This window comes from Vipera ursinii (assembly GCF_947247035.1).
Source record: "Vipera ursinii genome assembly, chromosome: 1".
In the NCBI taxonomy this organism is placed as follows: Eukaryota; Metazoa; Chordata; class Lepidosauria; order Squamata; family Viperidae; genus Vipera; species Vipera ursinii.
Genome location: NC_139512.1, coordinates 13,852,125 through 13,996,303, shown reverse-complemented (window position 1 = coordinate 13,996,303; position 144,179 = coordinate 13,852,125).

The window sequence follows — 144,179 nt, the reverse complement described above, 5'->3', positions numbered from 1 at the left end:
TTGCATACAATTTGTGAAACAGATCTTGCCCCGATTCACAATGTTCAATGAATTGCACAGTGATGAGATACATTTGCTTTGGACCATTTTGAACAGTGATGCTCAGGTTGTGATTGTCTCAGGGGATTCTAATGCACTACACAGACTTATCGTGTCCCTCTCCTTTTATGAAGAAGAGAACCAGGCTACCTCTGAGAAGGTTTGGATCCTCACTACCCAATGGGAATTTTCAGCTATTGGCTATCAGTATGAGTGGGGGAAACTAAAGTGTCTCCATGGTGCTTTGTCTTTGACAGTCCATACAAATCCTGTGCCTGGATTCAAGAATTATCTCTGGGCTCTGAATCCACACAAACCTCATGGAGACATCTTTCTTCCTGAGTGGTGGGAAGATGTATTTGAATGTGAAGTTTTGAAGGCAGGTCTAGCCTCACCTAATGGCCGAAGGGTTTGCACAGGGCAGGAGAACCTGAACACCCTCCCGGCCTCCATCTTTGATGAAAAGATGACTGGTTTCAGTTACAGCATCTACAATGCAGCCTATTCTGTGGCACATGCCTTACATGCTGCGTATACTTTGGAATCACAACGGGCATTGAAGAGGGACAGAAAGAGCCCACACCTTCATCTCCTTGTGAAGCCCTGGCAGGTAACTCTTCAGATCTTCCCTTCTGGCCAAGGAATCCTTCCTACTCTTGCCTACATCTACTTTGCACTGTTTTAAGATTTATAAACTTTTGCCTGTGATCTCTACTGTTTTGCCTTTTCTCTAACTACTTTCATCCCCCTTTATTTAAATCTCATATCATGAAATTTACAAAAAACAGAAGTTTCATAAACAAGGAAATAAACAAGAATGAGAAACAAAATATATAGTGTGAAATTTATTTATTTGTTTGTTTGTTTAAATTTGCTTGCTGCAGGGCAAAAATGAAATAAAAGCCTCATTTGAATGTGGAAGGGGAAAAAATCATGTCACATAATTAATGGGTCCTGAAAACTACTGCTATATGTTGTCATTGTTAGATATAGAAAGTTACTCCATAACTATTATTAGTGTATAATAGTTTGTGGGATGGTAAGTCTTTAAGGCAAAACTAGAATTTGTTCTATTTTCTGATGGATCTCTTTCAAAAATTGTGGAGCTTCAAAGTATCCAGAAAATGGTGTGCTGAGCAGAGGGGTATTTTTTTCCTCCTGCCAACAAACGACTGACTTTGCTGCTAAAGCTGGCTGTTTGGCAGTATTCTTCCTGGCTTTCAAATGGGAGTAACATAGAATAATCAATGATGACCATTGGATGACTAGTTATTGTTGTTAGTTGCGAAGTTGTGTCCGACCCATCGCGACCCTATGGACAATGTTCCTCCAGGCCTTCCTGTCCTCTACCATCTTCTGGAGTCCATTTAAGCTCACGCCTACTGCTTCAGTGACTCCATCCAGCCACCTCATTCTCTGTCGTCCCCTTCTTCTATTGCCCTCAATCTTTCCCAGCATTCAACTCTTCTCCAGCGAGTCCTTCCTTCTCATTAGGTGGCCAAAGTATTTGAGTTTTAGCTTCAGGATCTGGCCTTCTAAAGAGTAGTCAGGGTTGATCTCCTCTAGGACTGACCGGTTTGATCGCCTTGCAGTCCAAGGGACTCGCAGGAGTCTTCTCCAGCACCATAGTTCAAAGGCTTCAATTCTTTGGCGCTCAGCCATTCTTATGGCCCAACTTTCACAGCCATACATTGCAACTGGGAAGACCATAGCCTTTACTATACGCACTTTTGTTGACAGGGTGATGTCTCTGCTTTTTAGTGTGCTGTCTAGATTTGCCATGGCTTTCCTCCCCAGGAGCAAGCGTCTTTTAATTTCTTGGCTACAGTCTCCATCTGCAGTGATCTTGGAGCCCAGGAAAATAAAATCTGTCACTACCTCCATTTCTTCCCCATCTATTTGCCAGGAATTGAGAGGGCCAGATGCCATGATCTTGGTTTTCTTAATGTTTAGTTTCAACCCAAGTTTTGCACTCTCCTTCTTCACCCGCAACAAGAGGCTCTTTAGTTCTTCTTCACTTTCTGCCATTAGGGTGGTGTCATCTGCATATCTTAGGTTGTTGATGTTTCTTCCGGCAATCTTAATTCCAAATTTTGATTCATCTAGCCCTGCCTTTCTCATGATGTGCTCTGCATATAAGTTAAATAGGCAAGGTGACAGTATACAGCCTTGCCGGACTCCTTTCCCAATTTTGAACCAATCAGTGGTTCCATGTCCAGTTCTCACTGTTGCTTCTTGGCCCACATATAGGTTTCTCAAGAGACAAATAAGATGGTCTGGTATGCCCATCTCTTTAAGGACTTGCCACAGTTTGTTATGATCCACACAATCAAAGGCTTTAGCATAGTCAATGAAGCAGAAGTAGATGTTTTTCTGGAACTCTCTGGATGACTAGTACTTGCCTGGAAAAAAAGCTCACATTGTGATTCCCAATAAACGCAGCTGGAAGGTCTGGTTTTCATCTTTTCCAGTCATTGTTAATTTTTAGGGCCACCAAAGTTTTAGCATCACAAAATAACAGAATAACAGGCTTGGAAGGGACCTTGGAGATCTTCTAGTCCAACTCCCACTTAATCAGGAGACCCTTTACCATTTTAGACAAATAGCTGTCTAGTCTCTTCATAAAAGCCTCCAATGATGGAATACCCACAACTTCTGAACACAAGTTGTTCCACTGGTTTATTGTTCTCATCATCAAAAAAATTCTCCTTAGTTTTAGGTTATTTCTTTCCCCGCTGTGATGTCCCGTTGCCTGGAGGCGGTTCGGGTCTGGATGGGGAGGAACAGACTTCAACTCAACCCTGACAAGACTGAGTGGCTGTACATTCCGGCATCCCGGGACATTCAAAATGTTCCATCGCTTTCTATGGGGGGTGAGCTCTTACCCCCTGTGGATAGGGCTCGCAACTTGGGAGTCCTCCTAGATTCACGACTTACTCTGGAAGATCATATAGTGGCCGTGACTAGGGGGGCTTTCGCCCAGGTTCGCCTGGTGCGCCAGTTGCGGCCCTATCTGGACCAGGATGCCCTGTGTACGGTCACTCATGCGCTCGTGACCTCTCGCCTAGACAATTGTAATGCTCTCTACATGGGGCTTCCCTTGAAGACTACTCGGAGGCTCCAACTGGTACAGAATGCAGCCGCGAGAGTTGTCTTGGGAGTTTCCCGGTACTCCCATGTTACACCTTTGCTCCGCGAGCTACAATGGTTACCAGTTGTCTTCCAGGTGAGGTTCAAGGTCTTGGTTATGATCTTTAAGTCCTTACATGGCATGGGTCCGGGATACCTCGAGGACCACCTGCTGCCGGCGTCAACTCCCCTCCGCCCTGTGCGTGCCCACAGAGAGGGCCTCCTCAGGGTGCCTCCGGTCAGGGAATGTCGACTGGTGGCCCCCAGGGGGAGGGCCTTCTCTGTGGGTGCTCCGGCATTATGGAACCAACTGCCGGTTGAGCTCCGGACGGCATCGGACCTTCGATCCTTCCATCGTGGGCTGAAGACCCATTTATTTGAATTAGCTGGTCTGGCCTGATAGGGGTATATGGGTTTTTTAATTGGTTTTTATTATTCTATCATTGTTGTATTTTAATTGGGCATTGGTTTAATTTTCTTTTAATTTTTGTACTGCTATTTATATATGCCCTGTGAACCGCCCTTGGGGAGAAGGGCGGTATAGAAATCAAATAAATAATAATAATAATAATAATTAGTTCCCATTCATTGCTTCTTGTCTTGCCTTCTGGTCCTTTGGGGGAAAGGTTGAAGCCCTCTTCTTTGTCGCAGCCCCTCAGATATTGGAAAACTGCTTTCATGTCTCCCATAGTACTTCTTTTCATTAAACTTGACATACCCAGTTCCTGCAACCATTCTTCATATATTTTAGCCTCCAGTCCCCTGATCATCTTTGTTGCTCTTCTCTGCACTCTTTCTAGAGTCTCAACATCTTTTTTATATCATGGTGACCAAAACTGGATGCAGTATTCAGTATAAGCGTGGTCTTAGCAAGGAATTACAAAATGGCATTAACACTTTATGTGATTTTGATTCTGTCCCTCTGTTAATACAGCCTAGGATTGCATTGGCTTTTTTGGCAGCTGTATCAATGCTGGCTCATATTTCAGTGAAATATTTTTTCTTGTTTTTTATATGTGCAGATGTAGTTCCAGTTAGTGTGGTTGGCCAGGCAGTTACAAATCTGTCTGGTGGTGTTGCTTATCTATCCCATATTTTTATAATTTAGCAAGTGTAGTCTGTCAAATGCCTTACTGAAATCCAAGTATATTATGTTCACAGCATTTTGCTGGTCCACTAATTTAGTCACATTGTCAAAGAGACAATGTTTGACATGATCTGTTTTTGACAAACTCATGTTGGCTTCTGGTTAGGACGCTGAGCTTGTCGATCAGAAGGTCAGCAGTTTGGCGGGTTGAATCCCGAGTGCCGCGTATCAGAGAGAGCGCCTGTTACTCGTCCCAGCTTCTGCCAACCTAGCAGTTCGAAAGCACGTAAAAATGCAAGTAGAAAAATAGGGACCACTACGGTGGGAAGGTAACAGCGTTCCGTGCGCCTTTGGCGTCCAGTCATGCCGGCCACATGACCACGGAGACGTCCTCGGACAAGCGCTGGCTCTTCGGCTTTGAAACGGAGATGAGCACCGGCCCCTAGAGTCGGAAACAACTAGCACGCATGTGCGGGGGAACCTTTACCTTTACTTTACCTTAGATGTTCACAGATCTATTGCTTGATCGTCTGTTGCAGGATCTTCCCAGGTATTGATGTCAGGCTGATTGGTCTGTAGTTTCCTGGATCAGCTTTTTACCCTTTTTTGAAGATGGGAACCACATCAGCCCTTTTCCAGTCTTCTGGCTGTTTTAGTGCTTGAAGATATTTGAAAGATATGGTTCAATGTTTCTGAGATCATATCTGCCAGTCCTTCAGAATTTTGGAATGTAATCCAACAGATCCTAGTGATTTGAACTCATGGTAAGAGAACACTCACACAGGTGTTCTCTTACCATTTTCTTGCATATTTTAATTTGAATTCCTGGCTTTATGGTTCTGTTTTGGTAGGTTGGGCTATTTTTTTCCTTTTTGTGAAGACAGATGCAAAGAAAATGTTAAGCAACTCGGCATGCTCCTTGCTTCCTGCCACTTCCTTACCATCTTAGAGGATCAATTGTTTCTTTAACTTTTTAAATACATATATTTCTTGCAAGTCTTAGTTCATTCTGAGCTTTAGCTTTCCTAAGTTTCTTTTTTTTTTTTGCAGATACAGGCTATATTCTGGTATTCTGCCTTAGTTATGTGTCTCTCTTTTCTTTTTTCAATCTTTGCTCAATTTACAGCTCATTTAGAAATCTGATATAATGAAAATTCATATTTTACAACCAAAAGAGCCTTGGTGGAGCAGTGGGATAATGCCTCCTTAAGTAACACCAGCTGCCTGCAATTAGTGCAGGTTCGCATCCCACCAGGCTCAAGGTTGACTCAGCCTTCCATCCTTCCGAGGTAGGTAAAATGAGGACCCATATTGTTGGGGGCAATTAAGCTGACTTTGTAATAATGCCGCTTGGGGGTTTGTGTGAAAGCCCTAATAAGCTGGCATATACATAGAATGAAGGCTATTGCTAAGCTTGTAAACCGCCCTGAGTCTTCGGAGAAGGGCGGGATATAAATGGAATTAAAATTAAAAAAAATTATACCTATCTCATTTCAGGACAACCCCTTGCTTAAGCAGGAGACCCAGTATTATACCATTTCAGACAAGTGACTGTCCAGTCTCTTCTTAAAAACCTCCAGTGATGAAGCACCCACAACTTCTGAAGGCAAGCTTTTCCACTGGTTAATTGTCCTCACTGTTACGAAGTTTCTCCTTAATTTGAGGTTGCTTCTCTCCTTTAGTTTCCATACATTGTTTCTTGTCTTGCCTTCTGGTGCTTTCGAAAATAAGTCGACTCCTTCTTCTTTGTGGCAGCCCCTCAAATACTGGAATACTGCTATTATGTCCTCCCTAGTCCTTCTTTTCTCTAGACCAACCATACCCAATTCCTGCAACCATTCTTCATATGTTTTTTTCTCTGGGCCCTTAATCATCTAAGTTGTTCTTCTTCACACTTTTTCCAAAATCTCAACCTCTTTTTTGCAATGTGATGATCAAATCTGTATTCCAGTATTCCAGGTGTGGTCTTACTAAAGATTTATGCATACATACATACATACATACATACATACATACATACATATCTCCTTATATATCCTTGTATTGACACTCTTCTTTTTGTTTCTTTGCTTGGGTTGCAATTTCAGATCCATACTTTCTTGAGAAATATCCAGTTTAACAACACTGCTGCAGATGAAGTCTCTTTTTCAGATAATGGAATGAAATATGCAGGATTTGATATTCTCAACTGGGTCATCTTTGCAAATAATACGATGCTTCAACAGAAAGTTGGATGGGTTGATCTGGAAGCTCCTTCAGCTGCAGATTTTAGCATCGACCCTGATGCCATTGTGTGGGCTAACCAGGTAAGGCTTCTTCCAGGATTAAGGAAAGCTGAGAGGATAGAATAGGCTGTTGTGGTGAAAATTCTAATCAGAATTTGGAGGAAGGAAGAAGAGGGGCCCATTTTATGCAGACTCTGACATCAAACTGAATGTTTCTATCTTCGCCATTTAAAGCTAAACTCACTCTCCTTTCAGACAAAGCCTTTCTCCCGTTGTGTGAAGCAGTGCCTTCCAGGACAAGCCAGGAAAGTTGCAGAAGGGAAGCCTACTTGTTGCTACGGATGTATTTCTTGCCCAGAAGGAACAATTTCCAATCTAACAGGCAAGTTGTTCAAGGACACCCTCAAGCAGGAATGCAGAGATATAGGAGAAAAATGAACATGAGTTAGCAAATCAGTTGAGAAACCAACACGAGTTAGCCCACCTTCCTAATGCAGCCTGCATTGATGACAATTTTGCAGCTCTAAAACAAAGTAAGATGAAATGGATTCTACCCTGGCAGACATCATGTTCTTTCTGAATGAAGAACTCAATGAATGAATGAACCAGCAGCCACATTTAACCCTACAGTATAGTCAAAGAATCTTACTTCTACCAGTCAGAAAGATTGCATTGCTTTTCTGCATGTTCTTCCTTTCCAGGTTTAGCTTCTAAGAAAAAAAAAACATGACCATTTTCCATAAGGGGAAGAGATGGGAAAGTTACAAACAGCTTATGATAGTTGCAGGGTTTTGCACAGTAGGGTTTGGAAAGTATTCATAATGACATTGTTCAAGTGTAATCAATCTACTGAAACATAGTTTGGAATGGTGAGGTTTACTTTGAAACCAGAATAGCCCTCTTGGCTCTGATCAAGGCCATCTTCTTCCAGTGTTATATTTAAAGGTACACATCCAGATGTCTCTACCTAAAGCACAGGCAGAAGAAACACATCCTTCATTCATCATTGCTCTCCTCTGCTGCCCACTGCTATGCAACGGCATGTGTGGAAAAATACACTTGGCAATTTCTCTCACACTGAAAGCCTCAGTAATCATGGAAGCAGCCAATGACTGGTCTTTCTTTCCAGGGCACTGACCAGGCCAACTGGAGCTGAACAGAACCTTGTCTCTATTATTATTTATTATTATTATAACTTATTCTCAGGGTCATCATCAATGAAGGATTTTCTTTCTTTGATGTCCATAACATGCTCAGTGGAACAGTCAGTACTCTTGAGGGAGAGATAATGCTTATGGCAGAAGCTCCTGAAATCCTTAGACAAAGTCTAAGAACTTTCATATTATCACTTTATCTTGGTTTCAGATGCAGCTCACTGTGACCCGTGCCCAGAAGACCAATATCCTAACAAAGACAAGGACCACTGCATTGCCAAGAAGATCCACTTTCTTTCCTATCAGGATACCCTGGGATATGCTTTAACTTCTCTCGCACTTACTCTTTCAATGATCACCTTGGGAGTTCTGGCAATTTTCCTTAAGCACCGTGACACACCAATTGTCAAGGCCAACAACCGAGATCTCACCTACATCTTCCTGGCCTCCCTTCTGCTCTGCTTCCTCTGCTCCTTCTTCTTCATTGGTCGACCCAGGAAGCTCACCTGTCTATTCCGACAAACTACCTTTGCTATTCTCTTTTCCCTTGCAGTTTCCTCTGTCTTGGCAAAAACTGTCATGGTGGTTCTGGCCTTCATGGCCACCAAACCAGGTAATAAGACAAGGAAATTCTTAGGAAAATCACTGACCAACTCCATTGTCTTAGCCTGTCCCCTGATCCAAACAGTTCTTTGTGCCATCTGGCTGGTAACCTCTCCCCCATTTCCCAACTTGGACTTCCATTCCTTGGTAGAAGAGATCATTTTGGAATGTAATGAAGGCTCAACTTCAATGTTTTACACTGTCCTCGCCTACTTGGGTTTTCTGGCCTTTGTCAGTTTCACAGTGGCCTTTCTGGCTAGGAAATTACCTGACAGCTTTAATGAAGCCAAATTCATTACTTTCAGCATGCTGGTCTTTTGCAGTGTTTGGATCACCTTCCTCCCCACCTATCTGAGCACCAAAGGGAAGCCCATGGTGGCTGTGGAGATCTTCTCCATCTTGACCTCTGGGGCTGGTCTTTTGGCTTGCATCTTTTTCCCCAAATGCTACATTATCCTACTGAGGCCCCATCTCAATTGTAGAAAAAATATGATGAGAAACAAAAATCTCTAACTAATGCCACATTATTCTACTTAGGGCCGATCTAAATTATAGACATAATACAATGAGACACAACAACTTCTGATTTATGCAGGGATTGGGAACTTATTTTGACTTTGGGGCATTTTTGTATTTCATTTGATTTCTTAAAATGATGAAATGAGAGAGGAGCTTCTCTATGAAATAATTGGAAATGAAATAATGTGACCGAACACAAAGTACTGTATCAGCAACAATCACCCTTGTATTTTTCACTTACTCCTATTGTCCTCAGTTAGGCCAGTGGGGGGGCATGCAGGAGACATTTTAAGGGGCTTGAAGTTGCTAAAAACCCACACCTAATGTTAGTGTGAGATCCTAGGAGAGTGGGTATGTTAGGGTAGATATTTGCAGCTTCTCACCCAGAGTGAGAGTTGAGTGAAGGTCTTTGGAATTGATCTGCCCTCCTCTCTGTGGTGGGATTCAGCCAATTCACACCACTTTGGCAGAACCGTTAGCTAACTTTTTGTTGCCCAGGCCCAGTATGGACTTCTGGAAGCAGCATCCACACAAGGAACTGGTTGTTCACATATCTGAATCTTACCACTGCCTCCCCTCCAAGCTGGACAATTTATTTATTTATTTTATTTTAATTCCATTTATATCCCGCCCTTCTCCGAATCTCACTCGGAAGACAACTGGCAGCCAATGCAGCTTGCGGAGCAGAGGTGTAACATGGGAGTATCGGGAGACTCCCAACACAACTCTCGCAGCTGCATTCTGTACCAGTTGGAGCCTCCGAGTGGTCCTCAAGGGAAGCCCCATGTAGAGAGCATTGCAGTAGTCCAAACTTCTTTTGAGATCTGTTATTTTTCTACTTTGTTGGTATTATGCTACACTTGGCTTTTATTATCTCATTTTTCAAAATTTCCCAAGCTTCTTCAGTTATTTTCCCCTTGAGGATTCTCATCCATGGAATCTTTCCCATACCCTCTCTAAGTTTATTGAAATTAGCTCTCTTAAAGTCCAAGACTCTAGTTTAGATGACTGTTTGCTTTATTTTATGTTCAAGGATTCCTTTCAGAAATACATTTTGTAGTAATCTTTGCAATGTCATGGTGTAGCTCAAAACTTTGTACTTTTTTGAATAAAAATTAAATATTATCTCTTTGATAGTGAATCAGAATAGAAGTTGGAGATCATCTATTGAAGTAAGCAGTGGGGTACCACAATTTTCCATCTTAGGCCCAGTACTCTTCAATATTTTCAAAAACTACTTAGATGAGGGAATTGAAGGGGAACTCATCAAATTTGCAGATGACACCAAACTGACAGGAGTAGCCAACACCCTAGAAGATAAACCTAGGATCCAAAAAGATCTAGACAAACTTGAACAATGGGCCCTATCCAACAAAATGAGTGTCAATGTGGAGAAAAGCAAAGTTTTACATTTAGGCAGGAAAAACCAAAGGTACAAGTACAGATTGGGCGAGATTTGGCTTAAAAACAGTAACTGTGAGAGGGAACTTGGAGTCCTAGTGGACAATCATTTGACTATGAGCCAGCAGTGTGAAACAGCAACCAAAAAGCTAACACAATCCTGGGTTGTATAAACAGAGGCATAGAATCAAGATCACGCGAAATACTAGTACCACTTTATAAAATCCTAGTATGACCACACCTGGAATACTGTAGCCAATTTTGATCACCATATCACAAAAAAAGATGTTGAGAGTTTGGAAAAAAATTCAGAGAAGAGCAACTAAGATGATCAAAGACCTGGAGACTAAAACATATGAAGAATGGCTGCAGGACTTGGGTATGTCCAGTCTAAGCAAAAGAAGAAATACGGAAGACATGATATTAGTGTTCCAGTATCTGAGGGACTGCCACAAGGAAGAGGGGTCACATTGTTCACCAGAGCACCAGAGGGAAGGACGAGAAACAATTGTTGGAAACTGACCAAAGAGAGAAGCAACCTGGAATTAAGGAGAAAGTTCCTAACGGTGAGGGCAATTAACCAATAGAAAAGCTTGCCTTCAGAAATCATGGGCACTCCATCACTGGAGTTTTTTAAGAAGAGACTAGACAATCACCTGTCTGAGTTGGTATAAGTTCTCCTGCTTGAGCAGGGGGCTGGACTAGAAGATCTCCAAAGTCCCTATCAGCTCTATTCTAGTCCAACCCCCTGATCAAGCAGGAAACCCTATACTATTTCAGACAAGTGAACTGTCCAGTCTCTTTTTAAAAACCTCCTGTGATAGAGCACCCACACCTCTGAAAGGCAAGCCATTCCACTGATTACAAGTTTCTCCCTGTCAAGAAATTTCTCCTTAATTCCAGGTTGCTTCTCTCCTTGATTAGTTTCCATCCGTTGTTTCTTGACTTGCCTTCTGGCGCTTTGGAAAATAAGTTGACCCCCTCCTCTTTGTGACAGTGAGATGGACTTAATGGATGGATGACATGTTAATTGAATCAATATTTTTTAAAGGCTATAATTCTCAATCTTTTTAGAAGCCATCATCAAAAAGAGGAGAAACAATATAAAAAGTGAGGATGATAAGACATTAGAAATTGTCCTGGCCTAGGAAAGAAGTTACAGTAAGTTACTGTATTAATTAGGACAGAAAATCATGGTGGAAAATTAAAATAAAAGTTCAGTCTTTTTCTAGTGTGGCATATTGAAAAAAATAAAAATAAAACTCAGTTTTGGAATCAGCAGTGCTCATTAATAATCTATGTAAATCTATGCTGTGAACCCAACTGGAGTTGTGTGCTCGGGAGAAGCTGAGACTAGACCAGACCAGAGGAAGCTGCTCAAAGAGAGAACCAAATTCATTTGGGTTGTAAAGGAGCAAGTCGGAAGGATTATAACCACTGCGTGAAAATGAAGAAGTGAGGGATGACATGGGGTATAAAATAGTTCATGATAAGGAAAGACAGGCTTTTGTCCAATCTCATAAAGCCATCAAAGTTTAATCAAGGTCTTTCCTTGAAAAATAAACAAGCCCAATGAAACACAGAACGCCAAAATAAGGCAATTCTAATTCCACTAGAACATAGATGTCGTGCTGTAATGTATCCCAATGATTTTCTCCCTATAGGCCTATACTCAAAAATTACCAGCAGTTCCTGACCTTGAAGTTTGCCATCACAGAGATCAACAAGGATCTGGTTCTCCTTCCCAACATCACTCTTGGCTTCCACGTCTATGACAATCAGCAGACTGAGAGGAATAGTTCCTTAATCAGCCTCTCTCTGCTCTCCACATGAGGTCAGGTGGTTCCAGGCTATAAATGTGGCAGGCAGGGCACTCTGCTCTCTGTCATTGGAAGTGGCAACCCAAAATCTTCAATGCAGATGGCCTCCATCTTCAGCATCTACAAGGTCCCACAGGTAAGGGGGCTTCCCTGCATACTATATGAGGTAGACAAAGAACAGAAACATACAGCAGCCAAAGATGAAGCCAGGTTATTTTTATTTATTTATTACATTTTTATACCGCCCTTCTCCCGAAGGACTCAGGGCGGTGTACAGGGCAATAAATACAAACAGAATATAAAAGTTAAAAACGAATTAAATAAGTGCCCCAAGTTAAAACAGTAAAACAGTAATTAAAACATATTAAAACCCCAACCCCAAACCCATCAGACCAGGTCAGACTGCTCAAATTGATATGTTTTTAGATCGCGCCGGAAGGAGCGAAGGTCGGGGGCCGTCCGGAGCTCAACCGGCAAGCGGTTCCATAGGTCTGGCGCGCCCACAGAGAACGCTCTCCCCCTGGGGGTGGGAGTGGGAACGTTGGGGGTGGGAACGTTTTATTGAGAGTTCATTATGGCAAGAGAGCAAAGCAAGGTCTGAGTTTGGTGCGTAAATGATTACATCAAAAAGGCAATTCACGACTCCTCCTCCCAGTGTCCCACTGTCCAGCTGAAATCCAGCCAATCCACAGGTGCCACAGTAATAATAATAATAATAATAATAATAATAATAATAATAATAATAATGATGATGATGATGATGATGATGATGATGATGATGATGATGAAGTTGTTAGGGACCTTGGAGGTCATCTAGTCCAACCCCTTGCTCAGGCAGGAAACCCTACACCATTTCGGACAAAAGGCTGTCCAGTCTCTTCTTAAAAACTTCCAGTGTTGGAGCATTCACCGCTTCTGGAGGCAGGTTGTTCCACTGATTAATTGTTCTAACTGTCAGGAAGTTTCTCCTTAGTTCTAGGTTGCTTCTCTCCTTGACTAGTTTCCATCCGTTGCTTCTTTTTCCTGCCTTCAGGCGCTTTGGAGAATAGCTTGACTCCCTCTTCTCTGGGGCAGCCCCTGAGATATTGGAACGCTGCTATCATGTCACCCCTCACCCTTCTCTTCATTGAACTACACATACCCAATTCCAGCAACCGTTCCCTGTATGTTTCAGTCTCCAGTGTTAAGAGAAGCCAGAGATTTAGCAGGTTCTCACGGTCTCTCCTGGTTTAGTTTCTCAACAGTTTCAGGCTCCATTGCCTGGAGATAAGGGAGATGTTTTCAAAAGATATTCCTATCTCCCAGATGGAGGGCATCTCACCCAAAGTAGAACAAAGTAGATAATATTCCTGCAGCAGGCACCCCCCCTCCAATAGTATGGCAAGCCTTGAAAATACATAGGGAAAAGAAAGAGGGCGGGGGGAAGGAAGGATTAAAGGCAAATACAATTGAGGGGCACTGACATTTGTCCTCCCCCCCCAATAGAAAGACAAATCCACCTGAAAAACAAAACAGGAAGTGAAAAAAGAACACAAAAACGCACATATTAATCAGGCTTATTTGGATAGTGCACATAAAAGCGTTTGCACAATCTAGGGGCTCTAACATGTTTCTTATAAACTCACTCATTCTGTGAAGCAGGCAGGAATTTCCAGGCCACTAAATACTGTGTGGACCCGTGATGTTTGTGCGAATCTAAAATATTCTTAATTTCAAAGTGCTGCTCGCCCTCAGGCATAATAAGTTGAGGAGCCAGAGCAGTCACAGGTCTTCAGGTTTCAATAAGCTGCAATGGAAAACTGGGTGGATTTATCTCAAACTCTTAGGGAGTTCCAGCCAGAGTGTAACAGGATTAATAATGATTTAGTAGGAAACGGACCAATAAGTTTTGGGTCCAGCTTCTTTGATGATGCAATAATTGTAAGAATCTTGTGGAGAGATAAACTCTCTCCGATATGGAAAGGTTTAGGTTCCATTTTTTTTCTTGTCAGCCTGTGCTTTATAAGCTTCCCTAGCCTCATCCTGGGCTTTTCTAGCCAGTGGCCAGATATTCTGCAATTAATGAACCTACTCTTTTAGGGAAGGAATGGTGGGTTCGTAGCAGGAAGGAAACTCTGGCCATTTGCCACTTGGAAAGGGATGAACCCAGTGCTAGATTGTACTGCATTGTGGTAAGCCACTTCAGCAAATGGCATCAGATCAGTCCAATTGTCCTGCTGATAATTAATAAAACAACGGAGGTATTGTTCCAGAACAGAGTTCGTTTGTTCTGTCCCCCCCCCATTTGTTTGAGGATGATGACTAGATGACAGGCCCTGAACTGAACCCAGAAGGTCCAAAAAAGCTTTCCAGAACTTAGAAATGAACTGGACACCTCTATCAGATGTTATACATTTTGGAGCACCATTAAGGCAATAGATATATTGCACAAACAGCTTAGCCAAGTCAGGATCTTCTGACATGGGATAAAATGGGCTTGTTTAGAAAACAAGTCAGGCACATAGACTGACATAGACTGACTCTTGCACAGAACAGAGATTTTTATGGCTGCTGAACCACTCGGCTTTCTCCAGCGCCTTCCTGAACTCCTCGACCACCACATTGTCTAAGTGTGGGGGGTTTCTTACCTGACCTCTTGTCTGTGGCAGCCAATTGCTGTGGGGAAAGTAGAGGTTTAACCACTACCACCTTCACACTATTATAAATACTATTATAAATTGCATAAATACGGCCAGCGCTTGTAAGATACAGCCCTGAAGTCCTCGGCGGTCATGGAGCTCCCCATGCCCCAAAAGCAGGGGGTAGAGCTCCAATGACACCAGATGATGAGTTCCCTTACTCTCTGTATCAGCTTAATACTTTCTTCCCTTATCTTCTGACCCATCACAACCAGGCAATATATGTTACTGGTGGCTCTTCCTAAGAAGGGAAGCAGCTTTAGCTTGCAACTCAGGGTGAGCTACTCTAATTGGTGGAGCAATAACAAAACAATTGTGATCCTTAAAGTCACCATAAAATTTTCTTTGTCTTTGGGGGGAAAAAAATCTCACTTTCTCCAGCTCAGTGTCGGCTATGAGTTTTCTCAAGGAGACAGAACCCTTTATCCTTCCTTCTTCCGGATTAATCCCAATGAATTTCCTCAGTATGTGGGTTTAATCCAGCTGTTCCTGCATTTCCAGTGGAACTGGATTGGGCTTATTCCCTCTGAAAGTGACAGTGGAAAACATTTCACCTCAACTCTGATGCCAATGCTCAAGGAGAAGGAGATCTGCTTGGCCTTCCCTGAAATATTCAATTTTGATATTCTTGTTATTAAAGTGATGGGACCACTTATTTTGAAGATGTTCCAGGAAGCTGAAGTGATTACTCTGTTTGGAGACTCCACTATTATTTCAATGGTTTTGCTCATCCTTCTTAGTTATGGACAATCCATATCATTTCAGAAAGTCTGGATCCTACCTTCCTTTTGCGATTTTAGTGTGGTGGGATCTAAACAAATCTTGCAATTTAGAAAGTACTTCCATGGGGCTTTGCATTTTAGGGACCACACGAAGGATTTCTCAGAATTCAGCCATTTCCTCCTGTCTTTAGACCCTTTGAACCCAGAAGGAGATGACTTACTCCCATTGTGGTGGGAAAAAATGTTTGATTGTGTAATCCACAAACCAGGAGTGATCCCTAAAAAGTGGAAACAACAATGTACAGGAAAGGAGAATTTGCAGAATCTGCCATCTTATATATTTGAAACAAGCATGACAGGTGAAAGTTACAATATCTACAATGCCATTTATGCTGTGGCACACGCCCTACATGCAGTATATGGATCAGGAGCAACCATGATGAGACTTGGAAAGAGGATCACAAATGTCCAGTCATGGCAGGTAATCTTATGTGACTTTTTTTTTATTCAGGCCACAAATGATTAGAGAGGAAGCTCCCAGGTGCATTTCATCAATGACTGATTAAATAGCTACAGTATATGCTACCCTATCTCAATGAATGTCCAAGCATATTAAAAGAGAAATTAATTAAAATTAAAAAAATAACTTTTTGTTGAAAAGGGATAGGGGATGGAAAGAGAAGTAAACCAACTAGATGTATGTAAGATCCGTAGAATCATCAAGTTTTCCCTCAGTAGGTACACCCTGAATCCAATCTGGAAGGAGACATTCAATTCTTTTTAATCTTGGTTTATGTTTCTATAATTTAGCATCCTATGTGATCCCACAATAATAACAATAATAATAATAATAATAATAATAATAATAATAATAATAATAATAATAATAATAATAATAATAATAATAATAATAATAATAGTTGGAAGGGACCTTGGAGGTCATCTAGTCCAACCCCCTGCTAAGGCAGGAAACCCTATACCATTTCAGAAAAATGGCTGTCCAGTCTCTTCTTAAAAACTTTGTTTGCCATTTGTTCAGTTTGCCATTTGTTGAGCAGTTCAGCTTGTTGTGTGAAGGCAGCCCCTGCAAACTTCAGAACACACAGCGGTATGCCAGCGGATCCCAATGGGTTTTTGGTCTTAAATTCATCAGAGTTTCAACATCAATAGTTAAATGTTGGAGTTTCCAGGGTAGTGTAGTGACAAACCAGAGCAGGTTCTTCTTTCCATATGGCCACATTTATTCAGACCCGGTTCCTGTATCCTACTCTTTTTGAACGTCAGCCACAAAAGTCAGTGGAACTGTACACTGTGGTGATAGAAATAATTTAATCATTCCTAAAATACATTTGTTAGATACAATACCTTGGGCCAAGAAAACATTTCAAAATGTACATAGCCAAGTTGCAAAGGAGCAAAACCAACTAATGAAATTTGGTATGTGGTGTTAAAATTTTTATATAGAGGTATCATTCTGATCTTCTGCCAACCTAGCAGTTCGAAAGCACGTCAAAATGCAAGTAGAAAAATAGGGACCACTCCGGTGGGAAGGTAACAGCGTTCCGTGCGCCTTTGGCGTCTAGTCATGCCGGCCACATGACCGCGGAGACGTCCTCGGACAAGCGCTGGCTCTTCGGCTTTGAAATGGAGATGAGCACCGTCCCCTAGAGTCGGAAACGACTAGCACGTATGTGCGGGGGAACCTTTACCTTTTACCTTTATCATTCTGATAAACCTGGAGTTGGAGTAGCCATGATACAAATGTCCTAAAAAAAAAGACAGATCATTTTGTCATGTTGGGAAAGGAGTCAGATAATTTTGTTCTCTCCTTATAGCTCAGATCTCCACCAAGAAAACTCATCTAGCTTTTCATCTATACACCTGTCTGTTAAGATGATGGTCATCACAGAATGATCAAAGCCATGATGTCTTATTTGTACCTTTAAGTCAAGTACTCCAATTTCTGAAGGTCTCTTTTCTTTCAGCTTCTTGAGGAAGGTCCAGTTCAACAACGGTGCTGGAGAGGAAGTCTCCTTCTCAGAAAATGGACTAGGATCTGCCCGTTATGATCTCCTCAACTGGGTTCTTTTCCCCAATCGATCTTTTGTCCCCATGAAAGTTGGGCAAATGCATCCTGGGGCTCCTGCAGGCCAGGATTTCACCATTAACTCCAGTGCAATCATCTGGGCTAAAGAGGTGAGATGGAAGGAAGTCTTGCAAATTCAGGAAAAGATTCATTCTCTCCTGGGATTGTCCAGCATCCTTTGTAACTGGAAAATAGATCTACTAGAAAATGTGGCAGACATTTTATGAAAACCTGCTTTGAATGTAACGCATTTGAGGTGTCATTTCAGGCAGGTCCATTTTTAAATGTTTTTATTATTTATTTATTAACTTACTTTTTTTAATATTTTACCCATCTTACCAATAATGCAACCGTAGGCAGTACAGAAACAACAAAATGAAAAACACAATAAAAGCAATCTGAATTAAAAGACATGAACCAATGGGATTGGAAAGGACTTTCTGCTTGAAACCCAGGATGCCATGAAGAGCAGGCAACAGTGTTTTCCATGGACCATTCCTGTTCAGTTGGACCCTCATGATTCTTTCTTTTAGAAAAGCTTTAGCTCAATGTCCAAAGCCTTCCTTTGTATGCCAAGGTCCCAGTTATAATCTGCAGCAACTATTGGTGGTTTCTGAAGGCCCCTCATCTGAATTCTCCAAGAGCTGTTCCAGGTTTCCTTAGCTCCTGGAGAACCCTTTCTTTTGAAGACTTTTTTGAGATAGAAATAGGAAGCTGGAAACAACAAATGAAGCATGTTCATTTTTTAGGACAACTCAAGCATTTCTCTTTTCTCTCTTAGAAGGTGCCCTTTGCCAGGTGTGGCATGAAGAGGTGCCATGCAGGAGAGAGGAGAAGAGTTCCAGAGGGCGAGCAGGTCTGCTGCTACCAATGTGACCCTTGTCCAGAAGGGACCATTTCTAATCAAACAGGTAGAGCAAATCTGGGGAACTTCCTTTCATTTTAGATCTTCCTGGGACAAAGAAACTCTGACTATCAGACCTGGGAGTCCCAGAAGACCTGCAATGGCTCCCTTACTGTGGGGAACATCAGGGTCCCTTTTTCATGTTTTTTACAGTTTTTATAATATTTAATAATAACAACCTTTATTAAATATTTTTGTATGTATTTTTTTAAGTGTTGCACATGCAGTAAGATATGGACAGTATAGATGGGGCTATAAAAATACTACAAATAAAAATAAAATAAAAAATAATAAAATAAAATAAAACAAGGAAATAAAACAAAATAAAACAATACAATACAAAATAAATAAAATAATATAAAATAATAAAATAAAATAAATAAAAAACAAAGTAATATAATAATGTAATATAATATAATATAATATAATATAATATAATATAATATAATATAATATAATATAATATAATATAATATAATATAATATAATATAATATAATATAATATAATATAATATAATATAATATAATATAATATAATATAATATAATATAATATAATATAATATAATATAATAATATAATATAATATAATATAATATAATATAATATAATATAATATAATATAATATAATAATATAATATAATATTATAATATAATATAATATAATATAATATAATATAATATAATATAATATAATATAATATAATATAATATAATATAATATAATATAATATAATATAATATAATATAATATAATATAATATAATATAATATAATATAATATAATACAACTCAACCCGGACAAGACTGAATGGCTGTACATACCGGCATGCCAGGATACTCAGAACGTTCTATCCCTTAACATCGGGGATGAGTTATTACCCCCTGTTAATAGGGCCCACAACCTGGGTGTCCTCCTAGACTCACAGCTATCCTTGGAAGACCACATAGGAGCTGTGGCCAAGGGGGCCTTCACTCGGGTTCGACTGGTGCGCCAACTACGACCTTATCTGGACCTGGATGCCTTACGTACAGTCACCCATGCACTTGTGACCTCCCGCCTTGACTACTGTAACACTCTCTACATGGGGCTGCCCTTGAGAGCCACTCGGAAGCTTCAACTGGTGCAGAGTGCAGCTGCACGAACACTTTTGGGGGCCTCCCGATACTCCCATATCACACCTCTCCTCCGTGAGCTGCACTGGCTGCCAGTTGCCTTCCGAGTGAAATTCAAGGTGCTAACAATGACATACAAAGCCCTACATAGCATGGGTCCGGATTACCTACAGGAGCACCTTCTGCCAACGTCAACACCCCTCCGTCCTGTGTGCTCCCACAGAGAGGGCCTCCTCAGGGTGCCACCGCTCAAAGAATGCCGGCTGGTGGCCCCCAGGGGGAGGGCATTCTCAGTGGGTGCCCCAACCCTCTGGAACTGCTTGCCTACTGAAATCCGGATGGCCCCCGACCTTCGCACCTTCCGGCGTGACTTAAAAACTTACCTGTTCCAGCAGTCCGGCCTGGCCTGATAGCTCTTGGGGTTTCATTTGTTTTTACTATCGTTTTTTACTATTGTTTAATTGTATACCTACCTTACTCTGTACACCGCCCCGAGTCCCTCGGGAGAAGGGCGGTATATAAAAACAAATAAATAAATAAATAAAATAAATAAATAAATAAATATATAATAATATAATATATAATAATATAAAAATAAATAAAAATCCCTCTTTAGGAATGTTAATTTGGAAGTCCTGTCCTCCCACCACTGAATACACAATAATTCCAGGGCAGTAATTGGTCAGTCCCTCCACTCTGTTCCACTCCCATTCATGCATGGAGAGATGTAAGCTGTGGGATACCCCAAAACCTGTGTGCTAGACCCAATACTCTTTAATATCGTCATCATTTATTTTGATGTGGGGATATAAGGGGAACTTATCAAATTTGAAGACAACCTGAAGCTGGCAAGAATACCCAACACCCTGGAAGATAGGCTCAAAATAGAGAGAGAGCTTTATAGACTTGCACACTGTGCCAATATCAATAACTGTGAGAGGGATCTTGGAGTCCTACTAGACAATCACATAATGAGTCAACTGTGTGCTGCAGCTGTTAAAAAAGCCAATACAGTCCTCGGCTGCATTAAGACAGGGATAGAATCAAGGTCACATGAAGTGTTAATACCACTTTATAATGCCTTGGTAAGACCACACTTGGAATACTGCATCCAGTTTTGGTTGACACAATATAAAAAAAGTTGTTGAGACTCTAGGAGAAGAGCAACAAAGATGGTTGGTGGACCAGAGGCTAAAACATATGAAGAACAGTTGCAGGAATAGGGTATCTCTAGTTTAATAAAAGGAAGGACTAAGGGTGACGTGATAATAGTCTTTGAATACCTAAGCGGCTGCTACAAAGAAGAGGATATCAACCTATTTTCCAAGGCAACTGATGGAAACTAATCAGGGAGAGAACCAACCTACATCTAAGGAGAAATTTCTTGACATTGAGAACAATTAACCAGTGGAACATCATCCCACCAGAAGTTGTGGGTGCTCCAACACTGGAGGTATTTAAAAGACTGGACAACCATTTGTCTGAAATGGTATAGGGTTTCCTACTTGACTAGGGGGTTGGACTAGGAAATCAACAAGGTCCCTACCAACTCTGTTATTCTGTTAATATTAGATACAAATGGGAAAACTCCTGATCACTATCCTCATTGACTGGCTTCCTGTAGTTGGGGGCTCAACTCTTAATTTGTTATTTATGATTTTTTATTTCTTTTTTTAGTATTGAGATCTCCAAGAGAAATCTATACATCTTTGGGAGAAGGAAGAAAATCAATCTCTCTTTGCCTGGTATAAATTTTCTGACAGTGCAAAAGTTAAATTTGAGTGATAGGTGAAAACAAAATATTTGAAATATTTAGCATAGAATTGAAGCCACAGAATTCTCATTTACTGTAGTATTTCTTTCCTTTTGCCCTCCTAAAACAAATTTCTCCTAAGAATAACTTTTGATCAGGCTAAGGATACCTTCTCTCACCCATTCTGCATTAATACCAGTGTTTGTCTCTCTTGTTGTGATCTTCTTAGCAAACACTAATAGATAATGTATTTCAGTGATTCTCAACTTGAGTGAACTTCAGATGTGTGGACTTCAACTCCCAGAATTTCCCAGCCAGTATTCTCCGAGTTGAAATCCAGACATCTGAAAACTACTGGCATTGAGAAAAACTAATGTAGACAAAAATCAAAGAGCAGGATTTGTGACTGACAGATCTATTAGTATTCCAATATAAAGTGAAAACCTCTAACCTGAATTGAAATGCCCAACTTATAAGAGCATTAAAACTCAAGTGATCCCTGTGTATAATCAACACATCCCCTGGTTCATCTTAAACCAAGGAGGATCTGACATTTCTGGTGGACTATGGTTTATTCTATTACTTTCTTTTTGAGTTGTCCACTATAGACATGAGTCACAACTTAGGCCCTCTGTGGGAGACAAAGACCTTCCTCATGGTAGGTGCAACTGAAGAAGCTAGACTTTTGATTTCAGATGGAGATCACTGTGACCCTTGCCCAGAAGACCTATATCCCAATAAGGATAAGGAACACTGCATTGCAAAGAAGCTCCACTTGCTTTCCTATCAAGACATCCTTGGATACACTTTAGCATCTCTTGCTCTTTTTCTCTCTGTGGTCACATCTGTGATCCTGGTGATTTTTCTTAAACATTGCAACACGCCAATAGTCAAAGCCAACAATAGAGATCTCACCTACATCCTTCTGGTCTCCCTCCTAATCTGCTTCCTATGTTCCTTCCTCTTCATTGGTCGACCTGAGAAGTTCACCTGTCTATTCCGACAAGTTGCCTTTGCCATCCTCTTTTCCCTTGCAGTTTCCTCTGTCTTGGCTAAAACTGTCGTGGTGGTTCTGGCCTTCATGGCCACCAAGCCAGGGAACAGGACAAGGAAACTTTTAGGAAAACCACTGACCAATTCCATTGTTATTGCCTGCCCCCTGGTCCAAGCAGTCCTTTGTGCCACCTGGCTAATAACCTCTCCCCCATTTCCCAGTTTGGACTTCCACTCCTTGGTAGGAGAGACAATCTTGGAATGTAATGAAGGCTCAGCTTTAATGTTTTACACTGTCCTTGCCTACCTGGCTTTCCTGGCCCTCGTCAGTTTCATTGTGGCCTTTTTGGCTAGAAAATTGCCTGACAGCTTTAACGAAGCCAAGTTCATTACTTTCAGCATGCTGATCTTTTGCAGTGTTTGGATCACCTTCCTCCCCACCTACCTGAGCACCAAAGGGAAGGCCATGGTGGCTGTGGAGATCTTCTCCATTTTGGCCTCTGGAACTGCTCTCTTGGCTTGTATCTTTTTTCCCAAATGCTACATTATCCTACTGAGGCCCAATTTGAATCATAGAGAAAATATAGTAAGAAACAAGAATATCTAACTAATGCAGAGATAGGCCACATTTACAATCTTTAGAATGTGATGTCATTTCTAAAAAATAATGATATGAAGCATGATCTTCCAATGTGAGTAGCATCAAATCTTTTGACTTTCAAGCATATAATAATCTTGCTGTAGAGTGCCAGGAGTTTCTAGTTGCCTGTCCATTGGTGTGGCTAAAATCTGTTTAAAAGACAAATTGAGACCTGAGGAATATACCCTTTCAGCTCCCAGGACCCATGGTAATTTTTATCATACCATTCTTATAGAACCACATGAATCTCAACATTCAAAAGTTTCTTTCAACCAAGACCATTGTTCTCTGTAGATAACAACAACAAAAATAAACAGATCTATTAGGTTATTACTTATAAGTATGCATGCATCATTTCTCCTTCCCTTATGTTGCCTCAGTTTTTTGAAATAAATTTTTATTAGACATTTTACAAATAGCATAATAACTTGCATTTCTCTTCCTTTCTAAAATCTATAACTTGATCCTGAGATGGAAAACAATGAAAAAAAGAATTTAAACAATTTAGCAATTTGAACCAATTTAATCTATAAACACACATACACAATCTCTATGTATGTACATATGTATGGATGTATATGTTTGTGTGTGTGCATGCATGGAGGGATATGTAGATATTAGATAGATGATAGATAGATAGATAGATAGATAGATAGATAGATAGATAGATAGATAGATAGATGATAGATAGATAGATAGATAGATAGATAGATAGATAGATAGATAGATAGATAGATATCCCTGTGATCCTCAAACCTAATCACCTGGTCAAATGACCTGGTCATATCCATGTAAGGCATTAATGCTGCATTTGTACCAGTGAAAGCTTCCAGATGCTCTTCTAGGCAGTGCATGTAGAGTGCATTCCAATAGTCCATTTGGAAGTTGTTCAGACCATGAATGACTCTTATTAGAGTGGCACATAACTGGCACATAACAGAAAGCTCTGCAAAGGCGATCCTAAACACAACTGTCATCCACTCTTTATGTAGGAGTACTAAAACCAGAAGGACCCCCAGATTATGTAGGTGAGTTCTTTGGGCTAGTGCAACATCACCCAGTACCAAATCTGATAAAATCCTGGATCCAAAATGGCCTAAAACCCAAAGCCACTTAGTCTTTCCAGGTTTAAATTGAAGCCTGTTTCTCCCCATCCAGACCTGCCCTCTGAAGGTTACCTGCACCAGGTTGACAGAGCTCAAGGCACCCCACATGGGGGCAAGCAATTGGGTGCAGGGCCTTCTGCTTCTCAGCTTTTGAGGAGGTGGCCACCACTGCTGCCTGTTGTATCCTGCCTGGATCCGCTGTGCACCAAGCTCCTCCTTGCAACACTTGAATTTCCCAGAGGACCTGAGTGCAGAGCAGGGCCAGGCAGGATGCAATGGGCAGTGAAGGGGCAGAAGCCGCAGGATGTACCCTAGTGCCCAGACATATGGTTATTTGTTCCATGTAGCCTTTGGCTGGGGACATGTGTCCCTCTGCAAATTGCCCAGGAGGATGAAATTGGGGACCAGTGGTGGGCCAGCCAATGATAAATACTTGCAATGGGTCAACTGTGGTGGGGGGTCTGCAGTGAAGTGCATGCAGCCATGTGCCTGTGGTTAATTGTCCTAGACCCATGTAGTTTTCTAGGGCCTGGGATGTATAATTGAGAATTATCAGCATACTGTGATAACAGTGATGGATGATCTTATCAGCTTTAACTGGATGTTAAAAAGAAGTGGAGATAATATCAAACACTGTGCCACCCCACATAATAGGGGCCAATGGAGAAACTGTCTCTCCCAATGAATATGGACGGGCATCTTCTCTATAGGAAGAAAGGAACCTGCTCAATACAGCACCTCCCAAACCCACTCCATGGAGTTTGTGTAGGAATGCCATGGTTGATGATATTGAAGGCCACCAAGAGGTAAAACAGAGCCAACATGGATGCACTACCTCCATCCCATTCCTGCCAAACCTAATCCAGCTGTGCAACCAATTCCCTTTCTGTCCCATATGCAGGCCTGAATCCTGCCTGAAAGGAACCTAGACAGTATGGTTCATCAAGAATTAGCTGAAGCTGTTTTATGACTACCTCATCCACAACCCTCAAAAGTTCTGTATTGTGGGGTCCAGCAATTGTTTCCTGAGGAGCAGGGCAAATCTTAAGAGTTGGAGAAACAGCCTCCTCTCCCAAGGATGAATTCCTACTGAGTGCATCTCCATGCCTAGGTCTAATCACAATAACTGCAAATTTTCTGTCTCCATTCTTCTCTCTGTCCTCTCTGTTGTTCTCGTGGGCTCTCTACAGCTCAATATCACCTGTTGAAGATACTGAACATTGGACAAAACCGTCTTGGCCATAACTATCCTTTGTTCCTTGAGCAGGAGTTAGATGCGCTGGAAGACCTCCAGATGGCACAATAGTCCCCGGCATGGCAGTACAATATCATGCAGTACCAACAATGAAAAGTTCGAGTCCTGGGAGGACTAGTCATCCACAGCTGCTTGGTTTTGCTAGGATTCAAACTGAGGCTGTTCCTCCCCATCCAACAGCCTTCAGGCACTAGGATAAAACATTGAAAGTCAATGGCTGTACAATTGAATATCATCAGCATATGGATGATACCTGACTTCTAACTGAGAAGACCTGATTGATACATCTTGGGGAAAAAAGGGGGGGTTTTCAACACTGTGTCAATGCTACTAACATTGCTTGTTCCCGCTCTGGTAACTGATGAAAATTCAGCCATTTTCTCTATTCCTTTAACATGCTTTCTTGCTTTTTAGAAATCAGGTGCAGCGGGGTGTGGGATGTAAGCTCAGCTAGCCATAATAATAATAACGCTGCTGTGGGAACCCAAGGACAAGCTGATAACGTTTTAGCGGGCTGAGGAGCTGAGGAGAGAGTCCTCGCTTTAAGCTAATTTGGGAATGTGATTTATGACAGCTTATTGGGGGTGGGAATTGTACTTTGTTACTTTGTATCTGGGAGAAGGGAATTTAGTTTTTGGGTTCAACTATGTAGGGCTGATACTTTGTATCCCGAATAAAGGTTTTTTAAGGAAGAATTTTGCCTCAAAGTTCTTTTGATGGGTTTCATCTATCGGAACCATGACACCCTGACTAGGACCAGCTACAGAGAAAGGAAACAACCACATAACACTGTGCACTTATTCTTATTACCCATTTCTAATTTTATCCTGTTATGTGTATATAAAGACACAGGTTATTCCATCCAAGCATTGGTATGATTGTTCACACTTACTAGGGTACAACTGATTATCATGTGTCACCATGGCCCATCATAGCTTCTGAAAAAATATGGTCCAAGTCAAACTCCATCTTCTGTATTGAGGTCATGGAGGTCAAATACTCAACTTCACCTTACTCTCAACTCCATCTGGTCTGTGGATTAACAACAAGAGATACAAACATGTTTTTCCCATTCTGGCATGCAAAAAAATTGCTTTTCATTGCAATTATCACAGTCATTATTAATGTATCCCCTATGGATTTCTAACCCAAATACATCTTCCAAGATAAAACCTGCTTTAAAAAAACATGCTCTGAATCTTCCAGATGGGAGTAGGCCATGTCACCTTGCCTTGCAAAAGAGCTCACTTCTGATTTTGGGGAGACTGAGCTGGCCATAGGTTTCTCTTAGGTCACAACCCAAACACAGGTAAGAGGAAGCATGGTTGATACCAATTTGCTCTGGGGTCAAGCAGATGGCATGGTCAGTCTCTATTGTGTTAAAAGCTCTGATGAGATTTCAAGTGCTCCCTGAAATTCAGCTTCTGCACAAAACTTGATTTCTGATCTAGGAGGGAAGGTGACAAGAATGAATGTGATGCCTCTCCTTCTGCTGCACTTCTGGCTCCTGCCTACAACTTCTGCTAAGAGGATGCAAACCGTAGGTGTGATGAAAAACCCTTTCCAGATTCCAAAAGACTATTACAGGCCTGGTGATCTCATTATTGGAGGGAACTTGTTCCTGAAAACAATTGTTTCCTCAAACCTCCCAGACTTTAAAAATGACCCATCCCTGCCTCCTATTTCACTCTTGTAAGTTCTGCCTGGACGGGTAGATGTAGATGATTGCTTTGTTTTGGATTCAGGGACCATTTTCAGAAATACCTGTTCTAAAGAAGTTTGCAATTGTGTAATTGTACTTTTTTCTTTCAATAAGGATCCAAGCTAATAAATTGGGTAGAACCCTAAATCTTTTTAGAACTCAGGAAGACAATAAACAATGTACAATTGAGATACTATCTTAGAAATTGATCTGGTAACTGAACAATTTATTTTATAATGTTGTTAGTTGCGAACTTGTGTCTGACCCATCATGACCCCATGGACAACGTTCCTCCAGGCCTTCCTGTCCTCTACCATCTTCTGGAGTCCATTTAAACTCACGCCTACTGCTTCAGTGACTCCATCTAGCCACCTCATTCTCTGTCGTCCCCTTCTTCTCTTGCCCTCAACCTTTCCCAGCATGAGGCTCTTCTCCAGTGAGTCCTTCCTTCTCATTAGGTGGCCAAAGGATTTGAGTTTTAGCTTCAGGATCTGGCCTTCTAAAGAGCAGTCAGGATTGATCCTCTAGGACTGACCGGTTTGATCGCCTTGCAGTCCAAGGGACTCGCAGGAGTCTTCTCCAGCACCAGAGTTCAAAGGCCTCAATTCTTTGGCACTCGGCCTTTCTTATGGTCCAACTTTCAGAGCCATACATTGCAATTGGAAAGACGAGTATTATTTTATAATACTAATTTGGAAAAAAAACATGGTGGAAAACTCCAATCAAAGCTCAATTCTTTTCCAGGGGTAGTTCCTGTAAAAGAAAAAAGAAATGAGTGCTCATCCATAAGGTCCTTCAGTAAATCTATGCTGTGACCTTACTGTTGTTAGCAATGTTAAACAGGCTTGCTCCAAGAGATTGATTAGGGTGCTCAAGGAGAATTTGGGAAAGATTACAGGCACTGGAGCAAAGTGAAGAAGGGAGGGACAATAGAGAACTATAAAACAGTCCTTGATTTGGACAGACAGGTTTTTCTCCTTTCTTGCAAAGTTCCATCAAGAAATTAAAAAATCAAAACCTAATGAAATCTGGAACTTACTGCTCCAAAGAACAATACAAAAGGCAAGGTAATCTCCCACAACAGACACCAGCTTTCCTCTATGATGGCACATGGGTTAGAATGCAGTATTGGAGGCTAACTCTGCCCAGTGCCAGGAGTTTGATCCTGCCTGGCTCAGCCTTCTATTCTTCTGAGATTCATAAAATGAGGATCAAGATTGTTGGAGGCTCATAGGATGGCTCTATAAACTGCTTAGAGTGCTGTAAAGCACGATGAAGTGGTATATAAGTCTAAATGACATTGCTATTGCTATTGCTATAGCCTCATACCAATGAAGTACCAGCAGTTCCAGGCCTTGGTGTTTGCAGTCAGAGAGATCAACAAGGATCTTCATCTCCTCCCCAACATCACACTTGGCTTCTGCATCTATGACAATCACCAGATTGAGATGAGGATTTATTTAATTGGTCTCTCCCTGCTCTCCACACGAGGCCAAATGGTTCCAGGTTATACATGTGACTGGCAAGACCCTCTGCTCTCTGTCATTGGAGGTCTCAACTCAAAATCCTCAAGACAGATGACCTCCTTCTTCAGCATCTTCAAGGTCCCGCAGGTAAGGAGGCTCAATTGGATGTAGTATGGAGTAGAGAAACAAAAGAAGCAGAGACAGAAGCCAAAGATGAAACCAACACTGTATTTTGGGGGGTTGGGGGAGAATGACAAATCAGCAGTATCACATAGAGAATCCATGTTGCAACTGAATTCATTTTCAGGAATTTATGTGTTAAGATACATGTTTAAATAACCCCAAAGAGATATAATAATGAGATATTTCCGAAACGCTGAACTTGTCAAGATAATTCCTTCCTCATGTATTCTTCATAAAAGTGCAGTTGATTCTTTATATCAGGTTGATGGTTTGTTCCCTTGACAAATCATGCAAACAATGGATCTTCCTTAGAAGGGCAGAACTTAATCTTGCCACTCAAAGTGATTCAGGCTTAGTGGTGGGGCAATGGTGATCCCTAAAGTCACCATAAAACTTTACTTTGTCTTTGAAAGAAGAATCTCACTTTCTCCAGCTCGGTGTTGGCTTTGAGTTCACTCAAGGGGACAGAAGACTTTATCCTTCCTTCTTCCGGATTAATCCCAAGGAATTTTCTCAGTATGTGGGTTTAGTCCAACTGCTCCTGCATTTCCAGTGGAACTGGGTTGGGCTTCTGGCCTCTCAAGATGACAGTGGAGAACATTTCATCTCATCTCTGATGCCAATGCTCAAGGAGAAGGAGATCTGCCTGGCCTTCACTAAAATGCTGAAATCGGATGAGCTTTCTTCTACAATGCTCAGATTCCTTTGGCTTTTAAAATCTTCCTTTAAAGTTGAAGTGATTATTCTCTTTGCAGACTACGGAACTATTGCAACTTTACAAGGAGCTCTGTGTGCTTATGAGCAATGGATAAAAGCATCATATGGCAAAGTTTGGATAATAACTTCCCATTGTGAGCTTAGTGGGATGGGATCTCTAGATACATTGGAATATATGAAGCCCTTCCACGGGGCTTTGCATTTTAGGGACCACTCCGGTGATGTCCCAGAATTCAGCCATTTCCTCCTGTCTTTAGACCCTTTGAACTCACAGGGGGACATCTTTCTCCTGCAATGGTGGAAAAGGGTCTTTGACTGCAAGTTCTACCAACCAGGCAAAATCTCTAAAGAGGAAGAAAAAACATGCACTGGAAAGGAGAACTTACAGAATCTGCCAGCTTTTATATTTGACACAAGCATGGCAGGTGAAAGTTACAATGTCTACAATGGCGTTTATGCTGTGGCTCATGCTTTACATGCAATGTATGGATCCAAAGCCCGACCAATCATGATGAGGCTTGGAAAGAGGAACTCAAATGTCCAGTCATGGCAGGTACTCTCTGGGACTTTTTATCCAATCCACAGATGTCTACAGAAGTTTATCTATATTCTCCAAGTATTTCTTAAACACCGACTAAATATCTCTGTGTCAATGGACTTCTGATCAGATTAAACAGCAATTACTGAAAAGAAAATGATAATACGAATTAAGTGTCATTTTTAAAGGGGTAGAATGGGGAAAAGAGAAATAAATCAAACCAGTTCACCGTAAGATCCTTAGAGGAAAGACCTTCATATAAGGTCCTGAAAGGTCTTCAGAGGTTGTCTGTCAACTGTGCCACTCGATCATCTAACAAAGACTTCTGATCATTTGTTTTGCTGAAGCTTTTGCTGAAGTAGAGTAAGCTGAATATGAGGTTTTTCCGTGCAAACAACAAAAAAGGAAAGTCCCCTTTTCCCTCATGGCCATCCCCCAGTTATTTGCAACTGTCCAATTAGGTCAGACATGTCAAACTCGCAGCGTCACGTATTGGAGCTTTTTCCCCATTGCCGGCAATGGGGTGGGTGCAGTTTCATCGCGACGCGTCCGGCCTGCAGGCCGGCAGTTTGACACCCCTGAATTAGGTGTTTATATATTGCTTAGGAAAGAAATGCTCAGTTCCCAGCTCTGCGTATCATTGGTTGGCCTTGGCTGGCTGTAGCTTCTCACAAGGCTCAGCTGGTCTTTCATTCCCCCCCCCTTCTTCCTTACATTCCAATCTTTCCCTCCCCCCTCCTCCGTAGTCTAAGGTCAGGCTGTCAGCTCATGGAGCTGGAATAGGTGAGATGCAGCCATGACCTTGTCTAAGTTTCATAGGTTAGCCATTCGGAGGAGGAGATGCAGCACAAAGCAAGATGAGAATATGGGGGACATTTGTTCGAGATTATTCAAGAGATCAGTTTATTTTTTTATTTTTTTATTTCATTTATATCCCGCCCTTCTCCGAAGACTCAGGGCGGCTTACAAGCTTAGCAGTAGCCTTCATTCTATGTATATGCCTGCTTATTAGGGCTTTCCCTGCACTAATTGCAGGCAGCTGGTGTTACTTAAGGAGGCATTAGCCCACTGCTCCACCAAGGCCAAGTTGAAGTCCTAGTGGGTATATTTGCAAAACCATCTCACTTTCCCTCTGTATATAGCCTAAATGCAACTTGTAGAAAAAGACTCAACTCTGTTTCTTTTAACCTTGGTTTATATTTCTATGACTTGGCATCCTGTATGACCCCACTCCATCAGTACAGTTTGCCATTTTTTGCACTTCTCAGCTTGTTGTGTGAAAGCAGACTCTGTTAACCTTCGCACACAGAATTGGAGTCAATGTGGTCCTAATGGGATCATGGTCTGAAATTCATCAGTCTCCCCACATCAAAGGCTGAATGTTGGACCTCTTTGGACAGTAAAGTGACCATTTATGGCAGCTACTTCTTTCCATATGGCCCCACCTCATATTTTGCTCTTTTTTACTATTAACTAGAGGAATAAATACAATCACACATTATTATGACAGAAGCTATTGAATCACTCCTTAAATGCAATTGTTATTTGCAAGACCTTGAACCAAAGTAAAACTTTTAAAAATGTATATAGCCAAGTAGGGTATAACAGGAGGAAAACCATAGAATGAATTATACAATGTGGCATGAAGACTTTCGTGTGAAGGTATCATTCATGTAAAACTGGATTTGAAATAGCCATGATACAAATGCCTAATGATTAAAAAAAAACATTTGTAGTGTGGTCCCAAAGGGGCTTTTTTTTTTTCAGGAAGCAACTGGACTTTCTTGTTTTTCTTTGAAGATATTTCATTTCTCGTCCAAGAAGCTTCTTCAGCTCTGACTAGATGGTGGGGAATGGAAGGATTTATATTGCTTGCAGACAGCTGGTCATTTGCATCCTTTTAGAGCAGGGGTGTCAAACTCAATTTCATTGAGGGCCGCATCAACATTGCGGTTGCCCTCAGGGGGCCGGGTGGGTGTGGCCTTCTGGGTGGGCGTGGCTAGAGTGCATACGGCCTATTGGGTGGGCGTGGCCAGCTCTACATCGTTGGCATCAAGGGTGCCTATGGGGGCCCGGGCAGGAGTGGGACAGATCTGGGGGTCTCTGGCAGAAGGAGGGTCTCTGGGCCAGGGCCAAGGCAGCGGGGGCCGTTCCCTCACTGTTTCCAGGATGGCTTCACGGGCCACATGAAACCACTTGGTGGGCCAGATCTGGCCCCTGGGCCTTGTGTTTGACATGTCTGTTTTAGAGAGTTGTTGAGGCCACCTGGAGGTTTATCTGTGTCCTCAGGGTCCCCTGAGTGGTGCAAATGGGTGTGGAGCCTTCTTGGATGCAGGATATATTTTCTGTCCTGTGCCCTTCACTGTTGAAGACAGGTGCAGGCTGTTGGGGATGAGTCTGTGTTGTCCGAATCTCAAACTGAAGCACAAATGGTTCCTGTAGTCTGCAGTGTTTTCTGGAAATCCATTCATACTCTCGCAGCATTCATCCCAAAGTGCATAGCTAAATGTCATGGTTGTCGCAAAGGTGCTTTTTCAGGAGGCAACTGGATTTGCTTGTTTTTCCTTGAAGATTTTTTGCTTCTCATCCAAGGACCTTCTTCAGCTTTGTAGTCTTGGGGAAGGAGTCAAATATTTGATGTCACTCCTGATTACTGAGATCTGCACCAAAGGATGTCCTCTAGGTTGTCAGACATAGATCCACACTACCTCCTCAGATGATGGCCATCACAAAATGATAGAAGCCACGATGTCTCGTTTGTAGCTTTCACCCTCCACTTTGCAAAGGGGAATGGAGAGAAATTCTTTCCTAAGGAGAATAAATCCGAACACACATCAGTCTTAGTCCATCTATACAAAACTGCTCCAGGAGAAAAGGACCATTGCTGATATCAGGGAAGCAGCTATAAGTGGACATAGGATAAGAGCATCAAGTTGGAGGGAAGCAAAAGGGTACAGCCACTTGAGAACTGACCTGAATGTTAGAAATGTTAACCTTTAGAAGTTGCACATTTTGGCAGGAGCAAATCAAGAGGTCAATAATATTTTGTTGACTGTCTCACCCCACTGGGATTGACCCATACCACTCATGCTGGCAGAGGAGGCATGTTGTGGGTCCTACCAGCCCTAGTATTCTGGCTGGCAGGGTCCAGGAGGAGGGGCTCTGGTGTGGCTCCTGCCCTCTGGAACATCCTGACACACACAGCCCCGTGTGAGGTTGGCCCCAACCCTCCTATCTTTTGTAAGAGCCTAAAGACATGGCTGTGCCAGTCTGATTGAAGGCCCAGTGGGGGATCAGCACAATGGAGGTGGTGTATTGTGTTACAACATATCCCACTTCCCCCGCCTCTTTCCCCTTTCCCCCCACCTTTTCTTCTGTGTGATCTGTATGCTTTCATCCTATTACTCCAATGACTGAAATTCTCTTTTTCTTTCAGCTTCTTCCCTATTTGAGGAATGTCCACTTCAACAACAGTGCTGGGGAGGAAGTCTGCTTCTCAGAGAACGGACTGGGATCTGCTCGTTATGATCTTATCAACTGGCGTTTCCTCCCCAATCTATCTTTTGTCCCCATGAAAGTTGGGCAAATAGATGATGGAACTCCTCCGGACCAGAACTTCACCATTAATTCAGATGCAATCATCTGGGCCACAAAGGTGAGCTGGGAAGCTATGTTGTAATTCAGGGATGCAGAACATCCCTCTAACTTGAAAGATGGTCAGTTGAGTCAGAAAATATGACAGGCATTGGGTGAAAATATAAGGCTCTGCATGTAACACATTTGAGGAGTGATTTGTGGCAGGTCCACAAAGGGTTTGGATTCAGTAAATGTAAAAGGTAAAGGGTCCCCCGCACATGCGTGCTAGTCGTTTCCAACTCTAGGGGCCGGTGCTCATCTCCGTTTCAAAGCCGAAGAGCCAGCACTTGTCCGAGGACGTCTCCGTGGTCATGTGGCCGGCATGACTGGATGCCAAAGGCGCACGGAACACTGTTACCTTCCCACGGTAGTGGTCCCTATTTTTCTACTTGCATTTTTACGTGCTTTCGAACTGCTAGGTTGGCAGAAGCTGGGACAAGTAACAGGCGCTCACTCTGTTACGCGGCACTTGGGATTTGACCCACCAAACTGCCAACCTTCTGATTGACAGGCTCAGCGTCCTAACCCACTGAGCCACCGCGTCCCTCTTTGGATTCAGTGGTGGAATTCAAATACCTGAACAACCAGTTCTCTGTGTGGATGCAAGCCTGGGGCTCCGAGGCCTAGAATGGACTTCCAGAAATAGCATCCATGTACTTCTGGGAGGCTGCTCTAGGCCTGGGAGGACTTCCAGAAACAGTGTGCATTCAGCCGGTTCTCTGAACTCAACAAAATTTAGCTACCGGTTCTGCCAAACCAGTGTGAACTGGCTGAATCCCTCCACTGTTTAGATTGGGGAAAATGTCTATTTGCCAAATGAGGATGCAATTAGAAGAGGCAACAGTGTTTTCCACAGACCATTCTCATTCAGTTAGATCCTCATGATTCTGTTTTGGAAAAGATGTAGCTCAATCACACAAACTTTCATTGGATTTCCAAAGTCCTAGTTCCAATCTCCAGCATCCACTTGCCTGAATCCTCTAGGTTTTCTTGCTTACGGTAGACCCTGGTCAAGAATTTATTTTGGAGGCTTTCTGAATAAGGGAATAGGAAGGTGGAAAGGTATAAATGAAGCATGCTCATTGCTTAGGCCATCTCACACAATTCTCTTTTATCTCTTAGAAGGTGCCCTTTGCCAGGTGTGGCATGGAAAGGTGCCATGCAGGACAGCGGAGACATGTTCCTGAGGGCAAGGAAGTCTGCTGCTACCAATGTGTCCTTTGTCCAGATGGGACCATTTCTAATCAAACAGGTAGAGCACACTTAAAATATAGATCTTTCAGCATCTAGGAAGCCATTCAGTAGATAAAAATGTTAATTTTTGACATTTTCATAGGATTGACGTGCTTAAAATATTCATAGTTTTCAACAGATCCTCTCAGTTCATGGATCTAAAGTGTTCTCCCCACAATGGCAAACTTTTCCTTTTCTCACCAATATAGAATAGAATAGAATAGAATAGAATAGAATAGAATAGAATAGAATAGAATAGAATAGAATAGAATAGAATAGAATAGAATAGAATAGAATAGAATAGAATAGAATAGAATAAGGATATAGAATAGAATAGAATAGAATAGAATAGAATAGAATAGAATAGAATAGAATAGAATAGAATAGAATAGAATAGAATAGAATAGAATAGAATAGAATAGAATAGAATAAGGATATGATATAGAATAGAATAGAATAGAATAGAACAGAACAGAACAGAACAGAACAGAACAGAACAGAACAGAACAGAACAGAATAGAATAGAATAGAATAGAATAGAATAGAATAGAATAGAATAGAATAGAATAGAATAGAATAGAATAGAATAGAGGCTGGAAGGGACCTTGGAGGTCATCTAGTGCAACCCCCTGCTCAGGCAGGAAACCCTATACCATTTCAGACAAATGGCTGTCCAGTCTCTTATTTAAAAACTTCCAGTGTTGGAGCATTCACCACTTCGGGAGGCAAGTTGTTCCACTGGTTAATACGTTCTTACTGTCAGGAAATTTCTCCTTCTCAAGGAGGTTGCTTCCCTCCTTGATTACTTTCCATCTGTTGTTTCTTGTCCTGCTTTCAGGTGCTTTGGAGAGTACAGTAGCTTGACTCCTACTTCTTTGTGGCAGCCCCTTAAATACTGGAAGACTGCTATCATGTCATCCCTAGTCCTTCTTTTCATTAAACTAGACATACCCAATTCCAGCAACCGTTCCTTATATGTTTTAACCTCCAGTCCCCTGATCATCTTTGTTGATCTTCTCTGCACTCTTCCTAGAGTCTCAACAACATGTCCCTTATTTAACTTTCAACTCTCACATCATTTCAAGGAAACCAGCTACAGATCTTTTCCTGAAAGAGTGGGATATGCAATTCAAGATTTATTATTTTTAAATTTATATTGTGCTTCTTCTGTAAACACTATCAAACTCCCAGGAAACTGATAGGCTTGTCCAGAAAACAAATGTGAGATCCATCTCTCTTTTCCTGCAAGAAAAATTCTGAATGAGCAGATCTGAAGTATAAACCACAGAGGCTGGATCAGAGACCCTTCAGTGTTATTATAGCTCTGAATCTTTCTTCCCCCCCCTCTTGTAATCAATTTCTTGTGGAAAAACTTTTGAACAAGAAAAGAGATCATTTCTTCTCACACCACTCTGCACATTTTTATGTCCTTCTCTCTCTTTCTTGTTGTTGATCTTCTCACCGCCCTCCAACAGATAATATACAAACACACCAAAGAGCAGGATTACTGGCTGATAGATCTATCAGTCTTTTTTTGGGGGGGGAGGGGTTTCCAGGATGACATGGGTGTGGGACAGTTGGCAATCTCTCTCACCCTAAAAGTCACAGTAGCCATGGACATGCTCTGTGATTGGAGAAGGTCCTTTTTCTCTGAGGAAACTGACCAGTTTGGCTGGAACTGAACAGATTATTGAATCTGGAGAACATCTCTCTATAGTCATCCTGAAAAAAATTACAATTTGTCCTCTTAGATCCACTATCAAATGCACAGTGGGTCATTCAATTATTTCCTTTGTGTGTTTGTCACAGCAGTAAGGGGACAGCCATATCACTCCTGAGGGAGGGATAATACCCATGGGAGATTCCCCTGAAATCCTTAGACAAAAATTCTTTTTAAAATATATTTATTATGCTTATTCAAGTATAACATGTCTAATATTTCTATTCAAAAGTTCCACCACTACTATAGACAACAGGGGAGATAAAGGACAATTAGAAGAATTAATCAGTGGAATGACTTGCCTCTAGAAATGGTGAATGCTCCAACACTGGAGACTTTTAAGAAGAGATTGGACAACAATTTGTCTGAAATGGTATAGCATCTCCTGCTTGAGCAGGGATTTAGACGATCAATCAATTTCTCCCCTTAGAAGGAAACATGCAGACCCACAACCTCCCCCTCAAAGAAGACATGCAGACACCTAGCAAAGAAACAACTTCAAATGATCCTTACAAAGTCACCTCAAATATCCATAAAAAGCCACATCAACAAACACACCTGAGACAAACAGAAAAGCACCCCATAATGCAGGCCCCTCAAAAAAGAAAGGAGTGTGTTGGTAATATGAGATTCTATCCTCAAAAGGAACAGAATCATCCATTAGCAGATCGAACATACAATCCAGGGAGTTATGCTTTCTCCCTGGAGCAAAAATCAAAGATGCGGCTGAGAACCTAACCAAAATAATTAGGCCCACAGATTACTACCCCCTTCTCCTCCTCCACATTGGAATGAACAACACTACAAACAACCTGAGTGCAATAGTGAAAGACTACAAACAACTAGGCAACAAAGTGAAGAAGCTAGGAGCACAAGTAGAGTCCTCATCAGTGCTCCCAACAAAAGGCCAAAACCCACTGAGGGAAAAAAGAATTTTAGAAATAAACCACTGGCTAAAGGGTTGGTGTTTCCAAGAAAATTTTGGTTTCCTGGATCATGGACTGCATTTCCTATGGGAAGGACTCTTGGCAGGGGATGGGCTTCACCTTACGAAAACAGACAAAAATGTACTTGGAAAAAGACTGACCCAACTCATCAGGAGGGCTTTAAACTAAAACTGAGGGGGGAGGGTGACCAATCTCTAGATTCTCTAGAACTCAAAACCAATCACAAATCCCAAGAAAACTAACCAAACAACGAGGTAGGCAGAGTTGAGGAAAAAGAAAAACCGAAACAACAATCAGGAGATATAGGAAACATACCCACAGACAGGTATAAAAGCCTTAAATGCTTATACACAAATGCTCAAAGCTTGGGGAACAAACAGTGTGAACTAGAAGCAATAGTACACGAGGGAGGGTATGACATAGTCAGCATAACAGAAACCTGGTGGGATGAAACCCATGACTCTTCGATATCTTCATAAACCATTTAGATGAGGGAATTGAAGGGAAACTCATCAAATTCGCAGATGACAACAGTCTGGAGTAGCCAAAACCCCAGAAGACAAACACAGGATCCAAAAAGATCTTGACAAACTTGAACAATGGGCCCTATCCAACAAATGAGTTTTGATGTGGAGAAAAGCAAAGTCTTACACCTAGGCAGGAAAAACCAAAGGAACAAATACAGATTGGGCAAGACCTGGCTTGGAGGCAGCAACTGTAACAGGGACCTTGGAGACCTGGTGGACAATCACTTAACTATGAGCCAGCAGTGTGCAGCAGCAACCAAAAAAGCTAATACAATTCTGGGTTGTATAAACAGAGGCATAGAATCAAGCTCATGTGAAGTACTAGTACCACTTTATAAAGCCCTAGTAAGACTACACCTCGAATACTGCAGCCAATTTTGGTCACCATATCACAAAAAAGATATTGAGAGGCTGGGGAAAAAATCACAGAAGAGCAACTAAGATGATCAAAGACCTGGAGACCAAAACATGTGAAGAATGGCTGTGGAACTTGGGTTTGGCCAGTCTAAAGAAAAGAAGAAATAAGGAAGACATGATAGCAGTATTCTAATATCTGAGGTGCTGCCACAAAGATGAGTGGCTCAGGTTGTTCACCAGAGCACCAGAGGGAAGGACGAGAAACAATGGTTGGAAGCTGATCAAAGAGAGAAGCAACCTGGAATTAAGGAGAAACTTCTTGACAGTGAGGACAATCAACCAATGGAAAAAGAGACTCGACAGTCACCTGTCTGAGATGGTACAGGTCCTCCTGCTTGAGCAGGGGGCTGGACTAGAAGACTTCCAAAGTCCCTTCCAGCTTTATTCTATTCTATTTATACAGACAAGAATTTCAAGGTCCCTTCCATCTCTGTTATTCTGTTATTCCTTGTCTAGTCTAGTGAAAAGAAGGACTAGGGGTAACATGTTAGCAGTGTTTCAATATTTGGGAGATGCCAAAAGAAGAGGGTGATTAACCTATTCTTCAAAGCACCAGAAGGTAAGGCAAGAAACAATGGATAAAAACTAAACAAGGAGAGAAGTAATGTAAACCAAGGAGAAATTTTATAATGGTGAGAACAATCAACCAGTGGAAAGGCTTGCCTTCAGAACTTGTGGGTGCTCCATCACTGGAGAATTTTAAGATTGGACAACCATTTGTCTGAAATGGTATAGGATATGCTGCTTGAGCAGGGGGTTGGACTAGAAGACCTCCAAGGTCCCTTCCATCTCTGTTATTCTTTATCTAGTACCCTTTTGAATTTGATATTGTTTGATTGAAACTCCATTAATAAAAACAGTGGCCCCCAACCTATTGGGCACCAGGGACCAATTCCATGGAGAGAGGTTTTTCCGCAGAGTGGAGGGGGCATGGTTTTGTATGCTACCTGTATCCCATGAATGTGGCTTCACTTGTTTACACATCCCATTTTCTGGCATGTTGCAGACCAGTGCTGGTCCATGGACCAGGGATGGGGAACCCTGAATAATATTTCCTTGTTTGAACTTAGACAAAGATTGTTGATTTCAGATTCAGCTCGCTGTGACTCTTGCCCAGAAGATCAATACCCCTACAAGAATAAGGACCATTGCATTCCCAAGAAGCTCCACTTCCTTGCCTATCAAGACACCTTGGGATATGCTTTAGCATCTTTAGCTCTTTCTCTCTCTGGGATCAGTTTGGCAGTTCTGATGATTTTCCATAAACATCATGACACACCGATTGTCAAGGCCAACAACAGAGATCTCACCTACATCCTTCTGATATCCCTCCTGCTCTGCTTCCTTTGTTCCTTCCTCTTCATTGGTCGACCTGGGAAGTTCACCTGTCTTTTACGACAATCTGCCTTTGCCATTGTCTTTGCCCTTGCAGTTTCTTCTGTGTTAGCAAAAACTATCACAGTGGTTCTGGCCTTCTTGGCCACCAAGCCAGGGAACAACACAAGAAAACTCTTAGGAAAACCACTGACCAACTCCATTGTCTTCGGATGTCCCCTGGTGCAAGCAGTTCTTTGTGCCACTTGGCTGATAATGTCTCCCCCATTTCCCAACTTGGACTTCCACTCATTGATTGGCGAGATCAACTTGGAATGTAATGAAGGCTCAGCGTTAATGTTTTATGCTGCCCTTGCCTATCTGGCTTTCCTGGCCTTTGTCAGTTTCATGGTAGCCTTTCTGGCTAGGAAATTACCTGACACCTTTAATGAAGCCAAGTTCATTACTTTTAGCATGTTGGTCTTTTGCAGCGTTTGGATCACCTTCCTCCCCACCTATCTGAGCACCAAAGGGAAGGCCATGGTGGCTGTGGAGATCTTCTCCATCTTGGCCTCTGGGGCTGGTCTCTTGACTTGCATCTTTTCCCCCAAATGCTATATTATCCTACTGAGGCCCAATCTGAATTGTCGAGAGAATATAATGAGGCAAAAGAACCTGTGATTAATGTAGAAATTGGAAACTTTGATTTAGGGACATTTTTGTTTTTGATCCAAAATGAAAGAAGGACCTATCCATCAAATAAGTGGAAATAATGTGATGTGACTAATCACAAAGCACTTATTAATCAAAACAATTGTCTATCCTTTTATCCTTCTTTAATGCCAGTTGTCCCAGAGAGGATCCTATGACCAACTTGGAAATAAATATTTTATTTTATTTTTAAATAAAATAAAGATGTGGATATTAGTTTCCAACCATAAGTTTCACACTTTATTTATTGTAATCAAAAGAATCCTTAAAAGTGTTTCAAGCTGAGTTCACTATCAGTATTTTTCAGCATTTTCCCTGAGGTTTTTCTGAATTTCATGCTTTTTCATTCAATTGATTTTTTAGAGTTTTCAAAATATGCTTTACAGCAAAGACATTTCTCAGCCTCTAACAAATTGTTAGGCAACACTCCTGCTGAGTTTAAATTAGCCTTATATCTTGAGTAACCCACCTCTCTATTTTTAAAGGATACAAGAGAAATTAGTTCTAATTTCATCCCTTAGCATGCAAGAATAAACCAGTTCTTCCACATAAAAACCTACATTACTAATCACACTTACAAGGCTACAATTGATCTTCATGCTAGCACTTTAGCCCACTCCGGTTGCTACGTTTGCTTAAACCTTCTTCCTCCACTTCCTCCTCAATGGAGCCCCTTTTGTCTGCAACCAGCCCCTGCCCTGGCCCCTGCCTTGCCCTGTGGCAATGGCACCCCCACCCTGCCCCCTCCCTCACCTTGCCTCACCCTGCAGGACAAGCCTCTTGCCCACTGCCCCACCTGCCAGAGACCTCCTGGATTTCCCCCAACCCTTCCCAACCCCCACAGACTCCTTCCCTAGGAGCAACATTGAGGTGGCCACACCTACCCTGGCCATGCTCACCCAGTCTGCCATGACCACCGTAGCCATGCCCACTCAGTGGTCCATGCCCACCCAGCACTCAGCGATACATAAGTGAGTTTTTGGTTGCAGTTTGGGCATCTGGTCTCTAAAAGGTTCGCCATCACTGACATAGTGTCTCCTGCTTGAGCAGGGGGTTGGACTAAAAGACCTCCAAGCTACCTTCCAGCTCAATTCTGAATTGAAAATTGAATTAATAGGTGCCCCACTTCAATTTCAACACATCCTCTTCCTGTCCAGACAGAACAATTAGACCTTTACCACTTTCCTAAAGCTCAAGAGACTAAATTAACAATCCCTTCTAAGAAATGGGGTCGAGAGTGGACACTGAAACTGTATACCTCTTACATGGCAAAAAACAGTTCTAAGTTGAGTGCAATCAATTAAATCAAATTGAGATACAGAGACATAATGACACAAGTTATTATCTTAGTACAACAGTCCCATAAATCTGCAATTGATTTTTTTTAACTTTTGGTGTCTGGCATTCTACTTCTTCCTTTTGATTTCTGGGAGATGTTTTCCTCCCTACCGTATTCTTTATTGCTTTATTCCTCATTTTGGGTTTCTGAAGGAAAACTAGTGCAAGCAGTAAGCTGAGTTCTACTACTTATAGTAACTCGGAATCCCTGACCATCCCTGAGACTATTGCTTATGCATTCGTCTCCTCTGCCTTTCTTAGATGTATAAATACAAGTGTATCCTTTAGTCTCTCTCAGTATTTCAAAGGAGTTCTGCCATTACCTGCTGGTTAAACAAAAGCTTTGATTATTTGCTTTGGGTCCTCTGTTTGACTCCACACCATGCATAAATTCTTGTTACCTTACCAAGACCAGAGGTTTATGATGAATGTTGGTATCTTTCCCACAACAGTCAACAATGAAGAAAGTCCACTGCATAAGAAAAACACAGCAGCCAAGTTTTCTGGCTCTAACTAGTTTTTGGACAATACTCCTGTAGAGTTTAAGGCGGCCTAACATCTTATTTATTTATTTATTTATTATTTATTTATTAATTTAATTTGTATACCGCCCTTCTCCCGAAGGACTCAGGGCGGTGAACAGGGCAATACATAAAAACAAGATACAAAAATTAAAAATTATTAAAAAGTAATTAAACAGTGCCCATAATAAATTAATACAGATTAACAGTTAAAATCCATTTATAAAATCCAACCCCGTCCCATCAGGCCAGGCCAGCTTGTTCAAAGAGATGGGTTTTAAGATCACGCCGGAAGGAGCGGAGATCGGGCGCCATCCGGAGCTCGACCGGAAGATGGTTCCAGACTTTCTTGAGAAAGTCTCCTGCACATTGCTAAGAACTATGGGAGAAGTTGGAAATTAACTTTTTATCCCCTTCCATGTGGGGATAAATAAACCAGCTATTCCATCCAAACATTGGTTTGATTACTCAAACTTGCTAGAATGCAACTGACTGTCATGTGCCATGATGTTAATGTTAATGTTAATTTTATTTGTATACCACCCTTCTCCCAAAGGACTCAGGGCGGTGAACAGGGCACATGTAAAATACAGGATACAAAAGTTAAAAAAGAATTAAATACAAGGCCCAAGCTAAAACAATAAATAATAATATAAGAACCACAATAAAATCCCAACCCATCCCCCATCAGGCCAGGCCGGCTTGTTCGAATAAATAGGTCTTCAGATCGCGTCATTAGTTCAGATGACTCATTAGCACTCATACTATCTGAACAAACAACGAAGCCAAACTCCCCCTTGTGTGCAGGTGCTCACTTTCATGTAGGTCAATTACCCAACTTCACCTTGACTCTCAAGACCAGCAGCTCTGTGGTGCACAAACACCTTTCTGGTGCACAAACAAAATGAGTGCTAAGTGGGTGGGACAATTGCTTTTCCTTACAATTATCAGAAGAACAGTAGTTTTAATGTATCCCCTGAGGATTTCAAGCCACAAAAATCTTCCAAGATAAAACCTGCTTTAAAAAATATGCTTGGAGTTCTCCAGGTAGGACATGTCACCTCACCTAGTCTTGCAAAGAGATAACTCCTGGGTTTGAAGAGACTCAGCTGCTCTTAATTTTCTCTTTGTCATAGCACAATACAGCTAAGAGGAAGCATATCTGATATATTTGCCCTGAAGCCATCCAGATGACATGCCCTGCGTTTATCCTGTTAAAGCGCTGGTGAAATTTAAAGTGATACCTGTGATTCAGCGTCTGCACAATCTTGATTGCTGACCTAGGAGGGAAGGTGACAAGAATGCCTGGGCTGCCTCTCCTTCTGCTGCTGCTCTTCTGGCTCCTGCCTCCAACTATGGCTAAGAAAATGCAAACCCTTTGTGTATTGCCACAACCTTACAAGATTCAGGAACACTATTATAGGCCTGGTGATCTTATTATTGGTGGGAATTTGCACTTGGGGAACTATTGGAACCCTTACTTAGACTTTAAACAGGACCCGTACCCATTTTCTCTCCCATATTTGTAAGTTTTACCTGGAGGATAAATATCCAGATAATTGTTAGATGTGTTTGCTCAGAAATATTTGTTCTTGTGGTGTATTTGTTTTGCTGGTGTAGTTCAAATCTTTGTGCTTTTCTCACTAAAGAGCCAAACTGATTAAATAGGCTAGATTTTCAATCTTTCCAGAACACTTCCTCAGGAAGATGTTAAGCCACAGAAAGAGTGAGAAGGAACAACACTTCAGAAATTTTACTAGCCTAGTGAAGAAGTTTAAAGTAAAGGTAAAAGTTCCCCCGCACATGCATGCTAGTCGTTTCCGACTCTAGGGGCCGGTGCTCATCTCCGTTTCAAAGCCGAAGAGCCAGCGCTTGTCCGAGGACGTCTCCGTGGTCATGTGGCCGGCATGACTAGACGCCAAAGGCGCACGGAACGCTGTTACCTTCCCACCGGAGTGGTCCCTATTTTTCCACTTGCATTTTTACGTGCTTCCAAACTGCTAGGTTGGCAGAAGCTGGGACGACTAACAGGCGCTCGCTCTGTTACGCGGCACTCGGGATTTGACCCGCCAAACTGCCGACCTTCTGATCGACAACCTCAGCATCCTAACCCACTGAGCCACCGCGTCCCTAGTGAAGAAGTTTACTTATGATAATTAATTTGGACAGAAAGGAAAAGCTCAACAGATTCCCAATGTGGCATACTGAGAAAACAAAACAAAATTCAGTTTTAGAATCAGCAGTTCTTATGAATAAGGGCCCTCAGGAAATATTTCCTTGAGTCTTGTGTTCAGCAATGGTTGTCAGACCTGAAGAAGCTGCTCCAAAGAGAACAAAATTGATTAGGTTACTGGAGGAGCAATTGGATAGGATTGCAACCACTGAAGTAAAGTGAAGAAATGGGGAATGATAGAGGGATATAAAAAGAACTTTCTCACAAAGGCATCCAAGTTTAAAAAAAACCTATTAATCTTTGGGACTTCCTGCTCTGAAGAAAACTGAACAAAGAGAGAAGACAAAGCAAACTTCACCAGGACACTCAAGGTTGCCAGAGGAGGAATTAGGTAAGATTATAGCCACTGAATAAAAGTGAAGAATTGGGGGATGATAGAGGGATACAGTTGGAATTAAGATTGCCGGAAGAAATATCAACAACCTAAGATATGCAGATGATACCACTCTAATGGCAGGTGAAGAAGGAAAGTGCAAAACTTGGGTTGAAGCTTAACATTAAGAAAACCAAGATCATGGCATCCAGCCCTCTCAATTCCTGGCAAATAGATGGGAAAGAAATGGAGGTAGTGACAGATTTTATTTTCCTGGGCTCCAAGATTACTGCAGATGGGGACTGTAGCCAAGAAATTAAAAGACGCTTGCTCCTTGGGAGGAAAGCCATGGCAAATCTAGACAGCACACTAAAAAGCAGAGACATCACCCTGTCAACAAAAGTGCGTATAAGTCAAGGCTATGGTCTTCCCAGATGCAATGTATGTCAGTGAAAGCTGGACCATAAAAAAGGCTGAGCACCAAAGAATTGAGGCCTTTGAACTATGGTGTTGGAGAAGACTCCTGCGAGTCCCTTGGACTGTGAGGTGATCAAACTGGTCAGTCCTAGAGGAGATCAACCCTGACTGCTCTTTAGAAGGCCAGATCCTGAAGCTAAAACTCAAATACTTTGGCCACCTAATGAGAAGGAAGGAGTCACTGGAGAAGAGCCTCATGCTGGGAAAGATTGAGGGCAATAGAAGAAGGGGATGACAGAGAATGAGGTGGATGGAGGTGGATGGAGTCACTGAAGCAGGAGGCGTGAGCCTAAATGGACTCCAGAAGATGGTAGAGGCCAGGAAGGTCTGGAGGAACGTTGTCCATAGGGTCGTGATGGGTCAGACACGACTTCGCAACTAACAACACTAAGAGGGATATGAAATGGTCCATGATATGGAGACACAGACCTTTCTCAAAAATCCACCAAGTTTGGTCAAGAAACCTCTTTTTTAAAAAAAACAACAAACATTAAAGAAGTAAGGCAAACTCCACCAAGACACACAAAATTTGTTGTAATGTTTCACAATTTTTCTCTCACTACAGACCCACACCCAACAACTACCAGCACTTCATGGCCCTGGTGTTTGCAGTGACAGAGATCAATAAGGATCTGGTTCTCCTCCCAAACAAAACCCTTGGCTTCAACATGTATGACAATGCAAATTGGAAGAGGAGGGTTTCTGTCATCAGCCTTTTTCTGCTCTCCACCCGTGACCAAATGGTTCCAAGTTATAAATGCGACCAACAGGACAATCTCTTGTCTGTCATTGGAGGTGACCAGTCCCAATTCTCAATGTTGATGGCCTCCATCTTCAGCATTTTCAAGGTCCCACAGGTAAGGGGGCTCCTTTAGATACAGTTATGGAGCAAACAAACAATAGAAGCCACACAGAAGTTCAAGATGGAACCAAAGACATCAATAGGATATGACATAGTGAATTGATGTTATAGTTGGGTTCATTCTTTATGTGTGAAGATATGTTTTACATAACCTCCAGGAGATACATAATGTAATATTTCTATACTTGCCAAGAGGAATTCCTTCCTAATATATTATTCACAGAAGTGTAGGTGCTTTTTTCATTCTCTCAAAATGACTCTGTCAAGTTTCCGATGTATGGGCTTTACACGTGACTCTGAGGCATTGTTTACCTTAAAAGTCCTACATGGCATGGGTCCGGATTACCTACGGCAACACCTGCGGCCGGCATCAACTTCCCTCCGTCCAGTGCGCTCCCACAGAGAGGGCCTTCTCAGGGTGCCTCCGATCAAAGAATGTCGACTGGTGGCCCCCAGGGGGAGGGCGTTCTCTGTGGGCGTGCCAGACCTGTGGAACCGCTTGCCGGTTGAGCTCCGGATGGCCCCCGACCTGCGCTCCTTCCGGCGCGATTTAAAAACTTATCTATTTGAGCAATCTGGCCTGGTTTGATGGGTTTGGGGTTGGGGTTTAAATATGGTTTTAATTATTGTATATATTGGGCATGATATTTAATTGTTTTTTAACTTTTATATTTTGTTTTTTAATATTTATTGCCCTGTACACCACCCTGAGTCCTTCGGGAGAAGGGCGGTATAAAAATTTAATAAATAAATAAATAAATTAGCCTAATACACCGGCAAATGCTTGCTTGAAGGAAGCTGGAATCTGAAATCTCCGCCCCTTGCTTGACAGACTCAGCTTGACTGACTGAGTCAATAAACTGCAGAATGGGGATCCTTGAAGTCATCACCAGTCTTTACTTTTGTCTTTTAAAGAAGATTCTCATTTTTTTTCCAGCTCAGCATTGGCTTTGAGTACATTCAGGGAGACCAAAGAGTTTATCCTGCCTCTTTCCGGATTAGTCACAAGGAATTTCCTCAATTGGTGGGTTTAGTCCGGCTGCTTCTGTATTTCCAGTGGAACTGGGTTGGTTTTATTGCCTCTGAAAGTGAGAGGGGAGAACAATTCCTCTCAACTCTGAGCCCAATGCTCCTGGAGAACGAGATCTGTCTGTCCTTCACTCAAATGGTGAAAGAGGATGTTTCTAAGGCGGAAGTGCACAAATTCACTTCACATTCAGAAATATGGGCTAATATTGAAGTCATTCTTTCCTTTGCAGAACCTGACATTGTTCAAACATTTCTTTGGACTCTGAACTTTAAGTCATTTGGTAAAAGTCCACGTCCAAAAGTTTGGATCTTAACTTCATATTGGAAACCACATACAACCCATCTTCAAAATAGAAGGCGAGCTTTAAAGCACCTGCATGGGTCTCTGCATTTTAGGGATCACAGTGCTATTATCTCAGAATTCAGCAATTTCCTCCTCTCTTTAGACCCTTTGAACGCACAAAGAGATATGATTCTCCCACTGTGGTGGGAAAAGGTCTTTGGCTGTGAATTCCACAAACCAGGTCACTATTTTTTAAAATGGAAGAAATACTGTACAGGAAAAGAGAATTTACAGAATCTGCCAACATACATGTTTCAAACGAGCATGACAGGTGAAAGTTATAATGTCTACAATGCCATTTATGCTCTGGCACATGCATTACATGCAATGTATGGATCTGGATCACGACCATCCATGATGAGGTTTCGAAAGAAGATCTCTAAAGTTCAGTTCTGGCAGGTAATTTCTGACCCTTTTTATTCAGTCCATAGATCTTAAAGAGGAAACTTCCAATATGTAATATTTGAAATATTCATTAAATATCTGTATGCCACTATATCAATATATTTTAGACCAATTAAAACAGCAGTATATGAAAAGAAATCTCAGTTTAGTATATTGTTCAGTTGAACCGAAGGGGGAAAAGATCTATACAGGAAATATCTTCATATAACATCCTGAAAGGATTTCAAATATTGCCTAAATTTCAGAAAGGAGATGTTACCCCAGAACCAGATGACAATCTGGATGTGTTGGTGCAAGATGCTTCAACAAGGCAGTTGAAGTCCTGGGGTTCATATTTCCAGAACGACCTCATTTTCTCTCAGTATATAGTCTGAATCCAACCTCTTCCTGGTCCAAAAATTCAACAGATGTTTTTGAATCAAATCTCCATTTTGGACCTTTTTGGGTGCTGGAGTGATAACCCAGGATAGGCACTTCATGTATTCTGCTCTCCTTGTCTATCAGATTTTCAGTGGAATTCTACACTGTTGTGAAAGAAATTATTTAATCATTCCTAAAGTGCATTTGTCATTTACATTTGAAAGAAACATTTTAAAATGTCTGAAGACAACTATCACAGGAGGAAAAGCATACTATGATTGTCTTCAACAGTGTAGCATTAAAATATTTTTATAGAGATATCATTCTAGTAAATGAGGAGTTGAATAAGCCATGATATAAATGCCCAATGATAAAGAAGAACTTTGTAATAGGGAAATAGCTCAGTATTTAGTGTTATTCCTGATAGCTCAAATCTCCACCAAGGGAACAACTCTATCTTCTCAGACGTACATCTATATTCTAAAATGATGACCATCACAGAAAAACAGAATTGGAAGGAACCTAGGAGGTGTTCTAATCCAACCCACTGCTCAAGCAGGAAAGCCTATACCATTCCAGAAAATTGTTGCCCAATCTCTTCTTAAAGCCTCCAGTCTTAGAGCACTGACAACTTCTGGAGGCATCTCATTCCCCTAATTAAATGTTCTAACCATCAGGACATTTCTCTTTAGTTCTAGATTGTTCCTCTTCTTGACTAGTTTCCCACTGTTGCTTCAGGTACTTTGGAAAATAGGTTGTCTCCCTCTTCTTTGTGGCAACCCCTGAGATATTGTAAGACTGCTATCATGTCACCCCTAATCCCTCTTTTCATTAAACTAGGCATACTTAATTCCTGCAAATGTTCTTCATATGTTTTAGCCTCTAGTTCCCTAGACATCACTGTTGCTCTTCTCTGCACTCTTTCTAAAGTCTCAGCATCTTTTTTTACTTTGTGGTGACTAAAACCAGATGCAGTATTCCAAGTGTGGTCTTACCAAGGCATTATAAAGTAGTACTAACATTTCACAAGATCTTGATTCTGTCCCTTTGTTAATTTAACCAAAGACTGCATTGTTGTTGTTTTGGCAGCTGAAGCACATTGCTGACTCATATTTAAGTGACTGACCACTAGGTTTCCAAGATCCCTCTCACAGTTACCACTATTGAGCCAGGTACCATCTATTCTATCTCTTTGCATTTTTTTTTCTTACTTAAATGTAGAACCTTACTTTTTTCACCATTGAATTACATTTTGTTAGATAGGGCCCAATATTCAAGTATGTCAAGATCTTTCTATGACTTGAACAGTGTTGGCTATTCCTGCCAGCTTGATGTTGTCTGCAAATCTGATGAGTTCCCCTTTTATCCCCTCTTTTAAATCACTGATGAAGATTTAAGGAGAAATTTCCTAAAAGAAAAAAACAGTAGTAGGTTGTGATCTTTTTTTATCAAATGCCTTACTGAAGTCCAAGTAAATTATATCAACAGCATTTCACTAATTTTGTCACATTGTAAAGAATGAAATAGAATTTGTGTGGCATTATCTGTTTTTCACAAATCCATGTTGGCTTCTGGTTATGACCAGGTATTTGCAAATTTGTTGCTCATCCATAGAATTCTTCCCTAGCTTATTTATTGAAATTTATTGAAATCAGCTGTCTTAAAGTCCAAAGTCCCTCCCAAGTCTATTATTCTATGTTCTACGTTTTATGACTTTGCTCTATTTTTTGTGCTTGCATAATGTTGAATTTTAATATTACATGGTTCCTCCTGCCAAGATCCCTGCAAGTTCAATGCCTTCTATCATTTCATCTCTTTTAGTGAGAATTAAGTCCAATATTGCTGACCAGCTAGTTGCTTCTCTACCTTTTGGGAGATAAAGTTGTCTGCTAGATTTCTCAGGAATCTCTTTGATCTTCCACTAGGTGCAGAGTTTGTCTCCCAGTTGATGTCAGGATAATTAAAGTCCCTGATTACTATTTTGGTGTGCTTCCTACATACCTCAGTTAACTGACTAGCAAAAAGTCCATCTATTTCCTCTGTTTGGTTGGGTGGCCTGTAGTATACACCTATGGCAATGTCATTCTTCATTGTCTTTTTATATTGACCCAAATGCTTTCAAGACTATTTTCATCATTATTTTGTGCAGGGATGCTGGGAAGCTGCTGTTGCTGGGATGCTGCTGCTGCTGCAGCCGGGTTGAGAAATTAGCTGCTGGTGAAGCTGGGCAGAGGCTGCTCCTGCCCAGGGTTGGCACCCATGAAAGAAGGACACAGAGATCTCTCGGGGGAAGGGCCCCGCTGCTCCTGGGATGCACACTGAACACTGGACCACTTGGGATGCACTCTGAACACTGAACTCCCAGGAGCAGTGGACCTTGTTTATTTATAGCAAAAGCAACCAATCACATTTTATTGTTATTCAAATAGACCAATCATGGTTACACATGTGTTCTTCTAAACTATCCTAAAAGGACATAGGTGTTAGAGGTAGATTCAAATACAGTAATGACCAATCATTTGCAGGAGACGTCAGAATTTGCCTTAAATGGAATAGCCAATGGTGTGAAGGAATACTGTGATTATGCCCTTATCTGGCTGTAGCCAAATGGCCTCTCTCCTAGGTTTCTTTGTTTTCTGGGTTTATGGCTTACTTCCTTACACATGGTTCACTGAAGACTTTCCATGGTAGAAAAGTACTAGCCAGAAAAGTACTAGCCAGCTACATGTATAGGAACAGAGATCATGGTTATTCCAACATCTCCTCCGTTTTTGTTTTAAATGCAGAATTTGCATGTTCCGCTTCAAAGTTGAGGAGGGATGGGTTCTTTAGAGACGTACCTTCGGGAGAGTCAAGAGGCGAACAAGCCTAAAAGGCATTTTTATTTTCCTCTTTTAGGAGACAAAGGAGTCTCTAGTTCAAATTGAGCATTAGGCTCTTCTGAATCCTCCTGGGGAAGGGATTGATACTTACTGTACCATAAAGAATTAATTGTTTAACAGCTCTCTGTTCAGTTATCAAAGAAATACTGTTAGTAATACTTTTGATAAAGATAGGATACTGTTAGTAATACTTTTGATAAAGATAGGATACTGTTAGTAATACTTTGATAAAGATAGGATACTGTTAGTAATACTTTTGATAAAGATAGGCAAGACACAAGGTAAAATAATACATCCTAATACAATCATACCAATAAAAGCTACAATAGCTTGTAAACCAGGTAATTTGGGAAACCAGGAGCCAAATAATTCCTGAAAGTTGAAACCATTTCAAGTTTGGACAGGAACATGAGCTACAGAGGTCACATTGTCCCTCAGTCTGAGTATTAGTGGTGACATGGATGATGATGGTAGACTCGTTGTTAACAACAGGTTGTTCCTTCTGGGTCCATGCGATGGGGCAAAAACAGTGTGAAAAGAGTCATTTTTGACTGTAAGCAATGTCAAAGGTGTGAGTCATTGTAAAGAACGGGATGGGATAGCTGGTGAAGTGGAGTTGACGTCTGGGGTAAGCTTTCAGATGGAATTGTGTTTTAGTGGCATCAGTCAGTGGTATAAGAACAAAGCTGAAAAAAGTCACAAACCATGCTGTCATCTTTAGTGGGTTCTGCAGTTGTGTTTGTGGAGGCATGATACGGACGAACGTGGCGACCTGGGATCCACAGCACTTTGTCTGGTAGCTGGACTGCAGCGTAGCCTCTTCCCCAAGTGAGAAGGTCTGCAGGGCCTTTCCAAGTTAGGTCTGGAAGTTGGCGATACCACACTTTGGGTTTAGGCTGATCTGCAACTGGAGATGAAAAATGCTGCTCTGCAGCTGTGGTTAAGGGATAGCCAGTCAAGTTTGAAAAGTTCAGAGTGTAGAGGCAAAGATTAAGAGTTTCTTGCACTGCTGGGAGGTTGGGGTTTCGTTTTCCCCCGTTCTGATTTTTATAACGATCTAATGCATGTTTCAAGGTTTGGTTAGCCCTTTCCACCAAGGCTTGGCCTTGGCTATTATATGGAATTCCAAATTTGTGTGTTATTTGCCAATGATGACAAAATTCTGCCATGGCTTGACTGCTGTAGGCAGGGCCATTATCTGTTTTGAGTTCTTTTGGACATCCCAGCACTGCAAAGGTCCGAATACAGTGATTAATGACATGTTTGGTGGCTTCTCCCCTTAGGGGGGTGGCCATGATGAATCCTGAAAAGGTATCAATTGAAATTAATTTCAACCTCCTCTGAGGCGACTATGCGAAAGGGGGGGGAGAATGAAAAAGAGAATCAGTGAAAAGTTCAGAGGGGTTAGAAGCATTAAGAGGAAAAGAAATGTCAGCCTTTGTTGTCGGGCTGGCTGACTGCCCCCCCTCTAGATTCCCTGCTGGGGGGCAGAAGAGGCGTGGCCAAACAGCACGCGATAATCAGCGATGGTCATATGAGTGCCAAGGTAATTCAAACCTGTGATCAGGCCGATAGTGTATTTAGAATGAAGGCCATATTGAGTCACAGCAGCTTTAATGTCCTTAATAGTTTTTGGAGTCAGAGGAGTATAAACAGGTTGTGCAGGTAAAGGTGGTGGGGGGGCAGCCCCCCCAGCAGCAGCGGGAGCTGCAGCAGCCGGAGGAAATACAAAAGTGACAGGATAGGCAGCACAAGCTTCTAAATCCTCTGGATCTAATATCCTGGAGGCACGAGCTGCAAGCATAGAGTGAACAAAAGGTGCCCCTTGAGTGGGGCAGGGAGGCGGAGGAGGGAGATTTGGAGAAGGAGGAGGGGGGAAGGGGGGAGGACGGGGTTTAGAAATAGTAATGGCAACAAGCTCAGAGGCTTTTTCCTCTTTGTCGGGAGCAGAGAGAGGGACAGGCACAGCAGGGCAAAGAGAAGAGGCAGAAGGAAGATTCTCCGGAGGCAAAGCAGAGGAAGGGACAGGCACAGCAATAGGAGGAAGTTTCTCTGATTTTTCATAGGGTGGGGGTGGCACGGAGAAGGCCAATGTTTCGCCCGTCCCTCCTACCTGGTTAAAACATGCATAGTGGAGAGTTAAACATTCCATTATGATCCTCCACAAGTTTAAAATTTTTAATTTGGTCCATGTAGCCAATTTGAGTGATCCCTCTTCAGGATATTTTGGGCATTGTTCCCACACGTTGCCTGTTTTAAAAGCAGCCAATTTCCTGCCATTATCAATTAATTCCCTCAACTCCTGCAGATACGCTGTCTGCTGTTGAGAGAATTTTCCACCCATACTCACGAAAATTCCTGCGTCTAGCAACGGACGAGGATGAGTCGCGGCCACCGTCGGGCGAATGAGTATGGATGGCTGAAGACGTATTCCACAGAATCACGTCGGGGTCACCATTTGCAGGGAAGCTGGGAAGCTGCTGTTGCTGGGATGCTGATGCTGCTGCAGCCGGATTGAGAAATTAGCTGCTGGTGAAGCTGGGCAGAGGCTGCTCCTGCCCAGGGTTGGCACCCATGAAAGAAGGACACAGAGATCTCTCGGGGGAAGGGTCCCGCTGCTCCTGGGATGCACACTGAACACTGGACCACTTGGGATGCACTCTGAACACTGAACTCCCAGGAGCAGTGGACCTTGTTTATTTATAGCAAAAGCAACCAATCACATTTTATTGTTATTCAAATAGACCAATCATGGTTACACATGTGTTCTTCTAAACTATCCTAAAAGGACATAGGTGTTAGAGGTAGATTCAAATACAGTAATGACCAATCATTTGCAGGAGGCGTCAGAATTTGCCTTAAATGGAATAGCCAATGGTGTGAAGGAATACTGTGATTATGCCCTTATCTGGCTGTAGCCAAATGGCCTCTCTCCTAGGTTTCTTTGTTTTCTGGGTTTATGGCTTACTTCCTTACACATGGTTCACTGAAGACTTTCCATGGTAGAAAAGTACTAGCCAGAAAAGTACTAGCCAGCTACATGTATAGGAACAGAGATCATAGTTATTCCAACAATTTTGCTGTATTTCTGTAGAGATGTGGATATTTCTTATATAGAGATCAACTACACTTTCTCTTTCATTAGCTCTGTTAAAATCCCATTCATGGGTTTCATCCCATCAAGTTTCCGTAATGGCATGTATCATATCTGGCTTCATGTTGTTGGATTTCTCATTCACACTGTTTATACCTCATATTTTGTGCATTGGTGTACAGGCATTTGAATCCTTTTTGACAGAACCTGTGTTTGTTTTATACATAACCTGTTTTGTGTCACAAATTGATAGAAGCCAGGATGCCTTATCTGTGGCTTTCAACAAACTACTCCAATTTCTGAAGGTCTCTTTTCTTTCAGCTTCTTCCTTATTTGATGAATGTCCACTTCAACAACAGTGCTGGAGAGGAAGTCTCCTTCTCAGAAAAAGGACTGGGATCTGATCGTTATGACCTTCTCAACTGGGCTTACCTCCCCAATCGATCAATTGTCATTCTCAAAGTTGGACAAATAAATCCTGAGGCTCCCCCAGGTCAGGGTGTCACCATTCGCTCTGATGCAATTGTCTGGCCTACAAAGGTGAGCTGGAAGATTCATTCTCTCCTGAGGATGCAGAACATCCTAAATGGAAATCAAAACTATTGAATCAGGAAAGATGACAGCATGACATTTGGTGAAAAAGCTGTAATATTTGAGGTCTGATTTGTCTCAGGATTGGGAAGAACTTCTTGTAACTGAGTTGGCCATTAGACCAGGCCACAGTGATTTCTAAGGACCTCCCCAATTGGAAAACTAAACATGGGATCCCAAACCCAATAATAGAGACTCAGTGCAGTATTTTTTTTTTTCAATTTAATATGATGCACGGGAGGAATTTTCTCCAAGAAGCAATAGGGGACACTCAAATTTAGACACTTCAAGAAAGAGGAAGAAAATACAGTCATATCTATGGACAGATAATAGAAGACCTAAGTATAGACTTTCATAATTGGCAAACCTCAAGTTACAACTGATATACATCAGTTACGTGACAACAGAAACATTGATCAATCATACCAAGTTCTTCAAGGTTGCCTTGATTGGCACACATTCATTCTGCGTTACTATTTTTCTAACACACACTGACTTCCCCAAGAACTTGTTTCCTTCACAATGTATAGTTGGTTTCTCATGCTTATTTTTTCATAAAAGCTCAATGTCACGAGTTTACCTTAAAGAATCTTTATTCAATTAGCATGGTATCAGTACGAACATGGTCAAAGCCAAAATCTTAATTCTCCTCCCCTTAGCACATAGTATAAAACACAATTCCCTCCTCTAATTAACAGTCATAAATCACATTCTCCAATTAGTTTGAATTGCAGGTTTTCCCTCCTGTTCTCCAACCCGCCATTTCTTCTCATCTCTTATTTCAAAAGCCCCCACTTTCACACACTATTACAATATTGTTATGCCTAACTAACTCCCATCACATTCGTCCTCCTCCCCCAGTATCATCTAATTCTAAAAGTAAAGCATAGGAAAGAAAAAAGGCTGCATCTCCATATGTTGTCAAAGCAAGAACATACGATGTTAGCAGCATTGACATCCACCCCCCCCTTACAAAAAGAACAGACCCTGTAGTGTAAACAAAGCATATGTTAGGGACTGTCTCTCGGTTTGTTAGGGTGTTTCTTGTAGAATCTTTTGATGAGTCTGTAGGCTTTCACATCGCTAGATTTCACCCAAGTGGCTTTAGACAGCGAGTATCTCTTCCATTGTACTAGGTACTGCAATTTCCCTTTGAAAATTCTAGAGTCAAGAATACATTTCACTTCATTGTGAGTCTGTCCCGCCACTACAAGGGGACAGGGTGCCTTCTTAGGGGGAGGTCTTAAAGTGGAGCCCCAAAAAGGTTTCATCAAGCTGCAATGGAAGACAGGGTGAAGTCTCCCTAAAAACCTAAGGAGTTTCAACTCTACTGTGACCAGGTTGATGATCCTTACAATGGGGAAAGGCCCCAAGAATTTCGGTCCTAATTTCTTATTGGGTAATTTGAGGCGTAAATATTTAATTTACAGATAAACCTTTTCTCCAACTTGGAATGTTCTTTGGGGAGCCCTCTTTTTATCAGCCTGCTTTTTTATAAGTCTCAGAAGTCTTTTTTAAAGCAGTTTTTGTGTTTTTCCAAACTTCTTCCCACCCCCTCCCCCAATGATCAAGTGTCTGGGAAGCAGAGGGCACCTGAAGGTATTCAGGTATTGGGCTGAACTCTTTTCCTGTGACTACTCTGAAAGGCATGTAGCCGGTGCTGCTGTGAACAGAATTATTGTAAACCATCTCTGCGAAAGGGAGGTCAGTCCAGTTTTTTTGTTGGTAGGAAACACAGCATCTGAGATATTGTTCCACCATTTTGCTAGCCAATTCTGTGGCCCCATTGGTAGCTGGATGAAAAGCAGATGATAAGCCTTCAGATGATCCAATTAATTTAAGAAAACTCCTCCAAAATTTTGCTGTGGACTGCACCCCTCTGTCTGCAAAATCTCCTTCTCCACCGGCTTGCTGGTTGTCGCTCCCCCTCCACCCCCCAGGGTATCAGTTGCTGCTGGGGTGCTGGCTTCAGGCAATTTGTCTCTCTCCATGATGAAACCTTCCCTGAATCTTTGTCAGCATATCCATCAAGTTTAGGGACAGCAACTGCAGCTTGGAACCCCTAGAAAGTTTGGAAAGTTTGTATATTTTGGCTTCATGTCATGGTTCCGACAGATGAAACTCTTCAAAGAACTTTGAAGCATTGTTTACCTTAAAGAATCTTTATTCAATTAGCATGGGCATCAGCACATACATGGTCAAAGCCAAAATCTGAATTCTCCTCCCTTTAGCACATAGTATGAAACACAATTCCCTCCTCTAATTAACTGTCATAAAACACATTCTCCAATTAGTTTGAATTGCAGATTTTCCCTCCTATTCTCCAATCCACCATTTCTTATCATCTCTTATTTCAAAATCCCCGCTTTCACACACTATTACAATATTGTTATATCTAACTAACTCCCATCACATTCCTTCTCCTCCCTCAGTATCACCTAATTCTAAAAGTAAAGCATAGGAAAGAAAAAGGCTGCATCTCCATATGTTGTCAAAGCAAGAACATCCAATATTATCAGCATTGACAGCTAAAATCTGAGTGCCAATCTCCAGCATCCACAAGTGGGTCTGTAGTGCCACTGAGCTGAATTCCCACAGGAGCTCTACCTGGTTTCTGATACAACCTGGAGAATCTTATCAGAAGATGGACACAGACTTTGGAAATGGATAAGTAAAGCAGGTCCATTGTTTCAGTCATCTCAAGCATTTCTCTTTTCTCTTTTAGAAGGTACCCTTTGCCAGGTGTAGTAGGAACAGGTGCCATGCAGGAGAGAGGAGAAGTGTCCCAGAGGGTGAGCAGGTTTGCTGCTACCAATGTGCCCCTTGTTCAGATGGGAGGATTTCTGATAAAAAAGGTAGAGTAGACTTCAAATGTAGACCTTCCAGGATCAGTGAACAATTCTGTAAATAAAAATATTGATTATTAAATATCATTGTTCATAGAATTGATATGATTCAACATTCCAGGTACAATTTTCCCTGTAAATCACTTCCTTCCCTTTTCAGAATACTGGTGTACAATTTTATATCCTTCTCCTTGCAACCAATTTCTCCATAAATCAGTTAGGATCAGGAAAAGAGACCATTCCCTCTCATGATATTTAGTGCACCTTTTTATGTCTTCCCCTGTTGCATTTTGGACATTCTCAGCACAGATTAAAAGGTAATGTACACACAACCAACAAAAAGCAAGATTTCTGGCTGATAGATAGATCAGTCTTTTTGTAGTTCCAGTATGAAGTGGGGGGAAACAATCCCTCTGAAACTGAAAACCACAGTAGTCATGGAAGTGTCCATTGAATTGACAGGGCCTTTCTTCCATAGCAAATTGACCAGGCCAGCTGCAGATGAATAGATCCATGTCTCTGACTAATCTATCCCAAGATCATTAACAAAGAAGGAGGATTGGCCTTTTTTGATCCACCCTGAAATGCACACTGGGTCATTCCATCACTTCCTTTGGGGGCTGACCAAAGTACAAAGGGGACAATCATTTCATCCCTGAGGGTGGGATAATGCTCATGGCAAATGACTCTTAAATCCTTACATAAACCACTTGATTTCAGATGCAGCTGTATGTGATCCTTGCCCGGAAGACCAATACCCAAACAAGGATAAGGTCCACTGCATTGACAAGAAGCTCCACTTCCTTGCCTATCAAGACCCTCTGGGATATACTTTAGCTTCTTTAGCTATTTTCTTTTCCCTGATCACAATTTCTGTCCTGGTGATTTTCCGTAAACATCATGACACACCAATTGTCAAGGCCAACAACCGAGATCTCACCTACAATCTCCTGGTCTCCCTCCTGCTCTGCTTCCTCTGCTCCTTCCTCTTCATTGGTCAACCAAGGAAAATCACCTGTCTCTTTCAACAATCTGCCTTTGTCATTATCTTTTCCATTGCAGTTTCCTCTGTGTTGGCAAAAACTGTCTTGGTGGTTCTGGCCTTCATGGCTACCAAGCCAGGGAACAAGACAAGGAAACTCTTAGGAAAACCACTGACCACCTCCATTATCTTAGGCTGTCCCCTGCTTCAAGCATTTCTTTGTGCCACCTGGCTGGCAACTTCTCCCCCATTTCTCAACATCGATTTCCACTCCTTGGTAGGACAGACCATCATAGAATGTAGGGAAGGTTCAATTTCAATGTTTTATGCTGTCCTTGCCTACCTGGGTTTCTTGTCCCTTATGAGTTTCACAGTGGCCTTTCTGGCCAGGAAATTGCCTGACAGCTTTAATGAAGCAAAGTTCATTACTTTCAGCATGCTGGTCTTCTGTAGTGTTTGGATCACCTTCATCCCCACCTACCTGAGCACCAAAGGGAAGTCCATGGTGGCTGTGGAGATCTTCTCCATCTTGGCCTCTGGGGCTGGTCTTTTGGCTTGTATCTTTTTCCCAAAATGCTACATTATCCTACTGAGGCCAAATCTGAATTGTAAAGAGAATATAATGAGGCAGAAGAATTGCTGATTTATGTGGGGATTAGGCTCTGTGATTTTGAGATATTTTTGTATTTAATCTGATTTTTAAAATAAATCCTGAAATGCAAAAAACTGTTGTCCACTAAACAATTGGAAATAATATTATGTGACTAATCACAAAATATTTGTTAATTACAATGAGCCATCCTTTTATTCTTAATTCTTCTTTGTTGTCCAAGTGAGGCCCAGTAATCAAGACAGAAGTAAACTTATGTATTTATGTGGATATTAGTTCCCAACAATTCCTCAATTTTTATTTTAATCCAAAGTGTCTTTAAAAAATCTTCTGGTTGGGTCCATTATCCATGCTGATAAGCATGTCCTCTAAGCATGTTCTGAATAAGACACTGGAATGAATAAATGAATAAATTTATGAACATGAGATACAAATATCAAGTTGGAGGGAAGGATGGGGGATGTTAGGGTTTTTAATGGGTTTTTATATTGTTACTGTTTTATCTGGGCGATTATTTAATTCTCTTTTAATTTTTGTATTTTCTATTTATATGTGCCCTGTTCACCGCCCTGAGTCCTTCGGGAGAAGGGCGGTATACAAATTTAATAAATGAAATTAAAATGAAATGAAAAGTGTAAAACTATTTGGGAACTTAACTGAATGTTAGTAAACAAAAAATTTAGAACTTGCCCATTTCAACAAGAGAAAATAAAAAATATTTTATTTTCTCATATACAGAGTGTACAAAAAATCATTCCCCTTATAAATTGTGTCACGTAATTTATATAACAAATTATCTACTGGGGCTAACTTTGGTACTGCACCATACAATCACACACTGTATATTAGGCATTCTATACTTATATTCTGTTTATATGCTCCCCTTTTTCTGAGCATTTATTTTTGTTACAAAGTTTTAAAACTCATCTGCAGCTTCCCAATGTAAATCAAATTATTATGTGCCCCACTTCAATTACGACACACTCTCTTCCTGTGTCAAAGAGAATGGGTAGACTTTTGCCACTTTCCAGGAACTCATGAGGGACTAACCTGACTGAAACTCTTGTAGCAGATGGGGCACAGATCGGCCACTGAAATTGTAAAAAGTTCACCCATTTCTTCTGCTTGGTTGGGGGGCCGGTAGTATACACCTATAGCAATGTTGATGTCAATGCTGCTAACATTGGATGTTCTTGCTTTGACAACCTATGGAGATGCAGCCCTTTTCTTTCCTATGCTTTACTCTTAGAATTAGAATTAGATGATACTGGTGGGGGAGGGAGGAGGAATGTAATGGGAGTTAGTTAGATATAACAATATTATAATAGTGTGTGAACAGAGTTTTTTAAATAAGAGATGATAAGAAATGGCAGGTTGGAGAACTGGAGGGAAAGCCTGCATTTCAAACTAATTGGAGGAAGTGACTTATGACTATTAATTAGAGGAGTGAATTGTGCTTGATACTATGTGCTAAGGGGAGGGGAGTTCAGATTTTGGCTTCGACCATGTACGTGCCGATGCCATGCTATTTGAATAAAGATTCTTTAAGGTAAACAATGCCTCGAAGTTCTTTGAAGAGTTTCATCTGTTGGAACCATGACAGTCACGCTTTTTTTCCTTTTACATTGACCGTTATGCATTCTAAGACGTTTTCATCCTTTGTTGTGTGCATCGCTGTATAGAGAATGTGATCTAGTACATATAATGCAATTCCACCTCCTCTTCTGTTATGTTTCTTTTCAATAGTTTGTATCCTTTCATCAGTACCTTCCAGTAATGTGTGTCATCCCACTAAGTTTCAGTAATGCCAACGATATCATACCTGCCCTCATGTACTATTACTTCATTTGTGCTTTTCTTCCTTTCCATTACTTTCTACCTCATTGTTTGATTGCTTGTCTTCGGGTTTGTGCTTGGAACTAAGTCCTAAAGTGTTCTGTACCAGCCTGCTACCGGCCCTGCAGAAAAGGCAGGGACAACCCCTTTACAAACGGTAAGAGGCTAGAATTAAGCCTGCCAAATTTATTAACATAAAACAGAGCAAAACAAGACACCAACCATGAAACAGGAGCCATGAAACAGGAACTAATCAAGCGGTTTCCTTCAGCAAACCAGCCCTCCCACGTATTCCCCTTTTATACAGTTCAGGGCATGGCTTCTCTCTGCCTCCTTCCGAGGTGCCCCATTGCCTTCCTCAGATTACTCCTCATTGACTGCCTCCTGCGTCGGGCGTCCTTGAACAGGGCCAGCTGTGGGTCATCTTCATCCATGCTGTCAGGCTCACACAGCTGGGTCTCTGTCGTGAGCAGGTGGGAGGGGCCTGGCTGAGGGCTCTCATCAGCAAGATCTTCAACCCCCTCAGCAAGCTCTTCAACACCCCCCTCCTCCTCTGAGTCGTCCGACCCAACTGCCAAACCCACAGGCTGACCATGAATCACAACATAAAGATCCTAAAGACTGATCACCCTTCCCCTTCATTTTTTTAGTTTTAAGCCCTCCTGATATGTTGAGCCACTTGTTTTCTGAACATATTCTGCCCAATTCTTGTAAGGTGCAGCCCATTCTTTGCCAAAAGCCCTTTATGTAGATAGTGCAGACCTTTACCACTTTCCTGAAGCTCAAGAGAGACTATCCTGACTGAATCTCCGTTTGAAAATAGAGGCCAAGAGCGACCACTGAAATTGTGTATTTCCTAAATAGCAAAAATCAGTTCTCCATTGAGTGCAATCATTTAAATCAAACTGAGATCAGAGACATAATGCCATCAACTATTATCTTAGTACACAGGTGTCAAACTCACCGCGTCACGTGACGTGTCATGACGTATCTGTCACAACTTTTTTCACACTGCCAGAGCTGGGGTGGGCGCAGCCTCTGCATGATGCAACTGGTCCACGGGCCAGTAGTTTGACACCCCTGTCTTAGTACAACAGTCCCATGGATATGCAATCAGATTTTTTTTAACTTTTGGTGTCTGGCATTCTGCTTCCTCCTTTTGATTTATGGGAGATGATTCTTCTCCCTGCCCTACTATTTTATTGCTTTATTCCTCACTTTGGGTTTCTGAAGGAAAAGCAGCACAGGAAGTAAGTTGAACTCCATTACTTATAGTAACTCTAAATGACTGACTTATGAATGCGTATGCTTACATTATATGTTGCTTATGTGTTAGTCTCCCCTGCCTTTCTTAGATGTATAAATACGAGTGTTTCCTTTCATTGGGTGGGTTCTCTCTCAGTATTTTGAGGGAGCCCTGCCAGCACATGCTGGTTATTCAAAAGCCTTGATTATTTGCTTTAGTTCCTCTGTGTTCTGTACCAGCCTGCTACCGGCCCTGCAGAAAAGGCAGGGACAACCCCTTTTACAAGAAGGCAAGAGGCTGGAACTAAGCCTGCCAAATTTATTAACATAAAAACATAAACAGAGCAAACGGAGCAAAGAGAGCAAACACGAACCATGAAACAGGAGCTATTCAAATGGTTGCCTTCAGCAAACCAGCCCTTCCACGCATTCCCCTTTTAAACAGTTCAGGGCGTGGCTTCTCTCTGCCTCCTTCTGAGGTGCCCCATTGCCTTCCTCTGTTTACTCCTGATTGACTGCCTCCTGCGTCGGGCGTCCTTGAACAGGGCCAGCTGTGGGTCATCTTCATCCACACTGTCAGGCTCACACAGCTGGGTCTGCGTCGTAACCAGATGGGAGGGGCCTGGCTGAGGGCTCTGTGGAGCCTCAATATTATTCTCTTAGACAACTCTCCTGTAGAGTGTAAGGCAGCCTAACAACTCCTGAGATCTTCCTGACTCTTGTTAAGCACTATGCAAGAAGGTGGAAAGTAACTTTTCATCCCCTTCCATGGGGGTATCAATAAACCAGGTATTCCAAACTAAATATTGGTTTGGAAGTGGGCCATCATGACCCATTAGCAATCATGGTATCTGAACAAACTATGAAACAGACCAAACTCCCCCTTGTGTGCTCGGTTTCATTTAGGTCAGATGCCCAATTCTCAAGTCCAGCTGCTCTGTGGATTAGCAACAAGAGACACACACATGCTTTTCCCTTTCTGTTGCACAAACAAAATGGAGTGTTAAGTGGGTGGGACCATTGCTTTTCCTTGTCATTAACAAAAGAACAGTATTTCTTAATATATCCCCGGTGGATTTTAAGACACATAAAATCTTCCAAGATAAATTACACTCCCCTTAATTTCCCCTTTGGTCACAACCCAAACACAGGTAAGAGGAAATGTATTTGATATATTGGCACTAAAGCCATCCAGGTGGCATCTCCTTTTTTCATCCTATTAAAGCTCTGGTGAAATTCAGCTTCTACATAAACCTTGATGTCTGATCTAGGTAACAAGAATGACTGGGCTGCCTCTCCTGCTGTTGCTGCTCTTCTGGCTCCTGCCTCCAGTTATGGCTAAGAAGAAGCAAACTCTTTGTGTGTTGCCACAACGCTACAATATTCATGAACACTATTACAGGCCTGGTGATCTCATTATTGGTGGGAATTTGCACTTGGGACTCTATTGGGAACTTTACTTACCCTTCAACAAAGACCCATATCTATTTTCTCTCTCATATTTGTAAGTTTTACCTGGAGGACAAATATCTGGGTGATTGTTTGCTCTGTTTGCTCAGAAATATTTGTTCTTGTGATATTTCATTTTTCTGGTGGAATTCAAATCTTTCTGCTTTTCTCAATAAAGAGCCAAACTGTTTAAATAGGTTAATTTTTACTTTCCAAAACTCTTCATCACAATGATGATAAACCATATGAAGAGGGATGAGGGACAACACTTTAGGAATTTTACCACCCAAGTGAAGAAGTTGACTTACAATGTTAATTTGGACAGGAAGTCATGATTGGAACACTCAAGGAAAAGAGCAACACTTTTCCAATGTGGGATACCACAAAACTCAGTTTTGGAATCAGCAGTTCTAATGAATAATGGCCCTCAGAAAATATTTGCTGTGTTTCCCACCTGAGCCTTTGTGGTTGCCAGACCTTAAGAAGCTGCTCCAAAGAAAATAAAATTGATTACATTACTAACGGGTAGGATTGCAATGACTGAAGCAAAGTGAAGAAGTGGGGAATGATAGAGGGATAGTCCATGATAGACAAGCTTCTCTCCTTTCTCAAAAAGTCATCCAAGTTTAATCAAGAAACATATATAAATAAAATTATTATTATTATTATTATTATTATTATTATTATTATTATTATTATTATTATTATTATTATTATTATTATTATTATTATTTTCAAAAAAACCATTAATAAAGAAAGAAGACAAGGCAAACTTCACCAGGACACATAAGCTTTGCATTAATGTTTCACAATGTTTCTCTCACTATAGACCCAAACCCAACAACTACCACCAGTTCATGGCTTTGGTGTTTGCAGTGACAGAGATCAACAAGGATCTGGGACTCCTCCCCAATGTTACTCTTGGCTTCAACATGTATGACAATGCCAATTGGAACAAGAGAGTTTCTTTGATCAGCCTCTTTCTGCTCTCCACACGTGACCAAATGGTTCCAGGTTATAAATGTGACCAGCAGGACATTCTCTTCTCTGTCATTGGGGGTGACAACCCCCAATTGTCAATGCAGATGGCCTCCATCTTCAGCATCTTCAAGGTCCCACAGGTAAGGAGGCTCCTTTAGATACAGTTATAGAGTAGACAAACTACAGATGTGAACACAAAAGTCCAAGATGACACCAAAAGGCTGGACATTAACAGCATATCATCATCAACGATTTGGATGAGGGGATAGATGGGGAACTCATCAAATTTGCAGATGACACCAAGCTGGCAGGAATAGCCAATACTCCAGAAGATAGGCTTAAAATACAGGAGGATCTGGACAGACTCAAACACTGGGCGCTATCTAACAAAATGAAATTCAATGGTGAAAAAAGTAAGGTTCTACATTTAGGCAGGAAAAATCAAATGCACAGGTATAGTATAGGTGGTACCTTGCTCGATAGTAGTAACTGTGAGAGGGATCTCGGAGTCCTAGTAGACAATCACTTCAATATGAGCCAGCAGTGTGCTGCAGCTGCCAAAAAAGCCAACACAGTGCTAGGCTGCATTAACAGAGGGATAGAATCAAGATCACGTGAAGTACTAATACCACTTTACAATGCTTTGGTAAGGCCACACCTGGAATACTACATCCAGTTTTGGTCACCACGATGTAAAAAAGATGTCGAGACTCTAGAAAGGGTACAGAGAAGAGCAACAAAGATGATTGGGGGACTGGAGGCTAAAACATATAGGGAACGGTTGCTGGAATTGGGTATGTGTAGTTTAATGAAGAGAAGAGTGAGGGGTGACATGATAGCAGCCTTCCAATATCTCAGGGGCTGCCCCAAAGAAGAGTGAGTCAAGCTATTCTCCAAAGTGCCCGAAGGCAGGACAAGAAGCAACGGATGGAAACTAGTCAAGGAGAGAAGCAACCTAGAACTAAGGAAAAACTTCCTGACAGTTAGAACAACTAACCAGTGGAACAACTGGCCTCCAGAAGTGGTGAATGCTCCAACACTGGAAGTTTTTAAGAAGAGACTGGCCAGCCATTTGCCTGAAATGGTATAGGGTTTCCTGCCTGAGCAGGGGGTTGGACTAGATGATCTCCAAGGACCCTTCCAACTTCTTCTTCTTCTTCTTCTTCTTCTTCTTCTTCTTCTTCTTCTTCTTCTTCTTCTTCTTCTTCTTCTTCTTCTTCTTCTTCTTCTTCTTCTTCTTCTTCTTCTTCTTCACCTTCTCCTTCTCCTTCTCCTTCTCCTTCTTCTTATTATTCTTATTCTTATTCTTATTATTCTTATTCTTATTATTCTTATTCTTATTCTTATTATTATTATTATTATTATTATTATTATTATTATTAGACTTAGAGAATTAATGCTACAGTTGGATTCATTTTTATATTTTGTGTCAAGATATGTTTTATAAAACTCCTAATGTAATATTTCAAGAGGAATTCTTTCCTAATGTATTATTCACAGGCATGGGGGTGCTCTTTCATTGCAGTTTATTCCTTGTACCAGATTTATGGTTTGTTTCCTTGGATTCTTACATGTCACAATCAGGGAAAATACATGAGCCCAATTAATTGGTGGTTCTTTCTAAGAAAGGAGGAAACTTACCTCTCAAAATAACTCAGCTTAACTGATGGAGTTAATAAACTACACATTGGAGACCCCTAAAGTCACCATCGGGTCTTTACTTTTGTCTTTTAAAGAAAATTCTCACTTTTTCCAGCTCAGTATTGACTTTGAGTTCATTCAGGGACACCGAAGAGTATATCCTTCCTCCTTCCGGATTAATCCCAAGGCATTTCCTCAATACGTGGCTTTAGTCCAGCTGCTCTTGTATTTCCAGTGGAACTGGGTTGGGTTTATTGTCTCTGAAAATGAGAATGGAGAACGATTCATCTCAACTCTGAGCCCAATGCTCATGGAGAAGGAGATCTGCCTAGCCTTCACTCAAATGGTGAAACATGATTTTTCTCATGATGAAGTCTTCAAATTCACTTTACGTTCGAAAATATGGGCAAATGTTGAAGTCATTCTTTCCTTTGCAGAACCTGACATTGTCGAAACATTTCTTTTGTCTCTGAACTTTTATTTATTCGGTCAAAATCCATGTCCCAAAGTTTGGATCCTAACGTCCTATTGGAAACCACATACAAACCATCTTCAAGACAGATGGCGAGCTTTAAAGAATTTGCATGGGTCTCTGCATTTTAGGGATCACAGTGGTATTATCTCAGAATTCAGCAATTTCCTCCACTCTTTAGACCCTTTGAATCCACAAGGAGATATGATTCTCCCACTATGGTGGGAAAAGGTCTTTGGCTGTGAGTTCCACAAACCAGGTCACTATTTTGTAAAATGGAAGAAATATTGTACAGGAAAAGAGAATTTACAGAATCTGCCAACCTACATATTTCAAACAAGCATGACTGGTGAAAGTTACAATATCTACAATGCCATTTATGCTCTGGCACATGCATTACATGCAATGTATGTATCTGGATCACGATCAGCCATGATGAAGTTTGGAAAGAGGATCTCTAGTATTCAGTCCTGGCAGGTAATCTCTGACACTTTTTATTCAGTCCATGGATCTTAGAAAGGAAACTTCCCATATGTAATATTTGAAATATTCATTAAATATCTGAATGCTACCATATCAATGTACTGCACAACAGATTAAAACAGCAATAAGTGAACAAAAAAAATAATTATACTGTTTAGTTGAAAATGGGCAGAGGGGGGAAAGAGAAGAGCTGCAAAGCAGTTGTCTCTAAGATCTGTAGAGAAAATATCTTTGTACAATGTGCTGAAAGGTCTTCAAAGATTGCCTGAGATTCAGGGAGGCAGTGTCACCCCAGAACCAGATGGCAATCTGGGTATATTTGTGCAAGAAGCTTCAATAAGACAGTTGATGTCCTCGTGGGCACATCTCTATGTAGCATGAATCCAACCTGTTCCTGGTCTAAAATTCATCAAACGCTTTTGAATCAACATCTAAATGTTGGATCTTTCTGGACAGTGATGTGACAACCCAAGGTAGGTACTTCCACGTGGCCCCACTTAGTCAGACCCAATTCCTGCATTTTGCTCTCTTTGCTCTCTTTGCTCTCCATTACATAGAGAAAGTCGTTGGAATTGTACACTGTTTTGAAAGAAATGATTCAATCATTCCATTACATTTACAATTAAAAAAAATTAAAAATGTACGTAGACAAGTATCACAGTAGGAGAACTATACAATGAAATTTCAAGTGTGGCATTAAAATTTTTATATGTAGCTATCATTCTGGTAAAGCTAGAGTTGAATAAGCCATGATAAAAATGCCCAATGATAAAGGGGAACTTTCTGATGTTGGGGAAATAGCTCAGTGTTTAGTGTTTCCCCTGATTGCTCGGATCGCCATCGCCATCGCCACCTTTGTCTTGTCAGACATACACCTATCTCCTAAGATGATGGCCACCACAGAATAACAGAGTTGAAAGGAACCTTGGAGGTTTTCTAGTCCAACCCCCTGTTCAAGCAGGAAACCCTGTACCAGGGGTAGGCAACCTTGGCTCTATTATGACTCATGGACTTCAACTCCCAGAATTCCTGAGCCGGCTGACTCAGGAATTCTGGGAGTTGAAGTCCATGAGTCATAAAAGAGCCAAGGTTGCCTACCCCTGCCCTATACCATTTTAGACAAATAGTTATCTGATCTCTTCTTAAAAATGTCCGGCGTTGGAGCACCCACAAATTGAGGAGGCAAGTTGTTCAACTGTTTTTACTGTTAGGAAATTTTTCCTTAGTTTTAGATTGATTCTCTCCTTATTTTCTATCCATTATTTCTTGTCCTGACTTCAGGACAGTAGGCTGATGCCTCCTTCTTTATGGCAGCCCCTCAAATATTATAACACCACTCTCCTGTTACCCCTCTAGACTAGCCATACCCAATTCCTGCAAAATGTCTTCATATGTTTTAGCCTCTGGTCCACTAATCATCTTTTTCGCTCTTGTCTGCCCTCTTTCTAGAGTCTCAACATATTTGTATATTGTGGTGACTGAAACTGAATCCAATATTTCAAGTGTGGTCTTACGAAGTCATTATAAAGTGGTAGTAACACTTCATGTGTTCTTGATACCATCCCTCTGTTAATGCAGCCTAGGACTGTGTTGGCTTTTTTGGCAGCTGCTGCACATGGCTGGCTCATAGTTAAGTAATTGTCCAGTAGGATTTCAAGATCCCTCTCACAGTTACTACTATTGAGGTGGTTAGCACCAATTCTATACCTTTGCATCTTAATATTCTTGCCTAATGTAGTACCTTACTTTTCTCACCATGGAATTTTATTTGTTAGATAGGGACCAGTGTTCAAGTCTGTCGAGATTCTTCTGTATCTTGAGCCTATCTTCTGGAGTGTTGGCTATTCTTGCCAGCTTGGTGTCGTCTGTAAATATGATGAGTTCCCTCTTCTAAATTATTGATGAAGGTATTGAAGAATACTGGCCCTAAGACAGAGCCTTGCGGTACTCCACTGTACATTTCCCAACATGTAAAGTTTACATGTTGAGTGTGGTTGGTCAGCTGATTGTGAAGATATGGTTCTAAGTTCGCATCTGCCAGTTCCTTAAGAACCTTGCAGTAATGTGGTATAATCCATCTGAACCTGGTGATTTGAACTTGACTAGAGTGGTTAGAGGGACGCGGTGGCTCAGTGGGTTAGGACGCTGAGCTTGTCGATCGGAAGGTCGGCAGTTTGGCGGGTCGAATCCCGAGTGCCGCGTAACAGAGTGAGCGCCTGTTACTCGTCCCAGCTTCTGCCAACCTAGCAGTTCGAAAGCACGTAAAAATGCAAGCAGAAAAATAGGGACCACTACAGTGGGAAGGTAACAGCGTTCCGTGCGCCTTTGGCGTCCAGTCATGCCGGCCACATGACCGCGGAGACGTCCTCGGACAAGCGCTGGCTCTTTGGCTTTGAAACGGAGATGAGCACTGGCCCCTAGAGTCGGAAACGACTAGCACGCACGTGCGGGGGAACCTTTACCTTTACCTTTAGCTGTATATTACATTCATGGGTTTCATCCCACCAAGTTTATGTAATGGCAACAATATTATACCCGCCTTCATGTACTTAGAATTCTAGCTCACCATGTTTATTTCTCATACATTGTGCACTGGTGTATAGGCACATAAGTCCTTTTTGACTGATCCTGTGTTTGCTTTCTACACAATCTGTTTTATGTCTGAGAAGCCAAAAAGAGATAGAAGCCATGATGCCTTCTGTGTGGCTTTCAGCCAATTACTCCAATTTCTGAAGATCTCTTTTCTTTCAGCTTCTTCCATATTTGATGAATGTCCAGTTCAATAACAGTGCTGGAGAGGAAATCTCCTTCTCAGAAAAAGGACTGGGATCTGCTCGTTATGACCTTCTCAACTGGGCTCGTCTCCCCAATCGATCAGTTGTCCTTCTGAAAGTTGGGCAAATAAATCCCGGGGCTCCCCCAGGCCAGGATGTCACCATTCGCTCTGATGCAATTATCTGGCCTACAAAGGTGAGCTTGAAGATTCACTCTCTCCTGGGGCTGCAGAACTTCCTAACTAAATTATTGAATCAGGAAACATGACAGCATGACATTTGGTGAAAAATCTGCTTTGCATGTAAGACATTTGAGGTCTGATTTGTGCTAGGATTGGAAAGAACTTCTTGTAACAAAGTTGGCCATTAGAGCAGACAACAGTGATTTCTAAGGACCATTCCCGTTATGGAATCACACACAAGAGACAAAATCCAATAACTGAGGCTCAGTGCAGTGGGGGTTTTTTAGTATGCACTGGAGGAATTTCCTTCAGGAAGCCATAGGGTGGACTCACATTTAAACATTTCAAGACAGAAAGAGTAAATGATGCAGTCATACCTATGGACAGGTAATAGAAGATGTAAGCATAGATATTCATAATTTTGCAAAGCAGAACTTATTTCCCACTATTCTACTGTTACTATTCAGTAAAAAATATTAGGTAAAGGTAAAGGTTCCCCCGCACATGCATGCTAGTCGTTTCCGACTCTAGGGGCCGGTGCTCATCTCTGTTTCAAAGCTGAAGAGCCAGCGCTTGTCCGAGGATGTCTCCGTGGTCATGTGGCCGGCAAGATTAGATGCCAAAGGGGCACGGAACGCTGTTACCTTCCCACCGTAGTGGTCCCTATTTTTCTACTTGCATTTTTACGTGCTTTCGAACTGCTAGGTTGGCAGAAGCCAGGACGAGTAACAGGCGCTCACTCTGTTATGCGGCACTCGGGATTTGACCCGCCAAATTGTCGACCATCTAATCGACAAGCTCAGCGTCCTAACCCACTGAGCCACCACGTCCCTAAAAATATTACCTTAATTTTAAAAACAAATCAATTACATGCAAGTGAAACCTTGAAAAAGCATACTGAGAACCAAGTTCTTCAAGGATGCCTCGATTAGCACACGTTCCTTTTATGTTTTTATTTTGCTAACACACTCCGACTCCTTCAACAACATGTTTTCTTCACACCATTCACTTTAAGACTCATGTTTCATTATTCCATAAAAGCCATAGCTCGATGTCACAAATCTTTCATTCTATGCCAAGGTCTGTACTCCAACCTCCAGCATCCACAGGAATTTCTGTAGTGCCACTGAACTGAATTCCCCAGGAGTACTTCCATCATTTTGGGAGACCTGGTGAACCATGTCTGAAGATGGCCACCAAATGTGGAAACGGATAAAAGAATCGCTTTCAATGCTGGAGCTGTCTACAGTATTTCTCTTTTCTCTCTTAGAAGGTACCCTTTGCCAGGTGTGGCATGAAGAGGTGCTGTGCAGGAGAGAGGAGAAGTGTCCCAGAGGGCAAACAGGTTTGCTGCTATCAATGTGCCCCTTGTCCAGAAGGGACCATTTCTAATCATACAGGTAGATCATACTTCAAATATAGATCTTCCAGGATCAGTGAACCATTCCCTGAATGAAAATATTGATTTTAGTTATCATTGTTCATAGAATTGATAGGATTCAAAGTACAAGGTACAATTTTCCCTGTAAATCATTCTTTCCCTTTTCAGAATACCTGCTGCACAATTGGGTATCTTTCTCCCTGTGACCAATAAATCCCTATAAATCAATTTGGATCAAGAAAAGAGACAATTCCCTCTCATGATATTCAATGCAGATTTTTATGTCTTCCTCTGTTGCATTTTTTGTTTGTTTGTAACAAGTTTTGTTAGTTTTCCAATTTAACACCCAAATATTTAGAAAGCATCATGCTGACTGAATAATCAATAGTTCAATAACAAAAATTTTAGTATGTATCCCAGGTTGCATTATCAAAAATTCCTTCTCTATTGCCCTTAACATTTAATATAACATACTTAAACTAGTAAATTTCTAACCGTAACAACTTCAGTTAAAGCATTTATCAATCTATTTTACTTAAACATATCCATATCCTGTTTTTAATTTTTACCAAATTCTTAGTTTTTAGTTACAGTGTTCCAATTTAACCTTTAACATCCGTAATAGCATCCATAACCCAAATTTCCTTTATTTCACTACACAAAGAATGTCGACTGGTGGCCCCCAGGGGGAGGGCGTTCTCTGTGGGCGCACCGGACTTATGGAACCGTCTTCCAGTCGAGCTCCGTATGGCGCCTGACCTCCGCTCCTTCCGGCGTGACCTTAAAACCTACCTTTTTGAACAAGCTGGCCTGGCCTGATGGGATGGGGTTGGGTTTTATTAATTTGTTTTAACCTATTTTAATATGTAATGTGTTTTAACTTATTTATGGGCACTTTGTTTAATCGTTTTTAATTTTTGTATTTTGTTTTTTAATATGTATTGCCCTGTTCACCGCCCTGAGTCCTTCGGGAGAAGGGCGGTATACAAATAAAATAAATAAATAAATAAATAAATAAATAAATAAATAAATAAATAAATAAATAAATAATAAATAAATAAATAAATAAATAAATATCTAAAATACAGATAGTATTTAGAAAAATATATTCTGATTTTGTTTCATAAACATTTTCTATTTCTCATCCTAGTACATCACACCTTACTAGTGGAGTAACCTTTAGGATCTCTCTAGTAAATCATTTTTTAAACCTAACTCTAGGTTTCTTTTTCTGCCGACCAGGTTTCCATACCAATGCTTCTGAGTTGTCTTCATTCTGGCACGTGTTACTTGATTCAAAGGAGACCATCTAGTCATCATTTTTTCAAAATCTGTTCCATTTATAATCATTAAGTTGTTGTCCTCATAGTTCAAATCTCAGTGTTTGCTCTAGTATCTTATCTTCTTCCACTTCTGTTACTTTTTGAGTTGTAGGTTCTTTAGTTGCAATCAAGATTTGGTTATTAAAGTTTTCAATGTATTGTTGTTGTTCCTTAAGGTCCTCTATCTTAGTGTTGATTTCTTCCCCTTTTGTTGTTTTCTGAGTTGTAAGTTCTTTAGTTGGAATCTGGGTTTCAGTTTGTAATTTCAAGCTAATGCCTTTATCTTTCAGTCTGGAATTCATTATCTCAGTAGCTTCAAGGATTTTTTTCAAGAATAAGCTTATAATCAATCGAGGTTTGTAGTTGGTCCCCCTCCATTTCTGGAATAATTATAGGTAGTCCTTTAGTGGAGGCTAATTTTTTAAACAAAGTCAGTGAATGCACATCCACAGTTCTTAAAAGCCAATTTCACCTCACAACTGTTCCAGCTATTTATCTTTAGATAGTACCAAGGAGAGATCTAAGTTGTAAACAAATCTCTTTGCCAGGGACATTCACTTGCTGTACCAAGCTTGACCACAAGATGTCCCCAACAGTATTTTAAATCCTTTTCAGAAAGGCTAGACTTTTATCCAATTATCCAATTCTTCTTTGTCTTTCTTTTCCTTTTTTGTCAAGTAAATAAAATAACAGGTTCCCATGGAAGTAGGAACTTTTTGGCTTGCCAAATGTAAGGATGTAAGTCCAATTACTTAACTGTATTTTTCAGGATTTTATTACCTCTATGTAATCAAACACCACCATTTTGGAGGGTGGAAAAGAAAACGTTCCCTTCCCTCTCTCCTCACAGGGGGATGCAGTTTCGAGAAGCTTTTTAAAGGATAAAAAGATGCTTGGGATAAAGAGAAGGCAGATCTCACCCAGTTTCTCCATGGTGCTTTCAAGTGCTTAGCTGTAAGTTTGGCCTCAGCTGGAAATGGCATTAATGATGGGCCATGGCAGTGGCCGATCTTTTCTCTGTCAGTCCAAAGAGCTGCTCTGGATCAAACAGAAGGGCTGCCACCCTTCCATGATCAATCGGAAGGTCCTCTTCCCCGCTCATTGCCCATCCAAGGTGACTTTCAACCCCTTTCAGGGGTCCCGCAGTGAGAGAAAACCAGATGGCGGGAGGAGCAATTGCCATGCAGGTCTGCCAGTGCCGTGATCCGGAACCTCTGTTGCATTTTTGACATTCTCATCACACATGAAAATATAATGTACACAAACATACACACACACAAAAGAGCACGACTTCTGGCTGTTAGAATATATCAGGTGGATCACTCCATCATTTCTTTGGGAGTTGGCTATAGCACAAAGGGGACAATCATGTCATCTCTGAAGGTGAGATAATGCTCATCACACATGATTACATAAATACTCTCAATTCCAGATGCAGCTGAATGTGATCCTTGCCCAGAAGACCAATACCCTAACCAGGATATGGTCAACTGCATTGCCAAGAAGATCCACTTCCTTGCCTATCAAGACCCCCTGGGATATGCTTTAGCTTCTTCATCTCTTTTCTTTTCCCTGATTACAACTGCTATTGTGGTGATTTTCCATAAACATCATGACACACCAATCGTCAAGGCCAACAACCGAGATCTCACCTACATCCTCCTGGCTTCCCTCCTGCTCTGCTTCCTCTGCTCCTTCCTCTTCATTGGTCAACCTGGGAAACCCACCTGCCTCTTCCAACAATCTGCCTTTGCTGTTATCTTTTCCCTTGCAGTATCTTCTGTCTTGGCAAAAACTGTCATGGTGGTTCTCGCCTTCATGGCTACCAAGCCAGGGAACAGGACAAGGAAACTTTTAGGAAAACCACTGACCACCTCCATTGTGTTAGGATGTCCCCTGGTCCAAACAGTTCTTTGTGCCATTTGGCTGGCAATTTCTCCCCCATTTCTCAATTTAGACATTCACTCCTTGTTTGGAGAAATCATCTTAGAATGTAAGGAAGGCTCAGCTTCATTCTTTTATGCTGTCCTCACTTACCTGGGTCTCCTAGCCGTTGTCAGTTTCACAGTGGCATTTCTAGCTAGGAAATTGCCTGATACCTTTAATGAAGCAAAGTTCATTACTTTTAGCATGCTGGTCTTCTGTAGTGTTTGGATCACCTTCATCCCCACCTACCTGAGCACCAAAGGGAAGTCCATGGTGGCTGTGGAGATCTTCTCCATCTTGGCATCTGGGGCTGGTCTCTTGGCTTGTATTTTTTTCCCTAAATGCTACATTATCCTACTGAGGCCCAATCTGAATTGTAAAGAGAATATAATGAGGCAGAAGAATTGCTGATATATGTGGAGATTGGACACTATGATGTTGAAATATTTTTGTATCTGATCTGATTTCCAAAATAAATCATGAAATGCAAGAAAAATTGGAAATAATGTTATGTGACTAAGCACAAAATCTTTGTTAATCAGCAACAATCACCCATCCTTTTATTCTTCATTCTTTCTGGTTCTCCCCAGTGAGTCCCCAGAGATCAAGATAGAAGTAAATGTTTGTATTAGGTATGTGGACATTAGTTCTCAACAGGAAAGTTTCTCACTTTATTTTTTTTTTTAATCCAAAGACTCTTCAAAAATTTTCTGGTTTGGGTTCATTATCAATAAAAAATATTTTATTTTATATTTTATTTTCCCAAATATAGAGAATACAAAAGTCACTCCCCTTATAAATTGTGTCATGTAATTTATATAACAAATTATATATGCAGCCTGACTTTGGTACTGCAAACACATACAAGCACACACAAACACACAAACACAGAGACAAACTGTATATTTGACATTCTGTTCATACACCCTCCTTCCTCTGAGAATGTATTTTCCTTACAAAGTTTTAAAACTCATCTGCAGCTTCTCCCTGTACCAAAAATGTCATTCTCTGAGATTTCTGTAATACGCTCACGACTATTATCAAAGCTACCTGCTATTCCTCCATTAGCTCATTAGTGGTGGGATTCAGCCAGTTTGCACCAGTTCAGCAGAACCGGTAGATAATTTTTTATTGTCCAGGCCCAGAATGGACTTCCGGAAGTGGCATCCGCACAGAGAACTGGTTGTTCACATATTTGAATCTCACCACTGGATCATTTGCTATAGCAGATTATCTTTATCAAAATAATAAAGGCAGGCTGTAAACAAAGTAATAAATAAATTTGAACAGCAGCTTTTTGTCAGTGTTCAGGTTCCTGAAGATGTCATTTTTGTGGTTAGGTCTTCCTCTGCTGATGACAAAGTAGCAAACTTTTGGTATCTCCATCCACATTTTGTTTCACATAAAAATTAGAACAAACCCTGGTTTAGATACTGTCCAGCTACGGCAAACCAGAAAAAGTGGAACAGAACTCTTAGGAATGGATGGTCTACTTCTGACTTCCAATTAAATAATTTGTCTTGTTTTGGACAGATTGCTACGATTGGGAATATTCAACATAGATGAGAATACATGGAAGGGGTGGTGGTGATGATAGCTCTCTTCCAAGACCTGAAAGGCTATCATAGAGATAGCAAAGACTGGTTCTCCATTGTTCTAGAGAGTACAACATGAGGTAACCAATTTATTATTATTATTATTATTATTATTATTATTATTATTATTATTATTATTATTATTATTATTATTATTATTATTATTTTATTATTTATTAAATTTATATGCTGCACTTCTCCCTAAGGACTCAGGGCAGCTCACAACAATAAAAAAATTAAAAAACATAAAATACAAAGATTAAAAAAGAATTAAACAATAAATGAAGAAATAAAGGACAATTTAAGCCAATAAAAACCAAATTTAAAAACCATGATCAGTCCAGGCCCACTTGTTGGAACAACCACGTCTTCAGGTCACGGTGGAAGGATCGAAGATCAGGGGCCGTCCGCAGCTCCAGAGGCAGTTCATTCCAGAGGGTCGGCGCACCTACAGAGAAGGCTCTCCCCCTGGGGGTCACCAGCCGGCATTGCCTGGCCGACGGCACCCTGAGGAGGCCAACTCTGTGGGAGCGAACTGGGCAGTGGGAGGTTGACATTGGCAGCAGGTGGTCTCGCAAGTACCCTGGGCCTAAGCCATGTAGGGCTTTAAAGGTAATTACCAGCACCTTGAATCGCACCTGGAGGGCAACCGGAAGCCAATGCAGCTTGCGCAGGAGTGGTGTAACATGGGAGTATTGAGATACTCCCATAAGCACCCGCACGGTCGCATTTTGCACCAGTTGAAGCCTCTGAGTGCACCTCAAGGGCAGTCCCATGTAAGTTCTAGCAGGCAGATCTGACTGCATATTGGTAAACCCTTATTAGGTGTCTCTGCAACCCAACAATGGAACAAATTCCCTAAAGAAGAGGTGGGCTAAAACATTTAGAGATGCTTCAGTTTGGATTCTGGACAGGGCTGGATTGGATGGCCTCTCTCAACTTTTATGAGTATGTATGATTTTTATTGAGGATTTTTTATGTGCCATTGTATTGCTTTCAACTCTTACTGAACACTTAGATAAATTTTCTTGATCTATGGTTTACTGCAGCTTAATGTCTACCTTACACGTTTCAAAGGACAAGTTCAAAAAAATGGAAAGAGGATCACATAACTAAGGCAGAATATTAGCAAAGAGCCCAAAGCTGCAAAGATGAAGGCAGGAAAACAAAGGCTCAGAATGAATAAAGACTTGCAACAAAACTCTAAGATAATTTTAAAATGTGCATTCCAACATACAAATAAGAAGAAAAAGGTCAAGAAAAACAGTCATTGGCTAAAAGAAGAGAAGATGTCAAGGAAGTAACAAGAAGCAGAGAGAAAGCAGAGCTGCTTGCTTTGCATCACTTCTTATGCAAAAAGAAACTATAGCCCAACCTATCAAAAACATAACCATAAAAGACAGACTAGAAATAAAAATTAAAATAAGCAAGAAAATGGTAAGAGAATACCTGTCCTATCATGATGAATATAAATCTTTGGGACCTGGTGGATTACATTCCAGGGTTCTAAAGGAGCTGGCAGATGTTATCTCAGAACAATATCTTTCAAAATCCTGGAACACCAGGGAACTGCCAGAGGATTGGAAAAGAGCTGATGTGGTTCCCATCTTCAAAAAAGAAAAAAATCCAGACCCAGGAAACTACAGACCAATCGACCTAACATCAAAACCTGGATAGATACTGGAAAACGTAATAAAAAAACAGTTCTGTGAACATCTAGAAACAAATAAATTTATAACTAGAACCCAGCATGTCTTTGCTAAAAACAGATCATGCCAAACCATTCTTTGACAAAGTGACTAAATTAGTAGACCAGCAAAATGCTGTGGAAATAGTATACTTAGTTTTCAGTAAGGCATTCAACAAAATAGAATAGAATAGAATAGAATAGAATAGAATAGAATAGAATAGAATAGAATAGAATAGAATAGAATAGAATAGAATAGAATAGAATAGAATAGAATAGAATAGAATAGAATAGAATTTGGAAGGGACCTTGGAGGTCATCAAGTCCAACCCCATGCTCAAGCAGGAAAACTATACCATTTCAGACAAGTGACTTTCCAGTCTCTTCTTAAAAACCTGCACCGATGGTGTGTCCACAATTTTTTAGCCAAGCTGTTCCACTGGTTAATTGTCCTCACTGTCAGGAAGTTTCTCCTTAATTCCAGCTTGCTTCTCTCTTTGATCAGTTTCCAACCATTGTTTCTTGTCCTGCCCTCTGGTGCTTTGGAGAATAGTTTGATACCCTCTCCTTTGTGGCAGCCCCTCAAATACTGGAATATTGCTGTCATATCACCCCTGTTTCTTCTTTTCTTTAGATTAGACAGACCCAAGCCCTGCAGCCATTCTTCATATGTTTTCTTGATAATCTAGAAAAATGTGGAATAGACAACATCACCACCAGGTGGATTTGTAGCTGGCTGACAAACTGTACTCAATGAGCCTTGGTGGAGCAGTGGGCTAATGCCTCCTTAAGTAACACCAGCTGCCTGCAATTAGTGCAGGTTCGCATCCCACCAGGCTCAAGGTTGACTCAGCCTTCCATCCTTCCGAGGTAGGTAAAATGAGGACCCAGATTGTTGGGGGCAATTAAGCTGACTTTGTAATAATGCCGCTTGGGGGGGGGAGCGAAAGCCCTAATAAGCAGGCATATACATAGAATGAAGGCTACTGCTAAGCTTGTAAGCCGCCCTGAGTCTTCGGAGAAGGGCGGGATATAAATGGAATTAAAATAAATAAAAATAAATAAAAATAAATGAATAGTCCTCATTGGTACTACATCCACATGGAGAGAAGTAAGCAGTGGGGTACCAGAAGGCTCCATCTTAGGTCCAGTACTCTTCAATAGTTTCATAAATCACTTAGGTGAGGGAATAGAAGGGGAAATCATCAAATTTGCAGATGACACTGAACTGGCATGAATAGCCAACACCCCAGAAGACAAGCTCATAATCCAAAAATATATTGACATACTTGAACAATAGGCCCTATCCAACAACATGAAATATAATGTGGAAAAAAGCAAGGTTTTGCATCTAGGCAGGAAAAACCAAAGGTACAACAAATACAGATTAGGTGAAACCTGTCTCAAAAACAGTGAGTGTGAGAGGGACCTTGGAGCCCTAATGAACAATCAGCTAAACATGAGTCAGCAGTCTGCAACAGCAGCCAGAAAAGCTAATTTATTTTTTTTTATTTTTTATTTTAATCCCATTTATATCCCGCCCTTCTCCGAAGACTCAGGGCGGCTTACAATTTAAAGCACAAATCAATGTGCTTAGCAGTAGCCTTCATTCTATGTATATGCCTGCTTAGTAGGGCTTTCGGGGGGCCCCAAGCGGCATTATTACAAAGTCAGCTTATTGCCCCCAACAATCTGGGTCCTCATTTTACCTACCTCAGAAGGATGGAAGGCTGAGTCGACCTTGAGCCTGGTGGGATGCAAACCTGCACTAATTGCAGGCAGCTGGTGTTACTTAAGGAGGCATTAGCCCACTGCTCCACCAAGGCTCTAATATAGTCCTTGGTTGTGTAAACAGAGGCATAGAATCAAAATCATGTGAAGTATTAGTACCACTTTCTAAAACCTCAGTAAGATTACATCTGGAATACTGCATCCAGTTTGGGGCGCCAGATTACAAAAGAGATGTTGAGACTTTGGGGAAAAATACAAAGAGTAACTAAGATGGTGAAGGGCCTGGAAACCAAAACATATGAAGAAAGGTTGCAGGAATTGCATATGGCCAGTCTAGAGAAAAGAAGGACTAAGGGTGGGGGAATAGCACTATTCCAGTATTTGAGGGGCTGCCCCAAAGAAGAGGGGGTCAAATTATTCTCCAAAGCACCAGAAGGCAAAGACAAGAAGCAACAGATGGAAACTAATGGTAAGGTAAGTTAAGGTGAGGTGAGGTGAGGTGAGGTGAGACAGGACAGAATGGGATAAGACGATATGAGACAAGGTAAGGTAAGGTAAAGCAAGGTAAGGCAAGGCAAGGCAAGGCAAGGCAAGACAAGACAAGACAAGACAAGACAAGGTAAGGCATGGCAAGACAAGACAAGACAAGACAAGGCAAGGCATGGCAAGGCAAGGCAAGGCAAGACAAGACAAGACAAGACAAGACAAGACAAGACAAGACAAGACAAGACAAGACAAGGCAAGGCAAGGCAAGGCATCGCAAGACAAGACAAGACAAGACAAGGTAAGGCATGGCAAGACAAGACAAGACAAGGCAAGGCATGGCAAGGCAAGGCAAGACAAGACAAGACAAGACAAGACAAGGCAAGGCAAGGCAAGGCAAGGCAAGGCAAGGCAAGGCAAGACAAGACAAGACAAGGTAAGGCATGGCAAGACAAGACAAGACAAGACAAGGCAAGGCATGGCAAGGCATGGCAAGACAAGACAAGACAAGACAAGACAAGACAAGACAAGACAAGACAAGACAAGGCAAGGCAAGGCATGGCAAGACAAGACAAGACAAGACAAGACAAGACAAGACAAGCCAAGCCAAGGCAAGGCAAGGCAAGGCAAGGCAAGACAAGACAAGACAAGGCAAGGCATGGCAAGACAAGATAAGACAAGACAAGACAAGGCAAGGCAAGGCAAGGCAAGACAAGACAAGACAAGACAAGGCAAGGCAAGGCAAGGCATGGCATGACAAGACAAAACAAGACAAGGCAAGGCAAGGGAAGGCATGGCAAGACAAGATAAGACAAGACAAGACAAGGCAAGGCAAGGCAAGACAAGACAAGACAAGACAAGGGAAGGCATGGCAAGACAAGATAAGACAAGACAAGGCAAGGCAAGGCAAGGCAAGGCAAGGCAAGACAAGACAAGACAAGACAAGGCAAGGCAAGGCAAGACAAGACAAGACAAGACAAGGGAAGGCATGGCAAGACAAGATAAGACAAGACAAGGCAAGGCAAGGCAAGGCAAGGCAAGGCAAGGCAAGACAAGACAAGACAAGACAAGACAAGGCAAGGCAAGGCTTGGCAAGACAAGACAAGACAAGACAAGGCAAGGCAAGGCATGGCAAGACAAGACAAGACAAGACAAGGCAAGGCAAGGCATGGCAAGACAAGACAAGACAAGGCAAGGCAAGGCAAGGCAAGACAAGACAAGGCAAGGCAAGGCATGGCAAGACAAGATAAGACAAGACAAGACAAGGCAAGGCAAGGCAAGGCAAGGCAAGGCAAGGCAAGGCAAGACAAGACAAGACAAGGCAAGCCATGGCAAGACAAGATAAGATAAGACAAGACAAGACAAGATAATCTTTATTGTCATGTTTTACTGTGGGCACAACGGTACACATCAAAAATGAAATTTAGTTGCCCACTCTCAAAGTGAACACATACGTGACATACACCTAAACATACTATGTACAACATATGTATAGGCCTACACCCCTATGTATACATAACAAATAAATATTAAACACTGTCCATCTTGAATATATAATGGAAGGAGGAAACATGAGAGTTCACAAGGTTAATGCTATATGGAATGAAACTGTGACTGAATCTGGATGTTCTGCTTCGAATACCACGAAGCCTCCTCCCAGAAGGTAACAAGGAAACCAGGTCATGAAGAGGATGTGTAGTGTCCCAAATAATCTTATGGACCCTGATCAAGGATCCCAGGTTGCTCAAGGAGAGAAGCAACCTGGGATTAAGGAGGAATGTTCTAACAGTGAGAACAATTAACCAACAGAACAGCTTGGCTTCAAAAGTTGTGAGTGCTTCATTACTGGAGGTTTTTAAGAAGAGACTTGATAGCCACTTGTCTGAAATTATTTTCCAAAGCACCAGAAAGCAAGAAAAGAAACCATGGATGACATATCCTTATGTCTCCACTGCCACTGAACCCCTTGTGTCTTTGAGTTTCTGCTGTTTTCAGATGTAATGCCCAAGGCCTCTTGCTTAACCAGAGCCACCAACAAACATCTCAGTTCATGCATGGCAAACTAGAAGAGTTTTGTCATGTAACCAGATAGGGCATCAGAAGGGGAACACAAGGGAAGTGCATCAGAGGCATTGCCAGCAACAAAGCAATAGCAACAGCGCTTAGACTTATATACCATTCCATAGTGCTTTACAGCACTCTCTGGGTGGTTTACATTGTGGGCATATTCCCCTCAATCTGAGTCCTCATTTGACCTATTTTACCATTTAACAATTAAGAAACAGTCTTGATTCTCTCTACGATAGTCTTTCAGGTCTTTGAAGAGAACCATCATCACTAACACCCTTCCATTTTTTTCTCATCTGTGTTAAAACCTCCCAATCCTAGAACTCTGTACAAAACAAGACAAATTATTACATTGGAAGACAGAAGTAGACCATCAGTTTTCAAGGGTTCACCCCCACTTTTTCTGGTTTGCCTTGAACGGCCAGAATCTAAACCAGGATTTGTTCTGATTTTTACATGAAACAAAATCTGTGTGTAGAAACCCAAAACTTGCTACTTTTTCATTAGCAGAGGGAGCCCTGACCCAAAAAAAACCAGCAACTTCAGCCACCTGAGCCCTGGCAAAATGCTGCTGTTCAAATTTATTTATTACTTTGTTTACATCCTACCTTTATTATTTTGATAAAGATAATCAGCTATAGCAGGTGAGCCAATGGAGGAATAACATATGATAATTGTCCTGAGCATACCACAAAAGCTTCCAAGAATGACATTTTTGGAATGTGGGGAAGCTGCAGATGAGTTTTAAAACTCTGTAAGGAAAATAAATACTCAGAGGAAGGGGAATATATAAATAGAATAGAAATATGGAAAGCCACATACACAGTGTGTTTTTATCTTTGTGTTTGCCTCTGTGTGTACAGTTCCAAAGACAGGCCCTGTAGATAATCTGTTATGTAAATTAAATGACACAATTTATAAGGGGAGTGATTTTTGGTATACTCTGTATATGAGGAAATAAAATACAAAATAAAATAATTTTGATTTTCTATTGCTGAAATGGGCAACATCTAAATGTTTTCTTTGCTAACATTCTGTTACATGTATACATAGTTCTACCTTTTTTCTTTCCTCCAACTTGAACTTTGTATCCATCCTTCCTTCCTTCCTTCCTTCCTTCCTTCCTTCCTTCCTTCCTTCCTTCCTTCCTTCCTTCCTTCCTTCCTTCCTTCCTGCATCTTATTCACAACATGCTTAGAGAATATGCTTATCAACATGGATAATGAACCCAGAAAAAAAATAAAGACTCTTTGGATTAAAATAAATAAAGTGAGAAAATGTCCTGTTGGGAACTAATATCCATATATTTAATATTATAGTTTACCTCTGTCTTGATCACTGGGGCCTCACTGGGGAGAACCATAAAGAATGAAGAATAAAAGGATGGGTGATTGTTGTGTAGTCAAATCATGTTACATTACCAGTTATTTAATGGACAACATTTTCTTGTGTTTTCATGATTTATTTTAAAAATCAGATCGGATACAAATATATCTCAAAATCACAACGCCCAATCTCAAAATAAATCAGCAATTCTTCTGCCTCATGATATTCTCTTTACAATTCAGATTGGGCCTCAATAGGATAATGTAGCATTTGGGGAAAAAGATACAAGCCAAGAGACCAGCCCCAGAGGTCAAGATGGAGAAGATCTCCACAGCCACCATGGACTTCCCTTTGGTGCTCAGGTAGGTGGGGATGAAGGTGATCCAAACACTGCAGAACACCAGCATGCTAAAAGTAATGAACTTGGCTTCATTAAAGCTGTCAGGCAATTTTCTGGCCATAAAAGCCACTGTGAAACTCACAAGGGCCAGGAAACCGAGGTAGGCAAGTACAGCATAAAACATTGCAGCTGATCCTTCCTTACATTCTATGATGGTCTCTCCTACCAAGGAGTGGAAATCTATGTTGAGAAATGGGGGAGAAGTTGCCAGCCAGGTGGCACAAAGAACTACTTGAACCAGGGGACAACCTAAGACAATGGAGGTGGTCAGTGGTTTTCCTAAGAGTTTCCTTGTCCTGTTCCCTGGCTTGGTAGCCATGAAGGCCAGAACCACCAAGACAGTTTTTGCCAACACAGAGGAAACTGCAATGGAAAAGAGAATGGCAAAGGCAGATTGTTGAAAGAGGCAGGTGACTTTCCCAAGTTGACCAATGAAGAGGAAGGAGGAAAGGAAGCAGAGCAAGAGGGAGACCAGGATGATGTACGTGAGATCTCGGTTGTTGGCCTTGACAATTGGTGTGTCATGATGTTTACGGAAAATCACCAGGACAGAAATTGTGATCAGGGAAAAGAAAATAGCTAAAGAAGCTAAAGTATATCCCAGAGGGTCTTGATAGGCAAGGAAGTGGAGCTTCTTGGCAATGCAGTAGACCTTATCCTTGTTTGGGTATTGGTCTTCCGGGCAAGGATCACATACAGCTGCATCTGAAATCAAGTGGTTTATGTAAGGATTTAAGAGTCATTTGCCATGAGCATTATCCCATCCTCAGGGGTGACGTGATTGTCCCCTTTGTAGTATGGCCAGCCCCCAAAGGAAGTGATGGAATGACCCAGTGTGTATTTCAGGGTGGATCAAAAAAGGCCAATCCTCCTTCTTTGTTAATAATCCTGGGATAGATTAGTCAGAGACATGGATCTATTCATCTCCAGCTGGCCTGGTCAATTTGCTATGGAAGAAAGGCCCTGTCAATTCAATGGACACTTCCATGACTACTGTGGTTTTCAGTTTCAGAGGGATTGTTTTCCCCCACTTCATACTGGAACTACAGAAAGACTGATCTATCTATCAGCCAGAAATCTTGCTTTTTGTTGGTTGTGTGTACATTATCTTTTAATCTGTGTTGGTAAGGTAAAGGTAAAGTTTCCCCCGCACATGTGTGCTAGTCGTTTCCAACTCTAGGGGCCGATGCTCATCTCCGTTCTAAGGCCGAAGAGCCAGCGCTTGTCTGAGGACGTCTCCGTGGTCATGTGGCCGGCATGACTAGACGCCAAAGGCGCACGGAACGCTGTTACCTTCCCACCGGAGTGGTCCCTATTTTTCTACTTGCATTTTTACGTGCTTTCAAACTGCTAGGTTGGCAGAAGCTGGGACAAGTAACAGGCGCTCACTCTGTTACGCGGCACTCGGGATTTGACCCACCAAACTGCTGACCTTCTGATCGACAAGCTCAGCATCCTAACCCACTGAGCCACCACGTCCCTTAATCTGTGCTGGGAATGTCCAAAATGCAACAGGGGAAGACATAAAAAGGTGCACTAAATATCATGAGAGGGAATGGTCTCTTTTCCTGATCCTAAGTGATTTATGGAGAAATTGGTTACAAGGAGAAGGATATAAAATTGTGCACCGGTATTATGAAAAGGGAAGGAAGTGCTTTACTGGGATAATTGTACCTGGAATGTTGAATCATATCAATTCTATGAACAATAATATTTAATAATCAATATTTTTATTTACAGAATTGTTCTCTGATCCTGGAAGTTCTACATTTGAAGTTTACTCTACTGTTTTTATCAGAAATCCTCCCATCTGAAAAAGGGGCACATTGATAGCAGCAAACCTGTTCACCCTCTGGGACACTTCTCCTCTCTCCTGCATGGCACCTGTTCCTACTACACCTGGCAAAGGGTACCTTCTAAAAGAGAAAAGCATTTGGGGAAAAAGATACAAGCCAAGAGACCAGCCCCAGAGGTCAAGATGGAGAAGATGTGTGCTGAGAATGTCCAAAATGCAACAGAGGAAGACATTAAAAGGTGCACTGAATATCATGAAAGGGAATGGTCTCTTTTCCTGATCCAAACTGATTTATGGAGATATTGGTTTCAAGGAGGAGGATATAAAATTGTGCACCCAATATTCTGAAAAGGGAAATAAGTAAATAACAGCAACAGCAACAGCAACAGCAACAGCAACAGCAACAACAACAACAACAACAACAACAACAACAACAACAACAATAATAATAATAATAATAATAATAATAATAATAATAATAATAATAATAATAATAATAATAATAATAAAGTTGGAAGGGAAGTTGGAGGTCATCCAGTCCAACCCCCCGCTAAGGCAGGAAACCCTATACCATTTCAGACAAATGGCTGTCCAGTCTCTTCTTAAAAACTTCCAGTGTTGGAGCATTCACTGCTTGTGGAGGCATGTTGTTCCACTGGTTAATTGTTGCTAACTGTCAGGAAGTTTCTCCTTAGTTCTTATTGCTTCTGTCCTTGTTTAGCTTACATCCATTGCTTTTTTCCTGCCTTTAGGCACTTTGGAGAATAGCTTGACTCCCTCTTCTTTGTGGCAGCCCCTGAGATATTGGAAGACTGCTATCATGTCCCCCCTCATCCTTCTTTTAATTAAACTAGACATACTCAATTCCAGCAACTGTTCCTTATATGTTTTAGCCTCCAGTCCCCTAATCATCTTTGTTGCTCTTCTCTGTACACTTTCTAGAGTTTCAACATCTTTTTTTACATTGCGGGGACCAAAACTGGATGCCGTATTCCAAGTGTGGCCTTACCAAGGCATTGTAAAGTGGTGTTAATACTTCACGCGATCTTGGTTGTATCCCTCTGTTAATGCAGCGTAGGACTGCGTTGGCTTTTTTGACAGCTGCAGCACATAGCTGGTCATATTTAAGTGATTGTCCACTAGGAATCCAAGATCCCTCTCACAATTACTATTATTAAACCATGTACCACCTATACTATACCTGTGCATTTGTTTTTTCTTGCCTAAATGTAGAACTTTTTTTTTTCACCACTGAATTTCATTTTGTTAGATAGCACCCAATGTTCAAGTCTGTCCAGTTCCTCCTGTATTTTCAGCCTATCTTCTGGAGTGTTGGCTATTCCTGCCAGCTTGGTGTCATCTGCACATTTGATGAGTTTCCCATCTATCCCCTCATCCAAATCATTGATGAAGATGTTGAAGAGCACTGGGCCCTGAACAGAGGCCTGGGGCACCCCATTACACACATCCCTCCATGTAGATGCAGTTTCATTGAGGACCACATCAGCCAGTTATGAATCCATCTGGTGATGATGCTGTAGTAGATTGTGATCTACTTTATCAAATGCCTTACTGAAGTCCAAGTAAATTATATCCACAGCATTCCTCTGGTCCACTAATTTTGTCACTTGGTCAAGGAATGCAATAAGATTTGTCTGGCATGATCTGTTTTTGACAAACCCATGTTGGCTTTTAGTAATGACTTTGTTTGCCTCTAGGTGTTTGCTGATTCGTTGTTTGATTATCTTTTCCAGAATCTTCCCAGGTATTGAGGTCAGGCTGATAGGTCTGTAGTTTCCTGGATCCATTTTTTTTGCCCTTTTTTGAAGATGGGAACTACATCAGCTCTCTTCCAGTCCTCTGATAGTTCCCCAGTGCTCCAGGATCTGTGAAAACTATAGTCGAGTGGTTCTGAGATCACATCTGCCAGTTCCTTGAGAGTAATTTATGGGGAAATATTTTACCCTGGAACGTTGAAGCATATCAATTCTATGAACAATGATTTTTAATAATCAATATTTTTATTTATAGAATTGTTCACTGATCCTGGAAGGTCTATATTTGAAGTCTACTCTACCTGTTTTATCAGAAATCCTCCCATCTGAACAAGGGGCACATTGGTAGCAGCAAACTTGCTTGCCTTCTGGAACACTTCTCCTCTCTCCTGCATGGCACCTGTTCCTACTACACCTGGCAAAGGGCACCTTCTAAAAGAGAAAAGAGAAATGCTTGAGATGACTGAAACAATGGACCTGCTTTACTTATCCATTTCCATAGTCTGTGTCCATCTTCTGATAAGATTCTCCAGGTTGTATCAGAAACCAGGTAGAGCTCCTGGGGGATTCAGTTCAGTGGCACTACAGATCCACGTGTGGATGTTGGAGATCGGCGCTCAGATTTTGGCATGCAAAGGAAGATTTGTGACATTGAGCTGCAGCTTTTATGAAACAATAAACCATGAGGATTCACATGAGCACTGAGAAGCAGCCAAGTTCCTGGAGGAGTGTGTTAGCAAAATAGAAACATAGAAAAAAAAATGTGGTAATTGAGGCAACCACAAAGATTTATCAATGTTTCTGTTTCCACGTGACTGATGTTTTTATTAATACTATTTTTTATTGAGGATAGTAACGGTAGAAAGGCTGGGAATTAATTTGATTTTTTACCAATTTTGAATATCTATGCTTACATCTTCTGTTACCTGTATGACTATAATTTTTCCCATCTCTCTTGAAATGTTTAAATAGGAGTGTATCCTCTTGCTTCCTGGGGGAAATTCCTCCAGTGCATACTATTAAATAAAAAAGTCACTGTAGTGAACATGACTTATTGGGTTTTATGTCCTGTGTTTGATTTTACAATTGGAATTGTCCTCAGAAATCACTTTGCCTGCTCTAATGGCCAACTGGGTTACAAGACATTATTCCCAATCCTAACACAAATCAGACCTCAAAACTCTTACATGCCAAGCATATTTTTCACCAAATGTCATACTGACATGCTTCCTAATTCAGTAGCTCTATGTTCTAGTCAGGAAATTCTACATCCCCAGGACAGAATGAATCTTCCAGCTCACCTTTGTAGGACAGATAATTGCATCAGAGCGAATGATGACATCTTGGCCTGGGGGAGCCCTAGGATTTATTTGCCCATCTTTCAGAAGGAAAGTATGCTTTATCAATGTTTCCCTTCCATATAACTGATATATTTTTTTAAAAAAAATTAAGGTAATATTTTTTACTGAGCATAGTAACAGTAGAATAGTGGGAAATAAGTTCTGTTTTGCAAAATTATGAATATCTATGCTTACATCTATTACCTGTCCATAGGTATGACTGCATCATTTACTCTTTCTGTCTTGAAATGTTTAAATGTGAGTCCACCCTATGGCTTCCTGCAGGAAATTCCACCAATGCATGCTAAAAAGAAAAACCATTGCACTGAGCCTCCATTATTGGATTTTGTCTTTTGTGTGTGATTCCATAATGGGAACGGTCCTTAGAAATTAGTGTTGCTTGCTCTAATGGCCAACTTCATTACAAGAAGTTCTTTCCAATCCTGACATAAGTCAGAGACCTCAAATTTAATTTAATTTAATTTATTAATATTTCTATACCGCCCTTCTCCCGAAGGACTCAGGGCGGTGAACAGGGCAAGAATAAAAAGACAAAATTACAAAAGTTAAAAAAATAATTAAATAAATGCCCACTGAAAAACAATTAATACATAATAAAAAAAACCCCAATAAAATACAGTAAAAACCCCACCAATCCCCCATCAGGCCAGGCCGGCTTGTTCGAACAAGTATGTTTTTAGATCGCGGCGAAAGGAGCGAAGATCGGGCGCCATCCGGAGCTCAACTGGTAACTGATTCCATAGTACCGGGGCGCCCACAGAGAAGGATCTCCCCCTGGGGGCCACCAATCGACATTCTCTGACCGGTGGCACCCTGAGGAGGCCCTCTCTGTGGGAACGCACAGGGCGGAGGGAAGTGACTTACATGCAAAGCAGATTTTTCACCAAATGTCAAGCTCTCATGTTTCCTGATTCAATAATTTAGTTAGGGAGTTCTGCAGCCCCAGGAGAGAGTGAATCTTCAAGCTCACCTTTGTAGGCCAGATAATTGCATCAGAGCGAATGGTGACATCCTGACCTGGGGGAGCCCCGGGATTTATTTGCCCAACTTTCAGAAGGACAACTGATCGATTGGGGAGACGAGCCCAGTTGAGAAGGTCATAACGAGCAGATCCCAGTCCATTTGCTGAGAAGGAGATTTCCTCTCCAGCACTGTTATTGAACTGGACATTCATCAAATAAGGAAGAAGCTGAAAGAAAAGAGATCTTCAGTAATTGGAGTAATTGGCTGAAAGGCATCGTGGCTTCTATTATTTTGTGGCTTCTCAGACACAATACAAGACCAAATACAGGGTCAATCGAAAAGGACTCAAATGCACAATGTATGAGGAATTTTCTTTCTACTTCAAGATGGTGCCGCCGACGGCAGCCTCAGTGCAATGATTGGTTTGAGACAACGAGAAATCGACATATAGATGGGAAATTGAACAACTAGCCTTATGAGGTGGCCGAAACAATCTTAACCTGGTTTGCAGTTCTTCTTTTTTCCCCTCTGCCCCCTTTCAACAAAACATTGTACTTAATTCAGATTATTTTTTCAATAATTGCTGTTTTAATCTGTTCTGAAGTACATTGATATAGTAGCATACTGATATTTAATGAATATTTCAAATATTACAGATGGGAAGTTTTCTCTTTAAGATCTATGGACTGAATAAAAAGTGTCAGAGATTACCTGCCAGGACTGAACATTAGAGATCCTCTTTCCAAACTTCATCATGGCTGGTTGTGATCCAGATCCATACATTGCATGTAATGCATGTGCCAGAGCATAAATGGCATTGTAGACATTGTAACTTTCACCAGTCATGCTCGTTTGAAACATGTAGGTTGGCAGATTCTGTAAATTCTCTTTTCCTGTACAATATTTCTTCCATTTTACAAAATAGTGACCTGGTTTGTGGAACTCACAGCCAAAGACCTTTTCCCACCACAGTGGGAGAATCATATCTCCTTGTGGATTCAAAGGGTCTAAAGAGAGGAGGAAATTGCTGAATTCTGAGATAATACCACTGTGATCCCTAAAATGCAGAGACCCATGCAAGTGCTTAAAAAGGGGCCATTTATGTCGAAAATCATTTGCATGTGGTTTCCAATAGGAAGTTAGGATCCAAACTTTCTCACTTGGTCTCCTTTCATTAAATATATAAAAGTTGATAGCCCAAAGAAATTTTTTAACAATTTCAGATTCTCCAAATGAAAGAATGATTTCAATATTAGCCCATATTTTTGAATGTAAATTGAATTTGTACACTTCCACATCAGAAGCATCATGTTTTACCATTTGAGTGAAGGCCAGGCAGATCTCGTTCTCCAGGAGCATTGGCCTCAGAGTTGAGAGGAATCGTTCTCCATTCTCACTTTCAGAGGCAATAAATCCAACCCAGTTCCATTGGAAGTACAGGAGTAGTTGGACTAAAGCCACGTATTGAGGAAATGCCTTGGGATTAATCCGGAAAGAGGAAGGATAAACTCTTTGGTCTCCCTGAATGAACTCAAAGCCAATACTGAGCTGGAAAAAGGGAGAATGTTCTTTAAAAGACAAAAGTAAAGATTGATGGTGACTTTGGGGGTCCCAGTTGTGTAGTTTATTGACCCCATCAGTCAAACTGATTCATTTTGATAGATAAAATAGATAAGAGCCACCAATTAACATATTTTCCCAGTTGTGACATGTCAGAATCCAAGGAAACAAATCACCAATTTGTGCAGGAATTAAATTGCAATGAAAGAATGGCTACCATTTTATGAATAATAAGTTAGGAAGGAGTTTCTCTTGGCAAGTACAGAAATATTACACTATATCTCTCTTAGAGGTTATATAAAAGATATCTTGACATATGAAAAATGAACCCGATTATAGTACCATTTGTCTAAGTCAGTAGTGGGCTGAATGGGCTGAATGCATCACGTGGAAGCCATGCCCACCCCAGCTCCGGCAATGGGAAGTCACGATATGTCGTGACATGTCACATGACACTGTGAGTTTGACACGCCTGGTCTAAGTCATATGCTATTGATGTCTGCCCCTCTCTTTTGGTGTCATCTTGGACTTCTGTGTTCAGGTACTCCATAACTGTATCTAAAGGAGCCTCCATACCTGTGGGACCTTGAAGATGCTGAAGATGGAGGCCATCTGCATTGACATTTGGGGGTTGTCACCCCCAATGACAGAGAAGAGAGTGTCCTGTTGGTCACATTTATAACCTGGAACCATTTGGTCATGTGTAGACAGCAGAAAGAGGCTGATTAAAGAAACCCTCTTCTTCCAATAGCCATTGTCATACATGTTGAAGCCAAGAGTAACATTGGGGAGGAGTACCAGATCCTTATTGATCTGTGTCACTGCAAATACCAACGCCATGAACAGCTGGTAGTTGTTGGGTGTGGGTCTATAGTGAGAGAAACATTGTGAAACATTACAGCAGGGGTATCAAATTCTTGGCCCATGGACCAGATGTATCATGCAGAAGCCACAACCACCCCATTGCTGGCAAAGGCAAAACTGTCCCAATACATTGCGCGACATCACGTGATGTTGCAAGTTTGACATGTCTGCATTACAGCAACACTTGTGTGCGCTGGTGGAATTTGCCTTGTCTTTTTAATGTTTTTTTTTTAAAAGATGTTTCTTGATTAAACTTGGATGGATTTTTGAGAAAGGAAAAAAGTCTACCTACTGTATATCATAGACCATTTCATATCCCTCTATCATCCCTCCTGTCTTCATGTTGCTTCTGTGGTTATAATCCTTCCCAATTTCTCTTCTATAACCTAATCAATTTTCTTCTCTTTGAAGCAGCTTCTTCAGGATAGGTAACCTTTGCTGAGCACAAGACTTGAGCGAGGTCACAGGAAATATTTACTGAGGGCCATTATTTATAAGCACTTGCATTCTAAAACTGAGTGTTGAGGTTTTTTTTGCAGTACCCCATGCTGGAAAAGCTTTGAACTGTTACTTGAGATTTCAATCATAACTTGCTGTCCAAATTAACAGTGTAAGTCATCTTCTTCATTAGGCTAGTAAACGTCATAAAATGTTGTCCCTCCTCTCTCTCTGTGTTGTTTAAAGGTAAAGGTAAAGGTTCCCCCGCACATGCGTGCTAGTCGTTTCCGACTCTAGGGGCCGGTGCTCATCTCCGTTTCAAAGCCGAAGAGCCGGCGCTTGTCCAAGGACGTCTCCGTGGTCATGTGGCCGGCATGACTAGACGCCAAAGGCGCACGGAACGCTGTTACCTTCCCACCGTAGTGGTCCCTATTTTTCTACTTGCATTTTGACGTGCTTTCGAACTGCTAGGTTGGCAGAAGCTGGGACGAGTAACAGGCGCTCACTCTGTTACACGGCACTCAGGATTCGACCCGCCAAACTGCCGACCTTCTGATCGACAAGCTCAGCGTCCTAACCCACTGAGCCACCGCGTCCCTTCTGTGTTGTTTATCGTCTTCCTAATGAAGACTTCTAGAAAGATAAACTACCCTATTTAAGTAGGCAGTTTGGCTCTTTATTGAGAAAAGCACAAAGATTTGAACTACAAGAGAAACTGAAATATAATGAGAACAAATATTTCTGAGCAAACACATCTAACAATTATCTGGATATTTATCCTCCAGGTAAAACTTACAAATATGGGAGAGAAAATGGGTATGGGTCTCTGTTGAAGTCTAAGAAAGTTTGCCAATAGTTCCCCAAGGGCAAATTCCCACCAATAATGGGATCACCAGGCCTGTAGTAGTGTTCCTGAATCTTGTAAGGTTGTGGCAACACACAAAGGGTTTGAATCCTCTTAGCAATAACTGGAGGAAGGATCCAGAAGAGCAGCAGCAGGAGAGGCAGTCTAATCATTCTTGTCACCTTCCCTCCTAGATCAGAAATCAAGGTTTATGGAGAAGCTGAATCAAAAGTATCACTTTAAATTTCACCAGAGCTTTAACAGGATAAACACAGGGCACGCCATGCCACCTGGATGGCTTCAGGGCAAATATATCAAATATGCTTCCTCTTACCTGTGTTTGGGCTGCGAACAAAGAGAAAATTAAGGGCAGCTCAGTCTCATCAAATCCAGGAGTAAGCTGTTTGCAAGACAAGGGGAACGTGACATGTCCTGCCCCCACCTGGAGAAATCCAAGCATTTGTTTTAGAGCAGGTTTTGTCTTGAAAGATTTTTGTGGTTTGAAATCCTCAGGGGATACATTAACAACTACTGTTCTTCTGATAACTGCAAGGAAAAGCAATTGTCCCACCCACTTAGCACTCCATTGTGTTTGTGCATCAGGAAAGGAAAAACATGTATGTGTCTCTTGTTGCTAATCCACAGAGCTGCTGGACTTGAGAGTCAAAGCGAATTTGGTTAATTGACCTACATGAAACTGAGCACCTGTGTACAAGGTGGCCTGATCCATAGTTTTTTTCAGATAGCATGAGTGCTAATGGGCCATGGTGGCATGTGTGAGTAATCTAGCAAGTGTGAGTAATCAAACCAATGTTTGGATGGAAGAGCTGGTTTATTTATTCCCACGTGGCAGAGATTGAAAACTTAGTTTCCAACTTCTCCAATGGTTTGTAACAAGAGGCAGGGAGATTTCTCAAGATTTATTTTTATTTATTTATTTTATTACATTTATATACTGCCCTTTCCCGAAGGACTCAGGGCGGTTTACAGGGTGATTAAAAAAACCAAAATACAAAAGTTAAAAACAAATTTTAAAAGAAATTATATGTGTCCCTGTCTAAATAAAAACCCCAGTTAAAATAAGGTTAATCCTCAGCCTGGGCCAGAGTGCTCGAAGAGCCAGGTCTTCAGGCCCCGGCGGAATGAACGGAGGTCGAGGGCAGTCCTCAGCTCCACTGGCAGCTGGTTCCAAAGGGCAGGCGCCCCCACTGAGAAGGCCCTATCCCTGGGTGTTACCCGCCGGCAATCTCTTACCGGTGGCACCCTGAGAAGACCCTCCCTGTGGGAGCGCACTGGACGAAGGGAACTTGATGCCGGCAGCAGGTGTTCCCTCAGATGTTAGGTGTAATGTATTGGGCCTTGTTTTGCTGAGCGTACCACGTGGGTTTGAATGCTGGAAGGTTGGTTAAGCAAGGAGCTGTCTAACAGCTCTCAGATCCTCAGACAACCCATCTCTGGAGCTGCCATTGGCTGCCTCTAGGGCAGCAATAGGTTGCTTCAAGCCTATTGGCCGCCACCTAGAGGCCATGGTATAAATAGCTGCATTTGCAGCCCTGTTTCTCAGTTCAGTTCCTGCAAGCAAATAAAGAATGCTCCTGCCTGAACTCACTCGCCTTGTCTCTTCACTCAAGCAACGAACTCAGTACACAACACTGGTGACGAGGATGGGATCCTGCTCCTCCTGAAGAGCTGAGAGTTATTAAGGGTGAGGCCAGCAAGCACCTGTCAGGGAAAGCAATTCCCCCCCCTCAGTCGGCCTAGCACAACCACGCTAGCGATCACAAGCCCTGTGGACCAGTCCCTGGGCCTACAGAGGAGCAGGACAAGAAGACGATGAATCCCAGCCGCGAAGACTTCCCGAGATGGTGAAGGTCGGAAAGCTGGAAGAATTTGATGTAACTCACCAAGAAAGATGGTCTTCATACAGTTCCAGGGTCGAGAACTATCTCCTTGCCAATCAAGTCACCGAAGAAGGCCTAAAAGCCTCAATGCTCCTGTGCATTTGCAGCCCAGCAACATTTGACATCGTGGAGAATTTATTTGCCCCAACACAGCTGGAGTCCGTAACGTTCATGGACTTGAAGAAACAGCTCGGTGACCATTTCCAGCCCAAGCTTTCAGTAATAGCTTTGAGGCATGCATTCAAACAGAGGATTCAGCAGCCGGGTGAAACAGCTTCCGAATTCATCGTGGCCTTGAGGCAAGCTTCACGCCTGTGCCAGTTTACCGATTTAGAAGAGAGGCTTCAAGACCGGCTCGTCTGTGGCCTACAAGACAGAAAGCTGCAACAGAAGCTCTTTGCCAAAGAAACGTTATCGCTCCCAGATGCCTTGAAGGAGATCATGGCGGACGAAGCCGCCGGCGGGGCCATGAAAGCCATGCGGCCCAACAAAAATGCACAGCACGAGGAAGCTGTCTACCACGAGGATGCCAAACATGCTGAAGACTCCGACAGCAGCCAAGGTGGACAAGCTTCAATGGCACAATGAACAGCAACACCGCAACAACCATCAACATTTATTTATTTATTTATTTATTTATTTATTTATTTATTTATTTAATTAATTAATTAATTAATTAATTAATTTATATACCGCCCTTCTCCCGAAGGACTCAGGGCAGTGAACAGGGCAATACATAAAAACTAGGTACAAAAATTAAAAATTATTAAAAATTAATTAAACAATGCCCATAATAAATTAATACAGATTAAAAATTGAAGTCCATTTATAAAAATCCCACCCCGTCCCATCAGGCCAGGCCAGCTTGTTTAAAGAGATGGGTTTTAAGATTGCGCCGGAAGGAGCAGAGATCGGGCGCCATCCGGAGCTCGACCGGAAGATGGTTCCATAAATCCGGTGCACCCACAGAGAACGCCCTCCCCCTGGGGGCCACCAGTCGGCATTCTTTGACCGGTGGCACCCTGAGGAGGCCCTCTCTGTGGGAGCGTACTGGGCGGGGGAAGTTGACGCCGGCATGGGACAACTTACAAGGCAGGTCTCTTTCTTTGATGCCCTGGTTATGGCGGCCACCACCAACGCATGGACTGCAGGTTCCAGACAGCCATGTGTCGGGTCTGTGGGAAAACCGGACACATTGCTTCAGTCTGCAGAGGTCGCCAGAAGGACCACCGTGAATTGGACATACCGATCAGGAGAGGTACCGGGGCCCCAGGACAATTTAGTGTAGGGTTTTGCTCCAGCCCCCGGAGCATTTGCCGCACAGGAGCTTGCTACCCCATTAAACCAAAATTTTGACTTCAGGTTGAGCTGCAAGGGGTTCCTTGCAAGATGGAACTGGACACTGGGTCAGCCGTGTCCATCATTTCACTCGATACATTCCAGTTTGTCTGCAACCACAGCAAGAGGTGGGCCAAGCTTAGGCCATCTGACATTATCCTGACCAATTTTCAAAATGCTAGAGTCGCCGTCAAAGGCTAGGCCACATTGGCCATCATATTCAAGGGGTTTTCAGGGCCTCTGGACGTTATTGTAGTAGAAGGTCAGTGAATGAATCTGATAGGACTTGATTGGTTTGATGCACTAGGCATCCAGGTTACCGGAATCAACCAGAGACAAATCGCGAACTTAACGTCAGTATGCGAGGAGTTCGCAGATGTTTTTGACACAAGCCTTGGAATGTACAAGTGTCCTCTGATAGCCTTTAAGCTTGGTCCTTCTGTAATGCCTATCAGGATTAAGCCCCACAGAGTGCCATTTGCTCTCAAGCAAAAGATAGATGCTGAGTTGGACAAGCTAGTTGAACAGGGGGTACTACAGCCTGTAGATGGCTGTGAATGGGAAACCCCAATTGTCACACCACTGAAAGCCAACAGAGAGGTCAGGATTTGCACTGACTACAAGTGCACAATTAATTGTAAGCTCACATTGTCTATTTTCTTGAAATGAAAGAATTTAAATCTTCCACACATCATGTTCTGCTGGGCTCCCTCATCAATGTGAGGCTGTTTCCTAGGTGGGATGAGCAGATAATATATAAATAAATAAATAAATAAATAAATAAATAAATAAATAAATAAATAAATAAATAAATGTGTTCTAATCAACTCTTGTGCCATGTCATCTATTGGAGCTCCTATGTAAACCCAAAAAGATAGCAAAATCCACTTAAAATCCCCTGAGTTAACATGCAGTTAACTCAAGCTTTAACCTCACCCTTAAATCTCGTCCATGTCAGTTGCTCTTCTCATTTTTACAAGCTTTCCAAAAATTGATAATATTCCACAGTATATCCGAGATGCATTCCTTAAATACTAGGAAGAAATATTTTTTGCATAAAATGATCCTCGGTGCTCTGTGCAACCAATTGTGAGATGACAAATTCCAGTTTTTTTAGGAGTATAATATAATACATAGTATAATATATTTCCTTTCATTGCTGGACTGAGACAGATATGGGTTTGAAACCAAAGCAAGGCAGTTTGAAAGGCAAAGACCAGATCAGAATAGATTACTTGGAGTCCTCAACTTACAAGAATTCATTTAGTGACTGACTGAAGTTTCAAAAGCACTGAAAAATGTGACTTATAAACAACCCCCAACCACAAACCCCAGGCTGCAGCCTACTGCACCACCCGGAGACTTCAACTGGTGCAGAATGCAGCCGCGCGAGTTGTCTTGGGGGTTTCCCGATACTCCCATGTTACACTTTTGCTCCGCGAGCTGCATTGGCTACCGGTTGCTCTCCGGGTGAGGTTCAAGGTGTTAGTGATGACTTACAAAGCCCTTCATGGCATGGGTCCGGATTACCTACGGCAACACCTGCGGCCAGTGTCAACTTCCCTCCGTCCAGTGCGCTCCCACAGAGAGGGCCTCCTCAGGGTGCCTCCGATCAAAGAATGCCGATTGGTGGCCCCCAGGGGGAGGGCGTTCTCTGTGGGCGCGCCAGACCTGTGGAACCGCTTGCCGGTTGAGCTCCGGATGGCCCCCGACCTTCGCTCCTTCCGGCGCGATCTCAAAACCTTCTTTTTTGAACAAGCTGGCCTGGTCTGACGGGATGGGGTTGGGTTTTTTATAATTAGTTTTAATTTTTAATATGTATTCATTATGGGCATAGTTGTTTAATCACTTTTTAATTTTTGTATCCTGTTTTTTTATTATGTATTGCCCTGTTCACCGCCCTGAGTCCTTCGGGAGAAGGGCGGTATACAAATTAAATTATTAAATTAAATTAAATTAAATTACTACTGGGCCATGGCCTCTTTTCAACCGGGCCACAGGACGGGCACACATATGCATGTGCAGCTCGACTCATTTGAGCAGCAGGCCAACACACAAATGTGTGTGCTCAGCTCAGATTCACGCTAGCAACTGGTCAGCGCACATATGCATTTGCGTCCAGCTCCATTTACAGTCGAGATGTGCGTGCATGTGCAATGGCCTGCCACTCACATGGTCCAGTTCTCTTCTCACCTCCCCAGATGGGCCACCAAGCTGCAGGCCCATTGGGGGTTGCTGGTCTAGGACATCTGTGTGCATGGATAGTTTGGATAGATAACATGGGTGAGTCTAGTAGTGTCCAGTACTTGGTGTGCCACTACATTTGAACCAACCACTACATTTGGATCAGCTGTAGTTTCTAAGTAGTCTTCAAGGGCAGCCCAATGGGGAGGATGTTACATTACTCTAAATGGGAATTGACCAACTCATGACTGTGCCACTACATTTTAATTTAATTTAATTATGGGACTTATATGCTGCCCTATCTCCCGGAGGACTCAGGGCGGCTAACAACAATAAAACAACAATAAAACAATAAATACAAATATTAAAAGAGATTAAATTTACAAAGCCCCACTAAAAACCAATAAAAATTAAAACAAAATTAAAACCCCCATCTTCAGTCCAGGTCGGTCAGTTGGAAAAGGTATGTCTTTAGGTCGCGACGAAAGGACCAGAAATCTGGGGCCATCCAAAGTTCTCGGGGGAGCTGATTCCAAAGGGCAGGTGCCCCAACAGAGAAGGCCCTCCCCCTGGGGGTCGCCAGCCAACATTGTCTGGCTGATGGCACCCTGAGGAGACCCTCTCTGTGTGAGCACACAGGGCGATGGGAAGTCGTTCCTGGCAGCAGACGGTCCTGTAAATATCCCGGGCCTAAGCCATGTAGGGCTTTATAGGTAAGAACCAGCACCTTGAACCTCACCCAAAGGGCAACCAGCAACCAATGCAGCCCATTTGAACCAACCACTACATTTGGATCAGCTGTAGTTTCTAAGTAGTCTTCAAGGGCAGCCCAATAGGGAGGATGTTACATTACTCTAAATGGGAATTGACCAACTCATGACTGACTCTGAGCAGAGCCACAAGTCCAGAATATGGCACAAGTGGTATGGTGCTTATACCATATTCCTTGCATCTCCAGCTGGTGGGGTCCAGGAGAAGGGCATTCTCTGTTGTGGTTCCTACAGAAAAGGATAGGATAGGATAGGATAGGATAGGATAGGATAGGATAGGATAGGATAGGATAGGATAGGATAGGATGGGATGGGATGGGATGGGATGGGATGGGATGGGATGGGATGGGATGGGATGGGATGGGATGGGATGGGATGGGATGGGATGGGATGGGATGGGATGGGATGGGATGGGATGGGATAGGATAGGATAGGATAGGATAGGATAGGATAGGATAGGATAGGATAGGATAGGATAGGATCAGAGTTGGAAGATGACCTTGTAGGTCATCTAGTCCAACCCCCTGCCCAAGCAGGAGTCCCTGCACCATTTCTGACAGATGACAGTCCAGTCTCTTCTTGAAAGCCTCCAGTGATGAAGCACCAACAACATCGGAAGGCAACTTCTGTTCCATTGGTTGATTGTTCTCACTGTCAGGAAATTTCTCCTTATTTCCAGGTTGAATCTCTCAATCACTTTCCATCCTTTGCTGATCTTACCCCCTAAGGAGAAATTGCCTACCACCCTTTTGACCTTCTGCAGAGCCTAAAGACCTGATTCTGCCAAAAGACTTGGGGCCCAAATGGGGGAGCGTCATACTGAAGGTATGATGTATTAAGAGGCAATCCCAAGTCCCCACCCCCAAACATCCTGTCCACTCCCACCCCATCTTTTCACTATAATTTTATTTGGATTGGGATTTTCTGCTTTGTTGTTTTAGAAATCTGTTAGCCCGACCTTCGCTCCTTCCAGCGTGATCTAAAGACCTACTTGTTTGAACAAGCCAGCCTGGCCTGATGGGTTTGGGTTTTATTATTGCTTTTAACGTAACATATTGTTGTATGGCATTGGGTATTATGTTTAATCTTTTCTTAATTTTTGTATCTTTGTATTTTAGTATTTATTGCCCTGTTCACCGCCCTGAGTCCTTCGGGAGAAGGGCGGTATACAAATAAAATTATTATTATTATTATTATTATTATTATTATTATTATTATTATTATTATTATTATTATTATTATTATTATTATTATTATTGTTGTTGTTATTTTAATGCTTTAATACTGAAAGCCACCCAGCTTCATTTTGATATGAGAGAGGGACCAAATATTTTTAATACATAAATGCATTAACAGAGGGATAGTATCAAGATCACATGAACTGTTAATATTGTTTTAAAAGGCCTTGGTAAGGCCACACTTGGAATCCTGCATCCAATTTTGGTCACCACAATGTAAAAAAGAGGTTGAGACTCTGGAAAGAGTGCAGAGAAGAGCAACACAGATGATCAGGGGACTGGAGGCTAAAACATAGAAGGAAGGGTTGCTGGAATTGGGTATGTCTAGTTTAATGAAGAGAAGGACCAGGGGTGACATGATAGCAGTCTTCCAGTATCTCAGGGGCTGCCACAAAGAAGAGGGAGTCAAGCTATTCTCCAAAGCATCAGAAGGCAAGACAAGAAGCAATGGATGGAAACTAGTCAAGGAGAGAAGCAACCTGGAACTAAGGAGGAACTTCCTGACAGTGAGAACAATTAACCAGTGGAACCACTTTCCACCAGAAGTTGTGAATGCTCCATCACTGAAAGATTTTAAGAAGAGACTGGACAACCATTTGTCTGAAATGGTATAAGGTTTCCAGCCTGAGCAGGGGGTTGGACTAGAAGACCTCCAAGATCCCTTCCAACTCTGTTATTCTGTTAACCTGAGATCTATTCTTTAATTACTTATGAATATGTGTCCATGCATCATTTTACCCCTCCATTCAAAAATGTATAAATATGAGTGCCTTTAGTCTGCAGGGGTGTGTCTCCCATTATTCCTTTGGAGGAGGTCCCCATTAGTGCATACTTTGCAAGAAATCACTGCATGGGTCTGGATTGTTTGCTTTGGGTCCTGCATTTGAATTCTGTATAGGGCACAGGCCAAACCCCATTTTGTGTATGGAAGTCATGTAGGTCAGATACCCAACTTCATCTTGACTCCAAAGTCTGAGGATTAACAAAAGACACAAGGATATTTTTCCCCTTCTGGTATACAAATGAAACCCAGTGCTAAGCAGATAGGGAAATTGCATTTCCTTGCAATTATCATAAGAACAGTAATTCTTAATGTATACCCTTGTGGATTTCTACCCAGAAAAGAGAAAATATGCTTTAAAGAAATGTGCTTTGACTTCTCCCTATAGGTAGGAGAAAGACATGTCAGTTTACCTTGTCTTACAAAGAGCAAACTCTTGGGTTGGAGAGACACAGCTGGCCTCCGTTTTCTCTTTCGTCGCAGCCCTTGTTGACTAGATAGGACAATTGCTTTTCCTTGCAATTATAAGAACAATAATTCTCCATGTGTTTCCTATGGATTTCTACCCACAAAAATCTTCCCAGATAACATCTGCTTTAAAAAATACGCCTTGAGTCCTGCAAGTGGAGGCAAAACATCTCACCATCTCTTGTCTTGCAAACAACTAATTCCTGACCAGACTCATCTGGTCTAATTTTCTCTTCACAGTCACAGGGCAAAGATGGGTAAGAAAAAAGCATGAATTATATAAATTTGCCCCAAGGCCAGGTTGCATGGCTCTGGTGAAATTTAAAGTGATGTCTGCAATTCAGCTTCGGCACAATCTTGATTTCTGCTCTAGGAGGGAAGGTGAGAAGAATGGCTGGGCTGCCTCTCCTCCTGCTGCTACTGCTCTTCTGGGTCCTGCCTCCAACTTCTGAGAAGAGGATACAATGTAAATGTGTCTCGAAAAGACATTTCAACCTTCCCAGATACTATTACAAGCCTGGCGATCTCATTATTGGTGGGAATTTGCATCTGCAAAACTTTCTTCCTTTCAAGAAAGCAGACTTTCAAACGCACCCACAGAAACTTCCTGTTTATACTTCGTAAGTTTCACCTGGAGGAGAAAGAATAGAATAGAATAGAATAGAATAGAATAGAATAGAATAGAATAGAATAGAATAGAATAGAATAGAATAGAATAGAATAGAATAGAATAGAATAGAACAGAACAGAACAGAACAGAATAGAATAGAATAGAAAATATGGAATGGAATGGAATGGAATGGAATGGAATGGAATGGAATAGTATAGAATATTATAGAATAGAATAGAATAGAATAGAATAGAATAGAATAGAATAGAATAGAATAGAATAGAATAGAATAGAATAGAATAGAATAGAATAGAATAGAATAGAATAGAATAGAATTGAATTGAATTACAGGATAAAATAGAATTACATAGTAGAGTAGAGTAGAGTAGAGTAGAGTAGAGTAGAGTAGAGTAGAATAGAATAGAATAGAATAGAATAGAATAGAATAGAATAGAATAGAATAGAATAGAATAGAATAGAATAGAATAGAATAGAATAGAAAAATAAATAGAACAGAACAGACTGGAACAGACTGGAACAGAACAGAACAGAACAGAACAGAACAGAACAGAACAGAATAGAATAGAATAGAATAGAATAGAATAGAATAGAATAGAATAGAATAGAATAGAATAGAATAGAATAGAATAGAATAGAATAGAATAGAATAGAATAGAATAGAATAGAAAAATAAATAGAACAGAACAGACCGGAACAGACTGGAACAGAACAGAACAGAACAGAATAGAATAGAGTAGAATAGAGCAGAGCTGGAAGGGACCTTGGAGGTCTTCTGGTCCAGACCCCCCACTCAGGCAGGAGAACCTATATCATTTCAGACAAGTGACTGTCCAGTCTCTTCTTAAAAACCTCCAATGATGAAGCACTTAAAACTTCTAAAGGCCAGATGGTCCACTGTTTAATTGTTCTCACATGAAGCACCCACAACGTCTGGTGACAAGCTGTTCCACTGGTTAATTGTCATCACTGTTAGGAACTTTCTCCTTAATTTCAGGTTGCTCCTCTCCTTGGTAAGTTTCCAACCATTGTTGTTTGCTTTGCTTTGGCTTTAGGGACACTTTTTCTTAAATGATTGTTCTAGTGATATTTCCACTGTCCAAGTGTAATTCAAATCTTTGTGCTTTTCTTAATAAAAAGCCAGGCTCATAGATTGGCTGGAACTCTTTCCAAAACTCTTCATCAGGAAGATGATAAGCAGCAAAATGTAAGGAGAGACAACACACTAGAAACTCTGCCCAGAGAAGAACTTGATTTGCAATGTTAATTTGGGTCAAAAGTCAAATTGGAAAACTCACAATTCAGCCCTTTTAAAGTGTGGGTTAAAAATTCAGTTTTCCAATCTGCATTGTTCATGAATGGACTTTAATCAATCAATCAGAAAAGAGCTGGAAGGGACCTTGGAGGTCTTCTAGTCCAACTCCTTACTCAAGCAGGGGACCCTATACCATTTCAGACAAGTGACTGTCCAGTCTCTCCTTAAAAACCTCCAGTGATGGAGCACTTAAAACTTCTAAAGGCCAGATGGTCCACTGTTTAATTGTTCTCACTATTAGGAAGTTTCTCCTTAATTCCAGTTTGCTTCTGTCCTTGATTAGTTTCCATTAACCTTTCAGAACTCTTGATCAGAAAAATGATAAAAGTTTATATAAAGAGAGGAGGAACAACACATAAGAAACTTAGTGAAGATTTCGAGATGTAGTATTAATTTTGAGAGAAAGTCATGGTAGAAAATTCAAAGAAACCTTTTGTCCTTTCCAGAGAGAGCTAGTGTAAAAATATAAAAATTCAACTTAGTCTTGAAATCAACAGGGCTCATGAATAATAGCCTGAATTGATTAGATTAGATTAGATTAGATTAGATAACCTTTATTGTCATTTTTTTTTCCTGTGGGCACAATGGCACACATTAAAAGTGAAATTTAGTTGCTTGCTCTCAAGTGTACACATACATAAAACACATTTAAAACATACTATACACAACATTTAATTTAATTTAATTTAATTTAATAATATTTATATACCGCCCTTCTCCCTGAGGACTCAGGGCGGTTCACAGGGCAGAATAAAATACTACATACAAACGTTAAAACAAGATTAAATAATTGCCCATATTAAAACAGTTGGAATAAAATTCTAAAACAACAATTTAAAATTAAAACAAAAAATTAAAAAACCCCACCAATCCCCATCAGGCTAGGCCGGCTTGTACAAACAGAAACGTCTTGAGGTCGCGGCGAAAGGAGCGAAGATCGGGCGCCATCCGGAGCTCTACCGGTAGCTGGTTCCACAGCTCCGGAGCGCCCACAGAGAAGGATCTCCCCCTGGGGGCCACCAATCGACATTCCCTGATCGGTGGCACCCTGAGGAGGCCCTCTCTGTGGGAACGCACAGGGCGCAGGGAGCTTGATGCCGGCAGCAGATGCTCCCTAAGGTACTCCGGCCCCATGCCATGAAGGGCTTTAAACACTGTTACCAGTACCTTGAATCTCACCCGGAAGACAACTGGCAACCAATGCAGCTCACGGAGCAGCGGTGTAACGTGGGAGTATCGGGAGACTCCCAACACAACTCTCGCGGCTGCATTCTGTACCAGTTGGAGCTTCCGGGTGGTCCTCAAGGGCAGCCCCATGTAGAGAGCGTTGCAGTAGTCCAGACGAGAGGACACGAGCGCATGAGTGACCGTGCACAAATCATCCCGGCTAAGATAGGGCCGCAACTGGCGCACCAGGCGAACCTGGGCGAAGGCCCCCCTAGTCACAGCTCCTATATGGTCTTCCAAAGTGAGCCGTGAATCTAGGAGGACTCCCAAGTTGCGAGCCCTATCTACGGGGGGTAATAATTCACCCCCCATAGCCAGAGGTGGAACATCCGAATAAACCCGGGATGAAGGTATGCACAGCCACTCAGTCTTGTCGGGGTTGAGTTGGAGTCTGTTCCTCCCCATCCAGACCCGAACCGCCTCCAGGCACCGGGACATCACGTTGAGGGCATCACTGGGGTGGTTTGGGGTCGAAAGGAAAAGTTGGGTATCATCAGCGTACTGATGATACCCAACTCCAAAGCCACGAATGATCTCACCCAGCGGTTTCATGTAGATGTTGAACAGGAGAGGCGAGAGGACCGACCCCTGAGGAACTCCACAAATGAGAGACCTCGCGGTCGACCTCTGCCCTCCTGCCAACACCGACTGCGAACGTCCCCGGAGATAGGAGGAGAACCACTGTAAAACTGTGCCTCCCACTCCCAATCCCCTGAGACGCCGCAGCAAGATACCATGGTCGATGGTATCGAAAGCCGCCGAGAGGTCTAATAGGACTAGAACAGAGGAATATCCCCTGTCCCGAGCCCTCCAGAGATCATTCACCAGCGCGACCAATGCCGTCTCCGTGCTGTGCCCGGGCCTGAAACCCGATTGGTACGGGTCTAGATAATCCGCTTCATCCAGGACCAGAGGGAGCTGATGCGCCACCACACTCTCAACAACCTTCGCAAGGAAGCAAAGGTTGGAGACAGGACGAAAGTTGTTTAATACAGCTGGGTCCAAGGCAGGCTTCTTGAGGAGAGGCCTTACCACCGCCTCTTTCAAGACGGCGGGGAAGCTACCCTCACTCAAAGAAGCCGATATAACTGCCTGGAACCAGCTGCGTGTCCTCTCCCGGGCTGCATAAACCAGCCAGGAAGGGCACGGGTCCAATAAACACGTGGTGGTGCTCAGTCTCCCCATGATCCTGTCCACTTCCTCCGGAGTCACAGAATCAAACTCCTCCCAGGTGATATCGACAAGATCGCCAGTGTCCTGATCGTCAGACTCTGCCCAGTCAGAGTCCAGACCGGTCCGAATCCGAGCGATTTTGTCCGACAGATGTTGGTTAAACTCCTCAGCACGACCCTGCAAGGGATCCTCTCTCACCTCCTGATTTAGGAGGGAGCGAGTCACCCTAAACAGGGCGGCTGGGCGATTATCTGCGGACGCGATAAGGGTGGCGAAGTGGTTAGACCTCGCCTCCCTTATCGCAGCGAGATAAGACCTAATGTAGGTTCTTAGTCGCAATCGGTCGGATTCGGATCGGCTGGACCTCCAACCGCTCTCTAGGCCCCGTCTCCGACGCTTCATCTCCCGAAGCATGTGTATAGACCTACACCCTTACATATGAGTAACATATAAATAATATATAAATATTAATCACTGATTTGGCTGCTAGAGGAGCAATAGGGAAAGATTAGAGCCACTGGAGGAAAGTGAAGGAGGGAGGAAAAATAAATAGTAAAGGTAAAGTAAAGGTAAAGGTTCCCCCGCACATGCGTGCTAGTCGTTTCCAACTCTAGGGGCCGGTACTCATCTCCGTTTCATAGCCGAAGAGCCAGCGTTTGTCCGAGGACGTCTCCGTGGTCATGTGGCCGGCATGACTAGACGCCAAAGGCACACGGAATGCTGTTACCTTCCCACCGTAGTGGTCCCTATTTTTCTATTTGCATTTTTTACGTGCTTTCGGACTGCTAGGTTGGCAGAAGCTGGGACGAGTAACAGGCGCTCACTCTGTTACGCGGCACTCGGGATTCGACCCGCCAAACTGCCGACCTTCGGTTCGACAAGCTCAGCGTCCTAACCCACTGAGCCACCGCGTCCCTTAATAAATAGTACATTCAGTAAATATTGAGACCCCTTAACTTTTGTTAATATTTTTATGCTGCAGCCTGATTCTACAGTTGTTACCTATAAGCACTTTTGGCAGCAATTACAGCCTCAAGTCTTTCTGGGTACGATGGAATAAGCTTTGCGCACCTGGATTGGGGGATTCTCTGTCATTCTTCCTTGCAAATCCTTTCAAGCTCAGTCAGGTTGTTTCCCCTTTTCATTACGGGGTCCTGTGTGTAGATTAATGAGGGGGAAAAATGAATTTCAACAACTGTAGGATCAGACTCTAGAAAGAGTACAGAGAAGAGCAACAAAGATGATGATTGGGGGACTGGAGGATAAAACATATAAGGAATGGTTGCTGGAATTGGGTATGTGTAGTTTAACGAAGAGAAGGGTGAGGGGTGACATGATAGCAGTCTTCCAGTTTTTGAGGGGCTGACCCAAAGAAGAGGGAGTCAAGCTATTCTCCAAAGCCCCTGAAGGCAGGACAAGAAACAACGGATGGAAACTAACCAAGGAGAGAAGCAACCTAGAACTAAGGAGAAACTTCCTGACAGTGAGAACAATTAACCAGTGGAACAACCTGCCTCCAGAAGCTCTGAATGCTCCAACACTGGAAGTTTTTAAGAAGAGACTGGCCAGCCATTTGCCTGAAATGGTATAGGGTTGCGGGGGGTTGGACTAGATGACCTCCAAGGTCCCTTCCAACTTCTTCTTCTTCTTCTTCTTCTTCTTCTTCTTCTTCTTCTTCTTCTTCTTATTATTATTATTATTATTATTATTATTATTATTATTATTATTATTATTATTATTATTATTATTATTATTATTATTACAAAATTGACAAAAGTGAAGGGGGTCTGAATACTTTCTGAATGCATTGTATGTTTTGATCGATGATATGGAGACAAAGGCTTTTCTCCTTTCTCACAAAACCTTTTGAATTTAACGAAGGAACATTTTTTTAAAAAAATGAGAAAACTCATACTTGGGATTTGCTGCTTCAAGCAAAATGCAAAAAAAAAAACCGAACAGCCAAACTCTGCCAGAAATCATGAGCTTTCCTGTCATATTCCCCAATGATTTTTTCACTATAGATTAATGCCCAAGAATTACCAGCACTTCAAGACCTTGGTATTTGCAGTTACGGAGGCCAACAAGGATTTCGTTCTACTCCCCAACATCACCTTTGGCTTCCATATCTATGACAATTGCCAGGTTGAGATGAGAGTTTCCTTATTCAGCCTTTCCCTGCTCTCCACAAGAGGCCAAACGGTCCCAGGTTACAAATGTGATAGGCAGGACACTCTGCTCTCTGTCATCGGAGGTCTCAACCCCAAATCCTCAAGGCTGATGGCCTCCATCTTCAACCTCTTCAAAGTCCCACAGGTAAGGGGAGCTGCACTGGATGCAGTGTGCAGTAGACAAACAACCAAACTACACACACAGAAGCCCAAGATGAAAGCAAAGATCTTTTGGGAGAGGGTACATCCGGCATTTGAGACTTAGAGAATCCATTGAACTATTTTTTTTATATTTAATGTCTCAAGATATCTTTTATATGATCCTCTCAAAAATAGATAATTCTGTACTTGCCCCAAAGAATTCCTTCCTAACATTCTTCACAAGAGTGTAGCTACTCTTTTGATGCAGTTTTTTCAAAACTCTCTTTATGAGTTGATGGTTTGTTACCTTGACTTCTGATCTATCACAACCAGGCAAAATAGTTAATTGGTGACTCGTGCTAAGAAAGGAAGAAGCTTAACCTTGACATTCAAAATGAGTTAGCCTGACTGGTGGGGCAATAAACCACAGAATGGGGGCCCCTAAAGTCACCATAAAACTTTAATTTCACTTTGAAAGAGGAATCTCACTTTCTCCAGCTCGGTGTTGGCTTTGAGTTCTCGCAGGGAGAGAGAACTGTTTATCCTTCCTTCTTCCGGATTAATCCCAAGGAATCCACTCAATATGTGGGTTTAGTCCAGCTGCTCCTGCATTTCCAGTGGAACTGGGTTGGACTTATCGTTTCTGAAAGTGAGTATGGAGAACATTTCATCTCATCTCTGGTGCCAATGCTCAAGGAGAAGGAGATCTGCCTGGCCTTCACTGAAATGCTCAAATCTGTGGAAATAATTACTACAACCAAACATTTCATTCGTATTTTCAAAAGTTGGTTTAAAGTTGAAGTGATTATTCTGTTTGGAGATTCCAATAGTATTGAAAATGTTCCAGGGGCTTTGAGTTTTTACCAAGAATTTCAAAAGATAACATTTCAAAAAGTTTGGATCTTAACTTCCCTTTGGAAACTTAGTGAGATGGAATATGAAGAGACATTGAAAATTGTAAAGCCCCTCCATGGAGCTTTGCATATTAGGGACCAGAACAGTGATTTCTCGGAATTTGCCCATTTCCTTCTGATTTTAGATCCTTTGAACCCACAAGGAGACATTTTTCTGCCACTGTGGTGGGGAAAGGTATTTGATTGTGCAGTCCGGAAACCAGGAAAGATCCCTCAAAAGGGGAAAAAAACATGCACAGGAAAGGAAAAATTGCAAAATGTAGCCTCTTACATCTTCGAAACAACTATGACGGGTGAAAGTTACAATATCTACAACGCCATTTTTGCTCTGGCACATGCATTAAATGCAATGCATGGATCAGGAACACGACCAATCATGATGAGGCTTGGAAAGAGGATCTCCAGAATCCATTCATGGCAGGTAATCTCTAGGACTTTTTATCCAGTCCACAGATGCTTAGAGAAGAAGCTTTGCATGTGTATTTTTGAACTATTGATTAAAATCTCTATAAGGTAAAGGTTCCCCCACACATGCGTGCTAGTCGTTTCCAACTCTAGGGGCCGATGCTCATCTCCCTTTCAAAACCGAAGAGCCAGCGCTTGTCTGAGGACGTCTCCGTGATCATGTGGCTGGCATGACTAGACATCAGAGGCGCATGGAACGCTGTTACCTTCCCACCGGAGTGGTCCCTATTTTTCTACTTGCATTTTCACGTGCTTTCGAACTGCTAGGTTGACAGAAGCTGGGACGAGTAACAGGCACTCACTCTGTTACGCGGCACTCGGGATTCAGCCCACCAAACTGCCGACCTTCTGATCGACAAGCTCAGCGTCCTAACCCACTGAGCCACCGCATCCCTTACCTAAAATCTCTATAATAACATACAAATTGCTCTCAGGACAGATTTTAAAAAAGCAAAAAAGAAAAAGGAATATGCTTTAATGTTTTGTTGAAAAGCAGTAGAGGGGGGAAAGTGAAGTGAAAGAAAACAGTGGTGCATAAAATCCATACAAGAAGTACCTTCCTTTAAGGACTAACAGAGGGGTGACCATTCTGGGGGCAGGGGGGGTGACCATCCAGAGGAAGAAGACAATCTGGGTGTCTTCCTGCAAGATGCTTCAAGGGCTCAGTTGAAGTCCTAGTGAGCATATTTGCAGAACACCTGAGTTTTCCTCAGCTTGTAGCCTGAATCTAAAATGTAAAAAGACACTCAACTCAATTCCTATGGTTTATGATTCTATAGCTTAGTAGCCTGTGTGACCTCCCTCTGTTTGTTCAGTTGGCCAGTTGTTGTATTGCTGATCTTGTAAGAAAACAGCCTCTGCCAACCTCAACACACCAAGTCGTAACAGGCTCCTGCTCTGACATTTATTAGAGTTTTCTGCATCAAAAGCTAAATTTTGAACCGCAAGGAAGCGGCAGACCAGGGCAAGCACATTATGCCACATGCTCCACCTGGTCAAATCTGATTTCTGCATTCTTAGGGAAAGTCAGTGGAATTGCACACTGTTGTGACAGAAATTATTTAATTGTTCCGAGAATGTACTTAGGGACGCAGTGGCTCAGTGGGTTAGGATGCTGACCTTGTTGATCAGAAGGTCGGCAGTTTGGCGGGTCGAATCCCGAGTGCCGCGTAGCAGAGTGAGCACCTGTTACTCGTCCCAGCTTCTGCCAACCTAGCAGTTCTAAAGCACATAAAAATGCAAGTAGAAAAATAGGGACCACTACGGTGGGAAGGTAACAGCGTTCCGTGCGCCTTTGGCATCTAGTCATGCCGGCCACGTGACCACGGAGATGCACTCGGACAAGCGCTGGCTCTTTGGCTTTGAAACGGAGATGAGCACCAGCCCCTAGAGTCAGAAACGACTAGCATGCATGTGCGGGGAACCTTTACCTTTACCTTTCCCTAGAATGTACTTGTCATTTAGAAGACCTTGTGCCAAAAATAAACATTTTAAAAAATACACAGGAGCAAAGCCATGTGTTGAAATTAGAATTGTGGCATTAAAATTCCTCCTATGCAGGCATCTTTTGATACTTAAGAATCTTCTGCATGAATATGAGCCTAATATTTCTTTGCTCTATCACAAGTTCAACAAAGATGATAAAAGTACCTTTTTTTAGAATAACGTTTCCAACATTTATTTGAAAGACCTTTATACATCTTTGATCATTTCTCAAGTGTTAAAGATGCATCATTTTGTAAAACTTTTCTTTTAAACTGTAATTCAGTTTTAAAACATCCAACTACATCTTTTCCCATTGCTCAAGCATTACATTATATCCAGTGATGGGATTCAGCCGGTTCATACCACTTTGGCAGAACCAGTGGCTAATTTTTTGTTGCCCAGGCCCAGAATAGACTTCCAGAAGTGGCAACCACACAGAGAACCGGTTGTTCACATATTTGAATCCCAACACTGATTATATCCCAAGTCCCTTGCGTACTGAATTATTCTTCAGCTCTGACTGGATGGTGGGGAATGGAGGGAATGCAGCTAAAAAAAATGCAAATCACCAGCAGTCTTAAAGGATTATAAAGCCTTCCATTCTTCACCATCCAGTTTAATTTTGAAAACTTTCCTAAACCCAGGAAAGTCAGTTCAAACTTAATAACATACTGAGCCCATTACCCAGTGGTCAAACCAGCCTCTCAGGGAATTTATGGAAGCTGTATAAATCTCCATTCTATTGGACGTCCCAATTAATTGAATTTCTTTCAGCTCCTTCCCTATTTGAGGAAAGTCCATTTCAACAATAGTGCTGGAGATGAAATATCGTTCTCAGAAAATGGACTGGGATCTGCTCATTATGAGATTCTCAACTGGCGTCTGCTCCCCAATTTTTCTTTTGTCCCTGTGAAAATTGGTCAGATACATCCCAGAGCTTCCCCAGGCCAGGATTTCACTATCAACGCCAATTCAATCATCTGGGCCACAAAGGTGGGTTGGAAGGAAATACCCTCAATTTAGGGAAAGACTCTTTCTCTCCTGGGGATGCAGAATGTCAACCTCACTGGAAATATATATATTCAAAATTTTGTGACTGACATACAATTAAAGGGAGACTACTATAGCTATTTCAAGCTCCTTAGCTGTCATCAGCTAGTCTTACCCCTCTAGGATTCCAACCTGAGCAGCTTACACACACACACACAGAGAGAGAGAGAGAGAGAGAATATATATATAATCAGCAGAATGTCAGAATGTCAACCTCACTGGAGGTCAACCTCACCCAATCAGAAGACAGCCACGCCTCCAACCAATCAGAAGACAACCACACATCCACCCAATCAGAAGACAGCCACGCCTCCACTCAATCAGAAGACAACCACGCCTCCACCCAATCGGAGGACACCCCCACCCAATCAGAAAGCAGCCACACCTCCACCCAGTCAGAACACAGCCCCACCGGCAGTTGGAAGGAAAGGAACAGCCAGACCACGCATTGCTCCTGGAAGCAGCAGGAGGAACACTCCGGCCTGATGATGACGGATGGGATTTCGTCGAAACGTCGCCACAACTTTCTGAAGATGAAAGGAACGTGGGAAGAAACCCGAGACTCTAGATCTACACATACAGACACCCGCGAGAATCTACGAAAACATATATATATATATATATATATATATATATATATATATATATATATATATATATATATATATATATATATATATATATATATATATATATGGATCCTTGGTTTTTCGGGTTTTTCCCCGCGTAGAATTAAAGGTGTAGGCGCAACGTTTCGACGGAATCCCATCCGTCATCATCAGGCTTCTGCTTCCTTCTTCTGGGAGAAGCATGTGGCTGTTTGTTCCTCTTTTTTAAACTGCCAGAGGGGGTGTGTTCTGTGGAGGTGTGCTCTGATTGGGTAGGGGACCAAGTGTGTTCTGATTGGGTGGGAGTGTGTTTTGAATGGTGGGTGTGTTCTGATTGGGTGGGGGTGTGTTCTGAGTGGATGGGCTGGTCTCAGCTACCAGCTCCAGACCTGAGCTGGTGAGTTGTGCTGCTTTTGTTCGGCTTCGTGTTTGTGGTGGTGCCATGTTTTTATAGTGGGTGTCAGTTTGTTTATTGTGTGGTTTGGAGGGGTTTAAAGTGGCTGATGTTGCAGCTGTTGCAGCTGTAGTTAGGTTTCTGTTTTGTGGTTGTGTGTCTTTATCGTTGTGGGTTCAGATTTGCTTTTTGAATGGTTGTGTGGTGGTGATGTCATGTGATGTTATCATGAGTTTGGGTCTGGTATCATTCTTGGTGGTTGGGCTTCGTCTGTCAATCAAGGCGGGTTTCCAAATGGCTGGTAGACGAGAGGTATCATCTCGTTTATTCATGCTGTGGGGGCGTTTTTCTATCTCAATGGCTTCTCTGATTATTCTGTTGTTAAAATGTTCAATTTTGGCGATAGTTTTGGTTTTTTTAAAATCAATTTCATGTCCCGTGGCTTCAAAGTGTTGGACCAGGGATGAAGTTTGTTCTCCTTTTCTGAGTGAGTTTTTGTGCTCTTCAATGCGTGCACTTATTCTTCTGTTGGTTTGTCCGATGTATGTGGTGGGGCAGGTGGTGCATGGGATTTCGTATACTCCTTGGTTTTCTAACCCAATTATGTCCTTGGGGTTTCTTAGGATGGTGGATATTTTTCTGTCTGTGTAGAATGCTGTTTTGATGTTGTGTTTTTGGAGGACCTTGCTGATTCTGTCTGTGGTCCCTTTTAAGTATGGGAGGAGGGCTTTGCCATTTTCTTGTTCTCTGTCTTGGGTTTTTGTGGGTGTCTCTCTTCGGATTAAGTTGGTAATCGTGTTTCTTTGGAATCCATTGGCTGTTAGTACATTAGTGAGAGTGTGTAGTTCGGTTTTTAGGTGTTGTTCGTCAGCTAGGTGTTTTGTTCTGGAGATGAGTGTCTTGGCTACGGAGTTGATCTGTGCTGGGTGGTGGTGTGAGAGTGCGTTCAGATAGCGGTGTGTGTGTGTTTTTTTATGGTAGATAGTGTGTCCTAGGGAGCCGTTGGATTTCTTGTAGACTAAGACATCAAGGAAGGGAAGTTGATTGTTAGCTTCTGTTTCCATGGTGAATTGTATTTTGGGGTGTAGGCTATTGAGGTGTATGAGGAAGTCATCCAGTTTTTCTTTGCCGTGTGGAATTCACCATGGAAACAGAAGCTAACAATCAACTTCCCTTGAGGCACCCGCGAAAACCTCAGAAAACAAATATATATATATATATATATATATATATATATATATATATATATATATATATATATATATATATATATATATATATATATATATATGCATATGCATATGCATATGCATATGCATATGCATATGCATATATATATATATATATATTTGTTTTCTGAGGTTTTCGCGGGTGTTTGTAGATCTTTGGTCATTTGGGTTTTTTCATGTAGAATTGGAGGTATCAGGGCAACATTTCGACGAAATCTCATCCATCATCCTCAGGCTGGTGACTTCAGCTTCGTTCTTCTGGGAGAAGTGTGTGATAGTGGCTGTTTTTTCTTCTTTTTTAAACTGCCAGAGGGGGTGTGTTCTGTGGGTGGAGGCTTGGCTGTGTTTTGATGGGGTGGAGGTGTGCTCTGATTGGGTAGGGGGCAAACTGACACCCACTATAGAAACATGGCACCACCACAAACACGGAGCCAAACAAAAGCAGCACAACTCACCAGTTCAGGTCTTAGGCTGGCAGCTGAGACCAGCCCATCCACTCAAAACACATCCCCACCCAATCAGAACACAGCCCCCATTCAAAACACACTCCCACCCAATCAGAACACAGCTAACCTCCCACCCAATCAGAGCACACCTCCACCCCATCAGAACACATCCCCTCTGGCAGTTTAAAAAAGAGGAACAAACAGCCACTACCACACACTTCTCCCAGAAGAACGAAGCTGAAGCCACCAGCCTGAGGATGACGGATGAGATGTCGTCATCTACGTGGGAAAAAAACAATATGGCAGCCGTGCTGTAAGAGTTCTGCTTTTCGTGCAAAGCATTCAAGTCTGATTTTTGCCATGTCCAATAAGGGTTGAGATTGGGGGAAAAATCCTGATTGAAAATCGAGGTTGAAATTAGAGAGAGAAACAGTGAACTCTGTGAATCATTTCTCTTCAATTGATCATTATGATTCTTTCGTTTAGAAAAAGCTACATGCCCTAGCTTGGTATTCTAGGAAAGAAATACTTGGTGAAGTGAAAGATTTTTTTTCCCCTAAGAAGCCATGTGGTTATAGTGAAGCAAAGCCAGAACTGAGGGTTCGCACATAAAGTTTTCCAGTTAACTTTAGCCTTTTTCTTCCTTCCCCCTCTTATCTCTTAATTGTCTTGTTACATTTGCAGAAGGTGTTTTGGTAACTGTCCCTGCAAAATCACAAAGGTGTTTTTTTATGAGGAAATGACTTTTTTCCTTCTCTGAAGGTGTTTTGTTTCTCATCCAAGAAGCTTCTTCAGCTCTGACTTGATGGTGGGGAGTGGAAGGATTTATATTTCTTGCAGACAGCTGGTCATTTGCATTCTTTTAGAGGGTTGTTGAGGCCGCCTGGAGGTTTGTCTCTGTGTCCTCAGGGTCACTGTGTGCTGCAAATGGATGTGGAGCCTCCTTGGAACTGCTGAAAGGACGGTGTCGTAGACTGGAGGTAGATAATGGTGTCCGCAGTTCCAAGAAGTCTTCACACCCCCATTTGCACTACTCAGGTGACCCTGAGGACACAGACAAACCTCCAAGTGGCATCAAAGTTTCTCTAAAACACAGGTGTCAAACTTGCCATGTCACGTGACAGGTCGCAACATGTTACAACTCTTTTTGCGTTGCCGGCAGTGGGCGCAGCTTCAGTATGACGAAACAAGGCAGTTTGACACCCCTGCTCTAAAAGAATCACAACGTAGTTCAATGTGAAACACCTTCCTTTGCATGCTAAGGTCTCAGTTCCAATTTCCAGCATCAATTGGTAGGTTTTTTATTTTAATTTTTATTTTAATCCCATTTATATCCCGCCCTTCTCCGAAGACTCAGGGCAGCTTACAATTTAAAGCACAAACCAATGTGCTTAGCAATAGCCTTCATTCTATGTATATGCCTGCTTATTAGGGCTTTCATGCGCGCCCCCCCAGCGGCATTATTACAAAGTCATCTTATTGCCCCCCAACAATCTGGGTCCTCATTTTATCTAACTTGGAAGGATGGAAGGCTGAGTCAACCTTGAGCCTAGTGGGACTCGAACCTGCACTAATTGCAGGCAGCTGGTGTTACTTAAGGAGGCATTAGCCCACTGCGCCACCAAGGCTCCTATAGTGAACTATTTATTTTGAATATATTTGGAAGGTGGAAACAAGAATGGGGAAATTCATGAATTGTGTTCATTGTTCAGACCATCTCAAGTCTTTATCTTTTCTCTTTTAGAAGATGCCCTTTGCCAGGTGTGGCATGAAGAGGTGCCAGGCAGGAGAGATGAGAAGAGTTCCAGAGGGCGAGCAAGTTTGCTGTTACCAATGTGCCCCTTGTCCAGAAGGGACCATTTCTAACCAGACTGGTAGAGCGCACCTTAACTATAGATCTTCCAGAATCAAGTAAGACATTTAGTAGCTCAAAATATTAAGATTATTTATGGTCATTTTTGGGTAGGCTTGAGATGATTGAGGATACAGATACAAATTGCCCTGCCAACTGTTTAACTTCCCACCCCCTGAGGAATAATGATTAGCAGGACTGCTTTCCTGATCCAATTTCATATAGGGTAGACTTAAGGCAGCAATTTGGAGATTTCTTTCTGTCCTTTCTATTCCTCCTGTCATATACCAATGGGAAAATCAATTACTGATCTTTTTATGAATTAATAGAGCAGCGTGTCTGTTCATTTGTATTACTTTTAGTGTGCCTCTTCCACTGGGACTATCGATCTCCCTGAAAACTTACAGGCATGTCAGAGAAATAGATCAATTTACCTATATTAGGTATGTCTAGTTTAATGAAAAAAAGGATGGGAGGTGATAGGATAACAGGGTTCCAATATCTCAGGGGTTGCCACAAAGAAGAGTGAATCAAACTATTCTCCAAAGCACCTGAGGGCAGGACAAGAAGCAACAAATGGAAATTAATCAATGAGAAAAACAATCTAGAACTAAGAAGAAATTTCCTAACAGTGAAAATAATTAACCAGTGGAATGGCTTCCCTTCAGAAGTTGTGGGTGCTCCATCACTGGAGGCTTTTAAGAAGAGATTGGACAACTATTTGTCTGAGATGGTACAGGGTTTCCTGCCCAGTTCCTATAACCATTATTTCTATGTTTTAGCCTCCAGTCCCCTAATCATCTTTGTTGGTCTTCTCTCAACTCTTTCTAGAGTCTTAACATTGTTTTTATACGGTCGGACTATAAGACCTTTAAGGTCTATTCCAACTCTGCTATTCTATTCTATTCTATTCTATTCTATTCTATTCTATTCTATTCTATTCTATTCTATTCTATTCTATTCTATTCTGTTCTGTTCTGTTCTGTTCTGTTCTGTTCTGTTCTGTTCTGTTCTGTTCTGTTCTGTTCACCCCTTACTACAAAAATGAATGCATGATGGAAGAAACTATTTGAAATAGTGGAAATTCTTTCTCCCTCCTTACAGTCCACCAATTCAACACTAGATGTGTGAGCCTTCTTGTTTATGCATGTGTGTGTCATGTTATGATTTTATGACACTCCAAGCAAAAATCTATCTAAACAACAAAAAGCAGGATCCCTAACTGACAGATTCATCCATCTACTTGGGTTTACAGTATGATGTGGGGAAAAACATCATGTACCAAATTCTCCCTGTGAAAGAAAAAGGAAATAACCATGCAAGTGGTCGATGAATGGAAAAGGGAGAGACCCCATCTCTGAGCAAATGAGGCTTATTTTGAATCTAGGTGATTTTCACTTTATAGGGCACTATGTTGCCCAGGAGTTCTTTTCACAATGTCATTTTTTGAATTGTACTAACCAGAAATAGTCAAACTGGGATCTGAGGTGTGGGAGGGAATAAAGCTCACTGTGGATGCCCTGAAGTCCTAAGACAAAAACTCTTGATTTCAGATGCAGCTTCCTGTGACCCCTGTCCAGAAGACCAATATCCCAACAAGGACAAGGACCACTGCATTGCCAAGAAGATCCACTTCCTTTCCTATCAAGACACCCTGGCATATGCTTTAATTTTTCTTACTCTTTTTTTCTGTGTGATCACATTGGCAGTTCTGGTAATTTTCCTTAAGCATCGTGACACACCGATTGTCAAGGCCAATAACCGAGATCTCACCTACATCCTCCTGGTTTCTCTCCTGCTCTGCTTCCTCTGCTCCTTCCTCTTCATTGGTCAACCAGGGAAGCTCACCTGTCTTTTCCGACAAACTGTCTTTGCCATTCTCTTTTCCCTTGCAGTTTCCTCTGTGTTGGCAAAAACTGTCACAGTGGTTCTGGCCTTCATGGCCACCAAGCCAGGGAACAGGACAAGGAAACTCTTGGGAAAACCATTGACCAACTCCATTGTCTTAGGCTGTCCCCTGGTCCAAGCAGTTCTTTGTGTCACCTGGCTGGTGACCTCTCCCCCATTTCCCAGCTTGGACTTCCACTCCTTGTTTGGAGAGATCATCTTGGAATGTAAGGAAGGCTCAGCTTTAATGTTTTATGCTGTGCTCACCTATCTTGGTTTCCTAGCCCTTGTCAGTTTTACGGTGGCTTTTCTGGCTAGGAAATTGCCTGACAGTTTTAACGAAGCCAAATACATTACTTTTAGCATACTAGTCTTTTGCTGTGTTTGGATCACCTTCCTCCCCACTTACCTGAGCACCAAAGGGAGGTCAGTGGTGGCTGTGGAGATCTTCTCCATCTTGGCCTCTGGGGCTGGTCTCTTGGTTTGTATCTTTTTTCCAAAATGCTACATTATCTTATTGAGGCCACATCTCAATTGTAGAGAGAATATAATGAGGCACAAGAATTTCTGACTCATGCAGTAACTGGGAACTTTTGTTGTGAGTTTGGGATCTGTTTAGTTGATCTGATTTCTTAAAAGTAAAGAAATTAGCAAGTCCCTTTTTCTTTTAATATTTGGAAATCAAATGATGTAACTAATCACAAAATATCTGCTAATCAGCAATAATCACCCATCCTTTCATTTTTCATTAATGTCATTTGTTCACAGTGAGGCCCCATGACCCACCTAGAAATAAACTTCAGCATGCTTTTTTTTTCAATTTTCTGATTTTAATCAAAATAGTCTTAAAAATATTTTGGGTTGGGTTCACTTTCAGTGTTTTTAATTATGTGTGCTTCCATAGATAGTTTTGCTGAGTTCCCTATTATTTTTTTCATTGGATAGACTATTAGGTTATTTTTAAAAAATTCTAGAAATGAACTACATTGTTTCCTCTCTATTAACTTCATCAAGAAAATAATTTATTAATATATAAATTTCCCTTGGTTGTTTTTATGATGCATTTGAGAGCAGTGAATGCTATTTGAATCTTTTGTCTTGAGTGTATCCATTCCTGGTGTGGCCATGCATGTAGCCCTCTTCTGTTTGCATTACTGGCCAGATTATTATGAGGATATATCGATGCATGTTAATTAATAGAATCATTACAAAATATTTCATTTGGGGGCAAAGAAGAAGGAAGAATGTCATGTAATGTATGTAACTATAAAACAGAAGAGATCTGGAACAGACCTTGGAGGTCCAAACCCCCTGCTCAAGCAGGAGACCCTATACCATTTCAGACAAGTGGCTGTCCAGTCTATTCTTAAAAACCTTCAATGATGGAGCCCCCACTACTTCTGAAGGAAAGCTGTTCCACTGGTTATTTTCACTGTTAGGAACTTTCTTCTTAATTCTAGGTTGCTTCTCTCCTTGATTACTTTCCATCCATTGCTTCTTGTCTTGCCTTCTGGTGCTTTGGAAAATAAGTTGACCCCCTCTTCTTTGTTGCAGCCCCTCAAATATTGGAACACTACTATCATTTGTCACCCCTAGTCTTTCATTTCTCTAGACTGGCCATACCCAAATCCTGCAACCATTCTTCATGTGTTTAGTCTCCAGGCCTCTAATCAACTTGGTTGCTCTTCTTTGCACTCTGCACTAAGTTTATGTTTCATGAACTTTAAGAATGCTTAGGTTTAGGAGGGGACTCAACCCTGCAGCCCATGGGTCTGACTTCTCATATTCCTCCCCAGTGAAAAAGCAGTGCAGAGCAGAGTGTCCAAACCCCAATCCTCCTAGAAAGACCAGTGAGATACCCTTGTTGGTAAGAACTCCTCATGGCTAAGGAGGAAGGTAATGTAAAATTGGGCAATTATCATCTCTTAGGACCCCTGCAAGTGCAGATCTTGGTGTAGTGGTGTGATGATAGGATATTACAATTGTCACTCAAGGAAAGGTACCCCATCCTGGTTCAAACCACAAAGGGTGGGGACTGAAGAATAGGATAGAGCCGATTGGTGCACTTGAAAGAAGCTCTGGTTTCTGTCCTTAGAAAATCTTCCACCAGACAGGGTGATTGGTTTTGATATACTTATTTAAAATATTGATGACCCACTCAAAAAACAGACTGGGCACAATACATCTAAGTCATAAAGAAAAGAGGAAAAGAAGAAAGGGTGTGGCTAATAAAACCTAACTTGGTACCCCATAGCTGAAACACATCTCCATTGACCAGTTTGGGAAACACCACAAGGATAAAGGCCATGGTGAGTTGTTCCAGGAAGTCTCAGAGAATTTCTAAATCAAAAAAAGTTTGATGTTGGCAGCAAAAACTGTTGACCCTATAGAGATCACTAGAAGAATGGACACCATGTATATTATGGGGAGGCTGAGCTCCACCACATGTTTATTGGACCCGTGCCCTTCCTGGATGGTTTATGCAGCCCGGGAGGGGACACGAGGCTGGTTCCAGGTGGTTATATCTGCTTCTTTGAGTGAGGGTAGTTTTCCCGCCACCGTGAAAGAGACGGTGGTAAGACCTCTCCTCAAGAAGCCTGCCTTGGACCCGGCTGTGCTAAATAACTTTCGTCCAGTCTACAACCTTCGCTTTCTTGCGAAGGTTGTTGAGAGTGTGGTGGCGCATCAGCTCCCTCTGGTCCTGGATGAAGCGGATTATCTAGACCCGTACCAATTGGGCTTCAGGCCCGGGTACAGCACAGAGACAGCATTGGTCATGCTGGTGAATGATCTCTGGAGGGCGCGGGACAGGGGATATTCCTCTGTCCTAGTCCTATTAGACCTCTCAGCGGCTTTCGATACCATCGACCATAGTATCCTGCTGCGGCGCCTCAGGGGATTGGGAGTTGGAGGCACGGTTCTTCAGTGGTTCTCCTATCTCCTGGGACGCTTGCAGTCGGTGTTGGCAGGGGGGCAGAGGTCGACCACGAGGCCTCTCGTTTGTGGAGTTCTTCAGGGGTCGGTCCTCTCGCCTCTCCTGTTCAACATCTACATGAAACCGCTGGGTGAGATCATTCGTGGTTTTGGAGTTGGGTATCATCAGTATGCTGATGATACCCAGCTTTTCATTTCTACCCCCAAACCACCCCAGTGATGCCCTCGACGTGATGTCCCGTTGCCTGGAGGCGGTCCGGGTCTGGATGGGGATGAACAGGCTTTGACTCAACCCTGACAAGACTGAGTGGCTGTGCGTACCGGCATCTCGGGATATTCAGGATATCCCACCCCTCACTATGGGGGGGGTGAGTTATTACCCCCTGTAGATAGGGCTCGCAACTTGGGAGTCCTCCTAGATTCACAGCTTTCCCTAGAAGATCATATAGTGGCTGTGACTAGGGGGGCCTTCGCCCAGGTTCGCTTGGTCCGCCAGTTGCGGCCCTATCTAGACCGGGATGCCTTACGTACAGTCACTCATGCGCTTGTGACCTCTCGTCTTGACTACTGCAACGTTCTCTACATGGGGCTACCCTTGAAGACCACTTGGAGGCTCCAACTGGTACAGAATGCAACTGTGAGAGTTGTGTTGGGAGTTTCCCGACACTCCCATGTCACACCTTTGCTCTGCGAGCTGCATTGGCTTCCAGTTGTCTTCCGGGTAAGGTTCAAGGTGTTAGTAATGACCTACAAAGCCCTACATGGCATGGGTCCGGAATACCTTGGGGAGCACCTGCGGCCGGCATCAACTTCCCTCCGCCCTGTACACTCCCACAGAGAGGGCCTCCTCAGGGTGCCAATGGTCAAAGAATGCCGACTGGTGGCCCCCAGGGGGAGGGTGTTCTCTGTGGGTGCACCGGATCTTTGGAACCATCTTCCGGTTGAGCTCCAGATGGCGCCCGATCTCCGCTCCTTCTGGCGCAATCTTAAAACCCATCTCTTTGCACAAGCTGGCCTGGCCTAATGGGATGGGGTTGGATTTTATATATGGATTTTAACTTTTAATCTGTATTAATTTATTACGGGCACTGTTTAATTACTTTTTAATAACTTTTAATTTTTGTATCTTGTTTTTATGTATTGCCCTGTTCACCGCCCTGAGTCCTTCAGGAGAAGGGCGGTATACAAATTAAATTAATAAATAAATAAATAAATAAATAAATAAATAAATAAATAATATCCTATATTAAGGAGATTGAACTAGGTGATCCCCAAGTTCTCCTCCAACTCTAAAGCTTTATGACTCTCTCTGATCACAGTTGTCAAATTCACAGAAAGAGACACACAATTGTGGCTTCACAAATAAGCTTCCCTCTTGCCAAATGCTACTGACTACAGAGTTATGGAGTAATGTGGACATTTCTCTCTCCTAGGATTCATAAAACACTAATAATTCTTACTTCATCTCAGTAGATTCCCAGAGATTAACCCTCCATCAGCACAAAGAGATTTGTGTCTGGTCAAAACATGTTTACTTAGCATGCTCTGAATAATATAGGTGGATCCCTTTAGAGTTGGAGCTGAGATGAATGCGTATCTTGAAGATTTAAAATCCTACTTCAGCCCTCTGAAGTCACCAGAGCATCACATTGCTTACATTATCCTCCATTGATTTGATGTAGAAAGAAGGTCTTTTTCTGTGGCCAATGAGTTGGCTTTTAGCATTCCTTTGGCTCTTGCCAGTAGCTGTCCAAATGGACCTGAGGCCAAACTGTTTCTGGAGGAGACCTTTCCAATTACAAAAAGACTTTTACAGACCTGGAGATCTCATTATCGGTGGAAACCTACCTCTTTCCATTACTCTAGTCCTACAGCTTCCTTTACACGAGCCTCCTGGTGATTGGGATTCCTATTCTCTGTAAGTGTTTCCTTGATTGTCTTTTTTCTCAGGGCAATATGGAAAGGAAAGTCTTGAAGATGGGGCAGACGTAAATCCCACCCAGCCTCTATTTATTTACAGCCTTCTTAATTAGATCACATTGATTGTCTTTGATGACTCAATCTCCCTCTAATTCCCTTCTCAAGCCCTCTCTTTAGTGATGAAGAAAAAGTTGTCACTCTCAATTCAGGAGTCAGCCTTTTCCTCATGTTCCTGAAGACAAGATACACATTTCAGAGAAGTCAATTTGGCCTGAACTTGGGGAGAAATAATGGTAGAGTCCTCTATCTTATAGCTGGACTAAATTCATCTTTCTATCTCATTACTCTGATGGCTTCTAATATCATGCTTCATGGCTTCATTTCATTCTATGTAGAGGAGGTCTTTCTTTTGTTCCACCAAGTCTGGCTTCCCACTGCTCTCTTATCAATCCTGGATACTTCTACATGAATGGAGCTAACTTCTTTCAGAATTTACAGGCCAGGTCAGTGATCTCACTCACTGCTCTAAAGAGAAACAGTTCCATATTTCAAGACCCTAAAGAGACACTTTCTAATTGAGGGTCATTTAGGTGTATCAGCTTAATAATATCTAGCCAGCAAAAGTCAACCTGGTTAATTTAATTCAGTATAATCAAATTCATTGGATTTATAAAGCTGACAAATTCAGAAGGACTCTGATAACATATTAGCTGAAAGGTGCCAGACTGGGAAAGTTGTTTGAGAATGTAGGGCAGAAGTTGGCAGCCTATAAAGATTACCATGACTGGGTATAATAAAGAGCATAGTTTTATCAAGATAAAACACCGTTTTCCTTAACTGGATTGAAAGGTTCATCTTGAAAAAGTATCAATTCTGCCTTGAACTTTCATGTTGTCAGTTGCAACTTTCACATGAATTCACGGAAATGGGCTGCTGAGAAAGGCAGAGGAGCTATGTCATACACTGTTGGCAATGGTAACAAGATCAACTGATTGACAGCAACTTTTTATATATATATATACATCCAGCAATAACAACAACAAAAAGAAAACAGATTGGTGTATAAAAACGAGAGAAAAAGTGACCCAAGTATCAAATAAATTTAACACTGAACATATAAAATCCACCCGGGCTGGATGCTGGGATAAAACCTTCTCCCCTTTACATAGTGAGGTCCACAAATAGTTATAGGCTTTCCCATCCCAATTTAACAAAAAATCTATGTTAGATGAAGAGAAGGATGAGGGGTGACAGGATAGCAGCCTTCCAGTATCTTAGGGGCTGCCCCAAAGAAGAGGCAGTCAAGCTATTCTCCAAAGCACCAGAAGGCAGGACAAGAAGCAACGGATGGAAACTCGTCAAGGAGAGAAGCAACCTAGAACTAAGGAGAAACTTCCTGACAGTTAGAAGAATTAACCAGTGGAACTACCTGCCTCCAGAAGCTGTGAATGCTCCAACACTGGAAGTTTTCAAGAAGAGGCTGGACAGCCATTTGCCTGAAATGGTATAGGGTTTCCTGCCTGAGCAGGGAGTTAGACTAGATGACCTCCAAGGTCCCTTCCAACTCTTTTATTCTGTTCTGTTCTATGAGAGGATTTCTATCTAATAATCAAATCGGCTCAACAATCTTCAAATCTCTCTGTTATAGCCATCTGTTATTGTATTTAACACGTAGAAAGTCCACAGATGGCTCCCAGTCTCTTATAAAACTGCCTAGTCCATTGTCTCTGATCAAGGCAGTTAGTTTCACCATCTTTGCTAATACCATCAATTTTAAAATCCATTCTTCAATGGTCATCATCTCTTTCTCTTTCTAGTGCTTAACAAGTACAATCCTTACAGCCATCACCATGTGAAGGAATAGCACCCCAAATTGTTCTTCAGCTGGCTTGTCCATATTACCTAAAAGAAAAGATTCAGGTTTCATTAATATTTGTATCTTAAATATTTTCTGCATTCTCATTATTATGTTTATCCAATTAAGTTTTCACATATTTGCAAGATCACTACATAAGATAAAATTACAGTAACCTGCATTTTGGTTACATTTCCAGCACTTATTAGAACTCCCTTTATACATTTTTGTTAGTGAGCCTGGGGTCAAATACCAATGATACATCATTTTATTAAAAAAATCTTTCAAAGCAGCTCTGTTTTCGGACAGCAGTAAAATAAATTGTATTGATCTGTTATATGATTAACTCCTAGAACCCTGATAATGCTTTCTTAACCAAATAAACATCTCCCTCCTGCTCCTGTCTTTTTGTCCTCTAACACTTGCAACAAAGACCTGTTCCCAAGAACTACCAACATATCCTGGCCTTGGCATTTGCCATCCAGGAGGTCAACAAAGACCTTCAGCTTCTCCCCAACATCACCCTGGGCTTCCGCATCTACGAAGAGAACCAATATGCAAGCATGGTCCAAGATGTCAGCCTCTCTCTGCTCTCCAGCCGAGGAAAAGTGTTCCCTAACTACAACTGCGACACACAGGACCACCTTCTCTCTGTCCTTGGAGGTCTCAACCCAAGAATCTCATACCAGATGGCAACCATATTTGACAATTTCAAGATTTCTCAGGTACCTGGACACATAACAAGAAGAAAGGGACAATGCTGTAAATTCTGTCTTTTTTTATTGAAAAGTTTTTCAATACATTTTATCTTTAACAAAACAACCCCCCCACCCCCATCCCCTCTTCCCAACCCAACCCAACCCTCCCCCCCTCCCCGACTTCCCAGAACTAAATACAAGGTATAAAAGTATAAAACAATCATAAACTACCATATGCTGACAACAATAAACTATTAGATCTATCGCACTTTAGCTCTTATAAAATAACTACAAGCAATATAAATATCACATCAATACTTATTCAAATGCTAAATGAAACTTTTTAGTCCCATATTTATTCTGGATGTAGTCAATCCATTTTTTCCACTCCACAATATATCGTTGTTGCGAGTGGTCTTTCAAATACGCCGAGATCTTTGCCATTTCCGCCAGGTTAGAAACCTTTAAAGTGCATTCTTCTATAGTCGGCAGTTCTTCCTTCTTCCAATATTGCCCTACTAAAAGTCTTGCTGCCGTAATTAAGTTCAACATCAACTTAGTGTCCACAACAGTACTGTAGTATCAGTAATAATGCCCAGTAAAAACAATTGCAGACAAAACTTTATCCTTTTCTTAAATATCTTCTGCATATTCCACCAAATTTTAATCCAAAAAGCTTTAACCTTTTTACAGGTCCACCATATATGAAAATACGTTGCATCTTCACCACCACACCTCCAACATTTAGGCTAATAGTTCGGATACATACTTGCTAACTTTTTAGGATCTAAATGCCACCTATAAAACATTTTATAAAAATTCTCTCTTAAATTTTGGGCTTGTGTAAATTTTACATTTCTCACCCAGATCTTTTCCCAAGTATCCATTGTAATAACTTATTGGATGTTCTGAGCCCACTTTATCATGCAATCTTTAACAAGCTCTGTTTCTGAATCAATCTCTATCAATGCAAGATATATCCGTTTGATGTGTGCTTGACCCTGATTTCTAATTTGCTTTACCAAATTTTCATCAGTCATTGAAAAACCAATTTTCTGATCTTCTTTCCACCTGGCCTGCAGTTGCCCATACTGAAACCAGGTTTGAACAATCTTTTCTCCTCATAAAAAATTATACGGCTTCAAACGCCATACATTCCTCTCCAAACTTAAAATTTCCTTATATGTAGTCACATCATGTTTAAACCCAACATTTATGTTTTCTATTGCGTGTTTCGGTATTGCCCATAAAGGTATTTTATAGTTTAACTTATATCTAAACTTTTTCCAAACTCGCAACAAAGCATGTCTTAAAATATGCACCTTAAACACATTATCTACCTTCTTATCATAAAATAAATATGCATGCCAACCAAATAACAAATCATGACCTTCAAGATTTAATAATCTTCCTTGTGTTAAATTAATCCAATCACTTATCGCTGACAAAGCAGCAGCTAATTTAAAATTGGGCATTTTGAGACCACCTCTTTCATGCGTATCCTGCATGATCTTAAATTTAACTCGTGGCCTTTTCCCTGCCCAAACAAATTTATTGATACCCTTTTGCCATTCCTCCAGATTTGAATCCTTTTTAAGAATAGGTATCATTTGAAATAAAAATAGAAATTTTGGCAAGACATTCATTTTCACTGCTGCAATTCTTCCCAATAAAGACAATTGTAATTTTTTCCAACTACCCAATTCTTTTTGAACTTTTCCCCATAACTTCTCATAGTTATTTTTATATAACTTTGCATTTGAGGGTGACAAATACACCCCCAAATATTTAACCCTTTTAACAATTTCAAATCCAGTTAACCCTTCTAAAACAGCCTTTTGTGATACTGTCATATTTTTAGACAGCATTTTAGTTTTTTCTATATTAACCTTAAATCCAGAAACTTTCCCATATTGCATTATTATCTCCATCAATTCTACAACAGAATTTTCTGGCTGGGTCACCGTAACAACCAGATCGTCTGCAAATGCCCTCAATCTATAATCCTGGTCTCTTATTTGAATTCCCTTGAGTTTTTCCGAATTCCGTATTTTATTCAATAATATCTCCAATGTTAAAACAAATAATAAGGGTGATAACGGACACCCCTGCCTTGTGCCCTTTTCAATATTACATACTTCAGTCAAACTGTTATTTACTATTATACGGGCTGTTTGCTTTTGATATAATGCCCTAATTGGTTGTAAAAATTTATCCCCAAAATTCATTTTATCTAATACTTTCATCAAAAATTGCCAATCCAATTGATCAAAAGCTTTTTCAGCGTCCAAAAAAATCAGCGCTGCAGGGATCTGGTTGTTTCTTTCCAGAAATTCCAACAAGTCAACTATATGCCTCACGTTATTTTTCATTTGTCTAGCACTTATAAACTCAGTTTGGTCACCATGAATTATCTGTTGCAGTACCCTCATTAATCTGTTAGCTAAGACCTTAGCAAATATCTTGTAGTCCGTATTCAAAAGTGATATTGGTCTATAATTTCTTGCTTGAGTGACATCCTGATCTTCCTTCGGAATCAAAGAAATAAAAGCAGTTTTCCGAGACGGAGGCACCCCTCCTCCCCTTTGAATTATCTGAAACAATTCCCTTAATGGCTTTATCATCTCCGACTGTAAATTTTTATAATACACCGCAGTCAATCCATCCGTGCCTGGTGCTTTGCCCACCTTCAATTGTTTAATTGCTAAAAGAATTTCTTCCTCAGTTATCAATTGATTCATCTCTTCCTTTTGTTCTTGTATAAGAACCGGAATATTAGCATTCCTCAAATATGCATCAATATCTGCTTCATTAATCTTATCTCTAGCATATAATTTAGAATAAAAATCAACAAAAGCTTCCTTAATAAGGTTCTGTTGATACACAACCTTACCCTTATGTTCTATTTTGTCTATATTAGAAGCCCTTTGCTTCTTCCTTAACATATAAGCTAACCATCTACCTGGTTTGTTGGCATTACAAAAAGTATTATGTCTAGCAAACCGTAAGTTAGTTGCCACCTGATCAGCCATCAACTTATCAAACTGTCCCCTTAATAAGTTAATAACCTCTTTAATCTTCGCATCCAATGGATTCAAAATTAGGGCCTTTTCTTTTTCCCTAATTTCATTCTCTAATTCTTTCCTGCTAAATTCCAAATTACGTCTGTATTTATTATTCATATATATTAACGCACCTCTCATATATGCCTTACTAGCATCCCAAACCATAGAAGTACCCTTATTCATATTAGTTTCAAAAAAAACCTTCATTTGTTTTTTACATTCTTCCACATTTTCCTGATTTCTAAACAGGTTCTCATTTAGACGCCAGGAGCGCCTATCTCTGTTATCCTTATCAATCTCTAACCAGACTGGACTATGGTCAGACATAATTCTTGGACAAATCTTTATCTTCTTAATCCTAGAAAAAAAATCATTAGTGATTAATATAAAGTCAATCCTGGAAAAAGATTGATGTCTATCAGAAAAAGAAGTATAATCCTTTTCTTGTAAATTTCTTTCTCTCCAGAAGTCTCGCAACTCCAAAGCATCCTTCATCTCAAAAAAGGATTTAGGCAATCTAGCATGACTTGGAGTACTCCTAAAAGAACTACTCTTGTCCATTTGTACATCCAAGACACCATTCCAGTCTCCCATAAAAATAAAAGATTTATAATCCAACTGAGTTATCTTGCTGTGTAATAAACTATAAAAATCTGCTTGTTGTTGATTAGGAGCGTATAGTCCAACCAAAAGCATTTTTTTGCCTTCTATCAACAAATCTATTATAACATATCTTCCTTGCTTGTCTGCTTCTATTAACTCCGCTGTCATAGTATTCTTGACATAAATAACCACTCCATTCTTCTTATTCATTGCAGAAGCAATAAATTGTGTACCCAGTCTAGAATTCAATAAGTACTTTTGGTCCATAACCCTAATATGTGTTTCTTGTAAACAAATAACATCAGTCTTGAATTGTTTTAAATATTGAAAGATTTTCTTTCTCTTCTGTGGTGAATTTAAGCCATTGACATTCCAAGTTAAAAACTTAGTCGCCATCTTTAGTGACCCGAAGCTTTTGGAGCACGTCTTCCAGAATCCCCTTGACGTTCTTAGGCCGTGCCCCTCCCACAGCTTCGCTATAGGTACGCTTTGGAGGTTCCATGAGTTTCTGCTGGTCCTGTTCTTGCTCTCGTCTCATTCGCCTCAAAGCAGCACGCGTCATCCTCTGGTCTCTGGCATCTTCCAATGAAACTGTAATTTGATCCACTCCTGTAGCTTTCTCATATGTCTGCGTTGTTCCTTCAACACCTTGAGGCTTTCCCTCACCATTCTTCTTGGTAAGGGGGTTGCTTTTAAGACATTACTGTAAAAATCACGTGCCTGCATCACTGTAATAAGACGATGTCTCGTGCCTTCATACATCACCACCATACCCACTGGTATCTCCCATCTAAACTTGATATCACGTCTCCTGAGCTCTTGTGCTAAAAAAGCAAAGTCCTTTCTTCTCCTTAAAATTCTTGGAGGGATCTCTTTTAAAACCAGGACCTCTTGCTCAGCAACTACAAGCTTAGTATTGTAAGAAGCTTGGATGACTTCATTCCTGATTGCTCTCTTTGTAAAATAAACAACCACATCTCTAGGTAATTTCCTTTGTCTTGCAATCCATGAATTAACATGAAAAATTTTATCTATGTCTCCCACAATTTCAGCTGCTGGCCATCCCAGTACCCCTTCCAAAGCCTCAGAGACTATTTCCTTCAAATCTTCTTTAGGATTCTCTTTTAAGCCCCTGATCCTGATAGCAAACTCCATCTCATGGTACTGGACCAAGGTCAAGTCGCTGTCAATTTTATCCACCACATTTTCATTCTCTGACATTTTTGCTTCTAATCTGAAATTATTTTGACTGAGATCTTCCACTCTTTCGTCCAAGCGTTCAATACATATAGCCATGCCTTGAAATGCAAGCAAGATGTCCGCCCTTATTTCTGTTAACTTCTCATCCAGCTTTTCATCCATAACTTCAACTAACTTTTCTGTCAGCTTCTCATCCAGCTTTTCATCTATAATCTCAGCTATTTGCTGTGAGTGCTTTTCCAAGGCATCTTGCAAATCTTTGACTGTCAGTGCTGGAGTAGGTGCAGGTGCAGGGGGCAATAAAGCTTGCAACGAAGACTGCTGCACCGGGGAAGCCCCCGCGCTCCTGAGAACTTTGGAAGATTTAGCCGCCATTTCCCCCCACTATTACTTGCTACGCACTTTCACTTTCAGAGTCTACAAAGTCCGTTGAGCTAAAGAACAAAAATCCACTTTCACCTTGATCTCCTGTATCGCTCTGCCTGCATCCTTGCACTCCAAAATCCTTTCCTGCTGGCAGGGATGGTTGCTAACGCCTTGTTCTGCTCCCAAAAGCACGGAACAGAAACGCTGCGCAGCCCGGAACAAACCCAGGCTTTGGGGGGGCTCAATTCTTCAGCCACCCAAACTTTAAGCTCAGGCGGCCCCGGAGAGCTCAACCCCTACCTGGGTACTCACCCCCTCCTCTTCTCCCGAGGAGGGGGCTTCCAAACCGCCAAAACAGCTGATCAGCGCTGTTTTTGGCGGTTCTACAAAGCCGCGGAGCGGACAGCCCGGAGATGGCTGTCTTCGGCGTCGCCTCACCACCCGGAAGTTCTGTAAATTCTGTCTTGTGTGGTTACTGCCAAGAACTTGCAGATCCAATTCTGTGACTGGTAGAAAACATCTCATGAAGATACAAGGTTGTGGGGATTGGGGTCTAGAATAGGATATCCTGCTAGTCTAGATGGTCTGAGGTTAGTAACAAAAAACACAGTTACCCTTTCCCTTGCTTAACTTCTTCCTTTTTCTCCATCTCTACTTCCCTTCAGTTAGGTTATCGCTTCTTTGATCCTGTTTTGGGTGATAAGAGCCGGTTCCCCACCTTCTACCAGATAGATCCTCAATATCCCCTACAGAATGCAGCCATTGTCCTGCTTCTTCTCTATTTCCAATGGAACTGGATTGGGATTGTTGTTCAGAAGTCAGAGAACATTGAAATTTTTATCCAAATGTTGACCACCACCCTTGCCCAGAATGACATTTGCATACAGTTTGTGGAACACATCTTGTCCCGAATCTCAATATTCAATGAATTGCAAGGAGATCAAATAGATGTGATTTGGACCATTTTGAATAGTAATGCTCAGGTTGTGATTGTCTCAGAGGATGCAAAGACACTACAAAGTCTAATAATGTCCCTCTACTTATATGAAGAAGAGAACCATACTTCTTTTGGGAAGGTCTGGATCCTGACCACTCAATGGGAATTTTCAGCTATTGGCTATCACTATGACTGGGTGAAATTAAAATCCCTCCATGGAGCTTTGTCTTTCACGGTCCACACAAACCTAGTGCCAGGATTCAAGAATTATCTCTGGTCTCTGAATTCACATGAGCCCCATGGAGACATCTTTCTTCCTGAGTGGTGGGAAGTTGTATTTGACTGCGAGTTTTTGAAGGCAGGTCTGGCCTCACCTGACGGCCGAAGGGTTTGCACAGGGCAGGAGAACCTGGACACCCTCCCGGCCTCCGTCTTCGATGGACAGATGACCGGTTTCAGTTACAGCATCTACAATGCAGCTTATTCTGTGGCACACGCATTGCATGCTGCATATCCTTTGGAATCACAACGGGCATTGAAGAGGGACAGAAAGAGCCCACATCTCCTTGTGAAGCCCTGGCAGGTAACTTTTCAGATCTTCTTAAACAGCTTTAAGATTCAATAACTTTTACCTATGATCTCAATTACCTTTTCTTTCCCCCAACTGCTAGTTTTCTTTTGTATTTAAATCTCATACAAATTTTGAATTTTTTTTATTCCATTTCTATTTTAGCATTCATAGCTGGAAAAAGAAAAATTGCTACATTTTCCCCTTAATAATTCCAATTGCTGTACACCTGATTGAATTTTCCATTGAAATTCCTATTGCTGTATTTTGATAGCTCAATCCACATTCCTCCCTTTCTTTCTTTCTTTCTTTCTTTCTTTCTTTCTTTCTTTCTTTCTTTCTTTCTTTCTTTCTTTCTTTCTTTCTCTCTTTCTTTCTTCCTTCCTTCCTTCCTTCCTTCCTTCCTTCCTTTCTATCTTTCTTTCTTTCTTTCTTTCTTTCTTTCTTTCTTTCTTTCTTTCTTTCTTTTTTTCTTTCTTTCATCTATGGCCACCTATCTCAGTCAATAACTCTGCATGGCATACAAATCAAAAAATATCTTCCAATTAAAAATACAAAAACAACCATTTTAAAACAAGAAAAACACAAAAAACATCCAGATTAAATAGACACGGCAATGCTGGTCATTACCTATAAAGCCCTACATGGCTTGGGTCCGGGATATCTGAGGGAACACCTGCTGCCGGCATCAAGTGCCCTTCGTCCAGTGCGCTCCCACAGGGAGGGTCTGCTCAGGGTCCCACCGGTAAGAGACTGCCGGCGGGTGACACCCAGGGATAGGGCCTTCTCAGTGGGGGCGCCTGCCCTTTGGAACCAGCTGCCAGTAGAGCTGAGGACTGCCCCCGACCTCCGTTCATTCCGCCGGGGCCTGAAGACCTGGCTCTTCGAGCTCTCTGGCCCAGGCTGAGAATTAATTTATTTTAATTGGGGTTTTATTTGCACAGGGTTAAGTTTAATCTTTTTTAAACTGGTTTTAACTTTTGTATTTTTGGTTTTTAATTCCCTGTAAACCGCCCTGAGTCCTCAGGGAAAGGGCGGTATATAAATGTAATAAAATAAATAAATAAATAAATAAATAAATAAATAAATAAATAAATAAATAAATAAATAAATAAATAAATAAATAAAATAAAATAAAATATTTCACCAGTTAGCAATACAGTCAGAAAATGAGGTGCTTAACAAATTCAGCACTCCAGGCACAGGAACATAGTCAGGTTTTTAGGATGTTATGAAAGGGTAAAAAGGATTTCTAATTTCTGAAGGGAGGGTGTTCTATAGAGCAGGGGCCACTGTGGGAGAAAAAAAACAAGTCTTCCAGTCATTACCAGCCAACATCCTTTGGCTTTTATCTCTGGGATACAGAAATACATTTATTCCACATATTGCAATTCAAAATCTCCTTATATCAACTTCACTTTCCTGAACTCTTTGCTTGTTTGCTTGCTTATTTTGCAATTCCAGATGCACGCCTTCTTGAGAAATGTCATTTTCAATAACACCGCTGGGGATGAAGTCTCCTTTTCAGAAACTGGAATGAGCTATGCAGGATTTGATATCCTCAACTGGGTCGTCTTTGCAAATATGACGATTCTTCGACAAAAAGTTGGATGGGTTGATCCGCAGGCTCCTTCAGCTGAAAGTTTCAGCATTGACCCTGATGTCATTGTGTGGGCCAACCAGGTGGGGAACAGATGCTTCTTCCAGGGTCAAGCAAAATCTGCAACTGGAAGCCTGAAAACTGTCATCGGACTATAGAGGAAGAAGCAAGATAAAGATTCATTTTATGCAGACCCTGCAGCTAAGCTGATTGTTTGTAATGCCTTCCCCTCAAAGCTAACCTCTCTTGTTTCAGAAAAAGCCCTTTTCCCGTTGTGTGAAGCACTGTGTTCCAGGACAAGCCAAGAAGTCTGCAGACAGGAAGCAGTCTTGTTGCTATGGTTGTGTTTCTTGCCCAGAAGGAACCATTTCTAATCAAACAGGCAAGTTGCTCAAGGAAATCCTCAAAGCAGCAACGAGGAAGTTTGGCATGGCTGCGTGGGGAGGATTAAGAGTGAATCTAAGGTAGAAAATCAGTTGAGCAAATCAACATGAAAATCATTCAGAACTTTTAAGAGTGGTCCGTTGGATGCATCTGTCTTTAAGTTATTAGCAGCAGCTTTTCAGGATTAAGGGAATGGAGTTTCCAGTCCTTTAGGACAGTGGGAAAGACTAGCTTTAACCCCTGTTTTTAGTGAAGCACTGCATTTATGACAATTTTGCAACACAAAAACAAAGGAAAATTAGGAGGAGCCTCCCCTGGCAGAGATCAGCACCAGATGGCAGGACAAGAAGCAACAGATGGAAACTAGTCAAATAGAGAAGCAACCTAGAACTAAGGAGAAACTTCCTGACAGTTAGAACAATTAACCAGTGGAATGACTTCCCTTCAGAAGTTGTGGGTGCTCCATCACTGGAGGCTTTTAAGAAGAGATTGGACAACCATTTGTCTGAGATGGTACAGGGTTTCCTGCCCAGTTCCTATAACCATTATTTCTTTGTTTTAGCCTCCAGTCCCCTAATCATCTTTGTTGGTCTTCTCTCAACTCTTTCTAGAGTCTTAACATTGTTTTTATAGGGTCGGACTATAAGACCTTTAAGGTCTATTCCAACTCTGCTATTCTATTCTATTCTATTCTATTCCATTCCATTCCATTCTATTCTATTCTATTCTATTCTATTCTATTCTGTTCTGTTCTGTTCTGTTCTGTTCTGTTCTGTTCTGTTCTGTTCACCCCTTACTACAAAAATACTCTGAATGCATGATGGATAAAACTATTTCAAACAGGGGAAATTCTTTCTCCCTCCTTACAGTCCACCCATTCCACACTAGATGTGTGAGCCTTCTTGTTTATGCATGTGTGTGTCATGTTATGATTTTATGACACTCCAAGCAAAAATCTATCTAAACAACAAAAAGCAGGATCCCTAACTGACAGATTCATCCATCTACTTGGGTTTACAGTACGATGTGGGGAAAAACATCAGGTACCAAATTCTCCCTGTGAAAGAAAAAGGAAATAATCATGCAAGTGGTCGATGAATGGAAAAGGGAGAGACCCCATCTCTGAGCAAATGAGGCTTATTTTGAATCTAGGTGATTTTCACTTTATAGGGCACTATGTTGCCCAGGAGTTCTTTTCACCATGTCATTTTTTGAATTGTACTAACCAGAAATAGTCAAACTGGGATCTGAGGTGTGGCAGGGAATAAAGCTCACTGTGGATGCCCTGAAGTCCTAAGACAAAAACTCTTGATTTCAGATGCAGCTTCCTGTGACCCCTGTCCAGAAGACCAATATCCCAACAAGGACAAGGACCACTGCATTGCCAAGAAGATCCACTTCCTTTCCTATCAAGACACCCTGGCATATGCTTTAATTTTTCTTACTCTTTTTTTCTGTGTGATCACATTGGCAGTTCTGGTACTTTTCCTTAAGCATCGTGACACACCGATTGTCAAGGCCAATAACCGAGATCTCACCTACATCCTCCTGGTTTCTCTCCTGCTCTGCTTCCTCTGCTCCTTCCTCTTCATTGGTCAACCAGGGAAGCTCACCTGTCTTTTCCGACAAACTGTCTTTGCCATTCTCTTTTCCCTTGCAGTTTCCTCTGTGTTGGCAAAAACTGTCACAGTGGTTCTGGCCTTCATGGCCACCAAGCCAGGGAACAGGACAAGGAAACTCTTGGGAAAACCATTGACCAACTCCATTGTCTTAGGCTGTCCCCTGGTCCAAGCAGTTCTTTGTGTCACCTGGCTGGTGACCTCTCCCCCATTTCCCAGCTTGGACTTCCACTCCTTGTTTGGAGAGATCATCTTGGAATGTAAGGAAGGCTCAGTTTTAATGTTTTATGCTGTGCTCACCTATCTTGGTTTCCTGGCCCTTGTCAGTTTTACGGTGGCTTTTCTGGCTAGGAAATTGCCTGACAGTTTTAACGAAGCCAAATATATTACTTTTAGCATGCTAGTCTTTTGCTGTGTTTGGATCACCTTCCTCCCCACTTACCTGAGCACCAAAGGGAAGTCAATGGTGGCTGTGGAGATCTTCTCCATCTTGGCCTCTGGGGCTGGTCTCTTGGTTTGTATCTTTTTTCCAAAATGCTACATTATCTTATTGAGGCCACATCTCAATTGTAGAGAGAATATAATGAGGCACAAGAATTTCTGATTCATGCAGTAACTGGGAACTTTTGTTGTGAGTTTGGCATCTGTTTAGTTGATCTGATTTCTTAAAAGTAAAGAAATTAGCAAGTCCCTTTTTCTTTTAATATTTGGAAATCAAATGATGTAACTAATCACAAAATATCTGCTAATCAGCAATAATCACCCATCCTTTCATTTTTCATTAATGTCATTTGTTCACAGTGAGGCTTCATGACCCACCTAGAAATAAACTTCAGCATGCTATTTTTTTCAATTTTCTGATTTTAATCAAAATAGTCTTAAAAATATTTTGGGTTGGGTTCACTTTCAGTGTTTTTAATTATGTGTGCTTCCATAGATAGTTTTGCTGAGTTCCCTATTATTTTTTTCATTGAATAGACTATTAGGTTATTTTTTAAAAAATTCTAGAAATGAGCTACATTGTTTCCTCTCTATTAACTTCATCAGGAAAATAATTTATTAATATATAAATTTCCCTTGGTTGTTTTTATGATGCATTTGAGAGCAGTGAATGCTATTTGAATCTTTTATCTTGAGTGTATCCATTCCTGGTGTGGCCATGCATGTAGCCCTCTTCTGTTTGCATTACTGGCCACAGTAAATTTCATTGTCTTTCCTTGCTGATCTTTGTAACAGACCAAGCACCACCAAAACCTATTTCCTCAACACTGACAGAGCAAGCAGCAGATCAAACCCCATTCCTGACTAGCAATGATAATATTACTTAGTTTGTGTAATGAAACACCTGCAATAAAAAAATCAAGCTCAGACAGCGCATACTTCTTTAATAAATAATAATACCATGTGGACTGAATATTAAGAGATCTTCTCCTCTCCCTGCTATTATTTATCCTGCCAGATTATTATGAGGATAGATCGATGCATGTTAATTAATAGAATCATTACAAAATATTTCATTTGTGGGCAAAGAAGAAGGAAGAAAATGTCATGTGATGTATGTAACTATAAAACAGAAGAGATCTGGAACAGACCTTGGAGGTACAAACCCCCTGCTCAAGCAGGAGACCCTATAGCATTTCAGACAAGTGGCTGTCCAGTCTATTCTTAAAAACCTTCAGTGATGGAGCCCCCACAACTTCTGAAGGAAAGCTGTTCCACCGGTTATTTTCACTGTTAGGAAGTTTCTTCTTAATTCTAGGTTGCTTCTCTCCTTGATTACTTTCCATCCATTGCTTCTTGTCTTGCCTTCTGGTGCTTTGGAAAATAAGTTGACCCCCTCTTCTTTGTTGCAGGCCCTCAAATATTGGAACACTACTATCATTTGTCACTCCTAGTCTTTCATTTCTCTAGACTGCCCATACCCAAATCCTGCAACCATTCTTCATGTGTTTAGTCTCCAGGCCTCTAATCAACTTGGTTGCTCTTCTTTGCACTCTGCACTAAGTTTATGTTTCATGAACTTTAAGAATGCTTAGGTTTAGGAGGGGACTCAACCCTGCAGCCCATGGGTCTGACTTCTCATATTCCTCCCCAGTGAAAAAGCAGTGCAGAGCAGAGTGTCCAAACCCCAATCCTCCTAGAAAGACCAGTGAGATACCCTTGTTGGTAAGAACTCCTCATGGCTAAGGAGGAAGGTAATGTAAAATTGGGCAATTATCATCTCTTAGGACCCCTGCAAGTGCAGATCTTGGTGTAGTGGTGTGATGATAGGATATTACAATTGTCACTCAAGGAAAGGTACCCCATCCTGGTTCAAACCACAAAGGGTGGGGACTGAAGAATAGGATAGAGCTGATTGGTGCACTTGAAAGAAGCTCCGGTTTCTGTCCTTAGAAAATCCTCCACCAGACAGGGTGATTGGTTTTGATATACTTATTTAAAATATTGATGACCCACTCAAAAAACAGACTGGGCACAATACATCTAAGTCATAAAGAAAAGAGGAAAAGAAGAAATGGTGTGGCTATTAAAACCTAACTTGGTACCCCATAGCTGAAACACATCTCCATTGACCAGTTTGGGAAACACCACAAGGATAAAGGCCATGGTGAGTTGTTCCAGGAAGTCTCAGAGAATTTCTAAATCAAAAAAAGTTTGATGTTGGCAGCAAAAACAGTTGACCCTATAGAGATCACCTAAGAGAACTAGAAGAATGGACACCATGTATATCCTATATTAAGGAGATTGAACTAGGTGATCCCCAAGTTCTCCTCCAACTCTAAAGCTTTATGACTCTCTCTGATCACAGTTGTCAAATTCACAGAAAGAGACACACAATTGTGGCTTCACAAATTAGCTTCCCTCTTGCCAAATGCTACTGACTACAGAGTTATGGAGTAATGTGGACATTTCTCTCTCCTAGGATTCATAAAACACTAATAATTCTTACTTCATCTCAGTAGATTCCCAGAGATTAACCCTCCATCAGCACAAGAGATTTGTGTCTGGTCAAAACATGTTTACTTAACATGCTCTGAATAATATAGGTGGGTCCCTTTAGAGTTGGAGCTGAGATGAATGCTTATCTTGAAGATTTAAAATCCTACTTCAGCCCTCTGAAGTCACCAGAGCATCACATTGCTTACATTATCCTCCATTGATTTGATGTAGAAAGAAGGTCTTTTTCTGTGGCCAATGAGTTGGCTTTTAGCATTCCTTTGGCTCTTGCCAGTAGCTGTCCAAATGGACCTGAGGCCAAACTGTTTCTGGAGGAGACCTTTCCAATTACAAAAAGACTTTTACAGACCTGGAGATCTCATTATCGGTGGAAACCTACCTCTTTCCATTGCTCTAGTCCTACAGCTTCCTTTACACGAGCCTCCTGGTGATTTGGATTCCTATTCTCTGTAAGTGTTTCCTTGATTGTCTTTTTTCTCAGGGCAATATGGAAAGGAAAGTCTTGAAGATGGGGCAGACGTAAATCCCACCCAGCCTCTATTTATTTAGAGCCTTCTTAATTAGATCACATTGATTGTCTTTGATGACTCAATCTCCCTCTAATTCCCTTCTCAAGCCCTCTCTTTAGTGATGAAGAAAAAGTTGTCACTCTCAATTCAGGAGTCAGCCTTTTCCTCATGTTCCTGAAGACAAGATACACATTTCAGAGAAGTCAATTTGGCATGAACTTGGGGAGAAATAATGGTAGAGTCCTCTATCTTATAGCTGGAGTAAATTCATCTTCCCATCTCATTACTCTGAGGGCTTCTAATATCATGCTTCATGGCTTCATTTCATTCTATGTAGAGGAGGTCTTTCTTTTGTTCCACCAAGTCTGGCTTCCCACTACTCTCCTATCAATCCTGGATACTTCTACATGAATGGAGCTAACTTCTTTCAGAATTTCCAGGCCAGGTCAGTGATCTCACTCACTGCTCTAAAGAGAAACAGTTCCATATTTCAAGACCCTAAAGAGACACTTTCTAATTGAGGGTCATTTAGGTGTATCAGCTTAATAATATCTAGCCAGCAAAAGTCAACCTGGTTAATTTAATTCAGTATAATCAAATTCATTGGATTTATAAAGCTGACAAATTCAGAAGGACTCTGATAACATATTAGCTGAAAGGTGCCAGACTAGGAAAATTGTTTGAGAATGTAGGGCAGAAGTTGGCAGCCTATAAAGATTACCATGACTGGGTATAATAAAGAGCATAGTTTTATCAAGATAAAACACCGTTTTCCTTAACTGGATTGAAAGGTTCATCTTGAAAAAGTATCAATTCTGACTTGAACTTTCATGTTGTCAATTGCAACTTTCACATGAATTCACGGAAATGGGCTGCTGAGAAAGGCAGAGGAGCTATGTCATACACTGTTGGCAATGGTAACAAGATCAACTGATTGACAGCAACTTTTTTTATATATATATACATCCAGCAATAACAACAACAAAAAGAAAACAGATTGGTGTATAAAAAAGAGAGAAAAAGTGACCCAAGTATCAAATAAATTTAACACTGAACATATAAAATCCACCCGGGTTGGATGCTGGGATAAAACCTTCTCCCCTTTACATAGTGAGGTCCACAAATAGTTATAGGCTTTCCCATCCCAATTTAACAAAAAATCTATGTTAGATGAAGAGAAGGATGAGGGGTGACAGGATAGCAGCCTTCCAGTATCTTAGGGGCTGCCCCAAAGAAGAGGCAGTCAAGCTATTCTCCAAAGCACCAGAAGGCAGGACAAGAAGCAACGGATGGAAACTCGTCAAGGAGAGAAGCAACCTAGAACTAAGGAGAAACTTCCTGACAATTAGAACAACTAACCAGTGGAACAACCTGCCTCCAGAAGCTGTGAATGCTCCAACACTGGAAGGTTTTAAGAAGACACTGGCCAGCCACTTGTCTGAAATGGTATAGGGTTTCCTGCCTGAGCAGGGAGTTAGACTAGATGACCTCCAAGGTCCCTTCCAACTCTTTAATTCTGTTCTGTTCTATGAGAAGATTTCTATCTAATAATCAAATCGACTCAACAATCTTCAAATCTCTCTGTTAGCCATCTGTTATTGTATTTAACACGTAGAAAGTCCACAGATGGCTCCCAGTCTCTTATAAAACTGCCTAGTCCATTGTCTCTGATCAAGGCAGTTAGTTTCACCATCTTTGCTAATACCATCAATTTTAAAATCCATTCTTCAATGGTCATCATCTCTTTCTCTTTCTAGTGCTTAGCAAGTACAATCCTTACAGCCATCACCTTGTGAAGGAATAGCACCCCAAATTGTTCTTCAGCTGGCTTGTCCATATTACCTAAAAGAAAAGATTCAGGTTTCATTAATATTTGTATCTTAAATATTTTCTGCATTCTCATTATTATGTTTATCCAATTAAGTTTTCACATATTTGCAAGATCACTACATAAGATAAAATTACAGTAACCTGCATTTTGGTTACATTTCCAGCACTTATTAGAACTCCCTTTATACATTTTTGTTAGTCAGCCTGGGGTCAAATACCAATGATACATCATTTTATTAAAAAAAAATCTTTCAAAGCAGCTCTGTTTTCGGACAGCAGTAAAATAAATTGTATTGATCTGTTATATGATTAACTCCTAAAACCCTGATAATGCTTTCTTAACCAAATAAAGATCTCCCTCCTGCTCCTGTCTTTTTTTCCTCTAACACTTGCAACAAAGACCTGTTCCCAAGAACTACCAACATATCCTGGCCTTGGCATTTGCCATCCAGGAGATCAACAAAGACCTTCAGCTTCTCCCCAACATCACCCTGGGCTTCCGCATCTACGAAGAGAACCAGTATGCAAGCATGGTCCAAGATGTCAGCCTCTCTCTGCTCTCCAGCCGGGGAAAAGTGTTCCCTAACTACAACTGCGACACACAGGACCACCTTCTCTCTGTCCTTGGAGGTCTCAACCCAAGAACCTCATACCAGATGGCAACCATATTTGACAATTTCAAGATTTCTCAGGTACCTGGACACATAACAAGAAGAAAGGGACAATGCTGTAAATTCTGTCTTGTGTGGTTACTGCCAAGAACTTGCAGAGCCAATTCTGTGACTGGTAGAAAACATCTCATGAAGATACAAGGTTGTGGGGATTTGGGTCTAGAATAGGATATCCTGGTAGTCTAGATGGTCTGAGGTTAGTAACAAAAACACAGTTACCCTTTCCCTTGCTTAACTTCTTCCTTTTTCTCCATCTCTACTTCCCTTCAGTTAGGTTATCGCTTCTTTGATCCTGTTTTGGGTGATAAGAGCCGGTTCCCCACCTTCTACCAGATAGATCCTCAATATCCCCTACAGAATGCAGCCATTGTCCAGCTTCTTCTCTATTTCCAATGGAACTGGATTGGGATTGTTGTTCCAGTCTCAGAGAACATTGAAATTTTTATCCAAATGTTGACCACCACCCTTGCCCAGAATGACATTTGCATACAGTTTGTGGAACACATCTTGTCCCGAATCTCAATATTCAATGAATTGCAAGGAGATCAAATAGATGTGATTTGGACCATTTTGAATAGTAATGCTCAGGTTGTGATTGTCTCAGAGGATGCAAAGACACTACAAAGTCTAATAACGTCCCTCTATTTATATGAAGAAGAGAACCATACTTCTTTTGGGAAGGTCTGGATCCTGACCACTCAATGGGAATTTTCAGCTATTGGCTATCACTATGACTGGGTGAAATTAAAATCCCTCCATGGAGCTTTGTCTTTCACGGTCCACACAAACCTAGTGCCAGGATTCAAGAATTATCTCTGGTCTCTGAATCCACATGAACCCCATGGAGATGTCTTTCTCTCCAAATGGTGGGAAATTGTTTTTGACTGTGAGGTTTTGAAGGCAGGTCTGGCCTCACCTGATGGCCGAAGGGTTTGCACAGGGGAAGAGAACCTGGACACCCTCCAGGCGTCCGTCTTTGATGGAAAGA